Source organism: Oxyura jamaicensis, chromosome 19, assembly GCF_011077185.1.
Source record: "Oxyura jamaicensis isolate SHBP4307 breed ruddy duck chromosome 19, BPBGC_Ojam_1.0, whole genome shotgun sequence".
In the NCBI taxonomy this organism is placed as follows: domain Eukaryota; kingdom Metazoa; phylum Chordata; class Aves; order Anseriformes; family Anatidae; genus Oxyura; species Oxyura jamaicensis.
The window spans coordinates 6,795,069-6,923,730 of record NC_048911.1 but is presented as its reverse complement, the minus strand read 5'-3'; the positions used below and the strand labels follow the sequence as shown (position 1 = coordinate 6,923,730).

General features: G+C 49.5%; 5 protein-coding genes and 3 long non-coding RNA genes across 12 annotated transcripts in view; 4 read left to right on the top strand and 4 right to left on the bottom strand.

The window, feature by feature from the left end:
• Positions 1–4: 4 nt before the first annotated feature.
• GIT1 (GIT ArfGAP 1) lies at positions 5–3,477 on the top strand (the record flags this gene model as incomplete). Its single annotated transcript, XM_035343435.1, has 11 exons — positions 5–173; positions 495–592; positions 690–929; positions 1,027–1,179; positions 1,277–1,504; positions 1,655–1,708; positions 1,971–2,057; positions 2,152–2,225; positions 2,322–2,504; positions 2,584–2,647; positions 2,726–3,477. Coding segments are annotated over 11 exons (1,563 nt in total), but the record flags the coding sequence as incomplete, so codon positions are not given.
• An 81-nt stretch (positions 3,478–3,558) lies between these two features.
• On the top strand, positions 3,559–6,333 carry ABHD15 (abhydrolase domain containing 15). Its single transcript, XM_035343371.1, has 2 exons — positions 3,559–4,588; positions 5,593–6,333. Exons 1-2 carry the CDS (start codon positions 3,747–3,749, stop codon positions 6,059–6,061), a joined length of 1,311 nt encoding a protein of 436 aa, XP_035199262.1. The 5' UTR covers positions 3,559–3,746; the 3' UTR covers positions 6,062–6,333.
• A 1,288-nt stretch (positions 6,334–7,621) lies between these two features.
• Positions 7,622–77,467, bottom strand: TAOK1 (TAO kinase 1). Its single transcript, XM_035343366.1, has 20 exons — positions 77,276–77,467; positions 48,762–48,988; positions 44,582–44,653; positions 41,588–41,689; positions 39,899–39,944; positions 38,913–39,009; positions 37,492–37,605; positions 36,605–36,696; positions 33,972–34,065; positions 32,506–32,587; positions 30,377–30,544; positions 29,289–29,492; positions 27,926–28,060; positions 27,108–27,344; positions 26,212–26,340; positions 24,519–24,722; positions 23,816–24,055; positions 19,963–20,175; positions 18,697–18,879; positions 7,622–15,411 (listed from the first exon to the last, which is right to left on the bottom strand). Exons 2-20 carry the CDS (start codon positions 48,891–48,893, stop codon positions 14,950–14,952), a joined length of 3,006 nt encoding a protein of 1,001 aa, XP_035199257.1. The 5' UTR covers positions 48,894–48,988; positions 77,276–77,467; the 3' UTR covers positions 7,622–14,949.
• An 837-nt stretch (positions 77,468–78,304) lies between these two features.
• LOC118176400 lies at positions 78,305–98,544 on the top strand. Of its 2 annotated transcripts, XR_004755389.1 has the most exons (10): positions 78,305–78,542; positions 78,667–78,758; positions 84,387–84,550; positions 84,854–84,950; positions 85,082–86,141; positions 87,351–87,554; positions 87,653–87,726; positions 88,845–89,062; positions 95,135–96,582; positions 97,770–98,544. It is a non-coding gene; the product is annotated as an uncharacterized LOC118176400 (long non-coding RNA). The 2 variants fall into 2 exon arrangements; XR_004755388.1 differs by lacking the exons at positions 84,387–84,550; positions 84,854–84,950; positions 85,082–86,141; ... (1 more) ...; positions 87,653–87,726; positions 97,770–98,544 and having other exon boundaries at positions 95,135–96,839.
• Positions 98,545–99,343: 799 nt separating this feature from the next.
• Positions 99,344–100,898, bottom strand: LOC118176402. The gene is made up of 3 exons (XR_004755391.1): positions 100,782–100,898; positions 99,702–100,035; positions 99,344–99,476 (listed from the first exon to the last, which is right to left on the bottom strand). It is a non-coding gene; the product is annotated as an uncharacterized LOC118176402 (long non-coding RNA).
• Positions 99,557–114,103, top strand: NUFIP2 (nuclear FMR1 interacting protein 2). Of its 3 annotated transcripts, XM_035343369.1 has the most exons (5): positions 99,557–99,786; positions 102,318–104,024; positions 110,410–110,442; positions 111,045–111,099; positions 111,718–114,103. In XM_035343369.1, exons 1-4 carry the CDS (start codon positions 99,621–99,623, stop codon positions 111,095–111,097), a joined length of 1,959 nt encoding a protein of 652 aa, XP_035199260.1. In that variant the 5' UTR covers positions 99,557–99,620; the 3' UTR covers positions 111,098–111,099; positions 111,718–114,103. The 3 variants fall into 3 exon arrangements, with proteins under 3 accessions (XP_035199260.1, XP_035199259.1, XP_035199261.1); XM_035343368.1 differs by having other exon boundaries at positions 111,045–114,103; XM_035343370.1 differs by lacking the exon at positions 99,557–99,786 and adding an exon at positions 101,144–101,304 and having other exon boundaries at positions 111,045–114,103.
• Positions 114,104–117,309: 3,206 nt separating this feature from the next.
• On the bottom strand, positions 117,310–118,037 carry LOC118176401. The gene is made up of 2 exons (XR_004755390.1): positions 117,710–118,037; positions 117,310–117,610 (listed from the first exon to the last, which is right to left on the bottom strand). It is a non-coding gene; the product is annotated as an uncharacterized LOC118176401 (long non-coding RNA).
• A 2,351-nt stretch (positions 118,038–120,388) lies between these two features.
• CRYBA1 (crystallin beta A1) overlaps positions 120,389–128,662 on the bottom strand; it is an 11,549-nt gene continuing 3,275 nt past the window's right edge. Inside the window, exons 1-6 of one of the 2 annotated variants that reach the window (XM_035343379.1) lie at positions 125,174–125,525; positions 124,484–124,548; positions 123,512–123,630; positions 121,701–121,842; positions 120,899–121,041; positions 120,389–120,732 (exon numbers count right to left, since the gene is read on the bottom strand). In XM_035343379.1, the coding sequence (XP_035199270.1) occupies positions 120,585–120,732; positions 120,899–121,041; positions 121,701–121,842; positions 123,512–123,630; positions 124,484–124,548; positions 125,174–125,204 (648 nt within the window). In that variant the 5' untranslated portion in view covers positions 125,205–125,525 and the 3' untranslated portion in view covers positions 120,389–120,584. Of the gene's footprint in view, positions 120,733–120,898; positions 121,042–121,700; positions 121,843–123,511; positions 123,631–124,483; positions 124,549–125,173; positions 125,526–128,662 lie in introns of those variants that run through there. The other variant, XM_035343380.1, reaches the window with a different exon arrangement.

Genomic DNA, 128,662 nt, shown 5'->3' with positions numbered 1-128,662 from the left:
CCCCCCCCCGCTCGGTGCTGGCGGGCGTCCCGGCTCGGGGAGGAGCAGGGAGCAGGGGGGGAGCGATCCGGCACCGCAGGCCCCTCCTTCCTCATTCCTCCGGCCGGGGCCGGGGGCCTGTTTCCTCCACGCAAGGGGCCGCTGCCACGCGACGGGACGTGGGGGTGCTGGAGGTGGGTGCTGTCCCCCCCCCCCCCCCCCCCCCCCGGGGCGGGGGGGGGGGGGGGCCACAGGGCTGTACCCCAAAGGGATCTGGGGGTCCTGGGTGCGGGGAGCCCCCCCCGGGCAGATGGGGTGGCCGGGGGAGGCGATTCCGTCAGCACAGCTGGGCTCCGCTCCCAGCCCCAGCACGCTGGCCCCGAGCCCGCGCCTGCGTCCTGCCGGCCCCGCGGCCTGCCCGGGGTGGGGACAGCACCCCTGGGCCCCCCCCCTCCGGCACAGGCCCCCCCCGGGGTGGGGGCGGGGCCCCCCCGGCGCCGTGTCCCTGCCCGCAGTGTGGCTGACGACGCAGAACCACAGCACGCTGGTGACGGAGCGCAGCGCCGTCCCCTTCCTCCCCGTCAACCCCGAGTACTCGGCCACCCGCAACCAGGTGAGCCCCGATGGGCCCCTCGAGCCCCCCCAGCCTTACACCCGGACCCCCCCCTCACCCCTTTTCTCCTCCCCCCCCCGCTTCCTTCACCTCCCAGGGCCGGCAGAAGTTGGCCAGGTTCAACGCCAGGGAGTTCGCCACGCTGCTCATCGACATCCTCGGGGAGGCCAAGCGCCGGCAGCAAGGGAAGAGCCTGCTGAGCCCCACGGGCGACCTCGACTTCTCCCTGCGCAGCCAGAGCGACCTGGACGACCAGCACGACTACGACAGCGTCGCCTCCGACGAGGACACGGACCAGGAGCTGCTGCGCAACGCCTCCCGCAACAACCGTGCCCGGGTGAGCCCCCCCCGTCCCCCTCTCCTCCCCGAAGCTCAGCCCCCCCACCACCACCCCGCCGGGGTCGCATCCTGGCGCTGAGCCCCTCTCCCCGCAGAGCATGGACTCCTCGGATCTGTCGGACGGCCCCATCACGCTGCAGGAGTACCTGGAGGTGAAGAAGGCCCTGGCCGCCTCCGAGGCCAAGGTGCAGCAGCTGATGAAGGTGAACAACAGCCTGAGCGACGAGCTGCGCCGGCTGCAGCGCGAGGTGGGCGCGGGGACGCCGGGACCCCCATCGTACTCCCCCGTATCCCTGCGTATCTCCCCCCCCCCCCGCTCCTAATTTTTCCTTCCCCTTGCCGCAGATCCACAAGCTGCAGTCGGAGAACACGCAGATCCGGCAGCAGACGGGACCCCCGCACCCGGCCCCGACCCCCAGCGAGCGCCCGGAGCACGGGCACCCCCCCGGCACGGCCCCCCCGCACCGCCGGGACCGCCAGGCCTTCTCCATGTACGAGCCCGGCTCGGCGCTGAAACCTTTTGGGCAGCCGGTGGAGGAGCTGGTGACCAGGCTGCAGCCCTTCGGCAGCGGCGTGAGTGCTCCGGAGGGGGGGGGAACGGGGAGATTTGGGGGCTTTGGGGGGGAGCTGAGGGCACCCCAAGGGGTTGGTGGTGCTGCAGAGCTGGGTTCCTTCCCCGGGGGGCCGGGGGCGGCGGGGCCTGACCCTTTCGTGTGTCGCCAGGAGGCGGAGGACGAGGCTCTGTACTCCATGCACATCCCGGCCAGCGTGTACCGGGTAAGGGGGCCGCGGCGGGGGCGGCTCCTGCATGGGACGTGGTGGCCATCGTCCTCCCAAGTGCCAGCCCTCCACGTCTTCCTGGGATGTGTGCCCCCCCCCCTTCCCGGCCCCGCGGGGCCCCCCCCCCCCCAAGGAGGTTCCCGCATGCAGGGCGGCCGTGTCCCCTCTGCTCATCCTCCCCTGCGCGTGCCCGGGGTCGGCTCCGTGGGGTCCTGAGCGCCTCGTTCAGCGCCGTCTCCCCCTTTTCTTCCCCCTCCAGATGCGGAAAGGTCCCTCGGCCTCCTCCATGCCCTTTCCCCCGTCCTCCCCGCTGCTCTCCTGCCCGCCTGACGGTGCCCGGCACATGGTGACGTACTGGGGTGGATTTGGGGTGGGGGGACCCCGGCCCCGTGCGGGATTGGGGCTGGGCAGGGCTTTGACGCCGCTCCTCTGCCCTACAGAGCAAGCTGGACCGGCACGGCAGCGGCACCGACAGCGACTACGACAACACCCAGGCGGGCGAGATCCTGCTTGGGTGAGCACCGGGGCTGGGGACTGCGCTGCCACCCCTGCTTTGGGGACCTGGGGACGCAGGGTGGGCGCTGACCTGCGGGCGTTTCGGTCCCCGCAGCATGGAGGGGAAGCGTTTCGTGGAGCTGAGCAAGGACGAGGACTTCCCCCACGAGCTGGACCCGCTGGACGGGGAGCTGGATCCCGGGCTGCCCAGCACCGAGGACGTCATCCTCAAAACCGAGCAGGTCACCAAGAACATCCAGGAGCTGCTGCGGGCTGCCCAGGAGTCCAAGCACGACAGGTAGGGGCTGCGCCACGGCCCTGGGGGGCCAGGAGCTGTCGTGTTTCCCCCCCCCCCCAACCCCTCTGCTGTCCCCCAGCTTCGTGCCCTGCTCGGAGAAGATCCACTCGGCCGTGACGGAGATGGCATCGCTCTTCCCCAAGGTAGGGGGGTAGGGGTGAGCCCCCCTTGCCCCCTGTCGCCCCCGCCCCGTGCCCTGACGCTGTCCCCCCCCCCCGCAGAAGCCGGCGCTGGAGACGGTGCGGAGCTCGCTGCGGCTGCTCAACGCCAGCGCCTACCGGCTGCAGAGCGAGTGCCGCAAGACCGTGCCCCCCGAGCCGGGCGCCGCCGTGGACTACCAGCTCCTGACGCAGCAGGTCATCCAGTGTGCCTACGACATCGCCAAGGCCGCCAAGCAGCTGGTCACCATCACCACCCGCGAGAAGAAGCAGTGAGCGCCGGCCCGCGCCCTCCTGCACCTCCCCGGCCTCTCCTCTCCTCTCCTCTCTTCCTCCCCCCCCTCCCGTCTCCTCCTCCCTCCTTTCTGGCGGCGTTTGGCACGCGGGGTGCAAGTGGCCTCAGCCCTTGCAGGGCCAGGGTGCGGGGCGAGCCCCTGCATCCTCCCCCCGCCCCCCCGGTGCCGCCGCGGAGCTGGTGCTCAGCTGTGGGGTAGGTGCCTGCGTCCCCCTGTACAGACCCCTGCCCGCCCCGCGCAGCCCCCCCCCTGGGGCATGAGCCTAACTTATCCTGTACATAGCGTGTGGAGCTGCCCCTGTCGGCAGCGGCGATGTCCCCTCTATCCCCCCCATCCCTCGCCGGGCGGCCGGTACCCCTGGGCCCCCCCCCCCACCCCCCGCAGCGTTACACTGGACCGGGATGCCCGCGGCCCCCCCCTCTCTCCCCGGGCGTCCTGCCCCACGCCGGGGCCGCGCTCCCTACTGTAAGATGTGTTCTTGTACATTTGTATCAATAAAGATGTGAGCATTGCACGGACCCCCGGCTCCTACGGCACGGGGGGCTTTGGGGCAAAGCTGGGGGGGGGGGGACAGACCCCTATCCTGTCCCCACCGTGGCGAGGGCTGCAGGGAGCCCGGCGCCACGCTGACGTTTCACCCAGTCCCCTTGGCCCCGGCTGGCGGCCGGTCACGCCGTCCCCGGCACGGCCCCCGCTGCTCGCCCGGCCCCGGGGCTGGGCCTTCCCAGCAGGGCCCCGCCGCCTCTCCAAGCACCCGCCGAGCACCGGGGCTGCCGGCCGGGGCCCTCATGTTGTCCCCGGAGGGCTTGATGGCCGTGGCCGCCGTGGTCACCTTCCTGGGCCTCCTGGCCTGGCACCTTCTGGGTGGGAGCCTGGAGGTGCCTGGAGGGCTGGAGGATGAGGAGGAGGAAGAGGAGGGGACCCCCATCCTCACCGAGGACGGCGTGGGGTGCTGCCGGCTGCTGTGCAAGCCCTCGGCGCTGGCCCAGCACCTGGAGCGGAGCTTGGGGCGCTCGGCAGTGTTGAGGGGGGGGCCCTGGCCATGGCCTCGCTGGCCTCGTCTCCGTCTGCTGCAGCAGCTCCTGCTGCCCCCCCAGCCGGCACCGGCGCTGGTCCGGGAGCACCTGCAGGTCCCCGACGGAGGCCTGGTGGCCCTGGACTGGCTGGTGGGGCCACGGGGGGCCGGGAGCCGTCGGCGTGGCAGCGGTGGCCCCCCCAGCCCGGTGCTGCTGCTCATCCCCAACGCCGCCGGCAAGGTGCCGGGGGGGTTCCTGCAGCTGGGCCGCCGGGCGCTGGAGCTCGGCTACGTCCCCGTCGTCTTCAACCGGCGGGGACACAACGGCTGCCCCCTGGCCACCCCCAGGCTCCAAGCCTTCGGGGACCCCGGGGACCTGCGCGAGGCCGTGGCCTACGTGCGCTGCCGGCACCCGGCCGCCCCGCTGCTGGCCGTCAGCGAGGGCTCGGGCTCGGGGCTGCTGCTGGCCTACCTGGGCGAGAGCGGCTCCTCCAGCCGCCTGGCCGCCGCCGCCTGCCTCTCGCCCGTCTTCCGCGCCCGGGACTGGTTCGAGGCCCCGCTGCCCCGGCTCTACGAGTGGCCGCTGCTGCTGCACCTCAAGCAGGGACTCAGCAGGTCAGCGGGGGACGGGGATGGGGGACGGGACGGGACGGGGGGGGGGTGTCCCTGTGCCGGGAGTCCCAGCGCAGGCGGAGGTGCTGAGGGCAGCAAAACGCGCGGGTTAATGAACAGCAGCCCCCGGATCTGGCAGCGGCCGCGGGGTTGGGCTCAGCAGCAGCGCGCGGCGGGGTTGTGGCAGCCATCTGGGGAGCTCCCCGCAGGGAAACGTCCCCCCCCCCCCCCCCCCCCCGGCCCCCCCCCCCCCCCCCGGGGGGGTTTTTTAACCCCCCCCCCCCCCCCCCCAGCACTAGAGCACGGGGTGCTGAGCGGGGCCAGGCACAGCGCTGCTTGCCCCCAGCACCCTGGGGGGCTCCCCTGTGGGGTGGGGGGGCCCTGGCCACCCACCTGTGGCTGCAGCCCCCCCCCGTCCCCCGTGTCCCTGTTACCCCGTGTCACCCAAGTGCCAGCGTGGGCTGGGTGCCGGGGGCCTTGAGCAAGCGTCACCTCCGGGGGTGGTGCTGGGGGCTGTGGGGGAAAAAGGGGCTTAACAGGGGGAGGGAATGAGGGGCAAAATAAATAAATAATTACAAAAATAATCATTCAACCCCCAAAATGACTGGGGAGGGGAAAATAAACAAAACATGGCAGCGCTAAGCCTCTGCAGAGCCTGGGTGGGGGCCGCCAGGCTGTGTATAATGCAGGCTGGGGATTTGGGGGTTTAAAATGGGGACACTCCTGATGGCCTGGTGGCAGCGGGGGGGGGTCGGGCCCCCCCTCCCCATCTCCCCCTACCCCTTGCACCCGGTGCTGTCACGGCAACGGTTCCGGCTCCCTCCCGTTGCCATGGCTCCTGGGGTGGCGCCGGGATGCTGCAGGGACACCCCCACCCCGCAGCAGCACGCAGGGAGGGGGGGACCCCGAGCCTGTCCTAGGGTCAGCGGGGCGCACCCCCATCCCCCCCACGGCACCGTCCCCAGCGCCCCCCAGCCCGTGCCGTCCCCCGTCCCCCGTCCCCGCAGGTACGCGGGCGCCCTGGCCGAGGCGGTGGACGTGGCCAAGCTGCTGGGCAGCCGCTCGCTGCGGGAGCTGGAGGAAGCCCTCTTCTGCGGGACCCAGAGCCGCTGGGAAGCCTACTGGGAGCGCAACGAGCCCCTGCGCGATGCCGACGAGGTGGCCGTGCCCGTGCTGTGCGTCTGCAGCGCCGACGACCCCGTCCGCGGGCCCCCCGCCCGCACGCTGCCCGTGGGGCTGTTCCGCAGCAGCCCCTACTTCTTCCTGCTGCTCACCCCACGCGGGGGCCACTGCGGCTTCCCCCAGCGCGGCTCGGGGCGATGCTGGGGCCACGAGGCCGTGCTGGAGTATTTCGGGGCCATCGGCGAGTTCCTGCGGGCGGAGGAGCGGAGGACGGGGGTGCCGCAGCCCCGCCGGTGGGGGGGTCCCCTCCCCGAGCCCCCCGCTTTCACCTGGCAGCGGTCCTACACCAGGTAGCCGCCCCCCACCGGGTAAGGAACGCAGGCAGACACTCCGTGTACTAAAATTACTTTATTACAGTTGATTTTTTTTTTTTTTTTAACATTTCCTTTGCTATGATACAAAGGATACTTACAAACAAAATATTACATATGACCTTATTTTTTTTTTTTTTCTCTTATCTTCTGACAACTCGGTAACAGCTTTAAATGCACAATCTATACAATTAATACAGGTTATATATGAGCTATAATGTATGTTGAACCAGAAGAATACCAGAATACTGACAATATACTGTACATTAAGCCTTACCAGTTAGTGCTCGTGGCATTTTCTAGCAGAAGGAAAACGCACACCTGTAGGTTCACTCATACCAGCTGGTGCTACCAGACACGGAAGCAGGGAGGAGTTCAAGTCCCCTATTTAAATCCTTCGCGGCCCACCACCGTCGGCGCTGGGCCTGGAACCCTCAGACCAGTGTTCATAGTAAAACAGCAGATATGTGTGTGTTTTTCTACCTGATGCTCTGCAGCACAGAACCACGACGGCGGGCGCCTTTCCCCGGCCCCCCCGCGGCAGCCCGGCTTTGCCGAAGCCGCGTCGCTGTACCCGGGTGAAACCCCGCGGCGCTGGGCGAGCTCTTGGTGGGGAGCTGGACGTCCTGATGGGGGAGAGGAGAAGGAAGAGGAGGAGGAGGAGGATGGGGAAAGCAGCCACGGCCTTGCTGTCGTCAAGAGGCAGCCCTGCGCTCTGTGCGCTCCAAGGCGCAGGCAGCGGGGGGTAGGAGCAAGCCCAGGGCACGTCGCTCCGCCGGCCCCGTCCCAGCCCGGCAAAACCTCGGCCCCGGCGGGGTGCGGGATGCCCGAGGGGCTGGAGGCTGCCTTGAGGCCTCGCCAGAAAGGGTTTGCTTTTGTTTCGCAGCCAAAGCTAGACTGGTGTCGCTACAGGTGTGCACTTCCCCTCCTCCCGCCATGGTCTACTTCCACTGATAAGGTTACATTTTTATTTTTTTTATTTTTATTTTCTTTTTCTTTAAAGCAACCAGCGAGTGAAGCGTTTTTAGTTGACTGGCAAAAGACCTGGCATTTGCACAGAAGCTGCAAATGGGAAATAGCCATCCCCTCCTCCCACCCGCTGCGTCCCATCCCAGGAAAACCCAAACGGATGGTGGGGGAGAAAAAAAAACAACAACAACGGGGGGGGGGGGGGAGGGGAGGAAGGGGTGGGGAAACAGGTTGGGAAATACCAGGTTCGAGTTAACGTTTCGTTGACTTCACACAACGCTTGTGCAAAAAGAAACAAAACAAAACCCCAAACAAACAAAAACCAAAAAACCAGAAACATGCTGGAAATAATGAAAACAAATGGAAAGTAATATATAAAATTAAAAATATAAATAGGATGTCTGGCTGACTGGTAGAAGAATAGGTCATTTAGGTTACAAAAAGGAATATACATTCAAGAGGCTCTGAACCCAGTGGGGTAACTGATGTTAAATTGTGTTAATAGTTAGGCTAGAATTCTCAAGTTTGTCTTTAAAATCTTCACAATACAAGCAAGCTATTTTTTTTTTTTTTTAAATGTACACTATACACACCTCACACAGCTTCTCCTACCCTTATTACACACGTTACGCTACCCTCTCGTACACTAAACCAAGGGGGTCTCACGGCTAACTGACGCAAGGTAGTCCATCCTCGCCCGAGCTGTTCGCCTCGCGGTGTCCATGGGTCAGTGGTGTCTGCGGCACCGCAAGCGGGACTGAGCAACCCACGCGTTAACACGACCTTCTCAAGCACTCACAAGTCACCAAACACGGCTGTAGCCTTTTATGTTATACACACTTCACTTTGTAACGGTTAAGTATTTACATCGGGTCTGCCCCCCCACGGTTAGCTGTTCCTAGGCAGGGGAAAATGTTCCTGTTCCGAGCAAGCGAGGGGAAGAGCTGCGAGGGGTTAGGAGGAAAGGAAAGCTGGAGAAAGGAAGCAGGTGGTTTGCTTGCCAGAAGCCAAACCCGTACGCGCGAGGACGCCTCTCCTCCTCTGATGCCGCTTGAGTCCTTAAAAAGCTCCCGTCCCCGAGGACCGATGGGGGCGACTGGAAAACCAGCCCCGGGGAGCACGGCCTCGCCCGCGCTCCAACCTCCTCTGCTCGCAGCTTCCCAGGACACGCGGCAAAGCCAGCCTCCACTCGCAGACTTGCCTCGGCCGCGAGGCGAGGAGCGGAGGCGGGACGGGCGGCGGCGGCACCCCGAGGCAGCGTGGCGGGGGGGGGGAACCCACCCCTCGCTCGGCGACAGGTCTTTGGGGACGACCGGGGCTCGACGACCGCGTGCAGTGCCGAGGGACGCCGGCGGCCACGAGCCCCACGCGGGCACCCGTGTCTCGCCCATGGCGGCTGCGGCTGAGCCGTGCAGAAGCAGCAGCCGCGTCCTTCGGCTCCTCGGCAACAACTGCGCTGGTGCCTGAGCTGTGCCGAGCTCGGAGTTGCCATAGAAATGCGTGATCCCGGCGCTAAAAGCAGGCAGTGATCTTAAGCAAAATTCTTTTTTTGTTTGTTTTTTTTTCTGTTTTTTTGTTTTTTGTTTCTCTCCAGTTTAGATGAGCTCGGGCTTAAGACAAAAGCGTTTAGAAGGTGGTGGTGGGGGGGAAAACGTATCATTTCTACAGAGGCTGAAAAATAGAGTTAGAAGACGATATTAAAACCGCAGCAAAGAAACTGAACTCGGTTCCCATGGAGTTCAGCCCCAGAAAAAGCTCCAAGCCACCGCTGCCGTCCCTCGGACTGCCTACATTACAGCACCTGCACAGAACACGGAGGGGAAGGAGGAGACGAGCAGTCAGAGCAGGGAACCCCGCTGACCTCGTGAAGCTGCCAGGCACGGCCGAGCTTCGGAGGAAGTCCTTCGGCCCGCTCGGCGGCTGCGGCCGCAGCTCCCGCCTCCCCTGCTCGCAATATTTAAGCACAAATCCTTACAGTGTCACTTCGACAAGTCTCAGGGATTAGACGCATGCTGAACTACGACTGGCAATTACAGTAGCTTTCTGCTAGCTGGCACATACTGTATCTATAAATTTTAGTACAAAAACTTAAAAAATACAGAAACTAGGTCAATTTGTTAACTACATATTTACAGATAATTACAACTGTTTTCACTCACAATAATTAAACTAATTGTCAGTGAAAAATTCAAACTGTGCATGTTCTGAGGTACCCGTACTCAGGGGTGGGGAGCAGGGGAGCAGAGGGGTGAGGCGGGGTGGCGGGCACCCCGGCTTCGTTCACGTCAGCGGTGGCAGCGCCCGCCGCTCCTGGCCGGGTTACCCCGGGTGTCCGGACTCGGTGTGTGCACTCGGAGAAAGCAAGCAGAGAGGGAACCGGCGCCGGGTCGCTCTAGGACATGGCTTCGGGATGTTTCGAGGCCACCGGGTAGGTGCAAAGCAAACGGTCCTGTGCCAAAGTGCCTTCCTCCACCCCCCCCCGTGCCCCGAGGAGCCTGCGGGTGAAGTGCAAGTATTCAGAGACCCGCAGCTCAGTGGTTAAGGTGCTTGTTTGCCGGCGGATCTCGTTCACTAAGTCCCTCTCTAGCTGACAAAGGCCTTTCCTTCCCCAGCAGAGCGGGGCCGGGCAGGGGAGGGATGCGCGAGGCGACGGCACAGGCGCAGCTGGCTGAGCTGCGCTGCACGACAGGAATCGGGGTGATCTGCTGCCACCTCTCCCCGGTGGGGTGATGTTTACTACAACCACCAGATCCATCAGCTTTTTTTTTTTCTTCTTCTTTTGGCTATAAACAGCTACCCACAGCCCTCTGAAGTGCCTCACACTTACATTTCTCCACAGACTCCGGCTCAATCGACTCTTAAAAGTGCAAACTGAAACAACCACAGCAGAGGGACGCGGAGCAGCGTCCCTGCCCGGGCACCCAACGCTCCTCGCCCCCGGCACGGGACAGTCCCAGGAGAAGGAGCTCAGCTCCTGGATGCCACAACCAAACCCAAGCCTCTCCTAAAAAGCTTGCAGGAGACCTATGAAAAGGGGGAGAAAGAAAATCGACTCCGAATTCTCTGGTAGCACGAAGAAGAGAGCCCGTGTTTGGCGTGCTGCTGAGCTGGCTGGGCTTCGGGGCTGCTCTGCCCCACGGGGTAAAGATTGCGGCTGGACGAACGACCTGACGCACAAAAGAACCATTTTGATCCCCCAGCATGCCAAATGTCTCACTAAAATGTCGGGGTCTTTAGAGGACAAAGGAGGAGGTTAGAAGAAAGGGTCTTCACAGCTTGAGGAGCTCGTGTTTGGGGGCAGCCACTTGGCCAGCATGGCTCTCGCCGCTCTGCTACAAGACAAGACCACAGCCAGATTCACCAGAAAGCCACAGCAGGCACCCAGGGGAAGAACAAGGCTCTCCTCTGCTCACGGGACTTGAGTAACAAAGCACACGTGCCTAGCGGAATAAAGAACGCACCAGAAGTGTCTGTGTATACGCAAGTGTATACACGCACACCTTAAATCTTCCCACTTCTCTTTCGATCCTCCACATGACCTGCCCTAGCTATTAGCCACGAACAAAGGCAGACATCGCGTTCGGAGTCAGGGGCAGCCTAAACTGGGGAATGCCAAAAGTCGGTGCCTGCGCCGCGTGCCAGGACCACGCCGGGCTCGCGACCTTCCGTGGCGAGGCACAGCTGGGGACTCTGAGCTCAGCCTGCTGAGCGCTTCTCCTGCCCACTCAGCGCCCCTCCGGCAGCTCGGCGCATGGCCTGAACCGCTTTCCTATCGCTATGCCATCTTGTTTTCTTCTCTGCAGTCTTCTGACTTCCTGGTTACCCTCTGGGAGCTCTCGTCTCTGCTTTATAGCACACCACCAGCAGCTACCCTGCCCTCCTGCTCCCCGGAAAAAGAAAGCTACAATTAACAGGGCAGCGTTTAAGCAAGGGCTGTTGACGGCGTTCAGCCCCGGCACCGTTTGTCCTAAGAGAGCCCCGCTGCACGGGCTGAGCTAGCTCACGAAGGGAGGGAGCGCTAAAGAACAGCGGAACTGAAGTGCCCTGACAGAAATGCACAGCATGACTCGCGTGTGCACGCATACCCACACACACGTCCACAGAGTATATAAATATGTACAGACGAGAGACCAGATCTATATCCAGAGAGATGTGCGTATTCAACAGAGTAATGGTAGACAGTGGTACAATACGATTTATTGCCTCTCAGGAAATGGCACATGGACAGGGTGAGCGGGGCAGGGCAGCTGGAAGTGCAACGGGCCCTTTTTCCCTGGGGGGGGGGGTTAATAAACGGCATTACTCCAGGATCTACCACGGGGCACTCTGTGCGGGTTACAGCTCACGTGCAGCGCGCGTTTCTTCCGAAGCGTGAGGGCCCAACGGGATGCAGAGCAATGCCAGCCTGTCCCCAAGCCAGGCGAGGAACAGCTGCAGGGAATTTTCTGTGGGAAGCTTGGTATCGTACCACATTGATTTCTTCAACCCCTTTGAAGCTCACAGGCTCGGACCGAATGCAGGTGAAATAGAGCCGGCCTCCATTTCAGCGCTGCATCCCAGGAAGAAAGCACGAACACGCTCAGCACGGATGGGAGAGGCGGCTGCTGACTCCCTGCGACCATGGAGAACAAGAAAAAGGTGGTCCCTTTCGCTGATTTTACTTAAATGAAATCAAAAGAAATTGAAATCGGATAAGGAGGTGAAAATGCTGGCTCCACTGTTTTTCCATCTCTGAGCTAAACTACATCAGAACTTCAGGTCTTTGCAAAGGGGAACAGAAAATAACCACAGAAAAACAGATTTTAGGTGTCAAGCTGGTGATTGGAGAATACTGCAATAAAATTTGCAAAGTAGTCCACACAGCAGAGTTTCCCCAGTGTTAAATACGAGCATAAAAGATGTAAAAACATCTTTGCTGAGGTACTGGAGCAGTTTCTACAATTTAGAGATTACAGTATTTTAAAAGCCAAGGCTAGGGCATGACTGCAACAAGCACAATAGGGAGCAATTGGTCTTGCTTTTAAAAACAGAGTTTGCAAACTGATTCAGAAAGCGTTTGCGTCGCTCTAGCGTCATTTAGAGTTGTTCGAGTATCTCAGAAATACATCCGAGATGCAATCAAATTCTCAACACCAACGACCTCCTCATACACCTCCAACGCACAACCTGACTGCGTCCCTCGGGCTACACCTGCGTAGCGGGGTGCTTCCTCTCGAGACCAGGCTTGTTTAGGACAGCTCTCCTTCCCCCAGGCACACACAGGGACACACACATTTAGACCAGTTGATCTGAATCAGTTTTTGCAAACTATTTTAATTAAAATATTAACTTGTTGGAATAGTCCAGGTCTGCACATGATATACATGTAAAAATGGTTACTACACAATTCTTTTTGAATACAAAAAAAGCCAATATGGGATAGCCATCATTTGGATTCAGCATTCAGTCATGCTTGACATTACACAAAGAGATGGGTTGAGAGAATCCTGTTGAAATAGCTCAATTTAAGCCAGAGACTTTGACCAAATTCAAACCATAACAGAAGCAAAAGAATGAACCCGCTGAACTCGCGGGTACAGCCTGTCCCCACTGTCGCTGCTGCTGCTCGCGATAGAGGAGCTGAACTTCCAAACCTCGTGTTAGCACCATGCTCTGGACGCACACTCCACACTCACATGGGAAATGCCAATACAGTTTGGGGGGTTTTGGCCTTTCACTTCGTTTCTTTTGTCTTCCTTTTCTAAACCCAGGAAAATACAGGTACCTTTCCTAAATCGGTTTCACTGCATTTTAACAATATTGCGATGCAAAGGAGTGACCCCAAAACATCCACGTAAAAACAAAGCAGAGGAAGGGACAGGACAATTCATAGTCACCACTGTCCGCAGGGGGCAACCAGTCACTTCCTTGGGACCACTGCCTCGTCCCAAGCTTCCGTGACCTGTTAGCACTACAAAGCTCTTCACTAAGGGGCTGCTCAAACATGTTTTGGTAGTTTCCGTATTTCCTTAGAGTGATATGCTACGTCAAGATGCTAAAATTCCCAGCTGGATTCACTGGACACTGGCAGAGTGTTAAGGATTGGGAGTGGATGTTAATTTAGCTAACGAAAGAACGTCGCCCTGTTGAGAGTTCCAAACAGCAGCGAGACACTAGAGTATTCACACTATAAATATGTCACGTGGACAAACACATTCGGAAAACCTTGCTTTTGAGCCCTATAAACATATTAAAGGCAAATCCTAGAGTTAGCAGCTAGTGTTTTCTTCAAGATGATTAGTGTGCAAGGAAAAAACATTTACAAAGAACCCTGGCTGGTCAGTCCCCAAGACAGAAATCTTTGCCTCAAGCCAAACTCCATCTACCTGCACCTCTCCTAACCCCACAGCACTGGCTGACCCAGCCCGCTCGGGCACTGACACAAGAGCATGGCGGCATCTCCAGTTCCCAGCACTAAGGGATGACACTATGCCACAAAGTCCCTCGGTTAATTCGACTCCCTGCCCTTTTATCACGGTATTGATTTCACGACCTCCTTTGCTTCCTTTCAGTAGTACAGCAGCTCCGAGGAGCCTCTGGAAGTAGTGCCTTCTTGCGTGGTGTGATATGCTGCCAAACAATCACAGCATCTCAAGGGACTGTGAAGGTTGTAAAGTATTGCAGCAACAAAAATAATAAAAAGGAGCCTCACATGCAGCAAGATCTACGGTGGTGATGTGGGTTAGTCATCAACTGGGAAGAGTCATTGGCTCAGCTCCTCCTGGTACACTGTGGCAACTAAACATTTAAACAGTTGGCTACACTCTACATGTAAACAGGAAATTGCAACAAGCCAAAAAGGTAATAAATTGGTGGATGTAGTGTAATAATGAAAAACCCGATCAATGGCATTTTGTGACTATGGCATCCTTCAAAATACCTCTGGCATTTGAGACTGATTGGCTGAAAATCTAACATTTCTGAACGGAGCAAAAAGGACTACGCTGGGCTCCAAGAATTATTCTGATGCTTAGCTAAGATGAGATGTCACAGTATTAGCTGTACAAGTGCATTACTTACGCTCCTCCGCCCAACCTCGTCTGAGCTACCAGCAGCACAGTCAGGGAGTGCTAAAGCAGGAATACAATTTTTTTAAATTTTATTTTTAACATTTCTAGCCTGTTCCCTCAAAAACAGGTTTACCTACAGAGTTCTCGGGAAGCTGACCAGTGCCATCTGAGAGAACTTCACTTCTTACAGAACACGGAGCGGGCACTTGGGTAGAAGGGCCCTGCTGAGCCCTGGTGTCTCCTGGCCTCTCTTCTGACCCTTCTTCCTCACCTACAAGTCTTTGAAAATGCCTAGAAGAGGCAATACCCTAGAAATGTTTCCACTTTAATGACAAATAAAAACGGAACAGAAGATCCAGCTGTTCCTCCCCTGGATGTTGGTTTAAAAGGCAGCTTGCCTGGTTTTTGCAGGGTGGCAGTTCGAAATTTATGGACATGGGAGGAGGTCTCCATTCTCCCTCAGACTTACTACAGATGGTGTGACGAGGGCAGTCTGAGGACCTTCTGTCCTGTCAGTGTGATGACCACCAGCCAACTCTTCTGACTAATTGCATATATTTCTCAGACGCCCTCCCAAGACCCCTCCAAAAAGTAAAAAAAAAAAAATAATAATAATAATAAAAAAAAAACAAAAACAACAAAAAACCACCCCCCAAACCCTGCAGCCAAATACTATGACATCCCAGTTAGTAAACACAAAACGTAATGCTTTACAAAATGAATACAATATTCCATGTGCACCCAGCTTCCACACGTCAGCACCGCACTGAGGAGGCTGCTGGGCTGGTGTCTGTAGGCAGTTTCTGTTGGCAGACAGCTCCAGTGGAATTGCCACCCTCAGTTATTGTTTAAGTTATGTATAAGACATGTGTGAACCATTGGATATTTGTGAAGTAACACTTGTGCTCCTGCTCATGCCCTGTTCCGTCCGTCCCCCAGAAGCTGTCCGCCTCAGAGCCTGGGGGCTGTTGCGGACCCCTATAGCACTACCTCGAGGTACCCCTTGCATGGGCCCCGAGGGGTGACCCCATGGCTGGGGTCCACCTTGCATTGGATGGCCCCAAGCTTGTGGTGGGCCACCCATGGGATGACCCCAGTGAGGTCCTGCACCCCCAGTAGGATTGTGGGACCAGCCAGAAGCTCCCGGGTAGCTGTGGCTGAACGCCTCGGGGGAGAGATTAGAAAGAACCATATTACTAAAACCTAGCCTCATGCTTTCTGAGTCAAAGGCTTCGATCTCGCGAGCTTGACGCTCCAGCAGGCTTCGTATCCGTTCGGTACGCTCATTCTGTAATGCCAGCATCTCCTCCTCAATCTGGGAAGAAAAAAAGAAGAGAGAGTCTGTAGCAGCAGGGCTCCTTTACGGGCACGGCCTCAAGTCTCCAAAGGACCTGAAACAGCAAACTAATGCAAAACCTTCTCCCCATACTTCTAGAGGAGGCTGGATCTAGCTCAGATGTCCCCAACACACAATCTGTTCTGAATGCAAAAGGGTAAGCTTCAGTCCTGTGCATGGCAAAACTCAGCGAGTGCTAGCTGGAGTGTCTTGGTCCCTGCTCCCCTGTGAATACAGAGCCTTTCAGGGATGTGAATCCCAAGTCTGCAATGATACTGACAATTTGACACAGATAAATCTTTTAAGATGCAGCAAAGCCTACAGCTGCCATAGTAACCTACTGCAAAAGCACCTTTAGACAGAGCCAAGCACAGTATCTATACAGCCAAATACCTGCCAACACAGCTTAATGTGACCTCCACTGTTCGTAGCTGAATCCGACGATGACAGCTGCTCTTTTCTCCAGGATTCAATGTACTAGCCCACACTCAATTTCCTCTCCAATGCTCATCAGCCAGCTTTTCTTAGCTCATGTTTATCACCTCTTATCTATCCATTTCCTAAATTGGTTGTGTTACCCTGATACTTTCCCCAGTGTGTGCGACTTAAGAAAGTAGGCAGTGATGTTTGCACCGTGTGGCAGATTATTAGCTAGATGATATGCAAGCTGGCAACTCCAGTGTCTTCCCTGTAACACTGTTCCAAACCAGTTTCCAGCTATACTTTGGTAGGGGCGCTAGGATCAGCTCTCTTCAGAGCAGATAACGTGGGGCTACGGCCTCCTGACACCCATCAGGGAGGGATGAAAGCCTTTCTCATTGAAATCTTTGCAGTCAGGTGGAGAACCAAAGAATCGCTCCGTTATCTTCTTGCCAGCACTGAAAAAGCTACTTTTGGCTTCAATGAAATAGGCCAAAAGCAGTAGCCAAGGCTTTTCAGCAGAGCTCACTAGCATCAGCAGCAACGTGGTCAAGAGGAGTTATCTTGGTCTGTGCTGCAGGTACTGGGCAGAGCGCTGTAAGCATTCTCTTGCCTTAGTCAGGGAATACTCAAAGTGACTTCATCTGGAATTTAGGAAACAATCTGCTCCCATGTGAGTCATCTCCTGAGCCATTCTGGGCTCTCAGGAACAGCCTTATCCACTTGCCTGTTTCTTAGTGCTAGGTGAGTGACACTGACTCCACGGAGCAGCCTTCCTTACTCTTGCTGAGAGCCGTGCAGTGGTCAGCTGGCTTGCAAACAGCAAGAGGAAGAAGGTGCCTTCTCTGATGTTAGCTCTTCAAAATGCTGCACTTATTTCTTCCAGTGCCACTATCTAAACAGAATCCCCTTTTTTTCCGAACTTCAGCATCCTCAGCATGTCTAGCTGCACATTTTTTGCGACAGCAAAACCACAGGACTTTGTGCAATCAAACTTTTTGCATGCCCAACGCACTGCATTAAAATTACATCACTTAGAAATGACCTCAGGACTGAAGATGAGGTGTTTGAAGCACATATGAAGGAAATGAGTAAATCTGAAGTGCTTTAAAGACACTCTTGGGACACGCTTGTTACTGGTGCAATACAAACAACATCACATAAAGGCCCCCACCTATGGAAGTTGATCCTTTTTTTTTTTCCCTCCCCTATTTTAAGGTAGTAGTTATGCAGGGGCATACAGGACACACAAAAAGGAAAAATTATCTTAGAACTTTGTTATTGTTTCATTTTCTCCTCTGTACTATAACATTACTAAGCTTCCTAGCCCCATTACCAATGCCACATGATGTGCATGGGCCTTCTATGCACAGCCTTAGATCCTTGTCCCCACTGAAAGGCTTGTACAACCTTAGTATTGGTTGCTGTGCGTGTCCGTAGGTCGCTGGCCTCAGTTCAGCTTTTGGCACAGCATTCTGCGCAGTGCAATATCTGCTGATGCCCCGCACAAAGGGCCATGACCAGCAGCAGGCTTGCTATGTCACACTTCTTCCCAGAGCTCGTCAGCTCACACCGCCAGAGGGCAATGCACACCCAGCCTGGCTACACGCTTAAGTGCAGGGCTGTGACAGGCGCTGGATGGGAGTAGAAGGGCTAATGATGGAATTTAAAGACAGCTGTTCCACACGTGGGTACCACACGGGAACTCTGCTTTCACAAATTCAGTTACTTCCAGAGATCCAGCTACTTGCAGGAGACCAAAGCACGGCAAGCCCACGCTGTGCTCTTGGAGATGCTTCCTCTGCTCACCGTGAGGTGGAGCAGTTTTATTCCAACGAGGGCCCTCTACCAGCCAAGCATCCATCTGTTAGCCTCTGGGAGAAGTGTGAAGAACCTCGAGGCCACAGAGTAATTGCTGTAATTTAATAATCGCCCAGCAGCAGCAAAGTTTGGGACTGCTGTGTGAATGGTGACAGCTGGCACCCACGGAGCAAATCAAAAACGGGAAAAAAAAACTGCAGGAGGAAGGCTGTGCATTTCCTTTCACTGACTTGTGCACTAACTGCCCTTCGGCTGGTTTGTGTAGGCCCCTCACACACATTTCTATAAACACCATGTTTCTGGCACTGCATAGAAAAGTGTGCTTCAACAAGGAGCCCCTTAACACATAGAACAGCCAATTCAAGCTGAAACCTAGGGAGCAGCAGTTTGCCCATGCTTGTGGCTCTGGCTGCTGCAGTTTGCTAAGGGTAACGCTGCTGGCAGCAGTATTTCTGTAACAAGTGTCATTTCATAGGGAACTGCAGCTGGGTCTCCACACACTGACAAATGGAGCAGAGCTACAGCAAAATAAACAAACGTATTACCACAAAACACAGGGTCTCAAATCCCAAGTCCATCTAATAATACATTTTAACCCATCCCCCTGCCACCTTTTTGCCCCCCAGAATTGCTTGTACCATGCAAACTTCAAAGCAAAGCCAAAAAACTTCATTTTAGATTTTTGTGTCTGTTCTCTTATGAACTGGGGACGTTAATTTGCAGCTCAGAGACAGAACAAAGAGTTTCCTTTCCTTTCTGTGCAGAGAGGCATGACTCTCTCTGGCTCTGGCATGCCTCAAGCAGTTCTGTCCCAGCCAGAAGCTGCTTACATAGGATGGCTGAGCTGGCAAAGTTTAGCCTGCGTGTCACTGAGCTATCATCCCAGAAAGGCGAATATCCAAATGATCTATGTTACTGCATACAGCAAGGTAAAAGCAATTTCTCTGTGTACTGATAGGTACGGTGCAATTTAAGATCTGAAATATGGAGTGTGCTCTAATGATGCTCGCATGCCCATTTTACCTTCTGCTCAAGGAGGGCCCGACGGAGGGATACCCTCTGCTCAAGATCACGCAGCTCCCGATCATGCTGGGCTTCTGCCTGCATCTTGATTTTACTCTGATATGCATTCAGCAGCTCCAATTCTTGCTGCAGCTGCATCTTCAAAACCTGGCACTCTGCTTCCTGTGCTTCATCCAAACGCAGCTGGGAAAGGCAGACAATAGAGATGTTTCACTATGGGGTAACCACTCATGACACTCTCGGGGAGGACTGCGGGGAGAGGGAGGGAATGGGATGGGACTTTGTTTTCTTAGCAATACAATTGGTCTCTATTGTACTTAGTTTCACTGAACAGAGAACCTATAGTGACAAAGACTGGTGACCGTGAGCCCACAGTGCTGATGCAAGTGACACTGATGAGCAGTGGCGCCTCAGGAACCACGATCCATGCTGCAGAGAGCAGACTGCTGGGGGTGCTAATATCCACAGCTGTCCTTTTTGCTAAAGGCAAAGAAAAGGTCTCCTGCTCTGCTCAACTGGATTAGCCAATTTTCTGTGAGCAGGAGACTTAAGTTCATATCCCTGCCAGTGCATGACTTAGGGCAAAAGAATAAAATGACACAAACCTAAAAGCAATACAATACTGAACTTTTTCACTTTTGATACATAAATTAGGCCAGCTACCCTGCCTCACAGTGTCAAATCTGTGCAGAGTGATAAGCAGGATGCAATATGCAAGAAGTGCAAAGAAAACTGCACGTTCAGTTGTAGCAAAGACTCAAAGAATTGCTCAGGTGGTCATTCCTTAGGAAGGCTTTAGAGAACCTTCACAACACTTTTAACACTTTTTTTTTTTTTCAGGTTTAAAGACAAACCTTTGAACTCCTCCATGACTCACCGAGCACCTTCCACCAGTGGGACATGCTTTGGTTGGTATCACCGACAAATCAAAACCTGAACGACTTATGACAGCAAGTTGCAGATGATTTAATGATGCTCTAACAGAGACATTCAAGCTGTCAGACTTCATGCAAAAGCAGACTTTTAGCCACATGGATGCATCACTTTGCATCTCTGCAAGAGCAGCTTCAGCTCCAACCTGTCTGATGGCAGTAACACCTCTTTCCTCTGTATTTGAATTCAGCTTTTTAAATACAGAGGAACGACTGCGCAGGGTATGGCATGTGTAGCAAGGAAGCAGATAGCCTGCTGTCAGGATACAGATCGGTTAAAATGCAAACATCCCTCTTTGGCTGAGGAACCCTGGGTCCCTCGGAGGCGACTCACAGCTTGTGTAGAGAGCATTTCATTAATGCTGTGATCATACTGCTCAGCCAGGATAGCCAGCTTCCGGGTCTGCTCCTCCTTGAGCCGTTTGAGGACAGCTTTATGTTCACTCTTTGGCGTGGTCTCCAGCAGATGGTTTCTCAGTGCTTTGTACTGTCTGGTTTGGATCTTGCATGTATCCTGAAACTGCTTCTTTATCTGTAGTTCTTTTGACTGGAAAGATGGAGGGGACATAAACAAAAGAAAAAAAAAAACAACAGCGTGTTTCAAATGGGAGAAATATCCATTCAAATGGATATTTAGGATTACATTAAGGATATGAGTTCAAGAATACACAAATGTATATTAACATCTACAGTGCAAGGAGGGAAGCAAAATATACAAGAGGCAATGACTACTGCTGCAGCTGCTTTGACACTGCCACTGTGCAAAACGATTACAATAGAGACACTTTTATAACAAAGCTCCAGCCTAAATACAGCTGTCTCCGCACAAAGAGCCTCACATTTGTCACTGGACTGGATCCAGTGCTGGGTGTTGCTTTTCAAGAAGAGTTCTTGAGGGACAGGACTAATATTAATTAGCACCAAAAGCCATAGTTGCACATGACCGTGCTTGTATGGCACATATATATATGAACAGCACTTCATGTTATGAGAAGAAGCAGATCTGGTGCATGGGAAGGGACAGGGAAAAAGAGCAACACTTTTTCCGTTGAGGGTTTGATGAAGGTAAGATATGTTTAACTCTTAACTTTAAGAGTCTGGTTTTCATAAAGATAAGCAAAAATGGCTGGGAAAGGTGAGACACTTGAGATGTATACCACAAGCAACACTGGTGTGGTGCCAGTCTAGCAAACAAAACAATTCCCCAGTCCCAACAGAGGCTTACTGGAGATCGAGTTTTCCTTTTGCACTTGCTGCATCTCAGTACGGTGCAGAGATGTAACTTTGGTATTGCACTCAGGGCCGGGAGACATCAAACTTGGAAAAGGTATCTGGGCCCGACTTTGCTGTACGCCCTTGGATAAGTTCTCTCTTTCTTTCACCTCCCTTACCTGCCTCCAGAGCAGCTTGTAAGGGATAACACCTGGTTTTGAGGCCCTGAAAAGGAAGGTGTTGTGGAATCTTTCTACAGGAGGACTGGCTGGGATACTTATAACAAAACCCGAACAAATCCAGAAGTGATGAGTGACGGCGGTTAACTGACAGACAGTCAAGTTCTCCATGGTAGGAAAAAAACCAACAACACGCGAAACCAAATAACGAAACAAACCAGAACAAACCACACCAGCACAGTCAGTACAGTCTGGTCCATTCACACTGTCAGCCACCATGGTCACATCCTGATGCACTTGGGGCAGAAACAGAGCATAGGAGCGGATTTGTGTCCCTGGAATAAGTTGGAAGAGCCCTGGGACTTGAACCAGCAGTGCAGATATATGTGCGCGTCGCACATCAGCTCCTCCACTGACTGCTCCTGGCACCAGCTCCAGGCTCAGCAGGGCAGGCGATGAGCACAGCACTTGGAGCTACCTACAAAGACCCAGTGGGATCAGACAACGCACCCAGCCCAATTTAGCCATCAACAAGTTTTGTTGCATAAGCCAACAACTCCACCTTGCCAACCTGATGCAGATAACAGGACAGAGGTGGGTTTTATTCAAACAAATCTATCACAGGGAGGAAGACATCACTTTCACCAATTCTAAATTCACAGTACGCTGTTTCCCACCAGGAAACCCCTAAGGTGGTGTCTCCCTGCCCCTAAGAGAAATGTCTGCAGGTTACACGTTCCCATCAAGGACCCGGTCCCAGCAGACCATCAGCTATCTATTTTGTCCTCACTTTCTGCAAAGTTTCACTTGGACACCAGCCTGTTTACTGCCTTCCAACCCGAGGCCTTCAACAACAGGAAACAGAAGGGAGGGGTAAGGTTTCCAGTCAGACTTCTGACAAGATCATTTTGACCTAGTATTGTGAAACACCAGCAAGAGGCTATTTGCATCACAATTAGAACGCTCAAAATAATAACAGAGCAGTTTCTACTGAATTCTAGTTACCAGTCCTTCTGGGGCCCTAACAGCAGCGACAGACACTGACCGTTAAAAAACTGTTTTCGGGACAAAAGCCTTCACGTAATAACAAAGGGAAAGCCTGAGATGTGCCCTCCAGGGAAAACATGGCTGGAGACAGAAACTGAACAAACAGTCAAATTATCTAGGCAAATAAGAATACTCGCCTGCATTGGAAGCGAGAGAATGAGTTAATTCTAGGAAACAGCCTCAATAAATGGGGGATTGTACTACAAACCGAACAATTGTCCAGCAGGCTGCGTTATTAGCGCTGTGTGTATGCAAAGGTGCTGGATTGACAGCTCAAGCCTGAAATCCTTCACTAATCGCAGAACAGCCATGCAAGGCACAGTGCAAGCTAGCCGTGCCCGCTGCCAAAACGCTCCAGCCCGGTCCTCACCGCAGAGGGGACGGGGCTGGGTGGTCTGCAGAGGTGAGAGGGCAGCTAAGCCTCTACAGCCCTCCGATTCTGCTGTCCCCACTGCCAGCAAGGAGCGCAAAGGGACGTGCTGCCCACTCGTGTTTGCGCCGCATCACCTTGGGGAGGCGGAACTCATTCATGCTAATCTCTGAAGGATCAACCTAATGCAGCTGCTTCAGTTTTATTCAGCTCAGAGTGCGGCGCAGCTTCCCTGTGAAGTCATCAGCTATTTATACTTTATATCCTTGGAGATTCTCAACAGTGATCAGATGGTCCCCTGTACTCACAAGCTAGGTTTTCACTATTAAATATGATTCTAATATTGATAAATAACATTATTTTTCTTGCTGAAGTTCTCATTTCAAGCTGTATTGTTTTCTTCTCTGCAAGGAGATGACTTGCAGTTGGTGCAAACTAAGTCAGATGTGAAATATCGCAAAGCAGGAAGACCTAGAACAACGAAGATCTCATGTTTGGTATGCCATCACTCGTTTTGTTACTGGCACTGCTGAACACTGGGTGGAGAGCAGTCTGCCTCCTCAAAGGAAATGTACCAGGCAGCTATGTGGAAGCCTTACACTCCATCCTTAGACACTTCAGAATAAACCACTGGACTTCTTTGGATGAAGTGAGGGTTTGCAAGGAAAACAAGAGCCTCAGTTACAGAGGCCCTACAGTTCTGGTCAGCCACGGCAGTTACAAGAAACCCATGAGAGCACATCTTGGCAAAGGTCAGTGCTAGGAGCTTCCTGAGGACACTGCAGTTGGCTGGTAGCTTTTTTTCTTCCCCACACTTGCAAACATACCAGCTTCAATATAAAAACATCAGCAAGGTGTGCAAGCCAAGACTGATAGTGCATTTCACTTTTTTTTTTTAATGACACAGCTTCATTACAGAAAAGTAGATTCTCTTCTTGTGTATGTGAGGAGAAGAGGATCAGAACACAGCGTAGGAAGAAGGAGGGGGGGAAATGGCACTGAAAAGATTAAATAGATTTTAAACTACCACAAAAAGGAAGACACTTAGCTGAGAATAACAGCTTTTCAAACAAAATGAGGGAACAGTGCTGGTACAGCCTGCCTACAACGCACTGCGACCCTGGTCACCATTGCTATGGTTCGTACATATGGTGCTCGTAGACACCTGGCGTGGTCACACAACTTGACAAACAAGGTACTTTTATAACGAGATATTCACTGTCAAATTAGACACCTCTTCAAATTAACAAGCTTCAAAATACCCTGGGCTCACATACACTGCAAATGAGAACCGAGCTGCAATGTACCACTTCTGCACCGCCACCACCACCAGCCCATTCCCGCAGCGCACACCCAGCAGCCCTAACACCACGTCGTACCTTCAGGCTCTTGGGCTGCTGCCGGACCTCCATGACGTGCTTACGCCTCAGCTCCCGCTCCCGGCGCTTGTTGTACTCCAGCTGGTTGGTGAGCTCGGTCTGGTGCTGGAGTCGGATCAGCTCACAGCGCATCTTCTGGATGGTGCTGAGATGGCGGAACTCCAGCTCCTGCATGGACTCGTGCTGACGCAGCAGCATGGCGTGCTCCAGGTCCTTCTGGGTCTGCCTTTTGTTTAACTCCTAACAGGACGACAAAGGGAATTATTAGCTTCTTTGAGAATGCAAATCTCAAAGTACAACATGACATTTCACTCTGTTCACAAGGGCATTTCTCTCCTTCCAAGACATTTGAGGACAAAGCAGAGTTTCTACATCTTATCAGACGTATGCTACCGGTAATTTTTCCTTCCTCATTTCACTTTTCTTCTTCCCGTTCTAGATGCAAAACAGGATTCACAGTAAGCACTTTTTGGAAAGGACTGTAATTGTTGCATCTGCTGACTTTCTGGACCTAACAATTCTCTCAAAATAAGAGACTAATCTGAACATTTGGCTCTTAATGATTGCAAAAAATATTAAACCATTATTTTACTAAAATAGTTCAGATTGGTAAGTAACACTTTGGTGAGATTGGAGCTGGATTGCAGGTAAGATACATTTCACACAGATGGTTCCAGAGCCCCATCTCTGCCTATTCCCTTACCTCCCGAACCAGGTCCTGCTCCAGATTATGGCGGCCGAGGAGCATCCGTCTCTTAAAACGGCGACACTCCAGCTCCAAGTACTGTCTCTGACGCCTCAGTAAGTTGGCTTCTTCCTCTGCCTGGAAATGCTGGATGTTTTCCTTCTGCTTGGAGAGCCACTCCTGCTTCTCCTTCTTTGGAGTGCTCTGGTTTTCATTCAGCTCCTGATAAGAGTAAGGTAATTAATTGTGGAATAGTAGCTCTTCGGCCTTGAACAGCTGGGTGGACCTGCCCAATAAACCATGCTGCAGACAAAGCCATTCCACATGGTTTTCTCCTGTTCAGTATGATTTAAGCCTCTGCAAAACACATCATATCGCATATCCAAGGGAACACCAGGAGACAATTCACAGCTGCCTTTTGTTTTTGCATTGGCCCTTTTAATGAGTCAAAATGCTGGTTCATGTCCACAGTTCCCAGACATATATATTAGCTCAAAACATAAAAAGGATGGTTTGCCACGGAAAATACAGGCACTTGGAGGTCCTGCCATAGTGCCTGATGCCTGACACATTTCTACATGGTCCCAAAGGAGTGAGATGAGAAGAAAAGCATTGTCACCCTATCTCATTTACAAACACTGCTCACACAAACCTCCGGCCGCACAAAGCACATCACAAAATTCTTGTGTCTTCCTTGATCAGAACACACACACATTTTATAAGGAACTCATCACTGTGGGACCACTCACCAAGATTCCATAACTTACAAAAACAATAAGAAGAAGTGCACAGGTGAAACATAAGGCCACAGTTTCCACATTTGTAATAAATACACTGCTTGAGGCATCTGTCACAAAAGAATCTGCTTACTTGAACTGCATGCTAGAGGTGCCCATGCAGTAACTAGACTTGTGATACATTTCACCTTAAGTATGAGACAGAATTCCTCTGTATATCAGTATTTTTTGCTACACTGTGATCTACTGCCTGCCCAGGAAAAGATTCCATGTTATTATAAAAAGCCCATGCTACTATAGTTTTTGTTACATCTTTCACGGCTCTACTGCTCTTTGGCCTTTTTCTCCCAGGAAATGTCTATGTTTGGGAATATTCTCCTTTGGGGAAAGTTCCAAGGCTGCATCACACAAGTTGATGGTTGAGCTCTAAATGGTTCTTTCAAAAAAATTATTTATAGTGCTTACACTTTCAGCCACCCCATAAAAAGAATCAGGAAGTTTGATTCTCCAGTTTCTCTGCATTTCACAAAGGTCATGGTTTTTACTACAATACAGCGATTACTGAACTATTAGACTGCTTTCGCCATTAAAATTAAGTGTTTTCACAGGTATTTGCCTTAAAAAAATGTACAGGTCACCTTTACTGCTGTTTTCTTCATGCTGCAGAAATATCATTTAAGTGATGAGAAACTTCACTAACTGCTGCAGTGCACGTTCAGTATCTGCAGCAACAAGGTATAAGAAAAACGCTCATAACTTTCCTTAAACTTTGTTTTTTCAACCCTCTTACTCTAAGGTCAAAGACATGAGACAAATACAGTACGTACAGGACTCTGTTCAGGAAATGCAGAACTTGCTGCAGTCCAGCAAAAGATTTCTTGCTCACAGTGGCACTCATTTCTGACCATTCACCACTCTCACACTGTGTCATACACTGTACTATTGGTTCACATTCCTCATTGCAGACGGGTTACCTCTTTCAGCTGCTCCTTACGGAGTTTGTATTCTCTCTTCTGGGACTCCAGGAAACTGTTCAATTCTTTTTTCTGTTGGGCCTGAATGTGCTGTTGAAACTTTTTTTCTTCGTTGGCCATCACTTTAGCCTACAGCAAATCCAGAAGCAGGTCAGTTTCTGAGGCCTAATCAATTATACTTCACGTTCCATTTTAGCCCCAAGACCTGGAACTCATGGTACAACAACCACAATACTCACCATGACTCTGAAAAAGCACAAGCCTGAGGGGTTTGCCCTCAACCTCTTCTTATTCCCCCCTCACCCCAACAATGCACCAGCAGGAGTCCTTTTTCAGTGCTTCATTTTCTCAACCCTATCGTTCAGCTATTCTTTCCTAACAAAGTCAACACTTTACGACCAGCTATATCCATAGCCCTCCACCAAGAGATCTAAGATGAACAAAAAATCAATAATAATCTCTGTAGGTGGCACCACTTCATTATAAATTATTTAAAAGCATAAAAACCCCCATATCCACAAGCAACTAGACAGCGAGCCTTTAAGCACAGCTGGCACTCTGCAGGCTCATCTGCCTCCGTAACACTCGATGGCAGTCAGTTATTGACAGCATATACAAGGCAAAAGAAAGGAAAACCCTTACAGTAGTTTTTCTGGGGTCAGCATACTAACATTTAGTATAATGCACTGTGATGAAGGACATACCTTTCCTCTAGTTACATAAACCCCTTAGTGTAAGGAGGTGCTGTATTAGCCTTTTTCTAATTAGCAATTTGCTTGGCTCCTGAAAACAGACATGTAAGAGACTACAATGTCATCTGTTCATCAGTGAGGGGAAGTGGACAATTCAATGTAATTAACAAATACAGACTAGTCTGTTCAACTGTAATCTCCTACCTCCTTCTCCATGGCTGCTTGGTGCTTTTTAATTAGCTTTTCCATTTCTGCAGCAAAATTGTTACGCTGTGTTTCAAGATCTTTGTCCAACCTGAGGCGATGCTCGTCCATCTCTGCCTTCAGTTTATTCTCTAATGCCATCAGTTGTTTCTGGTGTTGCCGTCTCATACGTTTATAGCCAGACATCTGCTCTCGGAGTTCAGAGTCTTGTTCATGTTCCTGCATTTGCCTTGTCACCTAGGAAGATAACCACATTGGGGCAAAGTAAGTTAATGCTTCTTCATCTGCTTTTCAGCAGTCTTCAGACCACAAAGGAAAACTATTCAGTAAAGAAATGTAATTTTGTTGTAAAGAAAAGCACACCTCCTCATGGCAGTGGGGCAGATTAAAAAGTGAATTCTGCTGTAGATGATAAGCTCACATGGGATCCAGCAGAAAAACTGTACAATTGTTATAAAGCTGGTGCTAAATAATGTCTCTTTAGCCCACTGTAATATGAGTGTGCATAGGTACTTGCATACACAAATGTACTTAGTATACATATGAAAATAAAAGCCAGCTTATTATTATAAGCTGTTTCTTGCATTCTACTAAGCTTATTGGTTTTATAAATATCTAATATACACAAATTATGTTTGTCCAGGTGTCTCATTTAAGCTTTTATTAACTCGCATTAAGCTACTTCAGTGATAATATCTCGGTCAATGAAGATAGCTCATATTCTCACGAAATCCTAAAAGCTCTAAGTAGTTTAACAGTGCCGTGTTCAAAGGCATCCCTTCCTCTACAACTTCATCAAAATAAAAAGCTTAACGTACCAGCGATGCTGTGCGTATAGTAGCAAAGTGCTCTCGATTGCGATAATGAGACTTGTGGCGAGATACTTGGGGAGGAGACTGGGGTTCTGATGCCCTTGTTCGAGGATCTGATTCCTCTCTGTAGTTTTCTTCCTCCTTATCAGCAAATATTAACAGGAGAGAATAAAAAGAATCACCGTTACCAAATATTTTTATTTTGGTTTGATACAAAACACATTTAAAAGAGAAGAAAGTAAACCCGCTTTACGTTCATCGGCTCTAAGGATCCTCCTGCCAATAGGTTGGACAAAGGAATATATTGCAATGGGAGCTGTGATCTAGGATGTTTAATTTGGAAATTTCATTGTGCAATTTTATTACTAGGAGGAAAATTACTAATTACTGCTGTAAATGAGAAAAATAAATGGAAAACTGAAAACTGAGTTAAATAGTTTACTTCAACAAAGCATAAAAGCTATAAAGTAGATTGTATCAAGTCAGAGAGACAAAAACAACATCTTTGTAACCCTGAAAGACAGAGGATGATTTTCATTACACCCACTACAGAAATACCTCAAAGCAAAATTTAAAATTTGTCATGGTGTATTCCACATTCTTATTTTGAGTTTGTCATTCATCACAGAGCGATTAGTAGTTAGATATGATATACTAATTAACTCCCTGAGGAAATACCTGTGTCTTTGTTGCATATCTGGGCAAAGAACAAAACATTCTAACCACACCTATCATTAGCTAGGGAAATGTTACTGGTTTGACAAATGTATGATAACCCCTCCGTAGCAAGAGCAGCATGGCTCAGAGCGCCACTCCGCAGTTATCCCTCATCATGCAGAGGGGTAAGGCACTCAAAGGGATTTCACAGCTTGCCATGGCCACAGCGCTGCATTTCTTTTTCTGTGCCTCTTTGCTCATTAACCAAATATTCAAATGAAGTGATGGGAAGTTGGGGGCATTAGGAACAGACCTCAGTCATTAGTGGGGGTCTTAAATTTAAGAATTCACTAATTAGGAAGAAAAATAGGGGAACTCTCACGTCCTTTTGTGCCATGAAGCAGTGCTCTGCAAGGTAAGGGCAGTCACTAAATGAATGGTTTCACAACCTGCCATTCCATGTCCTCATGATCAAGCAAACAATTTTGAAACAATTCTATTACTAAAATAATTGTTACTGAATTAACAAATGATTTTTACAGCTACCCTCCCAAGTTTCCAATGCAGATTAATGTATTTGGGACACAACATTACAAATTGCCAATAATGATTTATAGTCGGAAGCACTCAATGACATTTTATCATTGTATCAATACAAACCCACTCCCATTTTATATTTTCAAAGTTACCCAGCCAAAAATTCAATGCTTACCGGCTTTAAATGAATGACAGAGCTATTTGACATCACCGTGTGGTCCCCTTCCATCATATCCAGCTCGCTCTTATCATCTGAGGCATCTGGAAGACTGTTAACACTACTGCTTTGGCTACTGGCACTGATAGACATACTAGGAATGGACTGGTTACTTCCGACACTATTCACTGTTCCTGTCCTGCCGACACCATGATCTTGTTCCTAGGAGAAAGGAATTATTAGAAAAACAAAACAAGAAAACTCAAATCCATTCCAGCTCTACCTATGGACATTACCAAATTATATGTTCATTCCATTCCTTTATATAGGTATCTACCTGCCATGTCATGGCAGTTCCCACCCTCCAGGCACTGTCGTGAAACATTTCTCTTGTGGGATGCTGGGGAGAGAAAGAAGCAACCTTGTCAAGATTAACTGGCTGATGTCAGATTCTTTTCAACAGCGAGCCTGTTAACAAGCTGAACTCTGTCTTGAATCAGCACCAGCGTGTCACCAGAAACTGTTCTGACACCAGCATCATTTAAGTAAGCGTTCAGCTGGGACCCCGCACCTTGCACAGACCCTTTCTGTAGATGAGAGAACTGGACTCTGCAATTCAGAGTCTGAATTTCCATGTGGTGACTGCAGAATGCAACCCAGAAGACGACAAATGATTTCGTGTGCCTTTTTTTTTTTAAATCAAGTACAAATTTCTCTGTCTTAAGACTCAGAAGAACATTCTCAGGGTGTATCCAGAAGACTACCAAGAGCCTAGTACACACGGTCAAAATAGGAACTAACTACAGTTGCTGAATAAGTCCTCATAAGGCTTTATAAATGGGTAAAAGAAGGTAAGATTTGCATATCTAGAAATTAACTGTTCAGGCATGGACAAATAGCACAGCTTCTTGCCAGTACTAGCCATCTACCTTGTTTGTCCTTGTATGTGCCTTGAGGTAGGCTTTATTCCAAGTACAGACAGAAAGACAGAGTTTATAGCCAGGTGTGTAAACAGCCTCCATTCATTTTAGCAAAATCTGAGTTACGGTTATTTAAATGACATCATCGTTCTCTGGTTCAGTGATGACATCCAAAATTTCTCTCACCTCCTCCTCCTCCTGTGTTTCAACTGCAGGGCCATTGTGTGCCTCCTGGAAGAGGAGCTTCTTCATTTTACGATACTGCAGGTTGTCCAGTTCTCTCACTGCATCCTTTGTTCTCTGAATCAAGTCTATTAACACTGTTTCAGGCCGCTCCCGAAGAACAAACATGTGCTGCAGAACACACAAATAGGTGAGGGACCTCTCATGCCTCCAGTGCACATGCTTTGAGGATACAACAGTTAGGAAATCTTGTTGGTTTTGTTAGACCTCTTTTCTGCACAGGAGGAGAGTATCTTGGCATCTCACATTGCCACTATATTTAGATTTCATGATCCAGACAGATTTCTGGATGATTGTTTTCTGATGGGAGACAACCACCAAAAAATAACGATGTGAAACAAAACGGGGGAAAAAAAAAACAGAAGTGGTATTGCATGTGCTACGAAAACAGGCTCAGTTTAAAATTAGACTTCTTTGGGTGTTGGGTATTTGGAGACATTATCTAGCTGTGTCCCAGTGGGGGAAGAGCAGCAAATAACATACAAATGCTAAAAGTCTTACATTGGTTAACATCGCTAACCAAATGTTAAGTATCAGCTAACTCTTACTATAAAACCAATTTCCTAGTTTAATAAAGCTTGAGAATCAAATATTCAAGCATATAGCTCAGTCATAAAATAGGCTGTGAACTGCACGCTCAGTCCTGAAAGCCATGTTACGCTTTTTTTTTCTTTTTGAGAGATATTCACTGCATTTCACTGCAGAGCACATTTTGCTAATAGGTAACACAAGCCTTCCCTATGTATGTCAGAAGCAGTTTTTCCAGTCTCCCTCCAGATGAAATGTGCTGTGCAAGCATGAGTCATTATTAACATCACCACTAGTTTCATTTTGTTCCTTTGGAGGGCTGTATTGCCATTTCCAACATGTCACATTCCCTACCTGTCCCTCTAAAGTGGCATGCAGCTGTTTCAGACTATAGATATGGAAGGAATACATTCACAAACGTTTAATTTCCATCAATGTTCTCTTTAATTGCAGTGCATTGCTCAAAATAAAACCAATCTGCAGAATTCTGAAATGGCAGGACTACACACCCACACCAAAACCTTTACTGGGTAATTGCATTTTACTTTCTGAATGCACCATTTTTAAAGAGGCAAAAGTCCTCAGAACCAGCTAAGTAAAAACATGCAAGAAGGTGATGATAAAACCTTCATAAATAGCATCCATTTTCACTTAATGCAATAGTTGGGAAAAATGGCTGTTTAGCAGAAACATGGCAGGGATAGAAAATCCCCCAAAATAACGTCACGAGCACTGCAAAGAGAATGACAAGCTAGCAAAATTCTGAATGCCACAGAGGAAATCCATCCAAGTCACAGTTATAATAAAGCAGCTGTAACACCTAAGTTCTGTGCGAGTTGTGTTCGCTCAGGGAACACGTCAGCTTTTTGCAACCATCTACCACATTAGTATCCAGGATCTGCAGCATCCCGGAGGAAAAATGAAGGAAAAACAAAATCAAACAAAAAACCCAAACCCTAAGAAATAAAGCAGGGGATAACCTGCAGATGGTGGAGGCGTATTCATGTCCAGGTAAAGTATGGGGAAGAAAACCTGCCTTTCTCTACGCCCTTTCCCCCAGAGATACCGTTAGAACGGCAGATTTCAGTTCTACGTGTAAAGCACATAGGTGATGGGAGAGGATAAAAAGCCTTTAGGGGTATATATAGCATAGAATAAAGAGGGAAGTAAAGAAAGGCATGTGTTAACTAATGCAAGGCAGCTCTGTCAGGATTAATTATAATCACTGGAAGGATAAACTGAGCTTAAGCAACCGAAACCCTCGACACGTTGATGGTCAGCCAGTGTCACTTGCGTGTTCTCATCATGAGAACAAGGCTGGCATGGAGAATCACCTGGGGAGCTGCCCACCATGCTGCAAAGGGTCAGTACAGCTAGGAATGCCAGCTGATTACACTCCCCAGACCCTTAGCTCAAAGACATTAAGGCTAACGGGCAGAGCATCGTTAACTGTAACCTAGTACTGTAGGTGAGACAGAAGAACATCACGGGGCACAGCCCCGATCTACTACAACGTGGTAAACATAAAGGACAAGCAAGCCAACCTTCAGAAGCTCCTCTGATGTGGGCCTGTCTTGAGGAATCTTCTGGAGGCAAGAATCTACGAAGTTTCGAAAATAATCAGACCTGTGGCAAGGAAAGGGGAAAAAAAATCCATCTGAATTAACTACCCAGTTAATTTTGAAAGCTCATTACGGCATCAAGACATTCGCATTTGGGTGCTGCTAGTAGGAAGAGGTGGGAGAAACCAAACAGACCCAGCACCTCGTACCACAGCCTCTGACACCCCTAACAAAGCCAAAGCTCAGCTACAGGTGGGCAGATTCCTGTAACCTCAGCTTCCAGAGAACATTTCAGCTCAAGAACACAAACATGGGGCAATTCAAGAGCAATGAAGCTCTGTATAAAAGCCGTCACCCACTTATTTACATGTGAGCATCTAACTTGTCAAGGCCTCAGCAGAGCTTCTGCCCTGCTCTGCCCCCGTGTGCAGGTGTGTTCCATCCTCAGACTGTATCAACACACCATTCCTGAAATGCCTTCAGACCCGACTTCCACCCCGTTGTGCAATCTGTCACAAGCAAGGCTTAAGGCCACGATTTGTTTAGTAACACCACCTCTTCCCCCATCAGCTAAAATTCCCTATGTCACCTTTTTCCCCCTGAACACAAGTTTTCAGAAGAGCACGATTAAACATTAAGAACGGTGGTACATCAGTTGTACAGTTGTTTTTTTTTTCCCCTTTTGCCATCCCACCCCGCCCCCCCATCACGTAACGTGAGGTTTTGCTACCGCAATTTTTCAGTAAATTAAGTTCTTGCATCTTTTGGTCAGAAAAATGCAGAAAATGAGTTGAATGTTTTGTCAAGCACCAGGGTGTGAAATAGCCTAACCAGAAAATCTCTGAAGTAGAAAAAAAAAATCTAAAAATAAGGTACAATGTATTATGCTAGGGGCCTAAGACTACAGCTCAGAAAAACATAACTAGGAAGTTTTTAACTTTTGAAATCAGTTTACTGTTTCAAGAAGGACAGTCATTTGAGGCTGGCAGGCACAAAATGTTGCTACTGTGATTTATTCTTCGGGAGTTTATGCAACAGACACTTGCCACATATGAGCAGTGTCTTCATCTTCCAGAGCCATACTTCAAGAAAACAAGGTTTAGGAATTGACAGTGTGGTTTGTGATTTAAAAAAGAAAAAAGAATGAAAAACACTAAACCGCACATTTTTGGCTAGCCTCTGAGCTTCAAAAGTTTACTGACCCATGTATTGTATTTATTACAGGATCTTGCATTCTTCCAGCAGCTCGTCCTGTTTCTACTACATTCTAGACCCTAAAATGTGTATTTAGTAATTGGTCAATTTTGTGTATAGTGTACAGCGAACCTAATAAGAACCTTCCAGCTCACATCTTCCCAACAGGAATCCAGCCATTTCAAGAACTCAGCATGACAAAGCACTCCATTTACAGCAATTCCCTACAACATTCCTCCCTCAGTAATACTCACCATTCATTAGACTGTAGTGTAGGGGATTCATTCTGCGCTATGTGATATAAGGCACTCATTGCGTTCATATTAAACAAAGGAGGCTTCCTTTCCGCTACACACAAAAGAAAATAATTTTTATATAGGGAGATAGTCTCAGTTTTTTTTTGCTCTTTTATATTTTTTAGTTTACATCCCTTGAACAAGAAAACCACATCAGCAGAATCACTGTTGCCTGCACGCGGAACCCCAAACCAACCCTACCCTGCAATCAGACAGATATGTTGGCATATGTCCTATACCATCAGTTTCTCCACTGCAGAAGATGAAAGCACTTTGAAGATCAAATGCCTCGTCCTCTCCAGTTTCTAAATTATGTGGTTTATCATGGTTGAGTTCTCTGACTCATTTAAATGTACTAAAATAGGAGTAAGTTAACAGTAAGATCTATACTCAGTGTTTAGCCACTAACATCCTTGGTTTGGTGTCACCCTTCTGCTTTTGTTTGTTTGTTTAGTTTGAAAACAAAACAGCGCAACACTAGAGTTGCTAAAAAGCTAATAAATTTTCAATTTTATCAGGACATCATGGCAATGATGTAGAAAAAGCTGGTTACAACAGCCATCGAATCACACTGAACTGACTAAGCACCCGGGCAGGAAGTCAGTAACAGGCTAACTCTTCATACTATTTTGAGAGTTGCGTTCTCTTTGGCTCTTCTCTCTTTCAAGCTTGTGTTACTCCTATAGACTGACACAGCATGAAAACTTAATGAGGAAGGAGATGATCTCACTGTAACAACAAAACTGAAGCTTCATCAGAATGTTTATAGGGTAAACCTATAAAGCTCAGCCTCGCTATAAACATTCCAGAGAAGCTGGTCAGGCCATGAGGACATTCCCGCACCAGTGAAAATGCAACAGAAAGCTTTCCTTCCTGGGAAAAAAGGAGAAAAAATACTTTTTTATTCTGCTCTTTAATTCAAATAGTAGCAGTAACCTACGTATCAGACATCACAGCTATTTGTTGCTGTCGGAGAACAGACTAAGCCCTACGAATTCCTGACAACTGGTAAATTGAGGAGTTAAGCCTCATGCAGCAATTTACCTGCTCTAAGCTGTCAGATAACGAGTTGTCTCTACTCAAGATCAGACTGATGATCCATTAAACTATTTTAACTGGCTGTTCTCCCTATCTTTTTTCCTCTTAACTTACCTGGATAAAGTACAAATCTTCAGGAAACAGTGAAACTGAGACCTCAGTGAGGGCCATTTCTAAGGCTAAGCAACATTTTGAGAAGACTGTGAGATGTCTCATTTTCCTGCCTTCTTCCCATGCTTGTTCAAACCAACACACATGAGATAACCACACCAATCCAGCCTATAATACCCTACCGTCTTGACCTGGCCTCACCTCCCACCAAGTCAGAAGCCATACACAAAGCCTAACGCTTCGTATTGCAAAAATGCAGCGTGCAGTAAGGCACCCGGGGGTGTGGTGGCCATGAGCTAACTGCATTCCTGGAGCACTGCAGCCAGCCAAATCTCCTCGGTCCACTCAGAGCAGGATTCTGTCACGGCAGTCACACCCCTTGAACTTGCTTTATATTGGCAACAAAAAAATCTCTGCTCTGAAGAAAGAATCTATTTTGCGTCCTGGAAGAAAATGAAGTTGACAGTTTGGAATGCCAGACAGCATTTTTAGCTAAACTGTGCAGTTCACATGGATTAGCGTTTTCCTGAGAACTCCTGCTGCCCCACCAGGCTGCTCCTCCTGCGTGGTCGCTTTGGAGCACGAGCGATGAGATCTGACAAGGATGGCAGGACAGCCTCAGGTACAACGAGCAGGAATAAACCTCACCATCCCTGGAACTTACAGCTACGTGCTCCTGAAGAGCTGGGTCCTGACTAACATCTAAGTGGTGCTGTGTTGTGCTTCCATGAGTGTATTTTTGTTCCTAGAAAATATCACGCAGTACATTTAAATAGAATGCCATACTAACGTAGTCCTTTTCAATTGATGTTCAGCTTTAGGAAGCCTGTTCAAATGGCAGTAGCATATTTCTTCTGGTTTTGATTTATAGGTTAACACTTCAAATTGGATTTTATTCCATTTTTTTTTTTTTTCCTTTTGGTAAAAGAGATTTTCTAGCCAAATCTATTCACAAATGACAACATACACTGAATAGAGCTTTGAAACTGTTCACTTATCCCAAACTTCCCATCATTGCAGGACTCATTCATATATCCTAAAGTTCCAAGCAAACAACATCAATTTATACCACTAAATATATTTTACCACTGGTATTTTCAATGGTTCATTTATAAACCTGTTCAGCAAGTAGACTGTTTTTCAGTTCAAAAGTTAATTGCCTCTCTCACAGAATGCGAACACCTTTAGTGATACAGCTCAGCTATTTGCTTTGTTTATGTAACTCTTTCTTTGGGTCCTGAAAACACCAGCTCAATTAACATCAAGTCAAAGACTTGGTCTTCAATTCTGTAGAGCACAATTAGTTCTTTTCTCTAAAATTCAAGCCCCTGAGAAAACCAGGGCAAGGATGCAAACATATGCCTTCAGCACTGTAATTCAGCTGAAAAGTTCTATGTAGTAAACAGTTCTATTTTATAATTTTTGCAAAGAAAATAACTTACCTAACTCAATACAGGTAATTCCAAGAGACCACACATCTACTTTGCCATCATACTGCCCTTCATCCATGGCTAAAATCACTTCTGGGGCCATCCTAAAATAGCAAATCAGTGCTCATAAAATTCTGTACAACAGAACACATTACCATCACCGGTGTTTCACTGATTTCAGCTACCACGACCACACAATTCCCCAAGATACCAGGCATGAACATGGGGTACTGGAAACAAGGATCAGTTTGCATGTGGATGGACCTTAGAATGCCACTCAGCTGGGCGCCCACATTAGTACAAGCCCCTAAGGAGGCTGCACAGTATTTTCTTGTGCTTTGCCCAGCTCTCCATTTATGAGTATCGCCACCATCTCGCCCTCCCACATTTCCAATAGTTCAGCTGGCTGGCCAACTCTGGTGAAATAATTATAGCATGCAGTTGTGTAAACACCACAGATTCGGTGTAAGAGATCAAAAGCATACAAGGGATCTGCAAAGGGTTTTGTTCAATGAACCTGGCCTTTCCTATGAAAGAAAAAACACTTGAGTTATTTCAACAGCCAGATGCAGTAAGAACATACGAATTGTTAAAGCCACTGGGGGGAGGGATTAAAATATACTACAGATTATTAAATCCCACCCCCACCACTTGAAGTCAGGGTAAATAGAGCAACAAAATGTTTTTATTACTTTTTTTGTGAACTGCAAGTACAAGGAGTCACAATTTCTTGGAGTCAGAACCTAATTACGATTTAATCTCTCTTGCAAAGCACGTTTTATCACTACCACAACTAGAGGATTACAAAGCTAGCTCCAGTGAAGTCCAAATGCATTAAGTACCCAGTAAATGATCCTTTCACTTCACATAGCCAGAAATGCTTAAAACACTTGGCTTACCAATATGGCGTCCCCACAAATGAGTTGGCAGGAGATGCTATGGAAGCAGATCCAAAGTCAGCAAGTTTCACCTGTCCTGGCTCTGTCAGCAGGATGTTTCCTGCCTTGATATCTCTGGTTATAGAATACAAATGTCAGTATTATTCCTCTCCAAAAAAGAAAATCTTCTATAGGAAACGACAGGTATTCACATGTTCAATCTGCAAAATACCCACATTTCCTCCAAAGACCAAACCTTTAATCTTTGGGCTAATAGCTTAACGTTACCCTTGATCTTTGAATCTAGCTCATTTTAAAAATCAACTTAAAATTTCAGCTACTTCTAATGGCACACCTAGATAAGCTTCATACACTGTTCAGCAATAATTTCTTAACCAACATTTATAAATGTTTTTCAGAAAGTCCTAACAGTGCAATTATTCTAATCACTCGTCCTTCTAAAACATAGCTGGTACTTTAAATAAAAGAGCCATTTGCATCCTATCCTTGCTGTGTATTTCTCAATGCATGAATTCATATATAGCATTTTTATTTATTTATTTATTTATTTAATATTAGCATTCTCCTCTTCCCAACAATGTCTCTACTGAAGCTGCTGCAAGCTGTTTCACAGAATCACAGAATTTCTAGGTTGGAAGAGACCTCAAGATCATCAAGTCCAGCCTCTGACCTAACACTAACAGTCCCCACTAAACCATATCCCTAAGCTCTACATCTAAACGTCTTTTAAAGACCTCCAGGGATGGTGACTCCACCACTTCCCTGGGCAGCCCGTTCCAATGTCTAACAACCCTTTTGGTAAAGAAGTTCTTCCTAACATCCAACCTAAAACTCCCCTGGCGCAACTTTAGTCCATTCCCCCTCGTCCTGTCATCAGGCACGTGGGAGAACAGACCAACCCCCACCTCGCTACAGCCTCCCTTGAGGTACCTGTAGAGAGCGATAAGGTCACCCCTGAGCCTCCTTTTCTCCAGGCTGAACAATCCCAGCTCCCTCAGCCGCTCCTCGTAAGCCTTGTTCTCCAGGCCCCTCACCAGCTTCGTAGCCCTTCTCTGGACTCGCTCAAGCACCTCCATGTCCTTCTTGTAGCGAGGGGCCCAAAACTGAACACAGTACTCGAGCTCAGTGAGCTCAGTCTACCTTTGTTATTCACTGCTTCAGGGAACAATCAGCACCATACCAAGCACTGCAAAGCTTAGCAAATTCTGCCCGTGTGCAGAAATTATGAACGCCAGAGACATTGCATACAGAGATACATAGCTTGCTAGGATTTTTTTATTATATATTACTAGTTTGGGAGCATATGGCCACTGTGCAAAGAAAATATCTGCTTACGAATATTAAATTCGGGATGAAGAGGATACAATCAACAAGGTAAATTATCTCTAAGTGCATGAGACAGCAAAAGTACAACCACTTACCTATGGATCATATTGTGAGAATGCAAGTATGCTAATCCCTGGAGAGCACCATGGGTAATTGCTGCTATTTCCACTTCTTGCAATGGCTTTTTATGAACTTCAGGAAAGAATTTATTTGAAATTCAGTATTAAAGAAAACAATGTAGTTTGCAGCATGCAAGTGAGTACTGTTAACAATGTAAACACAGAGAAAATACTAAAACTTAATTTTACTAGGTCCAGAATGAGAAGCAAATGTACAATTTAAAAGTAGTTCACAGCATAAAATATACTCTATAATGAGATGTAATCTTTCACTGTAAAACAGCAGCTATTTACTATCAAGAGACTACTTTGCAACTGAAAACTATATTCTTGTCAGTTCAGTGACAATTCTCCCAGATATGTTTGAAACTCAATTTTCCATCTAAGTTCCCAAGCCCTAGAACTTTATGACAATTCACAGACGAATAAACAAACTGCAGCAATAAAGGTGACTCCCAGACAGCTCAGCCTTTTGTCCTGAAACGTTTCTGGCAAGGGAAGGAGATGAGCAACTTACTGAACACACACATTTCTTCCAAGAAAGTTCACTCCAAGAAGCCTGACAGAACAGCGACCATTTAACAAAAGATCTCATCAAGTAAAACCCTAATACTGCTGCAGTGCTATTTTGGTCAATAGGCCTACAGTTGTTAGTAAGCATTAGGATCAACAGCTAGGGTTTTCAGAAATAAATCTTGAACTGCCATGACATGAGAACCTCAAACTCAAAAGAAAATAAGTAGATGACTGACAACTTACTTAAAAATAATATGAACTAAAGAAAAACGAGGCTTATCCAGGAAAGTTGATATTCTACAGAAAAACACCACATCTTCCAAACTGTCTACACATACTCTTCTCCCAGATAAAAATATATACTCAAGGACCATTCTGTGCTTCTCTAACATCCTACCTCTCTACTATACTTCTGATTTTCTGTCAAGTAAGCACGTGTGACATACCTTCTAGTAAGTCTGATGCTGATCCTAAACAATATTCCATAACAAGCTGTATGGGAAGAAATCAAAATAGTTGTTAGAAAATCTCTAACAGTAATCACCTATTTTCTAGATTTTCTTTTTCACAGAAATCTAGAAATAATTACTGAGGCATAAAATGCCGCACAGACTGTTAGTCTGCCAATGTCCAGCAAGGAGGAGAAGGAGCTTGACATTTTATAAAAACAGACTGCCCTTTAATAAACTCCATATGCTTAGAACTCCATAGCTTTTATGTAAGAAAGGCGGGTGAAAAAATATTCCAGAATATATTGTCTCCACGAGAAGCAGCAAATTACTGTACTGCAAAACAAACCTATAATAAACAACAATAAAATGGCATTTAGAGTGACCAGCAAAAATCCTCGCACAGATTGTATGCTAAACTTAGCTGGGAATCAACAGTGCTCAGCTACAACAATGCAAGTATTGCTTATAACATAAGCCCCATACGAGCACTGACCCCTCACACAAGAGCAGCTCTCACTGGAATTAGCACTGCCTTCTTGTGTAAGATACCAAGCAACAACACTTTTGAGGAAGGCAAGAACATTTTCAGAGCCAGTTATGTACTGTATTACATACCTTACTCTATATGCACGTACCTAACACGAATGTTGAATTGCACTTAACAAGCTTGTCAGAGTATTAAGGGGCGAGTTAGAGGTTTACTTCGGATTTTGTTCCAGTCAGATTTCAAAAAGAAACTAAATCTTTGTCCTACAGATTTATTGAAGCTGATACATGAACACTACTTGCAACTTAAATTATTGCTTCAGTGATGTGATTTCTTTAGTGCATAATACTAGAAAGACCTTGTCAATGAAAGGTGCTAAATCACATTTAGTTTGACAAGATGCTTCCTCTGCATAACCAAATGCATCTATTCCTACACACAGTTTTATGCAAACAAAGTCCAATAAACCACATTTAGTTTGAGGGTTTGTTTTTTTGTTTGTTTAAATCAAATGCCTGAAATTGGTTAGGAGATGACTGCCAGAGATAAAAACAGCTCTTTGGTTTTGTCACTAAAACACATGCAGAAAAAAACCACCAACAACAACAAAACAGCAGAAGTAAACAATATACAACAGAAGCATTTAGTTAGATAGCAGAAATACTAACAACTCAAAACATACTTTGTTTACAATTATCAGTAGGGATTCAAGCCTATTCCATTACAATACAATTGAACTCTTACTTCTGGAACACATTCAGTCAACCTGTAAAGTACTGAACTGCTAACACTTGGGCATACCAAATGTTCTGTTCAGTGATCTCAAATATCCAATAAAGCTGACATACTTGTCTCCCAGGCAGTACCAGTGAAATTCTCACTTTTCCTTAGAGTGAGAAAAGCGATGGAGATTTATTTTCTCCAGTTTTTATTTATATTTTAAATACTCAGTCCACCAAGCTAAACACATTAGAATAACAGCGCAGTCACCTAACTCTGCAAATTAAAGGGAAAGCTTTCTGAATCTCGTTTCCAAAAACTACATGCAGTTTTGCTGAGCATCTCCAAGGTCCTTGGCTACACTTATCTGCGTCTGTGCAATGTAAATGTTCAGGTGCCTCTTGAGAGCCAGCTGGAGATATTTTAAAGGACCCTTAACCAAGGCAAGAGAAGTGCAGAGTGCAGCAGATGCTTACCCATGCTGTATGTTCCCGCAAATAGCAGCCTTTGTATTCTATACTGTTGGGGTGTTTTATTCTTTGGAGGAACTTGACTTCCTTAATAATATCCTGCCATTTCTGTAGGAAAAAAAAGAACAGAAAGACTTCATGAAACTGTTGGCTTATTTTTTTTGGTCAAGTTAGTATGTCATTTATTTATTTCAAAAGGCAGAAATCATCCTTAAATTCCAAATCAAAAAAAGTTGATATCAACTCCTTGGCGCTCACTACTTAACTCCTCAACTCCTACAAAATAAGAAGTTGATCAAATTAAAATGTAGGGGAAGGATCTCTCATCAGTGTAATGTTTTGTGTTTATAGGTATGCATAGGATATACAGGTAAATACGTAATACCTGAAGAAGTCCTGAAAAAGAAGCAATCCTTTTCTAAGGGATACCATTTCTGCTGTCAAATCAAACATACATCCCAACCTGAAAATGGTGTGGATAAGTGTCCTTTGGCAGGATCAGCTGTCTCTCATTTAACTCTTATAAAGACTTATCCCTACTGGTAAGTACCCTGCACTGGATGATGCTCCATTTACCAGCTGCCAAATATCTAGGTTTCTGGTAACACTTCTCCATTACTAGATTAGTCCTTACAAGGAACAATTTAACATGAGTTATCTTCCAATAAGGGAACAGTTTTGCAGGAGTAAAAGAATAAACAGATAAAATTCAGGTGTATGATAAGGGGAACTTTGCCAGTACAACTTAAAAGTACAGAAGAGGCCAAAATGTCATTTTCCAATATGTGCTTAGACACTTTCATTGCTCCCTTGGAGAAAATCACCAAGTCCTTCCATTTGCAGCACATCCACCCATCCTCAGGCAAGAAAAGCAAAAGCTGGAAAGTGCAATGGTAAAAACAAGGACTACTGGAAAAGATGTTCAAAAACAAATGCAGTAGCTGAAACCACTTAAGTATGCAGATGTCAACATGACAGTGTTGACACTGAAAATGTTTTTGAGAAAGAATATCAGTTCTGAAGTTAATCAGAAGCAGAGAAACCTCGCCCAATAACCAAAAGGGTCAAAAGTTGTCTTCCAGGCCCTGTAAATCTCGATTCCTTGTGTGTGTGGCTTGCAGTCATCGATGGACAGAGGGTCCAGAGACTCAAATACTTTGGAATACATATACAAGCCCCCAGTCTTCCTCAATATAAATGTTGAGGTTAGAAGCACAGATGAAATGAGGGAGCCTGGTAGCCATACTGAAGGCAACTCACTGACTAAGTGCTTCTCAATACCAGAAATCTTATGAGAAGGACATTTGTGCAGCTACACTAATATAAACTTTCTCAGTGACGCTCTCATTCCGGCACAAGGATGACCTGGTTGCCTTTGAGGTACTAAGTACTAAAAGCCAAACCGAGGAAGCGCCACTCGAACGTCTATATTGGGATGAGAGAGGCGATATATTAGTCAAGACTTATTCATGATTTCCTGAGCAAAAAAAGCTCTGAGATCAAATTAAGAGCGCAGTGCTACATATATCAAAGGTTTTAAACTTGTTTTAAAAACGAAATGTGCTTATTTTAAGGAGTGATTTATCCCACCAATTATAACATCTTATTAAGAAAACCAAGTAAACATAAACGATACCAGAATGCCCTTAATGAATTCTCTTTACACAGACTAGATCATAACTTTCTCAAACTTCTGAATAAAACAAATAAATATAGAAGTAAAATATAAAGTGTTTTAATCCTGGTCTTATTACTTTCTTCAAAATAAAGAAACACACGCATTGAAGACAAACAAACGCTATTTCTGAAGCATGCACAGTTTGTTTCATTCATGTGAATAGAGTATTTATAGCTCACAGTAATTAAAACAGTAGGACAAGTAGTAAGTACAAATTATTCTTTCATCAGTACACAGTTAAACAAGTCACTGCAGTGACAAAATAGAAACATGCATAGCAAAATTAACTGTGAAGCTAGAATTTAGGAGTGCTGGAGACATTGCCACCTCTACCTCCTACACACATGCATACAGACACACACAGAAAGGAGGCAATGCTTCAGCTCCTTGTAGCGCAGATGATCGATACACAAAAGGCAGCACAGAAAGCAGCGAGTTGTTAGTCAAGCTCATCGGTTAGACTGCTTCTAAGACTGGGATTGAGAGAATGGAGGAAACTATAAATGCCTCGAACAATATGCTTGCAATAAATACTTCTGCTGAAAAAACGGCACCCTAACTTAATAGATGTCATTACCAGAAATAATAGCAAATCAGCTGATCACGTCTTGTTGGGCTTTTCAAGAATCTGTATTAGCACTTAAACGTTTCAAGTACAAAATCAATTATCTCTGTTAAGCGTCTTAAGAAAAAACACACATCCAGGGTGGCCAAGAAAACATTTAACATTTAAATCTCAGAGGCCTACTTTCACAGATCACTCTGCAAAGGCTACCTTAATCCCCAGCTCTGACAGTTCCTCCCTGATTGTGCCGCTGTTCAGATTTTCACACTCATCCATTCACTGTTGGTTTTGTTTTTTTTTGCTTTTGTTTTAGCTCCTCCTCAAGAGTCATTTCAGGGAAGGATGCATTCTGCCTTGCTACTTTGTATAATGCAAAATTCTAAATCTTTCACTGCTGCATCCATTGCTGTAATTCCTAATAAATTTTGTACAGTAAGCAAAAAAGGAATTCAGAATTGAAAGTCTAAGGGCAAAAAGACAACTCCTTTTTTGAAGATTGAATACAAACATACTATGTGGCGCAAATGTGCACTTCATGTCTGGAAGCAATGAGCCCTGCTGACGTTTCCCAGGAGCAGATTAGACAGATATACACTGTGAACAGTAAACAAATTTGTTTTGTTTACACAGCATCCTCATTCACCTTTACAGTTACAGGGAAGATCTCTCTTGCTGTAGCTGAAGCTAATTAAAATCATCCCACATAACAAGAGCCCTTGCAGAGGTCAAGATTTAATACGTAGGATATTCTACATACCTCATTGGACTGCTTCCCGCTATAGGACATTTTCTTGATGGCCACCACTTCATTGGTGCGCACATCACGTGCCTGTAACACAAAAACAAGAGGCATCAGTTTCCTCAGCTCATAATTTCCCACAGGAGGTAAAACAAACACACACAGGGAGTCAACTCCGGTAGAAGCAAAGAAAAATCTTTATCCCTTTTTTACCTTTTATAGGGGGTAAAAACTAAAATGTCTTCCAAGGGGTGTGACTGCTGCATCTATTAGAAATCTGTGAGACAAGGTGCAACAATTTTCTGTGTTCAGCATTCAGCAAGTCTCTGCAGGAGCTGAAGGCCATCACTCCTAAACTAAAAATCATACCCTACAAAAGCAGCTGCGATTGTAGTAGAATGGATCCTCTCTAAACCAGCTTCTCTCCCATCCCAGGTAGATTCCAGACAAAATAGAAGCGAGGCTCAGCCTCCTTATTCCATCTCAAAATAAGCAAAGATGGCAAAGGATGTGCAGGGGATATCTGCTCTAGCTGGTGACTTTCTTCCCAGCACTCACAAATAAGCCGTCATGTCTTGAGGGAAGAAAGATTCTACAAAGATGGCAGCGCTCTAAGGGACCCATCCTCAGGTTCCAGCTCTGACTTGCATTTTCTTAGTCTAATAACGTTATTGTTTATACTGCAGAATAAATGCACGTGTTTTTTCACACATCAGCAATCCAAGGTAAGATGAGTTTTGTTTAATTCAGCACCCAAAGGGTGGCCCAGGCGCCCTTACAGGGAAGGGCCCAGGAGGGCCACAGGGATGAGGGTGCCAACCCCAACCCCTGCACTCCTGAACGGTCTGGGTGCCACAGCTCTGGGGGGAAACTCTGAGCATCTCTGATAAGTAAAATCAGCTTGGCTACGAAGCCAAATGATATAAATCAAACTGATGTGCATCGCCGAACTCGCTGATGACTGATGAAAATGCTGATTTTTAATATATTGGTCCTACCAAGCACAGCCTATCAGGACAGGGATTAATGAAGTATGAGGACTCTGCCTTTTGTAAAAAGGGTTTTCAGTCATATTTTAATGCTGTCATTCATTAAAAAAAGGCTCCCAGAATTCCCTGTCAGTCTTGATTTCAGCCAGCTATGAGATGCTGGAACCAACACTATTTTTAGTTTTCTGTCGGAGAGGACACTCCCTCCAGCCCTGCTGATATTACAATGTTGTAAGGTTTGGGGGGGGGATCTGTTTCTGTGGTTTTGTTTTTAAGCAAAGAAGAATACAATTTTAACTCCTAGACCTTTGCTAATTATAGGCAATCTCTGAGACATTCAAGCCAGCGAAGAGCTGCAATAAAGCAGGCAAGCAAAATACTACAGTGGAGCAGGAGCACAGCGCTAACAAAAGAGAGTGGGTTATTCTTCTGCTCCATCTGCAGTGTTCCCGTGTAGTAGGTTTCCTGTGTCAAATGAAAGCTATTATTACATTGCAGAACATGGAGTAGGGTGAGGACAATACCAAAATGATTCAGAGGTGCCAGACTTGCAGTTTCTAAGAAACTAAAACCATGAGGTGAACCGGCAAAATCCATGTTAATTATAAAAGAAAGTAATTTTTGTTGTTGTTTTGTTACTGCAGGATGTTTTGTGTGACAGAAACAAAGAAGAAAGAAAGAACAATTTATCTTATGTGCTAACTTAGCCAGTTATCACATAAGATAAACATATCACCCCTTTTTGGGGATCACTAGTTAAAGGAAAGACAGGTAGGTAAAACTAACAACAAAAGACTAAACCGCATTAAAAAAAAAGGATTATTTTAGGATTATCTGGATTTTTCTACTCGTTAATTACCCCTACATCTATTTATCATCAACGTTTTGGGTCCAGGCAGTATGCATTGAAAGCAGACCGGTGGTGGGGTGCTAAACATCAGAAAACCCAAGCAAGCCACCGCTGGCTGCGTTTGCATCACACCTGGAGCCCTTCTTTGCTGTAGGGGGACTGAAAAGCGACAACCCCACAGCTGACACCCCAGTCAATGTTAAAATCATAGAGTTTTGTTTGCTTTTTTAAGTTTCCTTGTGATCTTGAAAAACTGGAGAAAAGGCGGTTCCTAGACAAAAGCCATGAAGTTGTTCAGAAGGCCAGTTGACTTCATCCAACCAAACCAGGCTTGCTTTATGACACTTTGGGGCATATATCCTTTCCTCTGAACACTCCATACAAAGGTTCCAAATCTGGTGCCCTGAGTAACTTCAGCAGAGACACAAGCCAGGCATGAGCAAAGAAAACGTGAAGTATGTCATCACCTTTGGTAATATGTTTTTAAGTAGTTATTAACTGTAATAAATTATGACATTTATTAGATAAAGTTTAATAGTTCACATTAGCAGAATCAAAATCCTGCTAAAGAAAACATTTATTTTTTTTTCTCCCCAGCTGTACAGAATAATAAAGGACCCAAAACATATACCCGCACCTCATTTCTTTACTCTTATTTCACCTAAACTGAATTTCTTCCCCTATGCAGCCCATCCCACCACCTTTTGGGTTTCTGCTTGAGATACCAAGTATCATCACAGGGAACAGTTTCAGAATCCAAATCTGAGAACTGGCAACAAAAAGATATCATAATGCAATATTGGTATAGGTTAAAACTTTGTAGCACACAAATAACAACAGTTTACCTTCTTTGCTGGAAACACTCCTTTATTTAGGGAAATGGAGAGTCCCCCAAACAGACTGGAGTAGTGTTGATGGAACGCTTACGTTACCTTTTTGCAAGTGCCAAATTATTAGACTTAATTTCTGTTAAAGTACAACCTGAATGGCATAAAGTAATCCCACTCTTTAGTGAACAAATACCATTCTATAAAGAATTGTTACCCTAAAACGGTGGGGAAAAAGAAAAATGGACCTACGCATTAATGACCTCTTGCTTGCTATCTCCTTGTAGAAGGAGCTGGTACTGGGCAACCATCCCTTACCACTGCTACAAGGGTCACTCTGCAGATGCCCCGATGGCAGCATCCTGTTGGTGCTTGGGAACGCCACTAGCACAGAGTTTGCAGGTTATCTCCAGCTGAACGCTGGCTTTGCATACCACGTGGTGCATGTATTCCTTTATAAGTTAAGGTATTCCTGAAAAATGTCAATATTATTTCCACTTAGCAGGAACACAGATTTTCTGCTCCTTCCTTTCATATCCACGCTTTAAGCGAATGACTGAGAACTGCGAAGTAAAGGCCACAGGTGAGCACTGCTCCATTCGAAAACATTTCCTCCTCCAGATCTGTTCCCAGACACTGGCAGCTCCTAGTTTTAAGCAGGGAACAAAATTAAGAAGCTTTTCCTAATTAGTTCATCTGTGCTGCATTAAATTTGTGCTGGAAGGTTCCCAACGTGGTCTGCTGCAATTATTAACAATGAATAGGCACCTCATAAAATACTGACACAAATGGCTTTCTGAAGGAACATTGGCAGGTTTGGCCACACCTCCTATAATTATAAATGTGAAAAGGTTTTCTGAGGAAAATGGTTTTTTAATGAAGGTCTCACAGTGTGCACTTGGGTTAACATACGGCAACCTGCAAATGAGGTTACCACGAAATATCCCACCTCCAGTCGAGCTCTACAAGCAGCCTGGGAAAAACTGCTGTCCAGACACTCACATCGAGTATGTTTTATACAGATGAACGCTGGGATTCTTGCCTGCAGTAGAGAAGGATGATGAGACAGGCCCAATGATAACAAAAGCACCAACATTCAGGTGCCAAATACAAAGAATGTCTTTAAGGGAGCCTGTGGGGTATGCACGAAGGGAGAGAACTTGATCTCTCTCAAGGGACGGGAGGTGATAAGGAGACCATCAAACCAAAAGAAGTGCATTGCCAATCAGAAATGATGGAGCCAAAGTATGTTTTTTAATTTGCAGCAAAACCCCTACTTGCAACATAACCTAAAAGCACTGGACAAGGGCCATGTTTCCCATTTTTTCTTTCCGACTGAATGCAAACACCTTAAAGATACCGTCAGTCCGTGAACAGGCAGACTGTGCAGATATAAAAGAAAATACTTTTTCCCCAAGCATCCTACAGAGATTCACAGTTTCTTTTCCTCAACAATTTCAGAGAAGTCTGTGTCCGCAGTTCGAAGGCAAAAGGAAACACAGCTACAATTCACAAATCACGAGGCTACTTACAAAATAAACTGCTCCGAAGCTTCCATGGCCAATCTCTCGGAGATCTGTGAAGAGCTTTTCTGGATCTTCTTTGAAGAAGAGCTCTGCAATTTCGGGGTCCTTCAGGCTGCCCGCTCGGCTGGTTGATGGCATCCTGCTGGGCAGTTAGCCGACCGACTATCTGGGTTTAAAGTGCTGCCTCAACCCTTGGCTCATCTGTATGAATGGAGCCTCTTCAGCATGGATCACTGCAAGAAAAAGATTGCAAGCCTTCACTGGTTATCCTCTGCTCAAAGACACGGAAACAAAGCAGTGGAGGAACAGCCTCCACTTCTTCCAGAGCAAGCAACCCTCTTACACGAAGCAGCGCAACCTATCTGCCGGGATGTCAAAGTCCCACTGAGGCACCAGTCCAGTATTTATTTCTAGAGAACACCATTTGAAATCAAAACACAAAATGAGGCGCATTCCTGCTCCAGCATCTGCTCAGCCCCCTGCAGAGGGGTCAGCAGAACCACAGTGATAACCAGTTTGTCACTAGCGAGCCCGTATTACTCTGATATCCCCTCCCTGAAGAGTTACAAATGCCATTAAATTACTGGCTGGACTTCTTGAAGTGGACCACAACTGCACGTTCAGACCCTGTTAGGGATGCACAGAACCTCTCCTGTTTACACCATGCATTTGCATCAAAACACATCTTGGAACCTGTCCATTTCATAATACATCATAAGGTTGTGCTCAAATCTTCCCATCTCTTAGCTCCAGGTGAAAGCCACACAGCCATCGCAAGTAAAATGCCTGTTTTTTCATCCTAGGGGAAGAGCCTGAGTATTGGGATGTCCACTTGGTTCCCCACAAATTGTCACCAACAAAACCGATTCTGTGTCACTGGCAAACAGCTACTGGTACAGCTCACTTCCTTCACACAACCCTTATCTGGTCAAGACTTGTACTTCTTTTAATTCATATTTTACATCTCAAATCCGCCCTTTATGTTTTACATTTTTACGACTGAAAAAAGGCACTGAGCTTAATCAATCTATCAGAAGGCCCTATCTATCGCGGTCCATTTTTCCCCCTTTCCAGGACAGTGCGAGCTCCACCTTTCTCCAAGCCTCCAGACCATCAATGAATCATTTGTTTTCCCCTCCCTGCGGAGCAATTCCGACAAGGATGGAAAAAGACATACTCCTGCATGTTTATGCTCGGTGGTACTCTCCCCTGACAGTTGCAGCATGTGGAAGTGCCAAAGACTGCCTGCTCCTTGTTAGTTCAAACAACTGCCAGCATCGCTACAAGGAGAGCACGGTCGTGCGAGAGACAGCCAAGACGTACCTAGTTGTAAAGTCTGCAAGGTTCTCCAGTTTTTCTCATGAAGACATGCATGGGAGAGAGAAGGCAGAGCAGGAAAGCGAAATCCAGCATTTTCATAGCTTTCCTCCAAGCAGATTCAACAAGATTTATAATGTAACCCTGGACATGTTTTCACGATGGCCCACTCTCGGGGGCTGAGGAAAAAACCGGGATTGAAATCCCAGTGGTGGGGCAAGTACAAAATCCATACAGAAGCCACACAGCTGCTCACAGCTCTGCCATATCCCTCTTGTGAGCGTGCACAGGCACATTTCATATTGATGCTGGCATCGTCGCGAGAGCCTTCAGACCATCAGCACAGGACACATGCGACTGCCGATGGAGCGGGGCTGGGTGCACGGGAACAGGGCTGCCATCTCCCCACCTTCCCTTACGTAAGGCAGTAACTCACGCGGTGTGGGAAGGGAAATCGTTGGCTGCGACTCAGCCCCTACCTGAGGCACGCTATGTTTCTGGAGACTGCAAGGAAAGTTGGTTTTTGTTGTTATTTTTCGTCCTTTCTTTCAAAGAAGCCAACAATATTCCACTTGATTGCAGCCCTAACAAGCACATAACACTGAAAGACAACTGTTTCGCATTTACAGCCCCGGACGAAACAATAGACAAAAAGCATCAGTCAGAGGAGGGAGAGAAAGGGGCTGGGGGAAGGGAGCTGATAACCAGAGCACACTCAGTGTTATTGAAGGAATGTTTCTTGGATCGACGGTAATGATGTCATGTTCCATCTTTTAAGAAGCATCAGATTCTTACAAAAAGGACATTGTTGTTCAAAAGCAACTGCTGCGATCCCAGAATGCCCTTTTCCCTACATCTGTTAGTCAGAGGGGCTAGGCTTGGATAAACCTGCTAATATGGCCAGCAGTCACATGGCCCCTTGAGCGCGCGCGTGCGAGCGAGCCAGCGGAGGAGAAAGCCCTGCACACACACAGCCCAGGCCCAGCACGGCCTCCCTCCTCCCCCCATCGGCCTCCCTCACGCCCAGCCAGCCTCCGGCCTCCGCTCGGCCTGCCTCCGAGACGGCACCCACGGGGCAGGCCGGGCCAGGCCTCCCGGGCCGCTGGGCTCGCTGAGGTGCGCCTCCAAGTCCTGCGAGCATCAAGGCAGATGTCCTTATCGTTGTTTTTGGAAATATCTGCTGCTTTGAGATGTGTGAGGGTAAAACCACCAGGTATTAAAAACGTTGAGTAGGCGCAGACGGGTATGTGGCGCTACGCTCGTCACTCTACCTGCTCACACAGACGGATAAAACGCATCGGTGTAACTTCCATCCTTAAGAAAGCTGCCCGCTGTCTCAGTGAAGCACTCCCATTTTTTAAGGATGTGAGAACACCGAATCCACTTGGTCATCTTCTTACCCAAACAACATGCCCGGCTTGCCAAAGCCCGGCCGGTCCAGCCGCCGGCATGCTTGGCCCCCTCATGCAGAAACGACACCTGGACGCTTTGGGGAATGGAAGTTAGGAGAAGCACCATGTGATGTGGCGATCACGTTATTGTAAACGTATTAAAAATACTGATGAGCCTTAAGAAAAAAAAAAAAAAATGAAACTGCAACTAAACTGCACCGAAAATTAAATTATAGGCCAGCAAGCAGCTGGTTTCTAAATGACAGTCAAGTCGCAATTACATATTTCACATTCTTCCACCCAGGCTCCGGGGTCGGCGCAGCCCTCCCGTTACACACAGTTGGACGGGACTGGTCTCCTCACGTTGGTGGTGGAGGTCTCAGGGCCGGCCTTGCGCTGAGGCCAACAGACGGGTCCCCTGGGTGCCAGAACTGCTCCCTGCCCTGCTGCCTGGGGGCCTTCGGCACGCACGCTGCAGCGAGGTGAAGCCCTCGGTCTGCTCAGTTGGTACGCGTACCCAAACATAGGAACAGAAAAAAATACACGACACGGCATACAACACAACAATCCCTACTTCCATCAGTCCCACTCATAACCTGCCAAGGTGAAAAAGGATTCAAAATAAACCAGGGCTCGAGCAAAGCACAAGTCTGGACCAGCTCTATTTTCACGTATTGGGCCAAACTCGATTTACTAGGTGGCTACCATTACTAGTGTAAATGATTACAGGCCAAAATACTTTTATCAAATTACTTTCATCTGAACAACTGCCCATTAGCAGAAACTGCGTGCACGCATCCACAGAAGTCCATGAATAAGTAAGACGTTGCGTTCCCTGTAATCGCGGCCATGCTAAAAGCACACGCGCACGCCTTGACCCACGGCCCTAAGGAAGCTGGAAGGTGCGGAAGGGGTAAGACCTGTTCCTTTGGGATGAACAGGGTAAGACCTGTTCCCTTGGGAGCTCTGCCTCCCGCCTGCCGGGCCATCCCCTGCTCGAGCCGGACCCAGCCCTGTGACTAAGTTCCCCTGGGATCCTGCAGAGCACGAGCACAGCTCTGCAGTATTTACGTGCCTATTGAAGCCTTACACTGCAGACTCTAGAGGAATTAAGAGAAATAATGCTGGGTGCACGTTTAGGAAGGCTGGTCAGGCTCCCCCTGTCCACGCTGCACCCAAACACCTGACTGCCAGTGACACAGGAGCTGTTCCTGTTAAAAACCAAGATGCTGGGTCTGTGCTGCCAACGAGAAGCAAGCCTGCTCACCGAGACCTCCACCTACCTGCCATGTAATTCCTCAGTCTCACAACCAAACCCAGCCATGACAATGACTACAGGCATCAGGCTACACGATGCACAAGTGCCTCAAAGCACTTCCAGTTCCTTAGGATGGTTCAAAAGTTCGTAAAAACCCAAACCTGACAGGTGATGCATAGGCTGGCTTGTAGGTTGTTAGCATTAAAAAGCAGCACACGCTGTCCATAGAAATGAAATTTCAAAGACCCAACATACTCAACATCCTTCAGCTTCTCTAAGTAGGAATATTATAACCGGAGTTAAAGAAACACCACGGGAGCTCGAAATGGAAGCAGTGAGCAGATTTATGCACGGCAAAGCAGCCCACCACCCTTCCTCTCTCCATTTCACTGGGTACCAAGGGGCACACCGCAAGGGCTCCGGCGATGGCTAACGAGGACAAGAGGAACGCTTCCCTCCATTACTGACCTATAAACAAGCAATCATTTGCCGTTTGAGATGTAAATCTTGCTTCGTTTTATAGTCACCTGCCACGTGGTACACTTAGTGTAGCAAAACTAATGAAAACTGTGCCATGGGGGAACAAACAACAACACAACCCACCACCGCCACCATTTGGAAACCGGTATTTAGTTTTTATTTCTTTAAACACCGACATTGCATGCGGTGCAAACACTTGCTAAATTTGGGGGTAATTTCCTCTGCTAGGACCTAACGCAAAGGCATCGAATAGATGGGCAACGAGCGCATCATGCCACTGTCAAGAGGGAAAAAGGATTTTCTCTCACTTGCATGTGGGTCAGATCTAGGGAGTGTATGAAGCTGAGATTAAATTATCCTCTCAACACACTATTAAAATTTTCCTGAATGGCTTCCAGCTGACACTAAAAATTTCCGCCACTTTCATAAATATGGTAAACTGGAACTATTGAAAGAACTGACTTTGATTTTTTTTTCCCTTTTACTTAAAATTTATCCTAAAGCAAGAGTTAGATGGTAAGAATGCTTAAAATACCAACTCGGAAATTTCTGTTCGTTTTCAGTACCGCACTGAAGGCTTGACTCACAATCCCAGTATTTTATATTTTTTAAAGTAGCAGACAAAACATTTTTAAATACAGTCTGAATAGAAACACATAAGGTTAAAAAATAAGCTATAGAAAGCAAGTTGCTGATTGTACACAAAACGTGAAGCAGGCACTATTTCTGCATTTTCAGGCAATTTCCTAAATAAGAACCACACAGCATCCCAAGCAGATACGCAGCACGTGGGAGCTGTCTGCTCACACACCGCGCAGGGCAAACCTCAGCTGGGCTTTGCAGACAGAAGTTGCCCAGCAGGTAGAGGAAGTTTCTTCTCTTGATTCCCATTTGAGCTGCCAAAGAGGCTCTCCCAGCTCACAAACACGTAGCCCAGGTACTTTAGCAAGACTCCACTACCAAGCCCAGAAGGCTGAGCTCGAGCTGTTAGAAGGCTGACAGCAAAATACCCAATCTACAGCACTGCCAAACGAGGCCACAGTGCAGGCAAAGAGAAGGCAGCACGATGAACGGCATATGTAGCGTCTGAGGCAAGAGATAAAAATGGTTTGTGCTGCTTTGAAATGCACTCTCCTTGGGCAAAAGCAGTACGGTGCTACACCTACCCCTCCCAGACACGGGGACGCAAGCGTGGCTGTTTGAGTCCAGACTAGTGCCAGAAGTGGCTGGGCAACACAGTCTGGGGGCCTTCCAGAAAATAAGCTGAAGGTCCACCAGCAGAAGAAACGAACACATCGTGCCCTCCTCACACCATGCAGCACTGAGATGCACAGCCTTTGGAAAGACGCTGCTACCTGGAACTTATTCTGTGACCTTTATATCATCTCTTCCCTGTTTATCAGCCTTTAACACTTTAGCCAGGTGAATGCCATTAGCAGAGTTCCTTTAACTGGAAATGCAAAGCGTTTCTCCATCCTTCTGCAGGTCTCGGCACACACAGGGACACGCATCCATCGGGTTTACCACTGCGCGAGTACATTCTCGATCGCTGTGCCCAACTCCTCCTTCCAGCAAGCTTGCCCAAACTGTTACCTGATTTAAAAAAAAAAAAAAAAAGAAAAAAAAAAAGTCCTGCCAAGTCACCAAGTGCTGTGGATGTTCCCTAAAACATCTCTCAACACCGGCTCTGGCCCACCCAGTCTACTCTTTTTTCCTGTTCTGATAAAAGCGGAGAACCTCTCCAGTGGCTCAACGTGTACTGCACGCAGGGAAAACAAGTTATCCCCTGCTCTCAGCAGAAAAAGACCGTTTCCTTGAGCAGCTAAAAATCAGTTTCCTGTCCATGCTCAATTACACAGTGGCAGATGGTATCAAAACAGGTGCATTCTAGGTGACTCTCACAGCGGAAAGCCTATCAGCATCTTCGAGCCTCACAAAAGGGACTGATTTTAGCACTCGATTCATGTGAAACCACACACCGCAGACTGCTTGCGTACTTGGGTAAGCCTTTCCCATCAAGCTAACAACATGCTTCTCCTTCTAGTTCTGCAATTTGGAAGTCTTCCTAGAGTGGTAATTAAGGGAAAAAAAAATAAATCCCAGAAATGAAAGAAGAAAAACCTGGAGATGCAGCAAGTGGCATTTGCTGCTCCCGTGCCCTGGAAGAGGGGCAAGAGGCTCTGAGGAAACATCTTCGTTGGGATCCTGCTGACTGCCTTCTGCTGTTTGGTAGTGAGCTGCTGCTGAGATGAAAAAATGCTGACAATGTCTTGAACTTGCCCTTCTCATCCATGATCCTAAAACCGTTGGTTTTGGAATGCTTGTTCTCCACCAGGGCCGCCTGCCATTAAGGAAAATGGAGGTGCAGATGGACGGCGCTGTATCGGAGACTGCAGGAAGGTGTTCAACGTTCAGGGAAAAACCGTCCAAAATGCTGCCACTAAACTGATCAAAAAAAGGAACCGCCCTAAAATTGTGCCAACCACAGGCAAAACAAGGACACTGGGAATGGGTCGAGAAAATGGGAATGCAGACGGTAACTGAGGACCATGGAAAACCCCCCAGGAACGTCGTTTTCTACACTGGCATTTCAGTCTCGAGCTTATACTCGAGAATACATACTGGAGAAGGGGAAAGACAAGAGAGCCTGTGTCCACCAAGGGCCGAAGCAGGTGAGATGTCACAGCCTCCACAAAGCTCTACAACCCCACATGCACCTGGGTAAGACGAGTGCTGCTTACTGCGAATGATCCGAGGTCCTCCTTTGCAGCAGCAGTTTACAGCAAAGAACTGTCATAAAATGCTGGCCCCTTTGTACCTTTCTCATTCCCATCTGTATGTATTTGTAGAAGGAAAAGATTATAAGGGTAAGAAGAATTTGTAGCTGGGTATTGTGGTGAATTCTGGCAGCTTTTTGTATGCGAGCAGCTACGTTCAAACAGCCTTTTCTTCCCCAACACGATAAATTTTTCTTCTTCTGACAAAGCAAACCTATCACTCCTGTAAGATTCCTTCTTCTACTTTAAAAAAGATTTTTGAGGAACGGTTCTCTCCTGGAAAAACCTCTTTGCAGATTTTTTTTCCTTTCTTTCTCTGCTTCACTACCTGTGTTTTTTTCTTGTATTATACTTCTTCACAGAATAGCCTCAGGAAGATTCTTTTATCTCAGAGTACTGCTTGCATTTCCCTTATACATGCACTTGTACACTGTGCGCCTCACTTTGATTTCCTCTCCAGATTCTGACACTAAAATGTCCATCATAACTCTGAATTACTTACCCCAGCACACTTTCTGATCCAGTGGAGCTCTTCTGCTTGGATGTTTACTTTCCAGGAACGTCACTAGCACAAGTCAGAAAGTTAAGTTTCCCATAGCTCAGCTGATGAGCCCAGGATCCGTGCTTCTGGGTCGGGTGTAAGTGTTTATTAGGATGATCTGCACCGGCAGTAAGCCAGCAGTGATTACCAAAGCAACAATTACCCTGTGCTTTCCATTTTGTTTTGTGTTCTGTATTTCTACTATTTAAAATAGTCAGAAAAGATAACTATCTAGGTAAGCCTGTTCCCGTGCTAAAGACAGATACTCCGAAGAAACTTGATCTATTTTCACAACAGCTACACACGCCAGTTATAAACAAACACAAGTACACCTGACACTGTCGGTAATCTTGGAAATATTACTTTTGTTAACTGGCAATTTCTGCAGCATCACTCACCTGAGAAACATAAGATCTGTCACCTATCTTACCACTTAAACAACACAAATAAAACACCTTATTGACGCAGCTGAAAGAAGCATTCATACCAAAAGGAAGCTGTATTTTTTCTCCTTATTTCAGCAAAAACATCCCACTGGATCAAAAGTTAGGCCTACACAATAGCCGAAGAATGGCCAGCGTTTGTTTCCCAAGGACCAATGTCAGGTAACTCCAGGAAGCACTAACCATACCCCCGCCATAGCCAGCACTAACATCTCCTGAATCCCTTTGCTTGTGATAGTTCTGGTGTATTTATTATGAAGGTCAGCTCTAAATTTAGCAACTCCTTAGGCTAGCAAAGCTATGAGGAAGACAACTGGAAAAAATGAAGTCTTCTGCCGCCTTCTTTAGCGGTTCATTAAGTCCTCGGTAGTTGCCAGCTACTTACCTTTACTCGGTGAAGCATCGCACCAAAACGTGTTCTGCACTGAATCACCTGCAGGCAGCTCGTGCCCACGTCTCTCACCTGGCACTGCAATGACTGAGGAGTGAGAGGTCTGATGGCTGCGGCGCAGGAGATGCTGCTGGCAGCTCCCTGGCCAAGAGAAGGTTGGTGAGCAGCCAGCTGATGGGAGTCCATCGATTCCTGAGGCAAAAATACTGGGAAACTCCAGCTGCCCATAAACAACAAATCTATAGCCAGATGTCCTAATGGGACTGGAGTTTAAAGAAACCTTTTCTTGACCCTTAACCAATTCTGCCCCAGAACAACAAGTATAGCAAACAGGCAAATTAGCTGTTTTGGAGTCAGACTCAGAACTAAGCCACTAAAGCCCCCAATATAGGCAATTACCCTTGAGAAAAGAAGTAATTAAAAAGTAGCAGTATCATACCCAGTTTCAGAAAGGAGGCCTGAAAGGAAGTAATTCAAAGTCTTTCTGACCAGTAAGAACAGGAAAACATCTAAATTGTGCACGCGATCGAATTCGGCGGGACACAGCTCCAAATCTTCCCTGAGCGAGCAGAAACCTGGGGACACTGAAGCCAGCAGCAGGGATCTGGGATTGAAATTAAATCCAACTGAGAAATCCAAGAGAGAACTGGAAGATTCTGTGGGAACAGCCTTGTAAAAAAAATAAAGCAATCCAGCAAATGAAACAACACAACCGAACCCACGGCAGCCAGGGGCCTCGGGCGGTTGCCCATCTGCTCCAGCCGGGCTGGAGGGCGAGGGGACAGCGAGGAAGCCGAGTTACTCGCACAAAGGTGATGATTTGGCTCTGTGAGAAGAGCAGGTATCACAGATCATGCACCAAGAAAGCTGGTCCTTCAATAAATCTGTAAATTAAACATCACTGAGCTACGAAGATGAGCAACTGTCCCAGAAGCTTGAAGTAACTCCAGAACAACCCCGGCTCCTTGCAACTGCTCCTGCTCCAGGGCGGCACACACCAAACCGAACAGAATCGACTGAACTAATATCTGGGGGCAATAACATCCTGATCACTTGGTGACCCCGAGAACTAACAAGCCAAGCAGTCAGGTGCTAGACTATTTGTCATTCAAATAACAGAAAAGAGATGGATCTTCAAGAAGTACTGAGCAAAGCCTGGTACGCAAAATTATTCTGAGTATTGGTTTGTCGTAGGTAGAAACCAAACCACCTCCGGACTGAGAGCTGAAATACTGATACCAAGCTCTGAAAAAGGCAAGAGATCAGGTAGATGATGACACACTTCAAGGGAAAAGGGCCTTGCAGCTCCTGAGTGATCACAGGTACTGTGCAGGACTTGCAAAATATTTGCAGGTAAGATCTCAAATCAGAAGGGAAAAGAACACGAGTTTTATTTAGGGCAGTTGACAGCACCAAAAATTATACAAGAACCATAAAAAAAATAACGTGAATGAGCAACAAAACAAGAGATGAAAGCTCCCAAAGTAATGAGTGATCAAGCACACCCCTACTCCCAAACTAAACATAACTCACAAGAAATGAGCCTTGGGCAGACAGCTCAATGAAAATAATTGCACAATTACATGAAGACAATGTCAAATTAAAAAGAAAAAAAAAAAAAAGAAGAAGAAGAAAAGAAAAAAGAAGAATCAATTAGGAAAATAATATAGAATTTCAGAAAAAAAAAAAAAAAAAAAAAAAAAAAAAAAAAAAAAAAAAAAAAAACATAAAGGAAATCTCTGCCATGGTCTGCTCCTGGCTATTCTTCCCCACTCAAATCTACTAGCAATAAAATGAAAGTACAGTACAATAAGGCTTCAGAAGTATGAAATCATAAATGTCCAAGAAGACAAACTGAACTCCATGAGAAAAGGTGCAAGAGTTAAAAATGACACATAAGAAAGTCATGTAAAGTGCACACGCTTCAAGAGCAAGGGGACAGTCCATAAAACCTAAGATCATTTATAACGCTGAAGGAATTCAAGCAACCAAGCTGTAAAGACCAAAATTAACCTGCAGAAAATACTGCAAAGGTATCGAGTCCAAGAGATATAAACCCTGGTTTTTAATCTAGACATTTACACGCGTAAGAGCATCCACAGACAGGTCAGGTGAGGTATTTCTGAATGCTCCTGGCTCTGCTGGAGCACCTAAGCATTACCCACAGCCAGAGACAGAAGGCAGGACGAGACACAAACGTTTCATCAACACTCTTTGTTATGAAAAAGGTCATTTTTGTTTAACATGGGAGGTTATAAAATATACTACTACCGTCACATCCAGAGAAGAGGTTTATCGAAAGGCTGCGCACAAACAATGAGGAAGCATCTCGCCAGGTTCTCGTAACGCACATGGACACGATGGATCTTCATTACTTAGTAAATGCTGCAAAGCTGTTTGAAAAACAGATTACCAGCGGAAGGCCGTTCTGCTCTTCATGAAGGAGTGAGCAATTAACGGAGCACGCTTACAGGGCATTAGGAGATCATGAGGATATATGTGTAAGGAACACATATATGCAAATACAACACGCATATGCATGTATAAGCTTCTTACTCCAATTTGCACCTTAAAGCAGGTTCAAAAAGGTAAATATAGTTCAGCATCAGAACAATTGGAAGCCTTCTGCAGCTGTGCAATTTGTTCTGCCACATCCTCTGCACCCAGTGGAGAACCTTCGCCGAGCAGCACGCACCCGGAGCCCAACACCTCCGTTCCTGCTGGAATCCCCCAGGGTAATGGCAACCGGTCCCGTTTTTCTCCAGCTCAAGCTGAGTATTTATTCTTCCTGTCCTCGCATGACTGAGCAGAAAAACTTTTTAAATAGCACACAGCAAGAGGATTAATCAAACAACCTAAAACCGAAATAAAACACCAACAAAGAACATCTTTTTCACGATTTTACCTAGTTGAGGCAATGCTTCTCCTGCAAGTTCTAGGAGGCCTAGACTACTTCTCTTCCACTAACAACAAAGCAGCTTTCGGTGCCTATTAAGGTAACAAACACACCCTTTTAATTTGATGACTTTTACTTGGTTTCACAGGGGAAAATGCTTTTTTCAACTAACGTTCACAACAATTTGGGTGCCAGTGGTTCAGACACAGAACATGACTGCGTTGCATAGTTAGGATCATAGGACTGAGGGTCTTGTCAAGTCCTGTACCTGCTATTTCAAGCGACTACATCACAGAATCCAGTTACCAACTAATGGCCAGCTCCCTGAGGGCTTCTTAAAGCCACGACCCTGACTACAAGGCTGCTCCAGAACCCCGTTCCTATTTGATTAGGAATCGATTTAATAACTGATTAGGACTGATTTATAGCTTGTATTTATTATGTGCCAGTTTACACTGATTTACTCTTTTTCCTGCACTCTTTTTAAAGCTTAAACAGTTCTCTTTCCTTATCAATACTGAGGGATAAGGGCAAGTACAGACATGCACTGTCTCCTTAGCCTGCCAGCTCAAAAAAGCAGGCCAGTTCTGCCTCCCTTTCCAACACATCCACTTCCCAGACCATCCCAGCAGTCCTTCCACACATCTGTCCCAAACTAAGCATTTTTTTTAACATCAAAATTCACCACATCTGCGTATTTCTCAGCCACACAGCAGTCAGTTTTACAATCACCATGTTATCAATGGATATAGTGAAGACTTTTGCATCCATTTCTAACCGATAAACCACTTTTATGCAGGATATTTCTCGTTACTGCATGGCCATGCACTTCGTACAGTCCCATTTATGCTTCCACACACGGGGACAGCCACCCCTTTTAACTCGTCCCCGGGTCTGCGCCTGCAGAGGCCGGGTGGGAATACCGAGACCTCGCTCCCCTGGCACAGAGGGAGGTATGTGGTTTGTTTACCCAGAAATTTCGGGCGTATTTGCCGAAATTCCGTAAAACTGAAAGATTTATTGTAGGAGCTCTGACGTCACTTTCACACGGGAACAGACGTGCCGGCGGTAAAACACGAGACTGAAGCAGAAGTTTGTACCGGCCTGCTTCCCCCCGTTCAGGCAGTCACGGGTTTGTGTGCTAAATTACAGCTGTTCTGATTGCTGACATCTTATCTCTTATGTACTTATATACCCATTACCATAGTAACCAAATTCCTCAGAACATATAATGTAATTTTTGTATCTAGTGTATTAGAACAAAATGATTAAGGTTACAAAGGCAAGCGCTCCAGAATTAGAAGGTGTCAGAACTGAGCCTGCCACCCCCCTTGCCAACCGACCTCCGCTCGCTGCCTCCCTCCCCACCTCGCCGAGTCACCTCTTCTGCAAACCTCTGGCTCCATTTCTCCGTCAGACATAGTTCATCCCTCTCCAATCCCTCCGCAGTCCCTCACTACACTTCTTATTTCCCCTCTCCCGTCTGACTTTTATACCTCCTGCATTTGCACCAGGCGCCTTCCTCCTCCACGCTGCCTGGGTGCTATCCAGGAATGATTCACTGTGCGCAGGACAGAGATTCCCGACGCTCTAGGAAACGGAAACGAGAGCCTCTGCTGCAGGGAAAAGTCCTCCTGAGCCCTGCAGCCCTGGGCCTGGCCAGCACCAGCAGCTCCCAAGTGCCCACGCAGCGCCCGGTGCTGCTTTACACCGCTGCTGCCACCGCACTGCGTGCCCCGGGAGCACCCCGTGGGCCCCACTAAGCAGCAGCTGGTTTGCAAACGCAAGGAGTCTCCGTGCTGATGAGCTTATATAAAAATTAAGCTGTGTGTTTTACCAGCCTGCATCATTGTGATGTCTGAGTGCCACCAGGAAGGAGATACATCCACGGAGTGCTCAACGCTATGGGTCTGTTCAATCCCAGTACCTGCAGGCTCTGTAAAACTGAGAGGAATGACTTCCAGCAGAATATGCCCAGGAAATCCACCAGAACTCGCCTCACAGAGGGCTTACTAAAACATCCATCAACCCATGGACTTAGGCACCCTGTTGCCTAACTGCATCTCCACCAGAAAGACAGGTTCAGTCGTCATTGCGCACACGCTGAAGGTAAACGAGTACATCTTTTCTCCAAAAGCCTGCTTTCAAAAAGCCAGCTGGCTCTCTGGCAGTGTTACTAACTGCCCTGAATATAAGGCATGAAAGAGGTAGGGGAGCGTTTGCACCTGAAGGAAAAATTTGGAACGACTCGGAAATGAGGTCCAGGGAGCAGGTTTTAATGCCCAAGGTCTATTCCACACAGGTTGACTCTGACTGGAAATACTTCCAAAAACGATCCTCCTGTACACCAACTCTTCTGCTCCCAAGCAAGAAATGCTGAACTTTCTTCTGGACTGAAGTGAGAAAGAAAGCACTTAAGTTCCTTGAATGCACCTAGTAAGCATTAAAGTATTTTAAGGCTGAAAAGGCAATTTCAGCTACAGTAAGAACACATCCATCCTAAATTTGACAGAAAGCTGTAATCAGAAATTGGTCTATTCCAGCAGCACAGATCCAAACACTTTTATATTTCACAGGTTCTTTGTGCGCTCGCACACAAAGCTGCTTAATCCAGCTGTTCTCAGCAATCATTCACAAAAGCAAATGAATGAAAAAAAATTAAAATCAGGGACCACTTCCACTCCTCCCCTTTAGCTGAGGTGAACAAAATTTGATTGCTCCGGTTGATGGAGAAGACTATTTTCTGTGCCTTTAAATAAAAGGTTAATTGAGACATGGTGGACCCTGCTCTCACGTTGGCTCTCTGGAACAAGGTTGTCCTGCCTGCTTCAAGGACTCCGGCCACAGCTTTTGCGTGAGCAGGGAGCTGCCAACAGGTGACTTTTCTGAGGCTGACCTTTGAGAGGTGCAGTAAAGGAACAGCACTGCAAAGGAAAAGCCAGTTAAAATAATCTCATACCCCTCCTTCAGCACTCGGTGCTGGCAGGACTGAGCTCGAAGCCTGCGCTTTGCTAGCTGGCAGTCAGGGCTCTTGCGATGGTCTTTGATCTCGAGGCAGTGGCTTGGCCAAAGCTGAACCACGCAGCTCAGAGACACAATCACACCACCGTGTGAAGTACGGAGGCTGAACATGACAAAGGAGCCACTGCTCCGTGCAGCTCCATCAGGATTAAGCTGTGTGGTTGGAAGGGCTTCCTTGTGACTGTCCACCGATACACCACGTAAGGGTCTGGGTCTGGCAAGATAGGGAAGAAATAAAGCATCAGGGGACAAGGGCAGCCCAGGAACAGCCCCAGGGGAGCAGTGGGACAGACCTTGCTGGGGGATGTTAGAAGATTCCAAAAAGACATCGCCTGCTTTTTTTTTTTTTTTTCCCTTAGAAAATGGTTTTTGCATTCTTTCTCCACTTTTGTTAGCAGATGGGCCCAAATTCACCCAAAACACTACACTTTTCTCACATGACAGCTCGCAGAGACCCTATTTCCCTAGAGAGTTTGGCGAATACTTCTGCAAAACAAGAGAAGTTGGCTGCACTAGAGTTCAATACTGTCACCATTTCTGTCCAGGTTCCTTAAGATGCTCCTCATCCCTAGAGTGCCAAAGGATCTGCCTTACAGTCAGCTAAGGCTGCAGCAAAGTAGTCCTTATTCTGAGGCAGAAAAATCTAAATTTTCTTAAAAAGTAACTGAAAAATGCTGTGATGGAATTAATGGGATTATGCTAGAGAAGACCAGCTGTTACCTAAAGTCCAGCTTAATTAATGATAGCTATCCATATTTAAATGTTACCATAACACAGATATTTTATACTGAGAAGTATTAGGAATGTTGTCCTGGTGAACACTGAAAGCTTTAACAAAGAGGTTTGCCTTTTGGGATGGAAACGATGGTTTGCACTGCGGTTGACGGTTTTTAATTGTTGGTTAAAAGTAAAATAAAGCCATATCTCTGAAATAAAGACGATTCTTTCTGAAGCTGAAACGTTATTAGCCGATGGTATTCGAACATATCATCACCACAGCTTGAAGCAAGCAGATCACAACCCAGATCTATTGTTTCGCAGCCTGCAGAATGAGGAAGATGGCTTTGCATGACTAACATCAACCAACCGTGTCAGTGCAGCAGGATGGGAAAGACCACACCTACGGCATCTCCATTCACAGGTCTTTGGCTTTTATTTTCTTACACTGGGTCTGGAGAAGCGTGGCAAGGTCAAAACTCTGGTGCAAACAGTGCTCCTTCTCCTGTCCTTTTCTTTTGCAGCACTCTCCTAAAAAGGTATTATTCGATTGGCAAAACTGCAATGGAACATCAGAGAAGACCTTCATTGCAGGTACTTAGAAAGACCCTGATATTCACCAGGTGCTTGGTGGAGTTGCAATAAACATTCTTACCTCACAAACAAGATGTAAACTATGTGGATAAGAGGTGACCTACGATCACACGAGTTCAAAACCAGAAAGGTCTGATATCCAGTTCCTTATGCCAACTGCTAAATGAACAGGGTCTGGGTTGTTTCGTTTGCTTTTTTTCCACATTTCATTCAGTGCCCAGCTTATTAAAACAAGGAACAGCACCATTTACCCGATTCCGTGCTACAGCTTTGCAGAAGAACGGATAACTCACTGAACGGTAACTCACTGAATGAATTAGGATGGCTAGCATCTTTTCAGCCTGTATACGACCAGAGAACGTGGTGGCTGAAGGTTGCCTCTGCTGCAGGAGCTGTTTAGAGGTAGATGTTAGTGAATTCCTTTCTCATTACTTGGATTTCAAGAGACAAGCACCCACATCACAAAAATAAACAACAACACCTTCATATCCTTCTGGCTGTTTCATCAAAGCAGCCAACTACCTAAATGGGCACAGAGAAAGTGTTCCCTACCCCTGGAGGCTGCCTCTGAAGGGCACTAGTAGGGTGTAACAGCACGATAAGGCAAGAAATGTTTGCACTATTGCAGTCTGCACTGCACCTATTCTAGGGAGAAATAACATTCCGATCTCCACAATCTCCAAGGCTGTCAGTCTGACACCTTTTGTGAATACTAACATCAGACGTGCAAAGAACTTTCTTCTTTGTAGGTTCTAAAACATCTGGCACGCCGTTTCCTACCGGTAAGTGAACAAGCAGCGTGATTTCTTATCTGGCAATTTGAGGCCTCTTTTTCAGCAGTGTGGAATGATGGATTATGCTTTTTGTTTGTCAGTAGGAACAGACAAATTAGGGAAGAAAAAAGTCAAGTTTCAATATTAAAAGGAAGTTCTATTTGCTGGCTGCTCCTGTCGGCCAACAAACCAAGGGAAGCCAGGTGTCCATTTTACACACACTAAGGACCTTGTATTTTGAGCAGGGAAAGTAGGACAAGCCCCGATACCTTGGGCAGATCCTGCCCTCACAACCAGCCAGCCAAACGTGAGAGCGGCTCGCTCTGACACCTCCAACACCCACCTGGTTGCAGCAGTCACGCCAACGGGTCTGGCTGCTCCCCTGAGCCAGGGCTGGCAGTAACCTGCTGGTGGTAGCACCACGAGTTCCTAAAAACTCTATGGGACAGTTCTCTGGGAGGAACTAACGCAAGCATGGCAGCAAGCCATTGCACTGTGCTTGCTTGAATGTCTCCCAACCAGTAAAAAATAAAGAAAAGTTATAGTAAAAGACAAAACGATTCCTGAGGCAAGGACTTGGATATTTAAAGGACTCGGCTATTTATAAAATAGCCATCCACTCACATCTGGCACACAAGAGGCATCACATCCCTCACTACCTACAGCACACAAGGCAGGAAGGAAAGTTTACTTCAGAGAACTTGATAGTAAGAACTGAAAAGAAATAGCCGTGCTTCCTAACACTCTTTTTTTCTATTAAACTAATTCCTGCTGTAAAAAGTCAGCTTGAAAGCCCCTTTCAAAGAAAAAAGGGGGCGGGAGGAGAGGAAGAATCAGATCTGCTTGTTTTCTTGCATTTGAAATTCCGGTCTCGTCCCCTGTTTTGTTTTCCTGGAGGACGCCGGAGCGCAGACCTCGCAGAATGATGACATCACACGTACCAAAAAAAAAAAAAAAAGCAAAACCCAAACAAGAGCGAAGGAGCTCTCCGGCAAATAAAAGCTTAAAAATTCGGGCTGCCTGCGGTTGTTAACGTTTGGACAACTCCCAGCCCCACATGTCCGTGCAGAAGAATTTCCCCTTCGGAGCTCTGCCCGTGGGAGCAGCCATTCCAAAGGGGAAGGCGACAACCCTGATGCTTTCCAGGCCAGGCAGATTCAAGTGAAAGGTGTTTAGTTACTGCTCGCTGTGAAGATACCTCGAACGCTACCTTGTTTTATGCTTGTTTATGCCTGTTTTATTATTGCTTTCAAGTTACACAGGCAAGTGGCTTCTACCACTCTGCTTCCACCACAAAGCAGAGTGCAGCACGTCTAAGTCGCTGTAAATTTGAAGCTGCTCTTACTTGAAAGCTTTATAAAATTACTTCTTCCACATGAGGTAAGCGTTCTAGGAAGCTTCCCTCTTGCAGAGCAAGTACAATACGCTACACCAGAGACGGGGGAATGTCGAGATGTGCATGCATGCAGAAAGCAGCATCTGCAGCAGGACAGCCCTATTTCCTGCCGAGAAGAGACATTCATACCTTGCCCGTGTTTATTAAAGCTCAGGAGAGGTCCGTGCTAGAAGCCCGTGAGCTGACTGCCCCACGTCACCAGCAGATTTATCCTTCAAGTCAAACCTGAGCTCAACAGACCGACATGGCTGGCAGGCTCAGAAATAACAGGCTTTACGTGAGAACTATCTTCCAAATCTTTGCAGAAAATCTTCAGGATGCTTCTTGGAGATTCAAGGCACCAAACCAGATGCTACACAACCACTTCCTTGCTCTTAATAATTTACGATTGAATTTTAAACAAAAATACCCCCAAGAAAATCCAGCAAAGCAAAAACCAACGAGGTAAATTATAGAATTAAATATTGAATACGTAGTGGTCACATGGCTCCACTGACAGCTCCTGAACAGCACAATGGTTACAAATCATTCCAGAGCTCTTTGCTTTGATTTTTTGGTAATTAAATACAAAATTAATGAGATCGCCATCTCCACCTTATGCAGAAGCTAATCAGCATTATTAGCTGCCTGCTCAATTCAGGCAGAATACTAATGGTTTCTCCAAACAGCAAAACAAACGCAGCCTTGCTGTTAACCTGGGGACAACGCTGCAATGCTAACATCAGCTAACCAGGGACTGCTCGGAGATGTTGTCCATAAAGCTTTTCAAAGATGCTGTCGTACCGCACCTCACACACCTCCCTGAACTTAAAGTCCTGTTATTACCAGTTATCTTCTACCTTGAGAAATCCCGGCAAAGCAAATGGTTGGTTTCAGATAAATGCAACCACAGATTCCCGTGAAGCAGCTGAAGTGTTCTGCAGAGCTGGACTTTAAGTCTCTGAACGATAAAATGGCAAGACATTGGAAAACGCTATCTGAATACTGCAATATCCTGCCCTAATCATTAAAAACAAAAAGAGACAAACGACTGCCATTGAGGAGGCATCAAAAGGAGGTGGGAACTCCATTCAGGGCAGGAATTTTACTCAGAAGTTTCAAGCCCGAGACCTGTTATATCCCACGGACCCAAGGAAGCATGCCGTGTCCTGTTGGGTTACCTCTGGAAACCAGTCAGGACAGACTGACAATGACCATCGCTGTAATTCTGTTTATGTATTTACAGAACATACTTGAGTGGTGAGGCCCGATGTGTCACGTCCTTAGAAATGCTAATCGCAGGCATGAAATCACATATAGAAAACCCCGAAATCAGCAGGTGCTCGATGCCTCCAAACCAGAGCATAAGCAGGCGAGTAGAAGCACACCTCGCACAATACTCCCCTTCCGCTCACGCGGGGCCGTATCACCCTTGTTTCTCCAACACCTATGGAAATAGGTAGGTAGATTTTGCCATGCACACGCTAAATAGGTATGAACAATTGCAAACCAGCACAGGTGGTGTTAGTTCCAAAGCTAAAAGCAGATCTTCACAAAAAAAAAAACCCTCCCTACATTGCATACTCCATGGCTGTGGCAACACCAAACAGAAATCCCTCAGAAAACCAAGGTCCCGCACGCTGAGCACTTCCACACAGGGGCTCAAATTTCAAGGCCTTTATGCTGTTTTGGTTACTCGAGTTTAAAAATAATAGAACTGAAGCAATACAACCCTTAGCTTGATTATTTCCAAATAAGCCACAGCAATTTTACCGCGCAGATATGTTTTAAATGAACACCAATGCCGTAAACTTCTCTGTGGAGGCAGCTAAAGCAGAATCCAGAACAGATGAAAAGTTTCTTGCGATGACCTGAGCTCAGCGCTTCCAGACTCCTGGCAGGCACAGGGGCTCGAAGCTCCTCTTTCTTCCTAGCACGTCAGGTGAGAATGCTTGCAGCTTTTTTTACTGAAAACATCAGCATCTAATGGCATTGCACAACATCTAGACCTAACTTAGGAAGATTTGAGATACAGCTGTGGTAGGGACTGCACGGAGTGGATGAAAGGATACACGCTGCCCCCACAGATCTCCATAAAGATGTCCAAGCAGCCTCCATTTCTTGCAGCTGCACACACAGAGGAATATTTTCACTTAGGTGAGCAGTGCCCAGTTATCCCTGGGTGTGACTGCCCCCAGAACAAAAAGATTGAGTTTGCTGTTCATCAACTTTAAGGACTGATCGATGGCATATTTAAGGCCCTTTTAACACTTATGTATAAATAAAACACAAATCAGGTAACGAGTCCCATCATAGTAATGTTTCCTATTACAAATTTCAACATTTATCCAGCTCATTCACGAGCAACATTAAACGACCATTGTGATGAGCAAAATCTACAGTGAGTATGTGAAGAAACAAACCCTCCTCGCAGGCTGCGCTACGAGTAGGTCAGCCACTCGAGGAAGATCTGGGACACCCGTGGGAACCTGAGGCTTGAGCTGTTCCACCCCACCCCACGAAGCAGAGACCACACCGGCACCCCAGCAGCTCCTAACCTTGGGCTTCTGCTTTACAGCCTAGAGGTCCTGCAGGTCCGGCTGGTCAGACGTTAACCAGGAGCCAATCCTTCCTCTGTCACCAGCAGTGCTGGACAAATCACTCATTGCTCCACCTGGACCTCCCTATCCCTGCCGTGTAAATGTGAAACAAGTATGTATTCATCGCTCATTTCATGTACCTTGATTTAGGGATGAAATTAAGAACTGGGGATTACCATTATCACCCTGCCAGCCCAGAGCAAAGTACAAAGCGAAGTATAAAAGCATCACATCTTTAAGACAATCTTCCTGTATTACAGGTTACTGAAATTTCTATTTGTGTATTAATATTTCATTTCTCCCCACATTAATATTAACGATATCTATTTCTAGTTAAACATCAAAATATTTGCAATACCTGCAAGACGCACAGTGGTTGTGCCAGTTTATAGTCACTACAGCGATCAGCCTTCAACACCAGAGAGAGCAATGGGAAGACTGAAAGACCACGGAAAGGGGGACACGCACCCTGGTGCTGCTGCTGGACCTGCCTGGCTGTGATGGCCACAGCCATCGATACCTGCTACAGGGGAAAATAGAAGATAGCTGAAAATATTAATTCTATTAGCTCACACTTTATTTTAGGAGATGGGGGCTATTTAAGAAAAAACACCTGCCATCTAAATAAAAGGTTTTGAAAAATGTAGGGGCTCTTCCAAAATATGGGGGAAAAAAAAAGAACCACTGATATATACATCAAAAACTGACTGTCAAAACATTTCTTTAATAAACTACAAATCATTCTTTAATTATTTTTTTTAAGCTTTCCTGACTAATTATAAGCTAGTGAATATAAATCATGTTCTTTCTAAGTAAACAATTGTCATGTTATTCTAGTATCCAAAGCCCTCTGCTTGTTGTTGTCAAGTCAGGAATAAATCTTTTGTCCAGTCAAAAAAAATGGTTTTGCAAATCAATTTAAAACATGTAGTGCAATGCAAACCAAAGGAACAGCCGGGGTGAGGACTTGCTTCTTCCACGACGTATTTTGCTTGGGACACAAAACTGTCACAGAGACCTTTTCTTAAGCCCGGGCCATTTCAGGCCATTTTCCTCTGCTAGCAGCTTCCAGCAGCACCTTCTGGTCCCGGGGCAGGGAAATAACTGCGGTGACCATCCCCAGGTCGACGGAGCTCAGCCCCGAGCATCCTGACAAAGCCGTCCCCCGTCTCCACGGGATGACTCGGGTACCTGAGGCTTGTGGAATGGCGATGCTCTAGGGTTCGTCTGCTCACGTAGTGCGTTAACTGAAGGAAAAATAATCTCCCGTTCTCCTCAAAGGACAGATGATCAGCATTCAGATGGGTTTGCCTGCATTCTTGCTGCAAAACGGGCAGGTCCCGGCAAGAATTAACACGAGGTTCTACCACACACCTCCAGCCAGAGACTAACCCAGTTCTAAATACTTCAAAGCAGGAGTTAGAGGGGTTTTGCGTGGAAAGGGAAGAAGGAAAATCAAGCCAAAAACCCAGGTGAGAGTTCAGGGTTTGCCTATATGGCAATTAACCTGTAAGAAAAATGGAGCTTGGCATTCTCAGTGAGGCACTGCCTCTGCAACGTGTCATTATTCCCTTCCCAACTTCGAGACGTACTTCTAGCAGCCAGCAGGAGGTCCTGCCGAGGCCTAGGTTACCTTCTTTTCTAATTAAAATGGCAAACGTTCACAAAATCCTCCATCGCACAGCCTGCCTCCGTACTAGGGTGTACCGAGCAGGAATGAAGTGGGGTTGGTACCGGTTCAGCTGGTGCCAGGGAAAAGCCTACCGCTGCGACACATTCAGTCGTTATGGGTGGTGGGGCGAGATTATGAGGGTTAGACCAGCCTGTGATTCTCAAGGCAAGGCCTGGATAAGCAAAGTGCCACAAAAAGGCCCCAGGAGACGCGGGGAGGCAGAAGACCCTGTGCTGTATTTGAGATCTACAAAGGCAGAGAGCTTACCCAGGGTACAGGGTCAAATCCTACAGAAATAGATTTCAAACCCAGGGTTTAACTAGTTTGCTATCTAGGCCAAGAAACAGTTCTGGAACGCATTTAACACAGTTTAATTGCATCAAATCGTGGCTGGCCCAGAACTGATTTTAACAACTGTCAACTGCTTTTTGGAACAGGCAAAGCCAGAGAAATGGAGAGCGCGGCACAGAGCTCGCTCTGCGAGGGACAACCCAAACACTCGGAGCAGGGGAAAAGCGAGGCGCATTCGAATCCCATGATCTCTTTGCAGATTGGGTTACAAGGAAGTGGGGACTGGGAGGAGCCCGGGCAGCGCAGTGACAACTGCAGGCTGCAACTGAAGAAACATCTCGCGCTGCCAGGGGGACCCGGCTTGAGAAATCCCAGTCACCGACGGTTTCCCACGGAGAAAGTCACCGCGCTACTTACTGCACGCTCGTGGCCTATTTGAGACACAGCGTTGGCAAAAATAACCTCTCCTCTCGTCTCCTTGGCTGGGGCAGGGAGGAACAGGCAACGATTAAAAGGGGACCGAGGCGGGGAGGAACAATTGCATATTAAGAAGGGGGAGGGAAACCAAAATAGCGAACATGTGCGGTGCCACATGCGATTCTTTCCAAGAAATCCCAGTGCAACAGCTCCCTGGGAACAGGCTCGCAGGTCTGCTACAGCCTTTGAGCAGCGGCATGGCAGGGATGAGGAAGGATTTCTGGGTGCTTGGACAACAGGCTGAACACAGGGATGGGGAACAAGCCAAAAACTGTTGTAAGAATCGCTCCCTGTCTTTCAACATACGTGCAACCTCATATTGCCCTTTCCCGTGGTCCAAGGCTTTCCTCGGGTTAGAAGTCAGCCCAAGGCAGAACGAGCTGAAGCTGAACCAGCAGCACAAGGAGAGGTGCTCATCCTGCAGGGTGCTGCCACTCGGACACCTAGGGAACGGCAGCGGGCTAAAAATCGGGTTTTAAGTTTAGCTGAACTAAGAGGAAGACTGAAACCAACTTTATCTGCAATTTAAGCAATCAGGTAAAACGCGCGTTGGCTTTCAGTCCAAAAGCTACCAGCAGGAATCTCTGCGATTAACGTTCAACACCCAAATTTACTTTTTAAATATGGCTTGGCATCCCGGACACACAGCAGAGGCTTCTAACCAAATTCGGACACCCCTCACCCGGGCTCTGACAGCGGGCTGCCCTGAAAGCACCCTACGCTTGATGAACATGGGAGAAAACTGTTCTTATAAAAACACATCTCGCTCTGATAAAACATTTGCATGGCGGCAGAGCCAAGCTTCAAAGTTCTGTGATTTTTCCTTTTTTCCTCAAGGTCTAACTTCTCCCCAGAACAAACCATTTTTAGTCTGTTCCACTCTAAGGACAAAACCTAATATGCAACCCTCGTGCTGTCACCCCGTCCTGACCCCTAGAGAAAAATCAAAAGGGCTCCTAGCCAAGCAATCCAACAGGCAGAGCAATCACCTCCTGTCCACTCCTATTCAGGAGCCATCACCTTGTATTAAGAAAGTGTCTGGCTGTCCTCACCGTACCCCGAAGAGAAGGGAAGGAAACCCTATCGCCAAGCTACCAGGTAGGTTTCTAACCAAATCTGCTCAGCAAGCTGATTAAATTGGGGAAACCTTTCTGTTTTGAGAAAACTTCTGGCTGCTTTGGCAATTTTGTCGTTTGTTTACAGTGGCTACTTTGCCTTTCCTTCTGCCAGAGAAACCAGGATGTCAAAAAAAGTTGTCAAGAGTGTCCAGTGTAATAATTTCTGATGAAGTATAAAAAGTTCTCAATGGCTTCTCTTTGATAATTTCAAAAAATAATAATAAAAAAGACCATCATTCCAGTGATCATCAAATATTTAAAAAAAATGCTTTAAGAAACCATGTTTGGAGCACCCATTATGCTGTCTAATGTCTAAGGACCTTCAGAAAGTCTTTCTGCCTCCATGTTTTGTGCTGTAAATGAGCACTTAGATAAGGAGGGAGGAATATGGTGTTAAAAGCCACCCGTGCTTCAAACAGCTCCCCATCCTTCCCTCCTGATTTGTGCACTTTTCCCCCTCAGATACCTCGCACTTCACCTCTCATTTCACGTTTTCACATTTTAGGTTCTGTTTTCACTCTTTATGCTGCAGCTCTGCACAGCTGAGCTCCCTCTGGAGCTTCACACGAGGGGATTAGTGGTTTTCTGACCCTTTATCCAGTGGATTTTTTTCCAGTCTCTTCTCCACGCAGAAATCAATGTAGGATGATCATCTCCTCCGCCCGTTACAGAACAACAAAAACAAAGAATCCCCAAACCTAGCTACTAGCTATTTTGGAGAAGGTGCCACCAACCTGTCCCTGAGCACCCCTCCTGGGTCCCGCCGTGGTGGCAGGCAGCACAAGCTCCATCCAGCTGCTGGCTCTCGTGCCCAGTGCCCGCAGTTGTCCCTGCACTCACCGGCAGCGCGCTGAGCCGGCCCAGCTCACCAAACCAGCACCAAACCAGCACCAAACCATTCAGATTTCTCCCGATGTCAGCCTTTTCCTGGTGTGGCTGAAGGGGCTCAGCGCAGGATCAGACGAAGACCAGAGTCACTGGAGTGAGACACGTGGAAAAGCAGGTGGAGGATGGCAGCACCCAACTAAACCGACTTTTAGCGTTTCAGAAGTCACCCGAGAGCACAGGATGGCACAGACCAAGGATGTGTTCTGCACCATTCAGGCAAGAATGAGCATTTTGTGGAGAGGAGGAGGACACGGTCATGAGTTATAAAAGGAAGGATGGCCAACAGTCTCAAAAGGCATGAAAGATTCCTCTCCGTATCACTACAGCCAGCGTTGTCTCAGACCTGTTTGACTGAGGCAGGGCACCTACATTATCCACAGTTCGACCCTGCTGCCAGGCACAGGGCACTGCCTGGTGCAGGCGTGACTCTGCACCAGAGCTGAAGCTCTCCTCTTTGTCTGGGTTTGCGTAAAGAAATACAACCAAAAACCCTCGGACTCCACAGCGTACTTGGATGGGAAGCACACAATGGCCACCACCATCGTGATTCAGAAGACACGAGCTGGGGTCACTGGTAACACCAGCAGCCAGAGGTCCTCAGAGTTTCTGGTGTGCACTTCAACGTAACATTATGTAGTTACAGGGATGTTAATATGAAGAGAAAATTCTTCTAAGATAGGATCTTATTAATTATGCAAGCGTTCTCCAAAACACATTGAGAATGGAGCAGGAGAAGAGATTTTATCACAGCTTCTTTACCACTTCTGGATCACAGAGGCCCAGATCAACCCTAAACATTTTCTTATTTGACAAACACATACACTGCCCAATAAACGGATATGAGGAGTGTTCTGCAAATATTCTGTAGTCCCTCCAAAGTTAGAGAAGCATATCCTTGCAGAAGAGACAGGACAGACAGGGAACAGCAGCAGCACATCCAGTCTTTCTTTGCTGGAAAAGAGAATTAGCACGAAGTACCTGGGAACCACCTGGGGTAACGGGTGGGAACGCACAGGTTGCGTCCAAGGGGAACTCTGCTGCAGTCAGCTACCTCCGACATCTTTAAAACAAATCTCTGAATCCTTTGCCGTATCTATTGTTCTCCACAAAACATCCCCATTACAGGAAATTCACGACTAGGATACATCTGAAGATGTAATTATTGGTGTGATATTTGCTTCTCTTCTGATATATTTCACCAAGCGTAAAACCTGCGGCTATCTTACAACGCATTAAACGTACGTTACTCCAGTGACAAAACCTGATGAATTATCATGAACAAGGCACAGATGAAAGCTGCACAAATGGAAATGTTATTTAGATGGAAGTAAAGATTTAAAATTCTCCAACTTAGCTTGGAATTCAATGGAAGGACATGACAGATAACTTTTTCCAGCAGTCTAACTTGAGGCCTAAGTCACCTTATCTGGACCTAATTTTGACTCCAACATCTGCTCCTCTACTTGCAGCACTTAATTTCAGCCTAGTTAAAGAAAATAATAATAATAAACTACCCAAGGAGTTTTTCCTTCAGACAGTTTTTAACTAGATTAAATTTAGTTTAAGCTGTTCTGCCAGAATCCCTTCCTCTTCAGTGAGACGTTCTTAACAGAGGAGAACAACATTCTCTCAAGTTCAAAGGATAAATGGAGGTTCAAGTTTATCAATGCGTTTGAGTCAACAGACAAAAGGAAGAGGAGGCCTAAAAATGGCAAAGGCACCAGCCAGAACTAGGCCAATGTTGTGGAGAACCTAACATGAAGGCTCGAAGCAGTCGTTGATTAGGTTTGTCCTTGGACACAAGTAGCAAAAACTACGACACGCTCACTAGGAGCAGGGGCAACAGAAACAAAAACATAGACTCGGAGTCGTTTCAAGGATCACGTATCTAAAATTGCATTTATTGCAACAAAAGTTGGTGTTTTGTAATCCTGAGAAGTGAAAACAAGCCTTCCCCAGTGTCAAAATATATCGCGGTTTTCCACAATATTTGCACTATTATGACGTGCTGTCCACCAAAGCTATTTTTCAGACTCTGGGGATCCGAGCTATACCATTCAACAATATACGAAGCATTAGGGGTGGTATTTTGGGAACGTTTCATTTGAAGCATTCCGAGCCGATAACCTCTATCCAAATACATAAAACCAGAGCCATGTCACACGCTCTATAAATAGCATTAATAGTACGGAATCGATAGCAGCCAAACCTTTAGGTACCATCTTATTCATCTGCCCTCGGCGTGCACGGACACACTGCCGTAAGGGCTCTCCAAACGCGATAGGCAAAGGTGAAGGACGCGATTTGTTCAACTAGTTAACGCAACTGCTATTGAACCGGCTCAGCCACCAGAACGCTACCCGGGGAAACGCTCCACACCGTGACAAGCAGGAGAGGCGAGCACCATCGACACCGAGCGTTTTTTCTCAGAAAATAAATGAAAGTCCTCGAGGCCAACGCCGTCCTGCCGTTCTCTTCCCGAGACACGTAAAGATCTCACGTTTGACAACAACCATTTTAATCCTTGGGTTTTTTTCCTCCCCCCCCCCTCGTTTCTCCTACCGCGCCCAGCACAATGGTACAACTGCACGTTACAGGCAGCCAGGCATCTCTCTCTTTTATATTTATTTTTTTTGGCTCCCACAGCGACAAAGGTGAACTCCGAGGCTCCCGAGATGCTTGCAGCCAAGGCGACTGAGCGAGATTTCTCAAGGCATACCCGCACGCGAGTTGCAGGAGCCTGGCCTCGGCGAGATATTTTAATCTGGCAAATTAAAATGGTTGGGAAACGCTATTTGGCTAACGGAATCAGCCGACACATGCCCGTCGGAGGGGAAGCAATAAAAGGCCTTCAAAATAGGTCACTTTCCTCCCAATCCCACCCCAGCGCCGCACAAAATGGTATTTACACCGAAAACTCACCGCGAGGGGGTAGGGAAAAAGAGCTCTGGAAAAATAAATAAAAAAATAAAAAATAAAAAAAAATAATAAAAAATGAAGGATCCATGGCAATATCTGCGGGAACACGGGGGCTGGGGGGGGGGGGGGTTACCGCGTACCGAGCGGGGCCCATCGGGACCCCCCTCCCCGTTCCCTTCCCCGGGGGGGGCCGGGCCGCAGCCCTTAGGCCTCAGCCGGCCGTGACAGCGGCGGGGCGCGGGGAACACCCCGGCGGCGGCCGCCCCTCGGCGGGCAGCGCCATTACCGCTCCCTCCCCGCCGCCACCGCCGCCCGGAGCCCCGAGCCCCGAGCCCCGAGCCCCAGAGGCCGGGGAAGCGGCCCCGGGTCCTGCGGCAGTGCCGCAGAGCGCGGCGGGGGAGGCGCCGGCCCCACCGCCTTCTTCCCCCCCCCCCTCCTCTCCGCCTCGCCTCTCCCCTCCATCTCTTCTCGTACAACCCCCCCCCCCCCTCCGCCATCTCCTTCCTCTTCCTCCTCTTCCTCCTCCCCGGGTGCCCCCCGAGCCGCCCCGGCCGAGCCCCCCGCGGCGATGCCCGCCTTACCCTCCGCCGCAGCCGGGCTGGGAGCGCCGGTCGGCCCCCCGCGGAGGAGGAGGAGGAGGAGGAGGAGGAGGAGAAGAAGGAGGAGGAGCGGGGCAAGGGGCGGCGGCCCCGCGGGGGGAGGCGCCCCCGGAGGGGCGTCGGGCCCGGCCCCCCCCGGGTGCCCGGGCGCGGCGGGCACAAAGGCGGCGGGGCACGGCACCTAAGATGGCAGGGCGGGTGCGGCGGGGCGCCGAGCCGCCACCACCGGCAGCAGCAGCAGCAGCAGCACCACCGCCTCCTCCACCGCCGCCGCCACCACCACCAGGGCCCCGCTCGCCGAGCCGCGGCCAGGCCTCACGGCGTGTGGGTAGGGCGGGCGGGCGGCTCCGGCCGTGCCTGGCCGCCCGCGGCGGAGCGGGGTTCCCTCGGCCGGGCCGGGCCGCGATGGCCGCCCGCCCCGCCTGCCGCCTCCCCTCAGCGCCGCCCGGGCTCCGGCTGCTCCTTCGCCGCCGCCGCTGCTCCGCGCTGCCCGCAGCCAGCGGCCCCCGCCCGCCCCTCTCGCGAGACTTCGCCGCCCTCCTCCTCCTCCTCCTCCTTCTTCTTCGTCCCCCCCCTTCTGTGGGAGGGAAGGAGGGAGGGAAGGGGGCGAGGAGGGAGGCGAGGCGGGGCCGGGGGCAGTTGTGTCGGGGTGAGGGGGGCGGTTTGAGACGGGGCCCGGGGGGGCCGGGTGGGTGAGGAGAGGCCGCGAGGGGCGCTGGTGGCGGGGGGTGGGGGGGGTGGCTGAGGAAGGGGAGGGAGGTGAGGAAGAGGAGGGAGGTGTGGGGTGGGAGGGTGGGCGAGGGGTCTGGGGGGGCTTGAGAGGGAGGATGAGAGGGTTCTGCTTTAGGTTAGGGGAGCTGAGGGCGTACCAGCGTTGTGGGGCTGCAGGAGTGAAGGGGAAACTGAGGAAGGGTTTGAGGAAGCGCCCGTGGGGGCTCTGGGGAGGTGTGGAGAGAAGGAGGGCTTGGGGACGGGGGAAGTAGGGACTGGGGGCAGGTGAGGGGATGAAGAAGAAGTGTGAGACCCAACAGGGCTGCCCTGGAGCAGTTCGTCCATGAGCGGTAACCCTGAGGGTCCCCTGGTACGGGGGTCTGCAGTGCCCCTGGCCTGACCACTCCAGCGTGTTTCAGGCCGCCTGCCCCAACCGTCTCTGGCTTAGGGCCAGAAGAGGGGGGAAAAATATCTCACAGAGTGAGCACATGGCCTCCTGAGCGGTAGTCTTGGCTCTCAGCGGTGGGTTTTGAACTTGGTAGGTTGTTGAACCTCTGTGCTTTGGTATCTCCGTCTACGAGCTAGAGATAACAGTTGGCTTCGTGCAGGGATTAATTATCGTGTCTTGTAGTCACATATTTGTTTATTTGTTTTTACCATAGATTACAGCTGGAGGAATTCTAAACAATCCAAGTCTCCTTGTCATGGTGTTTAAGTGCATTGTGCTCCTGTCTGAACAGAGGAAATCACTGAGGTCAGTCGCCCTTGTGTTTATAGTTGCTTTCCCTTTCAGAAGTCTGGGGGCAAAGAATCATCAAAATAACAATTTACACTGATGTCCTGAAAATAAATTGATAGAAATAATTACATAAGGGAGAAAGCTTGGAAGAGGTGTTCTTGCAGGTGTTGCTTTCACTATTAAATTCAGGATTATATATGAAGTAAGCGTTCTCAGGTTATAAGGTGCCCTGCAAGCACTAAGAGTTGTGAGGCATCCCCGGTATAAAATAAAACAATTCTGTAAGTCCATATATTACTGATACCACTAAAATCAAACAAACTTCGTTCCCATTTTCCTATAAATAAAGAGGTATCTTGTACCGTAAGAAGGCTTTGTATCCAGCAGATGTCGAAGATGGTGCTGGAGACTATTTATCCAAACTTCACATTTACTTCTAAACAAGCAGACAGAACTACTGGGGATTATTTAACCTGGGGTAGAGGAAACCTAAGGAATGTTGAGAACAGAGGTTGACTGTAATAGTTGTGGACCACATCTAGTGTTTTGCAAACGTGTCACATAGCGGTCAGATACTTTGCCTTTTCAAATCCCAGTAGGAAAAGTAAGACAAATGTGGATCACTTCAAACATATGTTGTTGTAAGTATTGGGAAAGGCAAACTAAAGGTTTATCTGATTATCTCAACCTTGAAGTTGGCAGCTATGACAGGAAACTTGGTTTCATTCATCTGCCAAAGATATTTGTAGCGTATCGTTTGACAAGTTAAAAGGCATTTTTGTAATGGCACAAAAATAAAACCATCCACTTTCTGAAACTACAGTTTCTGTCTTTTAAAAATAATATGGTTTTGGATGCATGCTTCTGGGGAAATTAAGGGCCTGTGAGGAAAGGTAAATATTTGTATTTGCAAATGTTGGAACAATAGTATTTAACACAAATCTGTTCAGCATGGCCTATGAATATATTTTTTTCTTGTACTTGCTTTGTCACATTAGTGGGTATCGTTTACTCTTTGCCGATGGGAGAACTAAATGGAGCAGTAAGAGGGAGCGATCTGCCTGCCCGTGGGGTCATGAGGTGGAATTAAGGATCAGGTTCTTCCAAGTCTTGGTCTTGTACTTCTTCCTGCAGACAAGTTGCCTTTAAAGCTCATGAATTATGAGAGTAAAAGCTTCGGTTAGTGAGGTACGTAGAGCTAACCCAGCAAAACACCAGCAGAGTCTAGGCCTCAGCTCTTTGTATTACACACATAAAAAGATAATATCTCTAGGTAAAAAGCTGTAGAGTTTAATGGTGGCTGCTGAAAAACATGAGTAATGCTTCACTATTAATGGTCAAGTAGTTTATTTAAAATGCTAGATATACATTTGATAAGTCTTCAGTGACTGCTTCAAAAGTAAACAGTATCAGCTGTGGACCACCCGTTTAGAAAAAGTTGACTGAAATTGTTAAGGAACAGGCGCTATAAAAATTACAATGTTTATTGTTGCTAGCTGAACTAGACATATTTAACATGGTTCTCTAGGCCTGTTGTATTAGGTATGACTTTGTTGCTTTTCCTGCTGACCATAGTAGGCTTCTAGAAAGCTTAAATTGTTTTAGCTTAGTTTGCTAGCTTATTAATGCAAATCTAGCTCGTTTAAAGAAAAACTAAACAACTTCAGATACGTCTGCATCTGGGATTTGCACCGGTTTATCTATCAGATGGCGATACGCAAAGTTAATTCCATCTGAAGGAGGTGCCAGAACATCAATCAATAAAAATTACAAACTGCCTAACGGTTCAGCTGACAGGCAGAACAGGTTTCAGTGTGGTGTTCCCAATGTTCTGCCGCAGAGCTGGGCTGGCAGTAGACCCTTACGATGTTCCCCTGTAGACAGGACCTTTAAGAGCATGCATCAGCACCACATAATGCTGTAGGAGAGGAAGCAGAGAACAATGCTATGTCCAACGGAAGCTGTGGCAAGAATTTATTCAAGGCACATTGTAATTACTCAAGCTGGGAATTTGGCCAGGACATTGGGGTTAACACCCCTACTTCTTCAGAAGTGTCACAGTTTATTTTTTTAATGACTTTAAGTGATGAGAAGCTTGGCATTCTGTCTCAGCAGAATGACAACACCTCTAGCAGTATAAACTTACAACACGAAGGTGCTGGTGCAGAAGTAACCCAGTGGAGTGCTGGGGCCTACTTCAGTAATCATTGCTATATAAATACTATCAGTAGATAAGGAACGATAAGAGTGTGATTAGGACAGTTTCAGCCACTGTAATCACAGGCATGCCTTCCTTAGTCTTCAGTCCACATGCTGCTTTACTCTGACCTTTTTTTTTTTAAGCAAACAAATATAAATTTTAGAATAAATCACGGAACCTGAATTAATGAAATTTGGTTATTAATTATAATTGCAGTTATGGGCTGCATTTGTCACTGCTTCTGTTCTAGGAAACTTGTCAAATAAGTGAATATAATTGAGCCATTTTTTTTTTTTTAGATTCTTTCATGAAGCTATAATGAATCTATTATATACTGATTTAGAAACCAACTTTCACCTTGTTCCCTGCTTGTAAAGATAAGCAGTTGTGTGCTTCAGTGTGTTACTCGTTATGAAATGCACCAGCGAGGGACTGTTTTGCTTTTACTAGCTCATGAAACATGACATCATTCCTACAGAGCAGTTTAGGCCATTATTATGGGTTACGAGGTTATACAGGAAAAACATGTTCTGGAGTAAGGTTGGTCAAAATAAACGAGGTAGTCTTGAGATTGTTACGATCCGGTTTTGTATCACCAGGTTAAGTAGCTCAGTATGTTCGCTGGGATGAAGATACCGTGTCAGGCAGTATCCTTCCGACAGGTTGTTATGCCATAATGACAAAAATGAAGCAATACTGACACTATTACTTAACCCCGTTCGTATTACACGAGAACAACACTGCTTCACTCTTCTCCTGCTTTCTGTTAGCCAAACAGAATTGTTCTTTGCTGTGCACTTATCCCTGTCCCATGAGTCAAGGGAGTTGAGGTGCCAATTAAGAAGTGGGGAAACAGAGGCACGAGTACTTACTAATGTCACATGGGAAATCAATGTCAGAGGCATAAACAGAATCTCAGCCTTCTGACTGTCCCACTCTACCCTCTGGGCAGCCAGGCAAAAGTGGAAAAGTGGCTTGCAGTGTGACTCAGCAGCTCTTCCTTCCTCAGCAATTGGCAAGCTGGGCAGCTACAAATAATCGCTGGTATGGTGTTGGCACCTGTGTCAGGTTACCAAGAAAGTCCAGGCAGGCATGTCTCCTGTTGGAGAAGGGTTCTTGACAGATATTTGCAATGGTTTAGTTTCGGGACTTGAAAAAATGTGATCAAGACTCTTCCTCTGGGCTAAAACTGGCAGACAGTTTTTCTGGAAGTTAATTGTATAGCAGGAGGATTTGATTTGCCCAGATAACATCGTTTGATGGCTTTGGCCTGTTCCACGCAGTGCCCCCACAGTAAGAAGTGAGAGTTGCCCTGAGTTAGAGGCACACATCCATTTTCTGCAGCCAGCTGATGTTCCAGCGCTGGTGGTGGTGTCCACATCTTTTCACCAGGTACAGGGTGAGGCCTTGCAGCTTCATCTGAGAAGCACTGATATGCTTGTGCTTCTCCATATCACGTACCTGTGTGCTGTGTTGGTAGGCATCTGTCATTGCCCTATTTTGAAATGCTCAAGCCAGGAAGTACTTCCAGAATACCAGCACTGTGATTGACAGAGCCCACAAGATGCATTGCACTTGGATAAATCTGATCAGAAGCTTAAAGATAAGCAGGGTTTTGGGGCATGCCTTAAACACAGTTGAAGATGATAATATTCCTGTCTCACTTTTAAAGGCAAAATCAAAATGTTTTGGTCCGAAGACTCTTTTATGGCCTTAAAAAAGAAAAAAAAAAGCATAAGGAGAGTCTGTTCAGGTCCTTTCCCTAACAGCAAGGCTGCAGGGGGTGTTACTCTGGAGTTATCACAAGATGGCTGGGATGGGCCGTAAGCCTCGCTGCTACGGAGGCCTTGACCTTGAAGAGCGATTGAAAGAAGCAGCACGGGAAGGGATTCTGTCCTGTTTCTGGTTTGGATGGATATGAAGAGGCCTTTGGCAGAGAAGGGTGAAAGGTGACTAATAATGTGAAACTAGGAAGAAACTCATTATAGTTACACAATCTGCAGGTGGTTGTCTTTCCCTGTAAGAAGACATCTTGTGTTCGTTGTCCCACTGGCAGCTGCTGCTCCCTGTCCTCTGAAGAGAAGTGTTTAACAACTATTGCCTTTAGGTGGGAAGTTCTAAGTTAGTGTCACAGCAATGAGACTGTAGCACCACGTTACCTCTTTCTTCTCCCTCTCTACAATGTCTTCTAGATTTACTTTGCCCTTCATGTTAGGGCAAATCCTATCCAAACCCTACGCTGGGCTTTGTGCTGAAGTGGCTGCTGTACAGGCATGCAGTTCCACCTGCTGACCCTGGCACAGGGCAGTATCGTCCAGAAGAGCAGCTTGCTGGAGGTGATGATTTAAACTGCTAGAGCAAGCGTGCGTGGAGCTTTCCCAGGAGAACCCTTACATTCCTAATTAGCATGCCTGTTTTTCCAGTGAACTGCAATGAATGGCTCCCCCATTGACCCGATCTGGACCTCAATCTTCCATTTTACAAGTAAAACAACAAATTAGGTGTTGCTATAGAGGTTCTCCCAGGAACTGATTTTCCTCTCCTCATCATCTGTAAAACAGTTGCAAAAATAGGGCCCTGTACCTCCACAATTCTGCATTCACTGTCTCTGAGATACTGTGTTTCACTCTCGAATAAGATTCTAGACCAGAAAAAGGGTTAGACTGCATACAGATTAACAAATCTGTTGCTAGTATCTCTGGCTACTGCAGCATGACTCACCCATCAGTGCTTGTCAGTGTCTGGTGTGACCTCATTGAAAGCTTCAACATCTTATATGTGAAGGTAGGTTGTAATCCAGTGTGGGAATCCTAAATAGGTGGAGAGACCGTGGTAATGCTTACATCACGAACATTCTCCTTAGAAATCAGATGTGCCCTCACCAGAAATTACCATTTAAGACCTCGCACATTCCTGAAGATCTTTAAATGAGAAGTCTGCCTTTCCTGTGCCTCTATTAAAAAGCACCTGTAGCTATTCAAGACAGCAATAGAAATTAGTGCTGATGGGGAAATGCAGGGGTAGATGGGACAGGGAGGAGATGCTCCTTTATTTGCAAGGGTGAGCTGATGGTTCCTTTTTATTTGCTGTGGCTTCTCCTGACTCCTTATTTTTTTCTGTGACAGTACTTAGGGTTTCCAGCAGGCTGGTTGAGGTGACAGGTGAGAAAATAGCAAGAGGGCGTATAATAAAGGGAGAATGTGAGTGAATTAGCTTGTGGCACCCTATACTTGTAGCTTAGATAAGTAGTGCGGTGATGAGACAAAAAGTGGGAGGCAGCAGAAGTTTAGAAATCAGATGGTTCTCTTCAGCTGGTGCTTGCTGAGTAAACACGGAGCTTGTGCTCAGTGTCTCTGCCTCCTTCCCGGGGCTGTTACACACAAGCAGATACTAGCAGTGCTCCTCAGTCTACACGGAGCCAGCTGCTGGCATTTGGACTGCAGAACCCACGTCTAGTAACAGACACAGCAAAAGCTATCGTCCTCTTGCCTGCTGCAAAGGGGACTTTCGGTCTCTACAAGCCCAAGGCTGACGTTGTCCCACAGCTTTCTGCCACCTGAGCGTCTGGCTGAAAGTGAAGTCCCTTGTCCAGTTGCCCTTAGTGCACGTGAGTTCCTGTCTTGCTGTGGATGTTTTCTGTTTGTGGCAAAGTTCTCCGTGCCAGCCGGGTGCTTTATCCATATGCAGCAAGAGTTGTTGCCTCCTGGCCTCCCAGTCACACTGTCCTCAATGCTGCTGCTCCCCACAGGATCTGGTGAGGAACCCAGAGCCTGGCACCCTGTGAGGGAGCAAGAATCTTGCAGAAAGACCTCTGTTTCAGTGGGTCACCATGTAACACCCGAATTATTGTGATGGCAGCTTCTTATCTCGCATTTACTTAGGAAAGTAAAGTGTGTCTGTGGTATGGCAGGTCAGAAAGATGCTCCGCTTCTAAAGCTGTTCTGTCCTGGAAACACTAAGGGTTCTTCCACTTCAGAAGTGCAATGGAGCTGCTTTGTCACAAGCTAGTAAATAACTTTTCAGGAATCATTGTGTCCTTTGCTGGGGGATAGACCCTGGCACTTGTCTGACCATAGTTCCACAGATCAGCTCTTTCCATCCAGACTGTTACCTAGCAAGTTTGTTCTCTTTGCCTCAGGTGGATGGTAGTATTATTTCTGCATTCCTTAAATTTCTTTCTTGAGACTGGGAACATTGGTCTAACTTGGCAAAGATTGTGTTCTGGGAAGATTTGTTTCATGTTCTGGTGCTTTCAGGAAGGTGTAGAAGGACTTAGAGTCGATGTGTGTATGGCATTTGTAGGGGAGGAAAAGGCAACCTTATGCCCTTGGACCCGTGATTCCTTACCACCAGGATCAGCCAGGTACTACAGCTGCCTGCCCAGCTGCTTTGTGATTCTAGAGTGAAATAAGGTGATGCCTCTGCCCACTTTCTAGTTCCGAGGTGTGCGTGCACTACAAAACGCAGCTAGTTCTAGAAATGAATCTATTTGCTGTTCTTTGCACAGAGGCCAAGGGCTGAACGATGTTTTGAGGCTGAGCATTCCTCCCCTGGATGATCGGATGGATACGCAGCATGATTTCCTTGTGGGCAGGAGATGGAGAGCCCACAGCAATGTTGTCCATGCTGCATTCACCCATGGGTGTGTTGATTTAACTCATTGCTTTAGTATTTGAAGTTCTATTGCTTGATTCACTTATTGATTACTTTTTTTTTCTTGGAAGACATTTCTCTCACATATTAAAGCATACCCAGGGTTCCAGTAGCCTCCTGTTCCTCCATCAAGCTCAAACCTCGTTGCTGCTCCCGGTGTGCAGTTGGAAATGGGCAGGCACCATTTGTGACTGCCTGAATATCCTGAGTCACACGTTACCAGCTGGCATCTGTGCTGCAGTTCCATTTCTTCCTTTACGACTGCACTCCCTAGAGGAGGCTTCAACAATTGCAGTTGTCAGCTGAAGCGTGTTGTGTGCTCCTGCCTGAGTCGCACAATTGGTGGACAACCTCTGACTACGTCTGTGGGGTGAGCCGCCTGTGATTTGTTACTGTACGTCTGGCGTTTCCATGCCAGAAAATGGAACAGGTGTAGCAATATTTAAAATGCGTTTTCACTACATTGGCCAGCCGAATATCTGCGTTGTGAAGATGGCAATGTGATGTCTTCATTGAATAATTGTTGGAGACAGGTGATGATTCTAGTAATGCTCTAAAAGTAAGATTAAATTGCGTGCAAATGAATGAAGTATTAAGGACGTAGGTGATGAAAGGCAAACCGGTAACTCCCTACCCTGGCACAGCTCTGCAAGCAGCAACACGGGCACACCGTGCAGGTTGTTGGTTCTGTGTCACGCTGTGTTTGTTACCCTGCTTGTGCAGCGTCCCAAAGCAAGGCTGCTGAAGCTCAGCGGGGAAAGAATGCAACGTGTAACCATGTTATTCCATCTCACACCAGCGTTTTCACTATGTAATGCTTGCTGCTAGTCCTGTGCATAGCTCTGGGGGAAGCTGAAACTCGGAACACTTCACTGAGCCCTCTGATCCAACAGGCCTTGACATATTGTTGCTGGACACGTCTGTGTCTGAACTGAGCTGCAGCTCTGTTGTGTCCTGACAAAAAATAACAATATATTAGACTTTATTATTCTGTCTGCGCCTCTTCCACGTATTGACCAAAAAGCCGATTTCTTACTAAACTAGTTTTAATTTACATGCAGTAAAATTTTATCGGTTAATGGTCAGCTGATTTCGCTGGCCTGAAGGCTGCAGCATACATAACAGGTTGATGCTTCCCTGGGAACGGTGAGTTAAAGGAGCTCCTCCTCCAGCAAGCCAGAACAGCCAGAGAAATAAATCAGGTTTTCGTTTGCAACGCTCTGCCTGGGACGGTCCGCCCTGGTAGCGGGGGGTGATCCTGCAGCGGAGGAGAGGTGGGGGCCGTGCTGACTCGTGAAAGCAGGAGCTCCTTGCATCAGGCGGGGTGAGGAGCGGCTCGCCTTAGGAGCAGGCTGTGGGCTGTAGTGCGAGAATTCTTGAGGAGAATCTAGAAAACAGTCAGGGAGAGGGGAATGCAAGGTGGACTTTGAGTTGAGGACGTTCTGGTTCCTCTTTACAACATGACGGGCTTGCACCAAACGGGACGGTGGTATTAACAGTCGTGCATCTAGCTGGAGTGTCCTGGGAAGACACGCACCATAGCTGAAGACAGCAACAGTCCTAAGAGGGTTGTTTTTTTCTGGGGAGGGACGGCTGACAGCTGTTTAATAACTTGTATATACGTTTACTCACTTGCTCCTCCTTTATACTTCTGACTCACCCATCCCTGTCTGAGCACACCAGTTCAGTATTCTCTTTTATCTCCCTTCATTTCCCTCACACTTCCCATCCTTCAAGCTTCCTTTTCTATCTAGGGATTTAATTCTGTTAAATCCAGTTGCTTTGGCCTCTGTTCTTGCCTGTGCTTTGCACCTGCCACGGAGCCCCAGCAAACTTGGCAAGCAAGCCTTCGGCACTGTAGAGAAAACAACTGTCTGGAGCAGGCACCTCCTGCCTGGTGTCCTGGATGCACCCCGAGCTCTCCGGCACTGTCTGCGGTCAGAACAGCGTGTTGCTGCGTGAGCGGCTCCTCTCTGGTCTCCCTTCTGCCCCCACAGAATTACCAGCACCCAACTTCTCAGCAGATACCAGCCTAATGTTTATTGATCTCTTGCAGAGGTCCGATGCAAAAGATGGATAAAATCTCGCCGGGTGTCTTTGCGGGCTCCTGATTGCACCTTTCGCCTGCTGGTGAGTAAGGGAGCGAGGGAGCCCACAGAATGAAGAGCGCCTTCTGCAGACCCACAGGCAGCGCAGGCTGGAGGACACCACCACGAAGGCCCCGCAGAGCCTCTCCTATCCCTGCAGAATTCAGGAGGATGTGTTGCTCGTTTCTTAAAATGATTAGAAATAAAACCTTGGTGTAGAGTCTTACAGCACGGGGAGGGCAGGGAGGCCGTAGTGCGGAGTCACACGCCGCTCTCGTTCGCAGTCAGAGCCCCGTTGCCCTAGGCCGGCACAGAGCTTGTCAGCGTCCTGCAGCTTACGGCACAGGGATGTGACCAAAATAGCTCCACAACTTTACAATGCCACTAAAAATAGCTTGTGGGTCAGCTCCTTTCTTAAAGGTAGTGATGACACAGGAGTAGCTCCTGCTGCTGTTCCGTGCAGGTAGAGCTGGGTAAAGCAAGGGGAAGAGCAGCGGTTAATTCGCTAAGCAGCCTTGAGGAGAGGTGCTGAGCAGCGGGAGAGGGCCCACGAGTGCACCAAGAGAAGGACAAGGGGATGAAAGGCGTGGGCACACCTTGTGGCAATGGCCGAGATAGGGTGCTAATGCACCAACTGCTCCCTTGGGTTTTATTTCCCTGATGTTGAAGAGGCAGCCCTGGTCTCAGTGCCTGTGTCAGGGTGCGTCGCTGGCCAAGAGCAGCGTGTTCCTTGCCTCATTTTCAGGCTGCGAACACATCAGCCCATGGCATCACCTCCGGCAGGCGGCAGATCAGTCCACGACCATAGCAGCATCAGGTGTGCTTTGCTGTAGCTGTTCAGCCAGAGTTGGTCTCTCGCAGTGCAGCTTGTGTGTGGGGAAAGCTGGATGGCCCTTAGCTCGAGAGGGACTTCAATGCTTGTTCTGGGGCCAAAAAAAGGCTGTTTAGTGGAGCTGAACGACTTGCTTTAAACTCAGAGGTTTAATCTCTGTGTTTTAAGTCTGGTCGTGGAGAAAAGTCTCAGGTTTGGAAGTCAGGTGCCTGATCTGAACTGTTACAGGAACCTAATGTAGGTGACGGGAGGCTCGCCACGCCTGCAGCCCGCGCTGCGGAGGGAAGCGTGCTGCAGCAGGCTGGGCTAGAATTTCCTTTGTGCTGCAGGTTTCATGCCTGGTGATTTTTACGGTGCCGAAAGGGAGGAAGGAGGTGACGGAACTGTGAAAAATCGAGGCCGGGTCATTCCTGCCAGACGAGGACAGAGTCCTGTAGCCAGTCAGATGTGACGGAACGCGCCTGCTGATGCTGCTGCCAGGAAGCTCGAGAGAAATGCGACCGAACGGTAGCAGTGCGCATGTGCCTCTGGAGAAAGGAGGCTATCTGTAAGCTCTTGCAATGCTTTTCTCTGCCCAGCAACATCCTTGCTGCTTTTTCTTACGTTCTGCTTAAGCAGCTGTTCTGCATTTATGATCTGATCTTGCCTTCATACAGGGCTGCCTTCCCACTGAGCTGCTGTCATTGCAACGGCAGCTATGTGAGACGGAGGACAGGTCCTCGGATTTGCTTTGAGTAAGCTTTATAAACAGGGCAAAAGCACGATAGTTACTGCTCTAAGACTAGTGAGAGACAGCAAGTAAGCTGCCAATAAAAAGGCAGCTCTGCATCCCTAGGTGTGTGCTTCTAGTACATCCTGAAGCTACAGGCCATGTTGATTGCAGGCTGCGCTTAGAACAGGTTACGGGGAAAATCAGTTCAATACAACTCATGACTTGTGTCTAGCCAATTCACCTTGGCACCGGCAGTGTACAGAAGCTTCCACAAATGTAACTGTGACCCTGGATGCTAACCAGTTAATTAATGTCAAGCAGAAGGCCTGGAGAAAGGAGCCACAACTTTTTTTTAAGCCCATCTAACCATTTCAGGACTGTTCTTCATTAATCTCCTTGAAATTTCACATAGGCCTGTGAAATCGGAGCAAGCAATCCATGTTTTATGCTAGAGGCTATTTTTGTGCTCTATATAATGGTTCTGGAAAGCAGGTATTTGCTACGGAGATGCTGGAGCCGTCTGAACCCCACTGCCTGGCAGCTCCAGAGGCCCGTCCAGCCTGGAGGTGTAGCAGTTGTCTGCAGCTGCTCAGCGTATTTTTGTCCTGATTTTTGTGACTGTATTACAACAGTACTGTTTTGCCTGTACAGTGTGTTTACTGTGGGCCTGGTGAGGGATATTTACAGAGCCCCCCTCATCTGCTAGAAAGCCAGAGACAGCAGAAAAGCCCACTACAGGATTGCCGCGGCTGTACATTGCTGTGCACTACGCGGTGCCCTGCATTCACCACCCATCTAGGTGTTAAACAAGTCCCCATGCCTCCAGGGGTAAAATGTTTTTCACTGACACGTGAGTGCTTTGCTTGGCAGCCTGGTCTGGCACGTCACAGTTCTGATGGGCTTCTCCCAGGCTTTGCAGCATGGAGCTAATATATCAAAGACAGGTACAGCATGCGCACACAAAGGGAGTGGGAGGCTGTGCTGGCTTTTTCATTTTTTTCAGTGCTGTTTTGGGCTGTGGCCTCAATTTATGCCCTGTGGATCCGTAGAAGTGGTGGTCTGGTTGCAGTTTTCTATAGCTGTGTTCCCACCTCTGCATCGGCTTTGAAGGTTTATAGCTTTGTAAAATGAAACAAGCTAATAAAAAGGGAGCACAAGATGGAAGCCAGAGTCCTCTAAGTGATTAATTTAAAAACAAAGACTGCTTCCTTGTGATGATAAGCTACTTGCTCTGTGTGTGGCATGACCTAATAGCTCCATAGCCTTAGTTCACCTGTCCTAGGGGGACCTTCTCACCCCTTCTCAAGCCTCTGCGCAGCCGTCACCTCCTAGCAGGTGCCGTTATGCAAGCCAAACAGGCTGCTCCTGATAGCAGCTGCCTTGTTTTTGTGGTAGCCCTTCGCTCTCCCTACATTATAAAATACGTTTGTGATGGGGAGAGAGGCACAAAAGCTGTGCTTTTGGTCACACAGCAGCCAAGTGACACAGCTGGGTCTGCTGCCTCTGCCCAGCTTGGAATCTCCCCTGAGTTAGGGAGGCCGGGGTAAGGCATACGGTAATGCCAGTAGGACAAAGCTGTTAGGGGGCACTGGTTTGGTGAGTGGTATTTTATATCAAAGCCAATTTGAATTGGGAGTTGAGGTTGTGGACGCTTGGTATAGCATGTGATCTCTTGCTTCATACCTAACAGATACTTAAATATACTGCCCTTTGTCTTGCTGCCCCAATATCGGGGCTCATCAGGACGTTTTCAGTGCCACTTTCAGCACCCAGCTCTGCAGTGACTGCATGTTGCACTCTACGTTCTTCTACTCCAGCACTAGGTGTCCCCAAGGTGCAGAAAGGACTTTGGCTTTTTTGGTGTAATCTAAGGGCATGAACTCAGGCAAGGAACTTCTCAAAATCAGGTTCCAGCTGATAGAAAAGAGCTGAGGGGGTATTCAGAAGTCTTCACCCTAACTCGCTCTCCTAGACAGAGCTCCCCAGGAGCTGGCGCTGGGCTCCACCGTGAAGATTTATTTTCACCTGCCTAGGAACACGAGAGAGCAGTGGAGAGAAAATTTGTGTTGCCAGCTTGTATCTGGATCATTGTGGGAGCTGAAGCACCTCATCTACCCGGTCATTAGCCAGACCTTTAGCACAGTCATTTCTGAGCGCTCGCTGCAATACAGCTCTCACCACAGCCTGCCGCTCCTTCCATTCAGCCAGAGTTGCTCCCTGGCCTGCCCTGCCCAGCTTGCAAATGTGGCTCGTCAGCCTCTGCTTCTTTGCAAACGAGTTGCGAGTTGCGTAGGTACTGGGAGGAGGAGGCAGCTCAGCAGCCTGCCCATCCCATGCAGTCCTAAAGGCTCCTCGCTGCTTTCTGAAGTCATTTGCCACGTGAATAGTGTGGGCATAAAACTTTGTTGTTCCCCTAAGTGCTCAGCCTTTTGCAAACAGGAGGTCATTTCCCAGGGGGGAAGACAAGCTGTTGATGTGGTGGGCAGTCAGCTTGTCGCTTGGATCAAATCCAGAGCTGATTAGCTCGGGCACAGCGGCTGCTAACGCAGGCAGAACGCACCCAGCTTGGCCCCCAGCTAGACAGCACGGATCTCCCCACGCTGCTCTCCGCTGTCCCCACGGTGCAGCATGAGCTTGGGTCCCTGTCCTCGCCTGTGCTGGCATGCCTGCAGCAGACCACAGTTTGCACCCAGCGCTGCTCGCCTGCGTCTCGATGTGTGGCAAACCCTCCCAAAGCAAACAGTGATTTTTTTGCCTGTCCGCCCTGAGTCAGCTCTGCTGAAGGCAGGAATCGAACTAACCCCGGCCAGCGAAGACTATGGGTGAAGGGTGTGCTCTGTAGTACGTAGCAGGGCATTTTAAGGAAATTTGACTGAAGTGGGCAACGCTGCGTTAAGCAAGAGAGCCTCCCCAGAAGCCATTAATCTCTCCTCAGAGGTAGCCCTGTGGTTGTAAGCGTTGGGGTTTTCTTCTGTCTGCAGTTACTAGCTAGCAGCTGAGAGTCGAAAGGAATCTGGGCTATCTTTAGGAAACAAGTACCTACTCCTTGCCTCCCCCCAGGAAACAAGCTCCTTCGTTACAGCCTGTGGTGGCAAGGGGCTCGCAGATAAGGAGGGGCAGGAAACCTGCCAGGCTCCACGTTAGCAAGTCTAATTTATTTTCCATCGTCTTAGCCCCGTGAGTCAGCATTTCTAGAGCTTGGACGTGTTTATGGCAGCAGTGGGTGAGATGGTACCAGGTATGTGAGGTGTGGAGGTGCGTGTGTGTCTAAAACGAGCAACCTTTTGCCCAAATGCGATCAAGGAAGTTACCGGTTGTATTTCTGAAGTGGGACTAACGGGAAGCACGCACTGGGTAGGCACCCTGAATGGTAATTGCAGAGGAGTCATCTGTACGGTAAGGAGTTTCCTAGTGAGTAAGGGAATCAGAACCTCATAAAGAAGCTTTGCTTAATTCATTGTGTTGTCACTTAAGAAAAAGACTGGTGGAAAAAAAAAATATATCCCCAGTTTACTGGGATAAAAATAGCGCTTCCCCCCTCAAGTGGTTATAGGCTCGTTTTACACTGGCTTGTCTGGTCTGGAAGGAAAGCCCCCCAAATTGTACAGGTAACAGACCAAACCCTGATGATTCTCTTCAGGGCCCAGACATGCCTTGGAATAAGGAACGTGAGCCATGGGGGATCTTGTGTCACTGCAGGCTGATCTCTGGGCACACGAACTTGCTGCCCATGCCTGGCCGGTCAGCCTGGCTGAATCTCATGGTAAAGGGAGGAAATGTCAAAAACGGTGTGGGTTATTTTAGATCTGCGACCTCAGTTCTGCAAAGGTATTTATTTTGAAAATTCTAGTTTCCATAGCAATGTAGTGCTGTTCTCTCTCATCTCTCTTCTATTACTCCAATCTCAGCAGCCATTAGATACATTATCAGTGAAGCAAACCTTAGCATTTTTTATCTTTAGGGTGACTTTCTATATGTTGGTTCCTTAGTGAATCAGAGCCAGTTAGTCAAGGATTGACTCACATCCTTTCCTGGGGCAGACATGCGGTCTATTGCAGACTGAAGATGATAACGAAGAATATTACTAATTGGACTTGGCGTATGAAGTCTCAGGCTACTTTCCAGTAGAGTGAGGGTCTTACATCTAGGATTCTGGTTCAACTCCAGATGTGTAAGTTCTGTTATGTCTTTAGATTTTACTTAGGGTTCACCGTAGCTTCATTAGGACATAATAACCTTGTTTCGTGCATATAATAAATGAACGGTTGCAGTGTTGTTTTGTTCAGCTGCCATTTGCCACCCCAGAGGTGACTTCTGGACGCAGTTCCCCATCCCGTTGTTAACGGAGTCAGAACTCGTGGCTCATTCACTCTCCTCTCTCAGTAAGTACCAAAAAGAAGCCGTTTCTTCAGAAAATAATACAAGCTCTTCGCTTCCTGGTGCATCTTGTCTTCCTGGTCAAGGAACTATGAGTTTTGCCGGAATACTTACGCGGGCTGGAGTGTACCAGACTCAACCCTGCAGCAATGATGGCATGCAAAAAGCAAAGAAGTGGAGATGATTTATTCTGATGGTATAGTTTGCCTTTTAAGGAGATAGCTGAGGGAGTGCTTCTGCCTATATGAACCACATCTCCACCTGGGGAGCTGTGCCAGAAAAACTGTTCTACAAACCCTTTGCTGTGTACATAGCCTCGTCCTGTAATTCAGTCCTCACAAGTAGGTAAGGAGTGAAGTAAAGGAAATGGGGAGAACAAGTGTGGCGCTGCGGACCAGATTCCAAGATAAGGAAACAGGGCAAAAGATGATGAGGTGAGAGCAGCCTTTAACTCTGTCTTGTGCAGCGTTGTCACACAGTAACCCAAATACCTGTCTTCTGTAAACTGGAGCATAGATCCATTAAGTAGAGGGTGCAAGAAAAGACTTTCTCTGTGGAAAATACTAACGGGCATCTGCTGTGCAGTGACCATTGCTTGGCTTGCAAGTCATTACTCCTCTCTGCTGCCTCCAGTGTTCCTCCCTGTCTAGGTAGAGCTACCAGCTGTCTTGTTCGTGTTCAGTTCATCAGGTCTTCTGAGTAGATGGCTTTATAATGAGTAAATACGGCCCCCTGCTTCTTCTGAGCTCTCCAGGTGCTAGATACCTGGCAGAAATCTCCTCTTAAATCATAAGGGGTAGACTCTCACTTGTGCCTGAGAGAGTAATAGATAATAATCCTTCTAAAAGCTCAATTTTAGATGTTAATATTTACTTTTAGCTGAATTATGCCCATCCTTTGAGAATACTAATAATGCCTTGCTCTTCACAACGTTGCATCTCAGTGAATTCTCTCTATATTTTATGTGAGGCTTTAAAAGGTAGCTGCTTATCTTTTAATTTGCTGGTTTTTCCCCCTTCGTGTTCCCGTGTTCCAATAATTTGAGATAAGGTGAACAAAAGTTCTCAAACTGCTATCTCTAGGCTACGTCTTCTGTAATACCTTCACTGTGGACTTTTAGATTCACTTCCTCAGAGGTGAATGGTCCTGGTCTTTTTAATTTTCCTTCTGACAAGGGCTCTTCGCAGTCCCTGATCTTGTAGTCGACCACTGTTGCCCTGTATCCCATAATGAAATAGCAGTTGCAATAACAACTCCTATAACAACCCGTCCAGATTCAGCGTTCTGCCAGTGCCAGGCATTTTTAGGTTGGAGACCTTGAGTCCAAGCACAGGTATTTAAGTCTCTGGGTGCATGTACACCCCACGCACATTAAAAAATAAAAAGTCCCTGTTTCGAAATAAGTGCTTGGTATCCCAATGCAATGAGAATGAAATATGAATGACTAGCGCCCTTGTGACTGTTGTGTTGTATAACAAGATAAAAAGCTCTTGGAATTTGTGGACTGAGCTTTTTCCATTTGTCTTCCAGAGGTCAAAGTCTACCGCAAGCAGTGACTGACACAGTCCCCAGCCGAAGTCAGGCAGGGCTGCCTGTACTCCTCGAAGAGCACCCTGCTGACCGCAGGGCGGTTTTTGCAGGAGCACCTTGGAAAGCTTGTGCTGACTTCTGTGGTCCCTGTGGCGATCCCAGGGAGTAGGAGGAGATCCAGAACTCTCTGAAACCCCAGAACCAGGATTCTTTGAAAGCCAGGACAAGTAATGATGCGAGGCTTGGCTGAGGCTGACCGCTAGCCTGCCTCTTGCGCTCCTTTTATACGTGTCCAGGGAGCAGCCTCCAGTTTATACGATTGCACTCTAGTAAACAATTTTTCATGCAGATATGGGCAGCAGATGTTACTCATGCCTGTGTGAACGCTTCGATGTGTTTACGACGGGACATTCCTCAGATCCAGCCCTATTAAACAATGGACGTAGCCACCAGAATGAAGTCCCACTGGTTAAAGCCCTTCTGTTACGGCTTGCTGCGAACACTTTGAAGGGTGGTCACGCCATCCCTCTTCGGGCACTCGAGGGGATTGACTCACAGATATGAGCAAAATAAAATTAGCTGGCTGAGGTGGCTGCGACCCCAGCTGTGTCCCCGCTGCCCAGGTCCCAGAAGGGGCCACCCCCGCTGCAGGGCTGGCTGTGCAAGGCAACTCCTAAGCTGCTGGAGCTGCAGCCCGTTCTCAGGGGCATTAATGTTTGTCTGGCTCCTCAGTGAAACAGGCCAGGAAGTTTAACCAGAAGAAAAATGTACACTTTTTCATCTGTTTGTTTAATTTCTCAGATGGCCTCACCCCGGATCAGAGAAGCTCCGGTGCTGCTGCGAGGGCAGGGCAGGGGCAGGCAGGCAGAGGGAGGGATGACCTTCCCTTCTGGGAGCAGCTAGCCTAACGTCAGGTTTGCTGTCTCACAGAACTATGCCCTGTGGATATTTTGGGCGCTGGGCTGCCTTAATTTTCTTGAGAGTGAAAGATGAACAGTGCGTGCTTACGGCGTTTCTAAGTTGTGTCGTTTTTTTGATTTAAATCTACTTCATGTGTTATGTAGAAACGTGTAAATTATTAGGGATAGGAAAAATAAGAATTGTAGGAATGGAGACTATGGACATATGAAGGCTAAATGTGTTCCTTTTTGGTTTCCTTTTAAGACCTCAAAGCCAAAGCTCGTTATCAAACTGTCTCTAGAGAGTGAAGTCTTTAAAGAGACCTTCTTTGTATATAAATCATGTACACAGCAAAGTACAAAAATGGAGCCAAGGAAAGCCCCCCCCTCCCTGGATGCAGTTGTCAACGACAGCGTTCTGAGCTCGGTGAGGACAGCTGTACCCTTGGTCAAGCAGAAGCTGCAAGGAGCACTGCCACCCCGGGATCCGTCCTAAATAACCTCTGTTTCTGCGATCCGAGTCTTCCCCCAGCATTTGAATATCAACTGGTGAGTTGTGACCACATTGTACTGACTCGAATGGTATCGTTATAACTGGAACTAGCTGCTCCTTTACTTTGTTAGCTTGGGTGTGTTAGAATATAGGGCTCCTGGCGAGTTTGGAGCCTTGCTAGAAATGAAAACATTATGGCAAAAAAAAAGGTAGGTAAACGTGGAACACGCTTTGTGTAAGAGTCCTTCCCAGTATCCACGCATACAGTAATTTTGACGTTTCCCAGTTTTGAGCCTTAAACAGGAGGCAGACACAAGAAATGTTGCAACGCCGGCATTTTTCTTTTCATGGATGAGTTTTATAGTTTCAAGGTTTCAATTTACCCTAAACATTTAATGGAGATTAAATGTAACCTTTTAAAGAGGGTTGCCTCTGAGAGGAAATCATTTATTCTTAGGAAATCACTGAAGTAGCTTTTAAGCTTAACCATGTCTTCGTATGAATTCAAAAATCACCTCAGGTCTCTCCAGGAAGACTTCTCATGAGCTCTGTAGCAGTTGATTCATTCCTTGCTGCCTTCATTTTGCAGCTTTAAATGGCAGGCTCTCTGAAAAGCCATACACTTCAAAGCTTTATAAAATAGCCTTCCGAGTTAGAGCTAGAAATTACGCTGGCTCTGCCCAGCATTGTGCCGGGATGTGGGAATGCTTGGCAATGGGTGTGGAATTCCAAGGAAAATTACCTCTTTCCTTGCAAGAGACCCTGCTGACTTGCCAAACTCAGTGAGCAGCAAGGAGGGAAACCGCTGCAGATGAGGAAGCGTGGAAGTCTCCTGTTGCTCTTCCACAGCTCCAGAGAACGCATCCCACCCAACTGCTGAATGTCAGCACGCGTTACGTAGCTGGCGCAACGCTGCGCTAGCGAGGGGAGAGTGCTTGGTGTCACTCGGAACAAAGTCGGCTTGAAAGGAGAGCATGAAATAGCCAAACAATGAGAAATTTGTGCCTGCCCTTAATAGAAAGCGCCGTGTCTGAGGACTACGTGTCCCAGCATGGCACGCAGCCGTCAGGGCACGGAGCAGTGCTGCATGCTGGAACTTGTAGTGTATGGAAAGGCACCTCGGCACTGAGCAGGGTGTGCACGGTGTGGGGTGCCCATGCTTCCTTTGCCAGCTGTGTTTTGGGGCTTGGTGGGCCCCGGGCTACATTATCTTGCGTTTTTTTAATCTGTGTTTTTTTTCCAGCTTTAGATGGTTAATGTAAAACTGACAACACAGCGCTTCTAAGAAAGAGAAGAGTTGCTTCACCTTTCATGTACGTACAACCCGCTGCCCTTTGTATTTAGATTTCTGGTGTCTGTGTGTGTGGAGCTGATTTGTCCGTAATTGTTTGCTTTCTCCGGAGCCTTTTGAAGATTGTCTTCAAGCCAGTTCCTTATATTAAAAATAAATTCTTCCAAGCCACCAATAAAATGTCAGCCGTGATTAAAGCCTGACTTCTCGTTCCGAGAGTTGTCTCCTGAGTGCCGTGAGGTCGCTCTGAGTCAGCGGCTGCCAGGACCGTTACTCCTGGGAGCGCGGGCAGAGCCTCCAGTTCACAGTCATCGTCTGAACGCTTTCACTGCATCTTAAATTGCTTTGCAGCGTGCTGGAAGAAATGCAAACTGCAGGGCCAGTTGGGCACAGAACTCCTCTTTCAGGCACCTCAAACCTTGGAAAAGTACCCTTGGTGTTAACGTGGAAGTCGGGTTTGTGGTAGGGAGAGTTTTACTTTGTACATATTAAAGAATGAGGAGGGGGAAGCTATGCTGGAGGCATACGCTTTCAACCCTTTTCTGCTGAAATAAAACTAAGGGAAGGGCTCTGTGTTTTGTGTGATGTCCTGCAGAACAGAAATAAAGCCTGACAGGGCTTTCATGATATGGAAGCTTTATTATTATTTTTATTTTAATTATAAAATAATATACAGGTATTAAGGTTGCAAGTACAAGCCCTGAGAAGCTACGCAGTCCTATTGTAAGGATACTCTTTGCAGCCTGATTATTCATTTTGTGGCTATTACAAGATTTTAATTACATGCTTGTTTCTTGTCACTCTCCCCCGGTTGCTGTTGGGCACACCACCAGTACCTGGAGGTATTTAATCACCCTGAGCACAGGGCTCTGACCCCGGCCGATACACCTCGGTGTCCCCTCTCCCTACCCCCTGGGGACCCCCTGCCTCGGCCCCTCGCCTCCCTGCAGCCCGAGCCCCCTCTGCCATCCGGGGGGCTCCGTTCACACGCTGCCGAAGCAGAACCGAGGACGCTCCAGCGGGACCTGCGGGCTTGGAAGCCCCGGGAAACCCCCGGCAAACGCTGACGAGCTCCAGGCTGCCTCCCCCTTTTCCCCCTCAACCTCCTCAGCGCAGCCCGCGGGGGGGGGGGGGGGGGGGGGCATTTCCCCTCCGTTCCGCAAGCCGGGGGCCTGCAGCCGATCCCGGGCCCCTGAGGCCGATCCCCACTCGATCCCCGATCCCAGATCCCCGATCCCCGCCCAGCCGGGGCCCGGCACCGCGCCTGTGCTCGGCGGGCGGAGCCCTGGAGCAGCCGCGCTGAGGCCGAGGGGCCGGGACCGGCCGGGGAGCAGCCGGGCTGCGAGCTGGGCCTCTGGGCGCCTTCCTCCTCCTCCTCCTCCTCCCCACACGCTCCACCTCGGAAGCGCAGGCACCGAACGGCCCCGGGGAGGGGGTGGGGAGGGAAGCAGGCAGGGCAGTGCCGATCCGCTCCGCTGCGGGCCGCCCCGAGCCGCGTGCCCGCGGGGCCGGGCTCCCCCCCGGCTCTTCCCTTTCCGCCGGTCGGGGCGGAGCTGGGCGGGGGGGCGGTCGCGGCCGGCCGAGCGCAGGGCGGGCGCTGCCAGTCCTCCGCCGCCTCCCCCGCGCCAGCCGCGTCCCAGCCGCCGGAGCCTGCACGGCCTCAAAGAGGAAAAAAAAAAAGAAAAAAAAAAAGAAAAAAGGGCACAGCGAGAGGGAAAAAAAAAAAAGGGGGGGGGAAAAAAGAAAAAGGCACGGCCCGGCCCTAAGACAGCGCCAGCAGCGAGCTGAGCCACCCCCCTCCCCATGGAGGAGCAGCCCCCTCCCCACCACCACCACCACCACCATTACTACTACTACAGCCACCACCGCCCGCAGAGCCCCTACCTGCCGCCGCCCGACGGCCGAGCCCAGCCCAAGCCGCCGCTCCACAAGCACCCGCAGCACCAGGAGGCGCCGAAGCGGAGAACAGGTCCGGAGCTTGGGGGGGGTGGTGGAGGGCTGGGGGGGCCGGGACGGGGCCGGGACGGGGCCGGTGACCTTCGCGGGGTGGCGGCGGGGCCTTCCTCCTCCGCCGCCTCCTCCTCCTCCTCCCCCGGCCCGGCTGGAAGCTTCTCCGCCGCGCTGGGGCCGCTTCCTGTCCGCCATGTTGGAGCCGGCGCGGCTGAGGGAGCCGCGGGGCCGCCGGCACCGCCGGGCACGTGTGGGGCCGGCCCCGGGGCTGCGCGGGGAGGGGAAGGGAGGAAAAGGGGGGAGCGAGGCGGCGGTTTGGGAGGGGAAGGGGGAGAAGGGGGAGGCCGCCCCGTGTGGAAAAGTGATGAGCGTGCAAATCAATGAGTCACGGAAAGCGCAGGGCGGCGGCCTCCCTCCCCGGCCTCCCTCCCTCCCTCCCCGGCCTCCCTCCTCAGCCTCCTTCCCCGGCCTCCTCCAGCCGCAGCCCCGTGAGGAGCCCGAGGCCCCGCCGCGGTGTTGGGGGAATCCCCCCCCCCCCCCCCCCCCCCGTTAAAGCACGACCTTACCTCCCCCTCACACATACACCGCCCGTTCCACAAATAAATAAATAAAAATAAAACCGGCCGGGCTGCGGCGGGTCGGGAGCCAGCGCGGGGTGGGAAGAGGACTCGCGGTGCCATGTGCGTGGGGATTTTTGTTTGGGTTTGATTTTTTTGGTGGGGTTTTTATGTGTTTTTTTTTTTTTTATGCTTCCCCCCCACATGCACGCTGCTTGAAATCTTCCATCAGCGGGGAGCTCGGAGGCCGCGGGGCCGTGTGGAGGCCCCGGGCAGCTCCCTCCTGCCCAGGAGCCCCACGGATATCGGGGGGCTCCCCACACGCTGCCCCCGACACCCCTTCCGCCCAGCTCCAGGGTCTGCCCCACGCTCCTCACCTCCTTCTCACATCCTCCTCACCCCCCTAAATTTGGGCCGCTGCCCCCCCGGCTCCAGGCCGGAGCCATCTGCCCCAGACGTTGATTTGGGGGAAAACTCCGCCGAGTTGGGAAGGCTGGAAAATTGGAACTTGAAACTGCTGACACGCTGACTTACTGAAATGGATTTTGTTCTTCATTTTATTCTTTCGCTCCTCATCCGCAGTGGTCGTGTGACCGCTCGTATTGTTTTGTTTCGTTAGCTGGTGATGTCAGGAGTCCCGAGTCGCGCAAGGTCAGCTGCAACACGTTACTCCCGAGCCGGCTTCCTCTGCTCGGTGCTCGGGAATATTTAATTTTCAGCCCTTGACTCAGCTGAGAGTCCCGCCCTGCTCGTTTTCTCGGGGATGAAGTATTTATGGGTCATATTCCGAGCAGCGCGTTTGGAAGTTGCAGTGGAAGTTGCGGTGGTTAGAGATACTCGAGTGTAGCAAAACCCTTTTTGATCCCTCTCGGCAAACGGGGCTGTGGAATTTCTGTAAAGATCCCTACAAGGATTCCCGTGTTCCCGAGTCGCGCGGAACTTGAGCAGTTACATCTGCCGCGCATGTGAGGCTCCAGGATGTGAGGATAGCGATGATTTTTTAGTATAGCTTCTTAATTCAGCAGCAGCGGCGACAACAAAAACATTCTTTTCCAAGCTGGAGTCCTGCCCGCGCTCGGGCCTGGGGGACGCGTGGTGTGCTGCGCTGGCCTGAGGAAGACGAGGTGGCTCGGTCTGGGCTTTCTGTTCCACTTAAGTCATGAGCTCAAGAACCTGAGAGCCTTCAGGCCCAGAAATGAACTCCAGAAGCGAAAAGGCGAGCTGAGATAGCAGCACGGTGCCCTGCTTCGGTGGGCTGGAGCCCTCACGAGCGCTTCCCTGGGATGGGTCGCGGTGGGCAGCAGGCAGCGGTGCTCAGGGGACACGGTGCTTCCCGCTTCCCTCGCCTGCTCGGAGCACGTGTAGGGAGGTGCCAGTTGGAAATGACACGAGGAAATGCTGCCACCTTGTCTTCCCTCTGACTTCCAGCCGGGCTCGCACGTGTCCTTCGGAAAGCGGCTTGTTTTCTCTTCTAGAGGTGGCACTTGGAGGAAGGTGGGAGGGAGGGTCGGTGGTGTCACAGACCTGTGAGAGGACAGAGGCAATGGAGCTGGCTCACAGAGCAGAGGCTGAATTTCAAGGAATCCTGGAGCGAAGGCAGCAGGTCCCTGTCTCTTGAAGCATCCTGGGAATTTCCTCTGTGCGACCTGGAAATGGTAGCTGATGAAATAGCTCGCTGGGTTGCAGGGGTGTTTCAGTACAGTGTATTTTCCTTCAGGTGTCTCTTTGCTTTATTTTGTTCCCCGTGTTAAACACCGCGCTGCTGTTGGGTGAGAGCCGATAGCTGCTGGTGCTTTGTGCTGAACCCTTCCTTGGCTTCCAGCAGATAAGGATGGATTTTGATGTATCAGAGGGCAGACAAAGTTTTCCTATTTTAAAACATCTGCTCGGTGAAACTGTATATGTTTGGGGCTGATTACAGCTTTTTTGCAATCAGAAGTCTAACGTTTCCCGTTCTAATTCTTGCTTTTTGTTGTCTTTGGCTTTCTTCTAGGCTATGGAGAGCTAAATGGTAACGCAGGGGAACGAGAAGTGTCGCTGAAGGGCCTGTGCTCTGATGAAACCAACCCAGGATCCAGGGTACCCACTGGCAGCCAGCAACTCGTAGACACTAACGTGACCCCAAAGCAGACCGTTAAGGCCGGTGCTTTGGGGAAAGCCGGAATCAAAACCAAGAACTTCATTCAGAAAAATAGCATGGACAAAAAGAATGAGAAGTCCTACGAAAACAAGCTTAGAGAAAGTCAGTCCTCAGACAAGCCAGAGGGAGTGTCTGTCCCCAACGGCGTGGTAACCGGTAACTCTAGCTACATCACTAATGGCTACGTAGGCAAGGGGGCCGATAACGATGGTAGCGGCTCTGAGAGTGGATATACCACGCCTAAGAAACGGAAAGGCAGGCGCAACAGTGCCAAGGGTTGTGAGAACTTGAATCTAGTACAGGACAAAATAATGCAACAGGAGGTCAGTACGCCAACCTTGAAACAGGAACTTGAGAGTTTCAAGCCTGATTATAGCGAACAAAAGGGGAACCGAATTGAAAATACCAAGCCCGTTTGGAAATACGAGGCTGGGGCTGGTGGAGCAGGCCGAGGAAAGCCTGGGCTTGGGGATGTACAGCGAAAAAACTCTGATGCCAAACCTGGGATTAGCAGCAAGAAGTTTGATGACCGGCCCAAAGGGAAGCATGCTTCGTCGGCTACGTCTAAAGAGGACTCATGGACCTTATTTAAGCCACCCCCAGTTTTTCCAGTGGACAATAGCAGTGCTAAAATTGTTCCCAAAATAAGTTATGCAAGTAAAGTTAAAGAAAACCTCAACAAAGCAGCTCAAACCCCATCCACGTCATCGTCGTCGTCTTCGTCATCCGCCGGGGAAACTCAGGCCCAAACATCAAGTCGACTGTCCCAAGTCCCCATGTCTGCTATGAAATCTGTAACTTCTGCTAGCTTTTCAAACGGGCCGATTTTAGCAGGGACTGATGGAAATGTATATTCTCCAGGGACCCAGCCACTGCTCACAACTGCTGCTAGTACTGTAACATCAACCTCTTCTGAGTCAGTACCCCAGGACATAAGTACAGCTGCAACAGCTCTCGAACAAAAGAAATCTAGCCTTTTTATCTACCCTTCAAATATGCAAACTGTGCTTCTGGGTACAGCGCAAGTCGACTTCCCATCGCAGACAAATCAGCAGAACTTGGGAGATATCTTCCAGAACCAGTGGGGCTTGTCGTTCATAAACGAGCCCAGCGCCGGCCCCGAAACTGTTGTGGGGAAATCTGCGGATAATCAGTTAATGGAAGTGACATTTCAAGGGGAATATCCTGCCACTTTGGTTTCACAGTGTGCTGAAATCATTCCCTCAGGAACTGAACAACCTGTGTTTCCCAAGGCTTACGAGCTGGATAAACGGACTAGCCCTCCAATTCTTGGCGCTATTCTTAAGCCTGGGACTGCTGTCGAGGGTGGTGTCGTAGCTTTGGAGTCGCATCACGCCGGTGACCTGCAAAAGGCAGACACCGGTAGCCAAGGTGCTTTAGTGTTTCTTTCAAAAGACTATGAAGTAGAGAATCCTCTGGCCTCTCCCACGAACAATTTGTTAGCCTCCGCCAAAGAACAGGGGTACCAGAGAGGCCTAGAAAGGAAAGATAGCTGGGGTTCTTTTGACCTGAGTGCTGCTGTTAAATATCACACTAAAGGTAATGGCTTAACTCGCTGCCTAAGGGCGTTCTCTGTTCTCCTTTTCCCTTTTTCCTTTGAAGTGAAATGCAATATTATAACGTGATGTGTTTCTTGCAGCGGTTCCGATTGTTTTAGAAATGGGCTTTTTGCTTGCATATGTCTGTCTAATGGCAATAACGGTTTGGGGAAATTCCTTTAAAAGTTATTTAGCTTCTGCTAAGAGGTGCTCGTTCCTCTATTCCAATGGACAAGCGTAAGTGGTGTTGCTAAGGATAATGGCTAGCTGTTAGCAGGTTTTGCATTTTAATTCCTAGGGAACAAGCGGGTCTTCCTACCTTTGGCACTGGAGGGAGTTCAGTGCGGAGGTTCACCTGCCCTGTTCCAGCTTTACCAGCTTTTCTGTTACCGAGAGGACTTCGTGCTCGCACCTCTTCCACCAGAGCGTTGCAGCTTCTCCCCTGGGCAGATCCGGCCATGAAATCGTGGCTTTGAAGGAAGGAAAATGATTCCTAGGCGTCTCCGGCTTTCCATGGTGTGATTTTTTATTTTATTTTTTTTTAATTTGTATTTTTCAGCACCCCCCCACGCTTTTCTCTGTCCTTCTTAAGTATTATGGCAACAGCAAGACAAATCTCTGCGTACCATCTCTTCTGCAGGCTGCAGATTGAATTTTCCTGTTCTCTTTGTAGGCCAAATCTTTCAGATGATTTTATTGCTTTCATGGAGCCCTTTGTAGTCTGGCTCTCTTTTATTAAAACCTGAAATGACTGAAGCACGGTACGGGTACACGGAACTGGGAGCGAGCAGAGCAAAGGCTGCAGGACAGCTTGCTCTCCGCTTTACCTCTGGTCTCAGCCCCAAAAGCTCAGAGGTCTCTGCTGGGCCTGGCTTGGTGCTAATGGGAGCTGAGGTTCCCTTTCGGCACGGTGTTTTGACTCGCAACCACAGGGACCTTTTCTGTTCCCCTCCACGTTGCCTCTCCCTGAATCCCCCCGCCCCGAGGGTGAAGAAGGCGGTCGCCCGTTTTGTGGGGGCGCTTCCACGTCTGTACGTGGGTAATGTCTCAGCCCCGCTGCGGGGGGGGGGTTAGTGTTTGGATGGCTTTGGCAAACTTGTTGTGTTTTGACCCACCACAAAGTTGTGCAGTTACCTCTTTATAAACTCCTTGTCAAAAACACAGAAGCTTAGATAGCTTCCTTCAGTAACAGTAAGCCCAGTTATTTAAAAACAGCCCAGTTACTTAAAAGCAATAATTAATTCTAGTAGCATTCGATTGATTTTTGTCTTATTCCTCTGCTCGGCCTATTCCAGCTTTAGTGCAAGCTTTCTGTACTCGTTTCTTGTCTGCCCGCAGCCTAAATTTCAGTTTCTCATCAGAAATGGGGTCCCACAAGCCTAGCATGGTGTAGAAGGGAGGTCCGGGGCAAATCCTCTTCAGGTTGCAAATGTTTCTAACACTTGCTTTTGTACCAGGGAGACAAATGAAACCTTGTGCAGCCTCAGCAAGGCTCCTCGGCTCTCCCTTTCTCACCAGCTGCGTGAAAGACAGACCCCAGTGAAACAATAGCACGGACAGGAAAATAAAGACCACTCCCTTCCCATGTCCTCTTAAGGAGGTGTGAACTTCAAAGTCTGGCTGAGTTCGGTCCTTCTGAGCGCTGAGGTTAATTGCATTCAGCGGCAAGAGCAGCCACCCAGATTGCTCCTTAAAGCTCTGCTTTCTGCTCCTTCCTCTCCTGGGCAGGCGTCCCCACGTGGGCCTTGCTCTGGGCAGCCAGAGCGAGCGCCTCGGTGCTCGGATGTCCTGGGAAGACGGGGCTCCTGCCCCGCCGCTCCTCTGTGCCTGATTATTTTGCAGGCTGTGTCTGTGCCGGCTTCGGGGTGTTATTTAGGGGGCCAGGCTCACGGGTGTGCAATTAGTGCAGTGGCAGGGTGCTCCGAGCAGCCTGCGCTCCTCTTTCTCCTTCGTCTCCAGGCGCTGTTGCTGGTGCACCAAGCAGAGATCGGTGTAGGGTTTAGTGTGTCCTCTGCGGTGACGCTGGGTGTTGGGTTTTGGTGTTTGCTGGAGGCCGTTGTGGTGAGTTTAGTCGAAGTGGTATTGGAGGAACAGCGCTTGCCCTGCCCTGTGCGCGATGGGAAACCTCGGTGCCACGGTCCTGCAGTGAGACCGTGTGCGTGCCCTCCTCTGGCACACAGATCAGAAAGAATTCGGCAAACGGAGCTGCCGGGGAGCAGTTTGTGGGGCAGCTGTGGTTAATTCCCGTTCTGCATTTATCCTGGGTTATTTTCCTGGGGTCCCAGCTGGGACCAGCCAGTCCCTCTGGGAGGAAAGGAGCGGCTCCGTGCCCGGGCAGGCGTTAGGGTGTCGTGGGTAGCTGGGTCCTCGGCTTGTTTGGTTTGGGGTTAGAGAGGCCGGTGAACTCCCTCTTCAGATCAATCTGTTTGTCTTTGAGCAAAGTCTCCATTGATCTCCGGATCTGCCCTGCCTCCGGGGTTACGGCCACAGAGACACGATGGCAGGGCAAGGACGGGGACGAGCTCGGAGCACCTGCCCTGCTGCGTTCCCTGCCCTGAGCTCCACGAGCGGTAAATCCAGCTCAGGCAGCACGTGGAGAAAGGGTGAGACGGGGAGATAGCAGCGAGGGCTGGGCTTCAGCACGAGCAGCTGCAGTGCCTCCATCTACCTGCTGTAAACCCGCACCCTTGGAGCTGCTGGTGGCAGCGGCGGCGATGGGGTCGTGCGGATCCTCACCTCGGGCTGGACATCGGCTCTGGGAAAGCCTCGAGCCGACCTGCAGCAAACCAGCCTTCTGTGCACCGTTTGTCCAGCCAGTACGGCGACCCTCCTGCGTGACCACAGGAATTATGTGCCGGCAGCGTGGCTGCAGAGCGAGGTCCTGGCCGAGGAAGTTGAGCTCCTTCGTGTGCCCGCGTTGCCTTTTCCCTGCAGGTCGGGGTGCCGGGAATGTTCTGGCAGGGCTGCTGGTGCATGCTCTGTTCTTGGATGCTTTTCATGTTGCTTCCTGTACTCTCCGCGCTGTGCTTCCCTTTTATTTTTTATTTTTTTATAAGGGCAGAGAGGCTCCCCTGGTCTTCTGACCTGCTTGGGTGTACGGCACGATCCCCAGCGTGGCAGCCTTGGCTGGCAGCACGTTCCTGGCAGTGCCTGAGACACTTGTGCTGCCGTGTCTGATGTGGCAAGGCAGAGCTGGGTTAGTTATGCACTGGTGGGTGACGCTGTCTGGTTGGAGCCGGGGCCGTGAGCTTTGTGTGGGAGGCTGCGAGGACCAGGAAGGAGGGATGCTCTCACCCGGGGGCTTTATTCCCCCCTGGGTCAGAACCAAATCTTCGTCTCGGTGTGGCATTGCCGAAACCCTCCTCTCTTTGAGGCTGGGACTGGTCCTCGCAGGTGGTTTGGCCCTCTCCTTGGGAAGAGGAGCCTGGGAGTATCTCAGCTTTATTTCCACTGAAACCAACATCTTCCCCTTGCCTTAGTCCTCCTTTTAAAGGCAGCTGGATGAAACGCTTCCTTCCACAACTCTAGTCAAGGCTTTGCAGAACTTCTCTGTCTTGGGGCAGCTGTGATCTTCCAGGCTGAGGGTGCCCGTGGCTCGGAGCGGGCTCCGTACGGCAGCTCTTGTGCTGGGATGCTCGCTGGCATCCCGCTCGCGAGCTGAGGAGAGGGCGAGCGAGGTCTCACGGTAGCAAAGGCCGCGTAGGTGGAGGAGAGAGGAACCTGCAGCAGTTCTCCTCTGCTGCCTTGCCCCCCAGTTCCTGCCTGCGCTGCCGCTTTGTTCCTTCGCGGCGTCTCGGCTGCGCCACGTCTCTGCTCGCATGAAGAAGCAGAGGAGCGGCCTGGAAAATAGAGCGAGGCAGCGTGGGCCAGCAAGGAGCGGCGCTCGGCGGGATGGTGAACTGGGTCAGAAGGAACAGCAGAGCTGTGAATTCAGCGGTTCCCGTCCTTTGCATCACGAGAGCGGGGAGAAAGGCTGTGGTTTTCCCTCTCAGTGGGAAGGGGCCAGGGCTCAGTCAGTTGCCTGTGGGCTGTGGGGCAGAAGCTGATTTAATTCAGATCTCTGCCTTTTGCACTTGGCAGGAACTGCTGCCCAGCGGTATAACGGTGAGTCTGCAGCATCAAATTTTTAATTTTTGCTCCATTTCCTGGGCAATCCCTGAACGTAATCATCGTGTCCTGCGGAGAAATCAACCACGGATGCTCCTTCCGTGTTATTTTCTTTTTTAGCTGTTCAGTTTAGGGACAATTGTCAGTTTGTGTTAGGTTTGTAAGAGCAAAGAACATTGCACAGCGCAGAGACTTCTGTTTGCAGGGGCGTTCTCTCTAGCCAGGGAAATGTATATAGAAGTGCCCGTCTTAACGAGGTACCGCATAAAGACTTCTTCCCCTCCAAGGTCATGCACAGATCCTGCTGTAAAGTTTATTGGCCTGTGAGGAATCTCGGTGCAATTCACCAGAGTGCCTTGCTCCGGTCCTGACATCAAAGCCTTCCCCGCAGCCCCGTGGCTCCGGTGGCAGTGCCCACGAGTGGCTCCTTTACCCGCAGCTCCTTGGGGACACCCGGGGGCTGCTCTGTGCCTGCTGTCCCCGGGCTGGAGAGGCCAGGACGTGGTGGAGCCTCGCGGATTGTGAAAGCCCCGGAGAAGAGGTTGGACGGGGTTTTGGAGGTGACCTCGTTCGGCCCCTGGCTCGGAGCAGGGCCGGCTTTGAAGCCGGGTTGTGCAAGGGTTTGTGGATGGCTGTTATCTACCTCCAGCTCGTGCTGCTGGCCTCGTCTGACGGCAGGCGGTGTCAGGAGCGTCAGGAATATTGGATGTCATGGTTGGCTTGCTGGGGGTGCTTGGCTTGGTGGGTGGGTCTGGCTGAGCACCTGCCAGCTGCTGCATCCCCGCGTTCAGGATGCTTCACACCACCCTCTCCCCTAGTGCTCCTCCCAAAGTAGTAAAGGAAGGTTGGTTCGAGTCTGGAAAGGGTTACTTTTATTTTTTTATGGCCTTCAGCAGCTAGGAGATGATGTGTCTAACTTCATGGTGAATGGAAAACTGATTCTGCTGGAGGGGATTTTAGTGGTTGCCCTGTTTTATTTCAGGGGACTCGCCCCTCGTGTCCCCGTGAGGGGCTGTTGCTTTCCCCAGAGCGCTTCGGGTTCCTCGGTGGAAGTAAAGCGTTGCTGCTATAGTGAGGCACAAATAACAGACCTCGTAACGTTCGGTCGGGGCCTTCCTTACAAAAGGCTTAATTGTGCGGAGAGGACAGGTCATATTTATTTGCATGCAATTTCCTGCCCCGGGGAGCTCGAGGTTGGAGGGAACAAAAGCCGAAGGGACTCGAGTCCACGCTGGGCACACGTCGTCGTGCTGGGGCCAGGGGTTTTGTAGGCTCTTCCCAGCTTCTTTCCCTCGTGTGGTGTACCTGTTGCTCGCGTTGCAGCCGCACAACGCGTCGTGTTGTTCAATAACCTGTTGCCATCTCCGCTCCCACCTGTCGCGGCCGTGCTCCCCTCTGGCAGAAGGCAGGCTTTAAAGATCGCTCCTGCCGCGTGTGCTCCTCCTCGTTGCTCTTTTCCATAATGATGCCTCTCAATCTTGGGCGCAGGGCACAGTTAGCGTCTTCATAAATATTCTAGCTCATAAACGCAACCTGAGAGCGGCTAGCTGTAGTTATTTTGAATGGGTCTCCGAAGACCTGCTGTGACTTAATTTTTTAGGGGCTTAATTTAAACGGAGCAGCCTTCTGTTGCTTCTTAATGTGAACGAGGAGAACGTTTAACTTTCTTGTTATTCCGTAGGTAAACAAGGGAAGGCACGTGCTCTTCCAGTGAGGTCGGGGGCGTGGGTTGGTTTTTGTGCCGTGGTGGCAAACTGGGGAGAGAGCCACGCGCCCCTGGAGCATCGCTCCCTGGTCTCTGCCGGTGCTGCTTGGCAGCAGCCTTGGAGCAGTTTCAGCACCGAGGGCTTCAGCAGGAGCATTCATGCTGTGAGCCACGAGGAACTCGCTTTGTCCAGCACTTCTTGTATCATGCATGTAACGTGTCGGCCCGGGAAAACCATCTCTGCAGGCTCCTCGACGATGCTGCAAGGCGTAAAGCAGCGCTGGAGGCAGAGTTGCAAACCCTGGAGTTCGACTGCGATCTGTAGGACTAGGGGCTGGAGGTGACATCAAACACAGGGTTTGGTCGCCTGATACCTCCAGCCGTGGTACAGCTGTCGTGGTGCCTTTTGTCACCGGATCCCTGCAGTCCTGGGCTGTGTCGGGTGGGCTGATAGCCCCAGCGCGTCGCTTAGGGTGTCGTACCACACTCCAGAAATTAAAGCCTGTTTGGGGTTGTCTGTAAGTACCACCTAGATGCACCTCGTAACAGTGGTCTTCTCGTTTTGTCTCCACAGAAATGGAATCGATCTGGAATTTGCAGAAGCAAGGTAAGGATGTTGGGAATAACAAGCAAACCCGGTCGCTCTGTCCTGCTCTGACCTCTGGGACGGGTCTTGAGGGCCGGCCGTGCCGGTGTCTGGAGATGTCTGAGTTTTTTGGCGTTTGCTGTTTGCATCTCCTTGGGTTTATCTGCGTTGGGATCTCTGAAAGCCAGGGCAGCAAGCTGTACCGTGGCTGTGGGAGGCTCCGGGTGAAGCAGAGCACCTGAAAGAAAGAAGAACAGGGCCAGTCTAGATTTCATGAGTCTTGCGCATGTGCATGTCATAATCGTTTTATTTTTCTGGTGCTGGGCGTCACACCCAAGATTAAGCTTTAGATTCGGGTACCTGCCCCCATTTCATCTGTGACCACAGTGTGGGGAGAGCATTACAGGGGGCCCTGTGCTTCGCGTGGTGTTGCTGCACATGATGCAACGAGGGCAGCAAGCAGAGCTCTGCACGGAGCCGGTGACCTGCCTTAAATTGCGCCTCTTTTCGGGGTGGGAGGCTTTTGGTAACAGCTGAGGACCTCGCAGGTCTGGTGGGAATATCTTCAGCCACGGGTTCTGAAAGTAGCTTGCCGAAAACTTAGGATTTTGCTTTCTTTCCAGATCCCAAAAGGATAATCACCTACGACGAAGCCATGGATCACCCGGATCAATGAAGGTAGCAAGACAAGACTGCCTGTTATAACCTTTCTGCAGCACTCGTGCTGTTCGTGGGGGACAAAAGGCTTTTATGCTCCTTCTAAATCTTCAGTGCAGCAGAGGAACCATAACTAGAATCACAGGATAATATATACAAATATATAATATAGTTATTTAAAAATGGCGACTGAAAGTAATTAGACTTCTTAAGGAATCTGAAAATTTATTTCAACGAGACTACACACGTGATTATTTAATCTCCGGTACTGAATAGATTTTTTTTTTCCTTTTTTCTTTTTTTTTTTGCTTTTTTGTTTTTTGTTTAAAGAGTGAATGCAAGTGATTAACAAACAGACTCGATTTACAAGCCCAGTTCTAAAGTTCCTGCTGTCGTCTACACGGGCAGCAGCAACCCACTGGAGAGGCATTTCCACTTGACGAGGTCTCTGTTTCTCGTTCTGTGACTGTAGTGACACACTAATCACAGGGAAATCAGGATGATTCACCATCCTTCATCTCCCCTTTCCCTTCCGCCCCCCCCCCCCCCCCTTTTTTTTCCTGTTTTGTTTTCCATTGAATGCTGGAGAAACACCTTGAAGTTTGCAGAGTTTCTTTTTTTTTTTTTTTTTTTTTCCAGAGAATTATAACACATGTTTTTGCCAGGAGTAAAGCAGCCAGTCCTATTTTGGGAAAAAATGGTCTTAAAAGCATCGTTCTTCTGGGGGAAAGATGGTAATACTGCAGTTCTAGGATGCATGGTGAAGTCACGCAGTTGGCCTGGCTCCGGTTACACGTTGGACTATTGCAACTGAAGAGTTGTTTCGTTTTCAAAGACAACATGGAAAACTAAATAATTGGTTTAGGCATTTAAAATGGTTTAAAAAAATACAAAACGACAAAAAAAAAAACAACAACCACCACTGTTCCCACAGGTTAATGCCATTGTATTACTGGGAGCAAAAAAAAAAAAAAAAATCTCTTGCTTTCAACGTAGGTGCTTCATACTTGCTCTGTCTGTCTCCTAACACTACGTGTGCAGGATTTTTTTTCCCATTTTCATTGAAAAACTGAAGTGGAATTGAGTTCTGCTAACTCGCGCCCTTCTTTAATTATTTTTTCTCTTAAAAAATTGAAAAAAAAAAAAAAGGAGAAAAAAAAAAACACAAAAATTTTAAAAAGAAAAAAAAAAGGCAAAAGAAAAATGGGAACTTGAATCCTTTCCGATCTGTCCGTAGATCACCGGTGGCTGGGCTCCCCGCACCTGCCCCTTGGAAACGCTCTTTTATATTTTAACGCAGTCTGTGTATTTCCGGGCTCTGCTTCTAATTATCTCTTAATAAAAATTATATTTTATTACAAAAACGGAGGGCTTAGGAATGAAAATAATAATAATTTAAAAAGAGAAAGTGAACGCAAGGAGAGCTTTCTAGCAGTGGTAGGGAAGGCTGCTCAGCCTGCAGGCTCCAGCTGTGTAACCCGCTCTGTCCCGTTGCAGCTCGCGTGTGGCGCGTCCAAACCGCCTGGGGGGCTGCGTGGTTCTCGGGGGGGGGCTCCCGCTGGGAGGGTCGCGGGGTCCAACGCGAGAGCCAGCGGGGAATAACCCTGACAGCATCCCCGAGGGGGTTCTGGCCCCTCCGAGCTCAGCGCCAGCTCGCGTGCGCCTGGGCACCCGGCTCAGCAGAGGTGCTGGATCCTCCGATGAGGCCGGATCCTCCGGGGCATTACAGGAAGCAGAGAAGCCCAAACCTTTCGCCCGCCCCTCGTGCTTAGATTTATCCACTTTTTGTTTTGTTAACGGCGAGTATGTAGCATGCGTTTTTCATTGCTTTTGCTCCTTTAATGAGATTGTTCCTGGATGAAGCGCCTAGGTTCTTGGTGGGACAACGCAACTTAATTCTGTACCTTTTGTAAGATGGCTGGCTCTCTGCAGCGCTTAGTTCTACGGGTTTGACTATGGATTGCCTACTCCACGTTATGTGTTAGGTGCTATATAGTATCATCCCCTGGCACGATACTATATACTCGCCATGTGTTGTATCAGTCCAAGCTCAGAAAAGCCTGGTGGGCCAGTCGCTGGTAGTTCTGTTTCACCTACAGACTGTATCACCCTTGCAGGTGCGTGTAACTTGCAGATGTACAACATGTTTACAGATGTGCCCTACACCTAGTCCCCCTACCTTCCTCTTTTTACTTCTGTTGAGTCTCCCAACTGCTTGCCAAAAGTCGGCATCGCCTCCCGCTCCGCTGCGAAAGGGCCGGGGCGTTCCTGAGCTTTAAGGTGTTGAACAAACTGGACAACGGGGCTGGTGGGAGGGGTGGGGGAGAAGAAATCTTTAATATTATTATTGTTATTTTCAAAATGGAAGAAGCGTTGAAGGCTGATGGCAAAGTTTCCAGTTTGTTTTACTGGCTTTAAGGCTCTGCTGTGTATTTATTTGCCTTGTGTAGTCACTTGTCGCCTTAAGGGCTGGGTTCCGTTACAAAAAAAAAGACAAAACCAAGACCCGTTTTGCTCCCCCGGGGGGGGTCTGAGCTGTCCTGGTACCCTGCCCTGGCTAGGAGCTCTGAGGGAAGCACGGCGCACACCATGGGTGGGTTGGTTGGTCCCCGACGTCCGTCCCCACTGCTCTGTCTCGCGGCCGCGCGGCCCCGTGCCAGCCGTACCCACGCAGAGACACCTCCTCCTCCTCCTCCCCTGTGTCTCTGAACATCCCCTCTTCAAGCCCCCGTCTGTCTGTCTGTCTGCACGAGCTCCTCGGCGCGTGCTCAGCGCTACGTGGTTAGGAAATCCTCTTTCCGAGCTCTCGCGGTTGCAGCCCGCCGCCGAAGGCAGTGCAGGTTTGGTTAGGTGGCGCCTGGAGCCAGGCAGGACCGTGGAAGAAGCTTTCTCTGTGCTTTGTGTAACTCGCCCTGTCCGTCTGCAGTCCTCCCCAAGTCCTCACACAATTCCTTACCGAGCACTTATTAAAAATATCTTAAGATTTAATCCGTTTTCTGATTATTTTTGTGTAAGCTTATAAAAACAAAAGTGGAATTGAGCTGTGACTAATTTTAGCGCGTTGAATTAATGCTAAGGTGTTCCTGATCGCTCTCACGGTGTGTTTGTTGGACTCAGAGGACTCGTACTGTAGCATAAACCAAAAACAGCCCGCAGGGGGTGCGCGGCCCCCTCCCCGGGGCTGGGCGCGGGGGCGTCCGCGGCGCGAGGAGGAGCGTGCGGTTACGGTGCCGTTGCTTTCGTTCCGCTGAGCTGAGGAAGTTGGGAACAAAACCCCTTGGATGTGCGTAGTGCTGGGAAGTGGCTCTGAGGGTGAAATCACGACCTATTTTTGTAATAGCTGCCAACTAATTCAGGTGAAGGCTTCTTTCACCTTTCTGTTCTCGCTGGAGGCGCGACGCGTCCCTTTCTGCCCGGTTCCCTTTTTTTTTTTTGGCTTCCTATTTATTTGCGTAGCGATTCCTGCCCGAGGCGGGGGACGTGCGGGTGCGTGGGCATCCCTGCGGCGCTGCTTTCTCTGGACGAAGGCTTGGTTTTCCCCACCTCTCCTCCCGCCCCGGCAGGTCCTGTAGGATGTCTTTTGGGGTCTCGTGTACCCGAGGCTCGGGCGTGTGCTTTCTTGGCGTGTCGGGGAGCGCTGGGTCTGCTCCCAGAAGCTGCTCTGTGCTCTCCTCCTCCGGCAGTGGTGGTGCAGAGGAAGGACCTCCAAGCCCCTCAGTCCCCTCTTCTGGGCCTGTTTGCCAGGCCTTCAGTTTCCAAGGTCCGGTTGCGTTTTGGTTTTGTTCTAAACCCATCTGCGAAACCCGTTTCCAACCTCTCCAATTCCAGAAGTCTCTTGGTTAACGGGGGCAGCTCCAGCGTGTGCTTTCTGGTGCTCACCCGCTTCAACCCGTCGCCCTTCCTGAACCCCCAGCCCTGCTGTTTGCCTTCCCTCTGTGAACTTTTAAATGTGAATTTTCTCTTAAAAGAAAAATCTCGCTGGGTTGCGAGCATGCCAGCTATGTGACGCCCGGGGGTCGGTAACGGGGGGGGCCGGCTGGCTAAATCAGCAGGGAAATCGCTTCCCGCCTGGAACGAAATTAAGAGATGAAAGTTGTCCTCTAATTAGTGCTTTTCACATTAAAGAGGGCATCACCTCAGCACGACAGCGTCCTCTCCAGAAGAGGCTGGCGGGTGACCGCGGGAGCACCTCGGGCCGATTTCGGGACTGCTCGCGCGCAGCCGGTAGCTTTCCCCTGCATCCAGTTTTTGCTCTTGATTCAGCATTTTCGGTGAATTGCCAAGGTGTCCGGAGCTTTCAGGAGTCTTGTCCCTAGAAGATCTTTCCGTATGTATGCGTGTAGTGATTTGTTTTCCGTGCAGAGGCTGTTTACAAGGGAGATGATTAAGGTCAGGAGGGGAGAGAACGAGGCTAACCGTCATTTAAAGCTGCTACAAAACTTCGCCCGGGTGCAGAAGGCAGAGGAGGTCTGAGGCTGGGAGACTGCTGGCGTGGGGAAAGGAGCGAGGGCGATTCTGGCTTCGGCCACCACGAGGACGAGGCGCGTTCCTGCCTTTCCTTGTGAAAAAAGCCCCAGCGCAGGCAGCCGAGAGCCGCGAGTCTGGACTCGGCGCGCAGGAGCGGAAGATCTCGGTCTCCTCGGCCGGCTGCGCTGCCGCCCAGCGCTTACAGAGCTTTAGAAATTTGCACAATACGTGTCACGCCACAGGGTAAGGCTGGCTGCCTTGTATCCTGCTGGAGGTCCTCGCGTGGCATCGCTCGGCCGCGCGGTGCCGGGAGATGCTGCGCGCGGCCGCCCCTCGCTCTGCTCCAGGAGCAGAAGTCGTTACCCGTGCTTTCACCAGGGGATGCTGACCTGTATTTATCTCGACTGTTAATCAGAAAGCTTCATCGCGACGTGTCCAGAGCTCTAAAGCCATTTTGTAAGACAGCAGTATCCCTTTTCTACAGCCTTATTAATGAGTAGAGTGTCTTTAAAAGAAAAAAAGAAAAAAAAAAAAAACAAACCTACTTCATTTCTTTCTGTGGTATGAAGCTCGTGTACTGCGAACATACGAACGTTTAGCAAAAATACAACTTACAGTTTTCTTAAGAAAAACATAGAAAAAAAAAAAATAAAAAATAAACCTGTCTGCTTTCCATACGGTCTTTCCTCAGGTGCTAAATAAGGGTTCCAAAAATGGATACTGCTTTAGGAGTTTCTGCTTTATTCTTAAAATACATATTTTTTTGCCTAGGTGTTGTAAAGATATTTTAACAAGAATGTGTTTTTTTTTTAATGTAAATAAGATGATGCGTCCTTAATTTTTTTGTTTTATCTCCTTTTTGTCTATATTAAATAGTCTAATTTTCATTTTATCCTTTTGAGAAGGACCCTCTTGTGACCTTCCTCGAAGACATTTCATTGAGTGTTGCTGCATTTGAGAATGAATCTACAACTGTTCATGTCTTGGATTAATGCTGCTGCTGCTATAAGTAACCCTGAAAATCAAGAATGTGTGATGCACTTTTTTTACATGACCATGTAGTTTCCTCTGAGGATAGTTGAACCCTCCTGTAACACAGCCACTAACAGCGGGGAGCTGGGGTGTGGGAGAGGGCTGTACCTGGTCCTGGTGCTGACCTACGGGAATTTCTATGCAAACGCAAGCAAAAGGAGAACTCTTAACTTGAAAGAACACTGTGCTTTTTTTTTTTTTTTTCTCCTTCCTTTTCTCAAGCTGCTATTGGAAGGGCAGTGCAAATCCCCGAGGTTTCCACCTTCTCCTTCCTCGATGGCTGGCGGTGCGGGAAAGACGCCTGAGCATTTGCGAGGTCAAAAATCTCAATGAGCTATTGTCTCGTCTCCGCTTTGAATATTTTGTTTTCTATTCGAATAGATCTTTGGAAGGAAATTGCTCATCTCTGGAAAAGAAAAAAAAAAAAGGAAAAAAAAAAACCTGTGTAATGCTTTATCTCAATGTGAAGTTAACCGGCAGTGTTAAAAATCGCACGGCCTCCTTCCTGCCTGGCGGCCTCCCCGAGGCCGGCGCCGTGTCCCATGTCCTCCCCTGCTGCAGCCTGAAGGTGTGTGGCACGGGAGGAAGGGCCCTGGGGCGCTGCCACGGGGCGTGGGTGGCTCCAGGACCTCTTCTTCCCCACGGGTGACACCCAGGCCACCGAGGCTGGCAGGGAGGTTTGCACACCCCGGAGAAAGATAGAGGGGATCGACTGCCTGTAGAAAACCCTTGAAAAAAATCTTAGTAAAGTGAGGGAAGGTCTAAAGTTGGGTAGGAAAAATGCTTTGGGATTACAGCTGCCTGGAAAATAGCGTATAAATGCCTAGACGAGAATTCCCCGCCCGCTTAATTCGTTTATCCGGCATCATCTTTTGGCCAGCGTTTGCTCTTTTACACACATGCCGTGTGTGTCCGTACCCTCAACGTGCCTTGCGTGTGTGCTCGGTCTGGCTAAACAGACCTTGTGGTGGCCCACGAGCTGCCGCATGGCGCTGCGGCGGAGCCGGGCTGCTCGCTCGCAAGTCCCCTAACCCTGCCCCGTGTCCCCTAACCCTGCCCCACGTCCCCTAACCCTGCCCCACGTCCCCTAACCCTGCCCTGTGTCCCCTAACCCTGCCCCACGTCCCCTAACCAAGCCCCGTGTCCCATATCCGTGCCCCATCTCCAGTCGGCCCATCGGGTCTGTGGTCGAAACGAGGCTTTGAAGCCAGGCTGGGTAGTGGCTGTCTTACAGTTTGGGGAAAATGTCCTACGGGATGGCACCTTTCCTTTCCTAACATGACCTGTTTTCTGCGACTTTTGAGGGGAGTGGGGGTGAGAGAAAGAATCTGCTTTGCTGTTCTCCTGCAGACAGAAATAAGCGTTGCAGTGCTTTGCCTGCAGAGCAAAACCAGCTGAAGGCCCAGGGCCAGCGCCGCTCTGGAACTGGGGGTTCTCTGCAGCAGCCGGGATTCCCATTGCCCAGGGGATTTATTCCCTTCCAGGCTGTGGTTCTTGTTACTGTGGGTTTTTTCAGTTCTTTTTTTTTTTTTTCGTAAAGGAAAAGTAAACATGCCTTGCTTTACAGTTAACGAAGTAGAAATGCTTATGTTTGCAGTCAGTGACTCAGAATATGAAGCTGTGCAATTCTTGTTTCTTCATCTCTCTCTCTCCTCGCCCGTCCGTGTGATTTCTGTTAGTCTTTCCGTACCTCTGCCACTGTAAATGTGAAAGCTTGCTTGCATTATTTTTTAGAAATGCATTTTGCACACTCGGGTTTCGCTGAAGCTCCGTGAAAAGGTTAGTTTGAAGCAGATGAATAAAGCTATGCACATGTTTTGAAAGTTTAATTTGTGTCTCATTACCAGAAGTGACTTATCTGCCCTCTTTTGCATTCCTGTGCTGTCATTGCCTACATTATCTTCACCATCTCGGAGGGTATGATGTAAGGTGGCAGTTCTTTGCTGACAGCTGTAGCAGAAAACTGGCGCTTCTTGATTTTTTAGTAGCCTCTCCTTTGCTTTCTCTGTCTCTCTCTCTCTCTCTCTGTATATCTATATAAATATATATATTATTTTTTTATTTTAAAGAGCCTACTTTAGTAATTGGAGGGAGAGGGGTGAGCTGGCTTGTTTCGGATACTTCGTGCTGTTGGATGAACGAGTGCCCTTTTCTCTCCGGCCGTGCCCGCGCCGGCCGTGCTCTCGAGCCACGCGAAGCGGCTCGGAGGAGGGGATGGAGATCTGCCCGCCGCGTTCGCCGCTGGGCAGGCTGGTGGCACGGGCAAACTTGAGGCTTCTAACGGCAAAATAACCGAAGAGAAACCCTACCGTTTTGTATTCCCACTGTGAGCGAGAGGGACCGGCTTCCTCGCCGTCCCGCTGCGGGTGTGTGTGTGCGCGGGGTGCGTGCGGTTTGTGGCCGCTGGAGCGGAGCAGGGGCTCCCTCCGGCCTGCGGGGTGAGAGCTTTATTTTGGCTTTGTTTTCATGAGTTACGTGCGTTGGGTTGCAGGTGCCCCCTTTGAAAACTTGTTGCATAGCCCAGAGCCTTCGTGCACAGGCGTCTGGATTTTGTGACGGGAGAAGGACCCCGACAGCTTTCTCCCCGTGTTCCCTTCACCATGGCAGAAATTTGTACTAACTTGACAGCTTTTTTTTTTCATACCGAACAGGGCTGCTTTTCTATCTACCATCACACGTGTACTTACACACCTTCAGTGGCTCGCAAGCCCCTGAAGGTCCTCGACTTGTTTACTCGGGGGACGGATGCCCCTCTCTCCCCCTCCCCGAATACTTCAGTGTTAATAGCGGTGCGAAACACCACCGCGCGCTTCGACTCCGCGCTGGGCTGGAGAGCTCTCTCCAGGCAGACCCGCAGGAGCAGGGCACGGCTCTCCCGGGCAGGAGCCCTCTCCTCCTGCCCTGCCGATAGTTCTCATTTCCTTCAGTTCCCTGGTGTGTATTAAAATCGCCGCGAGGGGTTGCGCTCTACCCGCTCGGGAGCTGAATTACCTCTGACCTGCGGAGAGGGGCAGCCCCTCTTTGTCGTCGATGTTGTAGTGTGCAACCACACGAAACAGGAAAGGTCGGTTGTGTTTTCTTCTCCCCTTCCTGGTATTTTTGAATAGGTTAACGCACTCGGTGTGCCCAGCTGAAAAAGTAGGCGTTTTCCCCATCGTGAGAGGGTGGCTAGAAGAGTTAGTGTAATTCCTGCTGTAGCTGTGTCTGGCGCAGCCCGTTGCGCTGGTATGGGTGATGTCACGGACTGTAAGGATAGGTAATGTCCATGAGCTGTAATGGCATGATGTATCTTTACCAATGATGTCATACTTCACACTAAATGTTTAAAAAAAAAAAAAAAAGTTACCTGAATTTTGTTTATTCTGCACCAACAGGTCTTCAAAATTTATCCAAATTTTATTATTTTATCAGGAAAAAGAAAAAAAAAAGAAATTTGTGTAGATCGAATACGTTAAGACAGACAATAAGTGATGTAAATTGTTGAATAAAAATTTTAAAGTTTGTGGGCGTCGGTGTGACTTTTTTTTTGCGCTCTTACGGAGCATCCCCCTGGCCCCCGGGGACGCTGCGTGGCTGCTGGCCGGGCAGCGCTGACCACGGAGCACAGGCGCGGTCGTGGCTGTGTGTACGGGAGTGACCGGTGCTGGGCACGGCTCGGGGGAATGGAGCGAGGTGTCCCGTACCTTCACGGGGAAGGGGAGGGCTGGGAGGAAGAAGGGAGCCCTGCAGGGCAGAGCCGGGTCCCTGCTACTGGGATGGGGATGTGTGACTTCGATTCCAAGCGCACAACAGCAAACACCCACCAAGCTGGTTTTATCTTTTCCTTTCAGTCACATTTATTGGCACTTGTGGCAGCTGGTACCGTTTAGGAGTGTTGTTCCATAAGCAGTTGCAGTACAAGAAGGGGTTGTTATTTCAGGAGGGGAGTATTAGCACCAAAAGGGAGCCGGTGAGCTTTAGAAACCTTGCAAAGATGTGCTCGAGAGTGGGGGCCGGGCGTCGGGCAGCTACTGCTGGATGCGCCTGATGGACTGGATCTGGGAGGTCTGGGCGTGTGAGCCCCACTCTCTCCAGTGCTTGTAGTCTCCCCCGTGGTGGTCGGCCTCCAGGACGTACTGGTAGCCGCGGTACCCGGGATACTGGTAGCAAACCCAGCTGGAAGAAATGGAGTCGTCAGGCGGCCGTAAGGGGAACGAGAGGTAAGCAAGGGAGTTACGGGGCGGCCCCCCTCCGGCTGTGGCAGCATGGCGATGGCCGTGGTTTGTCCCTGCTGCTAAGCCCCGGCACGTTCGTGCTTTGTGGCCCTTTGCCCGTCACTTACGCGCCGCAGGGGATCTTCATGGAGCCCACTTCGTTGTTGGCCCAGCCCATGGCCTGCAGCGAGGGGTAGTCGTCGCTCATCTCCCACTGGCGGCCGATGAAGTTGTCTTTCTCAAAGACGGTGATCTTGGATTCCTTGTGATTCTGGGACAAAAGAGCTGCGGGTGAGGGGGAGGCAGTGCTCCCTTCCCAGACAGGGTTTGGGGCAGTGGCACAAAGGCTGCCCCCCCCCGTGCAGCCCGGTTTGGAGGGTTTCCTGGGGGCTGTGCGTGCAGCCCAGGGGATGGAGGTGTTCAGTGCCCCCAGGGCTGGTGCGAAGGTGCTGGGGCAGGGTCGGGGTTTGTCCTGGGAGGTGTCAGCAACAGCTCTGCTCATGTACAACAGGCCCAGAAATTCCCTTTAAAGCTTTAGAAAACAGGAAAGCTACAGCAAATCCTGCTGGGCACTAAGGGAGGAGCTGAGCCCACTCAAAGAGCCTCTGCTGCCTGCAAAGCCCCTGGCATAGCAGTTTTGCCCTTCCTAGCCTCAATCCCTTGGTCTGGGGGTGCTGCCTGGGAGCCTTTGCTCTGCCTGGGCTCAGAGACGTGCGAGCTGGGAGCTGCTGTGCAGCCCGGTGCTGCCTCCAGCCCCCTGCCTGGCTCCGTGCTGGGGCAACAGAGGATGCTGCAGCGCAGATACCTGGGGGCAGCTCCTGCCCTGCCCGGGGCAATTCCTGCCCTGCATGGGGCAATTCTTGCCCTGCCTGTGCCTCTGCTGCTGCCGGGACAGGAGGCTGCAGCCAGCCCAGGAGTGGGGGCACTCACAGCAGAGCAGACGGGGCGGAAGGACATCAGGCGCTCGATGTGGTAGGCGTTGCTGCCGCTCCAGGCGTCCCAGCGCGGGTACTCTCCCCTCTCCAGGATGAACTGCTGCCCGCAGAAGCCGGTGTGCTCGTAACCGACCCAGCTGCAAAAACAGAGCAAGGGCTGCCAGGGCTTCCTGCAAGCAGCTCTGGGCATCCTGCTCGGGGCTGGCACCGGGATGTGGATGTAGGTGCAAGGAGGAGGTTGAGGTCTGGCCTCTGCCCGCAAGCCCAAGTGCTTGGGAGGAAAGGAAACGGTGCTGGATGTGGGCAGAGCACCCGGAGAGGGTGTAACTGCCTGGCTGGTGCTTGAGAGGTGTTCAGCACAGCAACACCAGCATCCCCTGGCTGCTGCAGGGGGTGGGATCCCACCCTCAAGGGGCCCAGCATGCAAACCTCGGCGGTGGTTCGCTTCCCCAGCAGAGCTCTGTGGCTGTCTGCATGGATTGGCATCACGTTAGGGTGCCAAAGGGCATCTCCAGCAGGGTGTCCTCTCCCAAACACCTAATTTCTGCCTTGTTTCCTAATTACAGCCTGGCACAGCTGGAAAGACCTGAATTCCTCATGCCCAAACGAGGCAGAACCAGCCTGGCTCTGGGCAGGCCTGGGAGCTGTCGCCCGTTCCCTTTTTGGGTCCCTCTCTGCTGATAAAACAAGGAGGTGAGAGGGACGCTTCCACCCCGCAGGATGCAGTTTGCACACCCACGAGAGCCTGCCCAGCACCTGCCCCCAGCCCGGGCACCCCACAGGGTGCAGACCCGTCCTGGGCATGTCCCCGTACAGGGACCGGGGACGGGACATCCACAGCTGAGGGGAGCAGGGAGGCAGAGACTGGGCTGGGGGCTGGAAGGAGGGAGGCACACCGCTGTACGGCCTGTGGTCCTGCTTATGGGGTACAGGGGATGCTGAGGGGCACGCTGAGTGAGGGGTTTTTAGGTCTTCTTGCCACTGACCAGAACTCAGCCCTGGTCCCATGCCCTGCAGTCAGCCTCCTAGTAAGCAAGGTGAACAGCCTGGCTGGGAACACGTCAAGTGGAGCAGTGAGCTGATTACGGCGCGAGCACGCATGCTGCGGTAATCCCATTAGCATTACAAATCCTAAATATAGCAGTGCAAATCTATCTTGTCTGCTTCCCCAGCCCCAGCGGGATGTTTGCCATGGGGACTGCTCCTTAGGCAGCGTCTCGGAGCAGCTCGAGAGCTGTCTCGCCTCTTACAGGAAGGTTCCCGTGCGCAGGGAGAGCCTTGGCTCTGCTCCACACCCTAACAGTGACTGGGGCAGCTCAGCGCAGGCTGCAGGAAGGCTCTGGTCTGGCCCTGAGGAGCAGGGCTGGGCCCTGGGATGAGAAATGGGGTTCTTAGGCATGGTGCTTCATGGGGTTACACGGGTGAACAGGGACCAGGCTGAGCTCGTGAGCCAAGAGCCCCTCACTGAGCACTGATCTTTGCCGTGTCCTTGAGCAGCATTCATGCTGAGCACTGGGGAGCTGCAACCCAGCTTCTCCCAGACTGCGAGAGGCAGTTTTAGATGATGCCAAAGGTGTTGCTGCTGTCCCCTGGCCCTGTGTGTCTAGTGTCCATGCTGGTGCTGCCCAGAGCTCGCTGCTCTTCCCTGGCAGGGTGGGATCCCCGTACCTGGCTTCCCCTGGCTGCAGTGTTTGGCTCCAGCTCAGTGGGGTGAGACTTGCAGGCCCTGCACGTGCTCAGGCACCCCTTGCCCCGCCAGCCCCCCACCTGGGAAAACATCCACACCCCGGGCAGCCGGGTACTCACGCGCCACACTCCACCTTTAGGGAGCGGATGTTGTCGAAACCACACTCCATGATGTTTGGACAGGCCGAGGTGAACTCCATCCTCTTGCCCTGGAAATTTTCTTGGTCGTATACGGTGATCTGGAACAGAGAACGAGCTGCCAAGTTGCGAACTGCCCGGCAGTGGCCCCGAAAGAACCAGCACCTTTTCAAGACAGAGGGTCCTGCTCCATTTGGGGAAGAGCCGGCTGGCATCCCTGGCCTGCAGCGCCCTGCCAGGTGCTGGGGGAGCCGCACACCGGCCCCCGCTCCGCTGTCCTGCTCACCCCTGCGGAGATCAGTCCCCGGGGCAGCAGCGCCGTCCGGAGCCATTCTGGGGCGGGTGGCAGAGCCGTGGCTGGCAGTTTTCCCGGCCTCTGCTCTGAACACTCTAGGGCAAAGAGGATTAATGGGGAAAGGGTGAGGGGGAACTCCCCGGGGGCTGCGGCTGACGCTGTCCTCTCCATGCTTTGGCAGGATTTTGCCCTGCTTGCACACGTGCTTCACCTTTCCCTCTCGGTTCCCTCTGCAAACTGGTTTTGTCCCCAGTGCTGTCACCATCCCTGGTGCCCTCAGGACTATTCTCCACCTCGCCCTGCCGTGCCCCCCTGCCCTCTTTGCAGCCCCTGTGCCCTGCTGCCCCATGCCCACCCTGCCAGCCTGCCTTCACCCACAGGAGAGGGAAGAAGACCGTGTGGCTTTGGGGACTGCGGTAGCTGCCTGGCACAGCACAATTTGTCACAGCAGGGCACGGCCAGGCCAGGGTGCTGCAAAGAGGCTTATGGAACCCCTTGGGGGTGTTTGAGCAGGCAGGAGGCATGCTCCGGTGCCTTGTCTTCTTGGCTCCCCTGGCCTCAGTCCCTGCGGTGCAGCTTTTCTGGCTGGGGAGGACCGGCTTTGCCCCCTCCCTGTCTCCCACCTCCACACCTGAGAGGCAGCGGGTGCAAGGACATACCTTCCAGGGGCCCATGGGGACAGGCAGAGGGTTTGTCTGAGCCATCTTTGCTGCTGGAAAGGTATCTGGAGAAGGAAGGAAAACCAATCGGTGTTGCAGAGCACTGCCACGCATCCCCCTGCCCGCTCACGTGTCTCTCAATGAGATCCTCACTAGCGGCAGGACGGTGTGGGGGGCACAGCTCAGACACACAGACAAAATGGGGTGCCCCGTCCTGCCCGCAGCCTGACCACCACCACCACGGGGCCCCTTCCCTCCTCCCGGCCTTGGCACGCTGCCCATGCACCCGTGTCGCACCGGGATGCAGTGCTCGGTCCACTTCTTCTTCTCCCACCCATGGCGAGGAAACCCTGAGACATTCTGGGGAGCGCACTCTGCCCTGTTACTGGAGAGGTCCAGGAGACCCTCCGCTCCCATCCCTGCCCTTATTATGCCTCCCTTGGGCACTCCTTCCTCACATCGGGACAGCCACGGCTAACAGCCTGAGCTGCCAACCGGGGTGCTGTGCCCCAGCCAGGCAGGTGCCGGGCACGGGGGTAACCCCACGCCATGAGGGCTCTCTGCCAGCAGGGACGTGTGAGCCTGGGCCCCTCCAGGTACCTCTCGTTCCTCTGCTGCCACCGGAGAGGAGCATCCGCACAGCGGGGCTCGAGAGGGGCTGGGGTGGAGCGGGCCGGCCCCAGGACTCACCTAGCTCAGGCGGTACCGCTGCTTCGCCCATGTCATGTCTGCCTGCTTCAGCGGCACAGCTTTTATGGGGCGCTGCTGGCCAGGAGCCGGTGCCAGCATTTGCGGAGCCGTCAGCACAATGCTCTCGCTGGCATTGTTCTGCTGATCCCCAGAGATTTCAGCAGCTCATCCCCATGGTCCCGGCCACATTCTTGGGGAAAAAAAAAATAATAATAATAAAGGGAAAAAAAAAAAAAAAAAAGATCATAACAAAAATAATCGGGGCGGCTGTTTGCACAGATAATCTTGGGCGTGAATGACTCAACATTTTGACTCTTCTGGCATTTTCCAGGGGCAATGCACTGCGCCATCACGGGGCTGGCCTGGCCCGGGTGCCGGTGAGCACGGGGGGACAGCATGGCACCGTCTGGGTGAGCCTCGCTGCACCGGCCACAGTGGGTCCCCGCTTCCACCCCGTGTGCCGTGGGGCGACACAGGGGCTGTGGGGCAGCCACAGCCCCGTGGCAGCAAGAGGGGCCATGAGGCTGCTCCGTCCAACGTGGTGGGAGCTGCGGGGCCCCCTGCCCACACGGCCCTGGTGCAGCGCTGATGCCCCAGGCTCACACAGCGCCGCCATGGCCTTGGTGCCGAGCCCGCGGGGGTGGCAGGGCCGCCATAGGCCTGGGCGGCATTATAGGCCTCGCGGTAGCCATGGCAACCTGGTGCACCTAGGCCTTCAGCCTCGCAGTAACCATGGCAACCAGGTCCTGCTCCCCCTTCCCCGCAGGGCTCCCTCAGGGCCATGGCGGGGCGGGTGGCGCAGGGTGAGGGTGCCGTGGGGGATGCAGGCAGCGGCGCCACGGTGGGCACAGGCTGTGGGTGCCATGGCGGGCGTAGGCCGAGCCGCCGGGGGTCAGGAGGCGAGCGTGGCGGCGCGGGCTGCTGCCTCAGCGCATGGCTGCCGGCACAAAGCGCCGCCCGCGTCTGACTGCCCCTTTTGTCCTCGCAGCACAAAACAAAGCGCCCCGTCAGCGCGGCCCGCGGCCCGGCCCGGCGGGTGGCCTGCGGGGACCCCGGCAGGGCGGCATGGCCGGGATGGTGTGGGCAGGGGAGACGGGGCACCCCTGCTTTGGGGGCGTTCTTGGGGATGGGGATGGGGGCACCATGAATTAAAGGGGTCGGGGCTGTGAAGTGGGGGGATGCAGAGTGCTGTTGAGGTCTGACACCGACACAGAGACTGATTTTGTTGTCACATCCCAACAAATCTGGGGTGGGGGCAGCTGCCCTCTGCCCAGCCATTGAAACACAGCCCTCAAAGTGTCCCCAGGTGAATGGGGGCACCCTCCCCAGCAGCCTGCGCACCCCGCTCTGCTCACACATCCTCCAGCCTGCCTTCTGGGGACCCTGCCAGAGGGGGATGTGGGCCGGAGCCCATCCCCAACGCCCCCCAGCCCCCTGGGCATGGCTCCGGCCGCCCTGTGGGCATGGAGGCTTTGCCAGGAGCGCGGTGCCGCTAGAGGGAGAGCTCGCCCCGGCCAGGCAGCGCTGCAGCTGGCGCATGCGGGCGTGCAGCAGTGTGCAGGGGGTGTACGGCACCGCACACCCCCTACACCCACACACAGCCGGCCTTGGTGCCCACTGCGAACAGAAAACACCACAAATGGTTCTTGGGCAAAGCCCGGAGCTGGCAGCCAGCACCGGTCACGAGCAGGGTGAGGGAGAACCCCCCCCCCTTGTGCACCTCGTGTCGGGCATGGCCAGAGCGTGGCACCCAGGGGTGCTGCAGGTCCCCCTGCAGCTCGCACCGAGCCCCTCCTGGGGGCAGATCCCCCCACCGAGGGCATGGGAGGACGGGAGCGAGAGCCTGGGGAGCCACCGCTGCTGCCACAGCGCTGTCGGGTCCGCGGGCTGTCAGGAACAACTGGTTTTTCTAGATCCTGAGACTATAAAAAAGCAGTGACCTATTTAGCAAACCCCGTGGCGCTGCGAAACAGATGCCTCCCCTCCCAGCCCAACTCGGGGCCCTCGCTGCCGTGGCCAGACGTCTGCGCCTGCCGTGGGCACTCCAAAATGCTGCCAGCACCCGCTGCCCCCCGCCAAGCTGTGCACAGCGCGGGGAGTTTGTCGGGTGTGGGATTTGCTGAGTAAAGCCCCGCACAGCTCCGTGCCGAGGGAGAGCTGCTCCGGGCAGGGCTGGTGGGGTCGGACAGGATCCCGCAGAGGTGTGCTGGGCACCTGGCCATGTGCACGGAGGTGTTCATCCCCGGGGAGGTGCACGAGGCTCCGTGAGCCCCTCGGTGCTGCCCCGCGGCCCCAACCGACGTCAGCCCCAACCGACGTCAGCCCCGCTGCCGCCTGCCCGCCGTGATAAGGGAGCAGGAGCTGCTGCAGGCTCTAACTGTCGGCCAGGCTGCTCACCCGCCTGTGCCGGGAGGCAGGGCACCGAGGTATGGTCACACGACGCGTCCCCTTGTCGCAGGACAAGCCACCGCAGCCACCGACCCTCCGTCTCGCCCGTCCCCCTTGCCACTCTCCAGCTGGCCGCGGCTCCCCGCGCTCAGCGCCACGTGCCCAGGACAAAAGGAGAGCTCCACAAAAGCAGCAGGCAGCTGAGCTCACGGCTGCCGTCCTCCATCGCTGCAAGGGCTGTGCCTCATCTGCTGCTGGGCTCCGGGCCTGGGGGGCTGAGCGAGACAGCGGGGAAGGCGCTGGGGGCAGGTCCCGGTCCTATGGGTCCCTCTGTCCATGCAGGGCTTTGGGGCAGAGATGAACGCTCTGAATAGTGATTCTGGGAAGCTTGTGGCTGCCTGACTATGGGGTCCCTGTTCCCTAAGCTCACTCCAGCTTCCCCAGGCTGCCAGCCCTTCCTGCGTGGGCCGGGGTGGCCCACAGGGGGTCTGCAGCATTTCTGGGCTTGGGCTGTGCCTAACCTCCCAGACACACCGCCCGGAGCTGGACACGAGTGGAAGGGGCACAACAAAGGCACTGCGGCTCTCGGTGCTGGTTGCTGACCACGGGCATCCTCCGGCACGGTCAGCTTCCTGCACCCAGCCCTCCTGGGTGCAGCATGGGGAGAAGCACTGGCTGTGAAATGGTTCTGCAGGCAGCTCCTCCACCTCCTGCCTTGGATTCTCCAGCTCAGCCCACACCGGTGCGTGCGGGGATCAGCCTGAAACCCTCCCCTTGCCGGGAGGACTGCCCTTGGTTGGATCCTTACAAAAAGGGGTACCCCAGCAGCACGCACGCCTCATTGCTCCCACACCCCCAAAGCAGCACCCTTTGCCAGCTGCGGGCACCGTGCAGGCTGTCCCCAGAAGCTGCTCTGATTCCTTGCAGCACACGGGTGCTTTCCATCGCGGGGTGCGCTGTGCCACGGGGTGGGGTGTCGCAGGGACGTGCCATCGGATGGTGTTGTGCTGCCCTTCCAGGGGGTGTGGGCGCACTCTGCGTGCACCAGGCTGTGCACAAGCGTGCGTGTGTCCCTCCGTGTGCTGTGGGTGTTGGGGGGGG

Coding starts and splice junctions, on each gene's coding strand:
- ABHD15 (XM_035343371.1), top strand. CDS start 3,747: ATGTTGTCCCCGGAGGGCTTGATGGCCGTGGCCGCCGTGGTCACCTTC. Junction 4,589..5,592: donor CTCAAGCAGGGACTCAGCAG/GTCAGCGGGGGA, acceptor CCGTCCCCGCAG/GTACGCGGGCGCCCTGGCCG.
- TAOK1 (XM_035343366.1), bottom strand. CDS start 48,893: ATGCCATCAACCAGCCGAGCGGGCAGCCTGAAGGACCCCGAAATTGCA. Junction 30,545..32,505: donor CATCAGAGGAGCTTCTGAAG/GTTGGCTTGCTT, acceptor TGTGTTCTGCAG/CACATGTTTGTTCTTCGGGA. Junction 18,880..19,962: donor AAATGCTCTCTACACAAGCT/GTGAGTCGCCTC, acceptor TGCCTTTCCCAG/CTGCGTTTGGATGAAGCACA.
- NUFIP2 (XM_035343369.1), top strand. CDS start 99,621: ATGGAGGAGCAGCCCCCTCCCCACCACCACCACCACCACCATTACTAC. Junction 99,787..102,317: donor GGCGCCGAAGCGGAGAACAG/GTCCGGAGCTTG, acceptor GCTTTCTTCTAG/GCTATGGAGAGCTAAATGGT. Junction 104,025..110,409: donor TGTTAAATATCACACTAAAG/GTAATGGCTTAA, acceptor TTGTCTCCACAG/AAATGGAATCGATCTGGAAT.